We start from the raw sequence: 142,330 nt of genomic DNA, 5'->3' as shown, positions 1-142,330 counted from the left end.
AGTTATCGATGATTCCTCTTCCTCAAATGAAAACTAAAGTACCAAAGATACATATTTGATAACCAAGGCCTTAATGTCATACTGGAGAAGAGTATTTAATTTTCTGTCTTTAAAATCAGTCTGGATTGCTCAATAAGGCATGGATTTCCACACATGCACCTTGTGAAGTTCTGGTGCTCTGTGGTAGAAAGGTTTGTCTGTAGCATAGAAAATCCTTTTGGTGATTGACGGTGTGGTTTTAGAAGTGGCTCAAATGGAGCTGAATGGAGTTTGCAGATGAGAGTTGTAGTTCCAGCCCTTGCTCCCCTTCTCCTTCCCATCTTGGCAAACTGCTCTTTACAGCTGTCCTTGTTGGTCTGGCTGAGGATTCATCTSCAGGGTGGGTTTTTAGGTGAATCCCTGTGAGGTGTCTGGTGGCTCAGGGAATGTCCTTAGAATATGTGCAAGGAGGGAATGCTTTTTTGAAACTCAGCTGGGGAAATTCTGATGTTCCTGTAGAACATAAACATTAAGATTTGCTTTTTTTCAGATGCAAGTTAAATGTATGGTATTTTAATAGCTTTTGCTGAAACTGTACATGAGAATTAAGGACAAAGACATGGAATTGATTCTACTATGTTAAGGGATTGTTTAGAACAACAATTCAACTTTTCTTTGAGTTCCGCCTTAAAACTCAGTCTTGTGACTAAAGTTAATTCACAAATTACAGCTTTAGTTTTCCAGTATGTTTTTTACTTGTTAATGAGACAAAGGCAGATGAGGAATATTGTCAAAAATGCTAAAATACAAACCTGGGTGGACACTAATTAAAGATATGTAGGTTGTGATTCAAGTAGATTTAGCAGCATGTTGGTAGTGTTGGTGACAAATGATTCTTGCATGGAACTGCTAAGTAAGGCTCAAATGACAGGCTCACCTAGGAAGACTTAAGGAATCTTATTCAAACATAATGCATTATTTGATTCATTAGTAAAAAAACATATTTATTTAGTGAAAAAATACTATCAAGTACCTTGCTTGCCCAATGGATTTTTTGGCTGCATACAACCAGCCAGAATAAAAGGAAATTATAAAATTATTTGACCTTCTGGATTTTAGAAGGACTCTGCAGCAATCTAATTRGTCCATGTCACATTGGCAAATCCTGCTTTGGTACAGCTTGTGTTCCACCGTGGTTTTAAGTGCATGGGGAGCCTCATGGAARGGGAACAGACACAAACAAAGCCCACTGGAAGGAAGGTGATAAARGGAAGTAGACAGAGTAGCAAGTAGGTATTTCAGGTAAAGGTCAGAGATTGCTTGTGTGGGACAAATGGTGTTGGGATCAGTGGCATCCTGTAGTCCACAAGTCCAGGTGCTTTAACTTCAGGTTGCCTTGTACACACCTCACTCTCTGTACAGAAATTCCAAGTTGGCTTTTGAAGGTTAGGCTCTGCAGGAAGTTCATACAAGATGGGATACATTACTACAGTCAAGAAATTAGCTGGGACACTTTAGTTCCCCAGTGCCAAGAGTTTACCTGTACTGAGGGACAAGACAGGAAAAGGCCACCCAGTGTACCTCTGTAATTCGCGAGATAAAAGAAGAACATCTAAATAGCATGGAATTTTTTTCTGCCTCAGAACCTCTTGTTCAATCAAATTTATTTTGTGCGCAGTTCAAAGCATTCCAGTCCAGATATGGCAGCAATTATGGCAGCAGCTTCCGATTTAGGGGAAAGTGTTTCTGTTAAGCTATATGTTGCTGAGATAATTTGTGGATGATTGTGGAGTAGGTGTTGGTAATACACTGTTTAGTTAAAAGCATTGGATCCATTTCAGGATGAGCTGACAAACCTGTGCCATGCAAGTATTTCTTCATTGCTATAAATTGTTCTTAAAATCTATTCTGAGATGTTGGTTTTTTAGAGGTAATGTTTTTGAGCATTGGGGCAGTAGAGATAACCTTACATTGCTTTCCTTAATGCATTGTGGKTTGAGAAGTTCATTCATCACTTCATTAATGAGTTCACCTCCTAATGTATTCAGTTTCCTCCTGAAGTACTGCATCAGGTAATACTGGAAAGGAGTTGACCAACAGTTTAGGTGGCAAGTATGGGCTAAAGGGTAGAAAAACTAACCAAAGTTTTGAGGAAATCTACTTGCAGCCAGACACAGCACCTGAGCAGTGCTATGGACTGCATTGTGGCTGTGCTGGGAGGCAGTTCCACAGGCATTGTGCTTTTTCCAACAGATCTCGTGGTGGTGGCCTTGGTTCCCGCAGAAATAAAGAGCTGCCAACAGAACCCCCTTTCACAGCATATGTGGGAAATCTGCCCTTCAACACTGTCCAAGGAGACATAGATGCCATCTTCAAGGATCTCAGCATAAGGAGCGTTAGACTAGTCAGAGACAAGGAAACAGACAAATTTAAAGGTGAGTGGTCAGAGTTCTTCAGTGGAAGTTAAGTAACTGGTAGATGAAAAGGTAACTTTAATAGGAAATTTCAGTCTGAAGCACAGTTATTCTCTGCTTTTATGTTGACTTATGCAAGWTTTTTTATTCACTAATATGTAAATATATCATTTAAATGAGGGTCACTGTTCCATCACCTTGAGATACAGAGTAACCTGAGTCACGAGTCAGTATTTGCCCTGACTAAGAAGAACCTTCTCAAACCTTGTCGGGTATGAATTCTACCAGAGCTAACCCACCTAAGACCCAGACCTTAAGTACTGAGTAATTCTTTTACTTCAGAAGACTTCCATTGCTTCAGCTCTTTTTTTTTTTAGGGAGAAAAAGCAAGTAGATAACCCATTCAGGCAGTTGTTTTAGAGGATGCAAATTCAATTACTATGGGAATTGTCTGGTGGAAGTGGACTATATTTATAAGTTACTTTAAGGGATGGGAAAGGCTTACCTTGGGTAAAAGAGCTTTTGAAAAGGAGTAAGTCCACTAAATGATGTGATGACCCAAAATCACATTGCTGGCCACATAGGTATTTCAATTTCTTGTTTAAAAACACTAGGAACCATGTGTCGTTATTCAGCTGAATAAATATCTGAAGGTGTAGATCAGATCTAATCTACAATGAGAACTCTCTGGAAAAGGGAATTAGGTTCTTGGCATTCACAGAGTGCCCAGAGTTCTGTTTCAGGATTTACCCCATCATTAATAGGTGCAGGTAAATGTGATAATTAGTTTCTGAGCCATGTGCATCATACATCTTGCATTTGCACATCACAACTTGTGTTTAAAAGAGAAGGAAGCTATTCGCAGACATGCAGAAGTAGCTTCTTATATAGGCCTTTTAAAGTGTTATTAATTTGAGATTTGTTTCTTACAGGATTTTGTTACGTAGAGTTCGATGAGGTGGAGTCACTCAAGGAAGCTCTTACATACGATGGTGCAGTAAGTACACTTGTGATTGATTTGTGAAATCAAAGACAAGCATAAGTTTCCAACTCTTTGGCAGCCCTTGTGATGCATCCTGAACAGATTCTCCCCTTGATTTAACAGCTTTTGGGTGACCGATCACTCCGAGTGGACATAGCRGAAGGCAGGAAACAGGATAAAGGTGGCTTTGGCTTCAGAAAAGGTGGCGGGCCTGATGACAGAGGTGACTTCCATTTTTCTAAGTAGCTTCTTAATTATAATGGTTGTAGTTATGGCTTCTGGTGCTGACTAATGCTAAGACAAGGCATGCAAGTGAACATGAAGATAATATTGAAAGGAGAAATTTTGTATGTATATATGTACGCGTTTCTAACCTGCTGCTGCTGTCGCTCCTGAGGTGTCTGGAATTTAGCTGTGCTTTGTGTCCAAAGGCTGGACGTATTGTCACTCCTAGCCCAGGAAGTGAGACCAATACCCCTAATAATGTGTTGTGTCTTGCAGGGGACARTCATAAGCCAAACAGTCTGATCTGCTACTATTTTATGATGATGTATGAAAAGTGAGTAAGCACAAGTAGACAAGTGCTTATTTTGGACTGTCTTGTTTCAGTGTAAAAACGTTCTTGGCTGTAGTTGAAGGTTGGTTGAACCAGACTCACCAAAGGTTTTCATTGATTGTGTAGTAGAGAAACTTTTCTGACCACTTCTTCTTGGTTAACTTAAACTGACTGTTAGTTCCTGTGCAATGGAGCTTGGTAGTAGCTAAAGGAAAGAAYTTTCCAGCAGCATAACTTTGGATATTGAAGGACCGAAACATAGGTTTGGTATTCCCTTGYTCAGTTTTTCCCACAGCTTCAGACCTGAACACAATTGTGGCTTTTTTCCTAGGAATGGGAGGAGGTTCCCGAGAATCCAGAGGAGGTGGATGGGATTCCAGAGATGACTTCAATTCTGGTATCAGTATTAACAATTATACAGATAGGAAGCCTAAAAGGCACTGAAATGTTCTTACTTTCATTTGTCCCCATTACTGGTTTGATTGAATCTACTGTATGTGCCGACTTTGGACATCCATCAGCTGTGGTGGAATTCCTCGTGGGGAATCTTCCATTGCCTTGTAACAGAGGAAAGAGTCTTGATAGTATATTCTGTTAAGTGACCCTAAATGACAGAATTCTTGTCCAKATGTAGCTTATGGTGACTGTTTTAAGCATTTCTCAAACATAAAGTAAAAATAATTTCTGAATAGTAGCAGAAACAGACAGATCATATAAGAAAGCTGATATTTTGTCAGAGCAGAGGTTTTAATCTTCTCAAGGAGATGTGATGTCATTGTATGTGTCCCTAAAGTAACTGACTTCTCTAAAGTCAGATTAGTGTTCCAAAGCATTTGTAAATACAAAAATGCTAAAAGTTTCTGAACTTTTAGACCTGTTTTGGTAATGCAGCTGCAGCAAGTGACAGCTTTCTGAGCGGAAGGTAGTGACAGAGCCACCGGGTKTGCTCTTAACTTCCAGTCAGTTCCAGCTATTAGAATCCAGGGTGGCGTTAACACAATTGCTTTTGTCCTCTGAACTCATGGGTTTGGTCCRTTTTCTGATGGGGAGATGTTTGCAAGTGCAACTTCGCAATGTCTGTTCTCTGCGTGAGTGGAATGGACAGTGTAGCAGAAGCAAAGTGTGCCTTTGCCCTCAGCATGGGTTGGAGCATCGTGCTGGAGAGACGAGCTTGCTGCAGTGCTGTGCTTAGCTTGCCTTCRGAGCTAAGCGTTCTGTTTCACAGCTTCATACCTTCTTTAGCAGTTTCGTCAAATGTGGATGCATTTCAGMCTGTTAAATGTTGGATGAGTGATTTGTGAGCCAAAAGTTTAGCATTTCAGTCTTAGCTGCTACAGAAGCTTTTCTTCTCAGGTTGTTCAGCCTTGCTCTGGATCAAGTATTTAAAGATGGTTTGTTTGGCACTGAAGTAAGGGACAGCTCTGCAATTCTGCCAAATACTSAAGTGGAAAGGAAAATCTCAATTGGGAACCAAACAACTTTCTCTTACAGGCAGCTTCTGAAAATGAATGTATTCTCTTTCCATATCTTGTTAGCCTTAAGTATCCTCCTCCCAATGAATGCAGGCAGTGGGGGTTTGAAGAGATAGTCAAGGATAGTCACTGGTACAGACTGGAACTCTGGTCAGTGACAGGGTTTTTTTGGGTTGTTTGGTTTTTGTTTTTTTTTTTTGATCCATTAACTGAAGAAATGCAGTCAGTTTAAAGTCTGATTTTTTTTTTTCCCAACCCATTAATTAGTCTAGTAAATGCCGGGTCAGTTTATAGTACAGGTAAACGGCCCTGGGGTCTTACTCTGTTTTATAATGTATATTTCACTACTCCCCATCTATTTTCCCTGCTCTGCTCCTGCAGATTTCATGCTGTAGCCAGTGTGATGATCTGGCTATGTAAATACTCTTGAGTGCTTGTAGTGTTGTCTCTCAAGTCAGCTAATGGTGTTAACAAACTGAAGTTGCAGCTGAAGTTCATACTTTAAACTCACTTGACCCACTCCAATAATCCTCTAAGTGGATAAAGCTCTTTCTGAACTTTGCATAGTATACCTGGTTTCTAATGGAACCTGAACAACTCCTCCAGAAGGTGGTAGAGCTCTGTGAAACAATCTGTCTGCAGACAAAGGCTCTCTRTGCATCACCTTGGACTGACAGCGGTGACTAGCAAGGTTTTCCGGTCATCCAGATAAAAGTCTAGATGAAAAACATTGCAAAGTATGCTCGTTAAATTCACTGTCTTCCATCTTCAGGATTCAAAGATGATGACTTCTTGGGAGGTCGGGGTAGAGGAACCCGCCCTGGAGATCGGCGACCACCAGGTGCCTCCATGGGAAGTGGTGGCACAGGTCGCTTCAGAGATGGGCCTCCCCTTCGTGGGTCTTCCATGGACTTCAGAGAGCCAACAGAAGGTAAACTCTTACCTTGTGTGGTTTGGTCTTCCTTCACGAAGGAGACTCCTGCTGATGTTGTCAGGTTAAAGCTTCTGCTCTTTGGCAGTCAGATCTCACAAGCACAATGTTTTTCCTTTCAGAGGAAAGAGCACAGCGACCTCGACTCCAGCTCAAACCTCGAACAGTTGATACTCCTCTCAATCAAGTAGCCAATCCAAACTCTGCGATCTTTGGAGGAGCCAAGCCCCGGGAGGAAGTAGTAAAAGAGCACGACTGAGTTTGGGGTTGAGAGGGAATGGGGAGGCGGGAGAAAAAGCAAGACAGTACAGAGTGACTAGCTCTGCTGGAATGTCAACCCTGCAGTTTACCATTCCTGCCATCTGGTATTTGTCCTCTTTGAAACCGAAAACACAGAGCTTGTGAATGCATGTCAGCTGTTAACAAGTGGTTTTTAGTACGTTCTTGGCTTTGCTGTATCTAGTGCCTGCTTCGTGCTGAGTTTCCTCTTCTGTTTCCTTCCAAGCAGCACAGTTGCCAGTGATAAGGCAGTGTGGCTGCTTCCACAGGTGTGGAGGTCTCTGGACAAAGGTGCTGCTTCACTTCTTCCTTTCTGGGTTTGTTTTACTTTAGAAGCACAGGTTAGACTTAGTTACTTCCCTGTATCATTTCCTTTTACTTCCTCAGTGTTCCTCTTCTGACCTGCATGTCTCGTTCTGTATTGCTGTGGCTCTGAAGAGGAAAACTGAAGAGTCCAGATAAGTTGAACAGAAATTTACAGTTCTAACCGAGTAGTGAATTACCATTTATGGCTATTGGTGATGGTCACTGTTCACAGCAGAGCCCCTTRTTAAACTAAGGGGTGCAGCTGCCCTTTCACATGGGTTGCCAGGAAGATTAGTTTAATGGATGCCATGCCTGACAAGCCTGGTGAATAGCTGGTGGGATCAGTATGGATAAAGCCTCTGCCAGCAGCCTCTTCCTGCTGGCTCTTGACTTCCAAATGGTATGATGCTACTACACCTCTGAGCTCAAGGTTAGTGCTGCAAAGCCATGCCTGTTTGAGCACAACTGCTCACTGGCTCTTTCTGCTTACTTTTTTGGGTTTTACATGTTTGGTAAATTTTTAAATGAAGTTTCTACAAATAAAATTGACTTTTTTATTTTTGTTGAAGGAGTGTATACTTTGCCATGCAGTATTTGATCGTCACTATCTCTTGTATTTCTTTGCCTAGCTGGGTACAGTTTTAGGACTTCAGCTTTCAGAATACCTTGAAAATGGGCAGATTAGAAATCYTTCTGCTGTAGATTCTCATGTAGAAGTTTGGGTAAAAAAACATCTCTTGTTGCTGCACCTCTCTTCACTTGAAATGTTTATTGCCGGTGTTGTGTGGGAGGAGGGAGGGGAGGCTGAAGCAAAAATAGGAATCATTAATGTTTAAAACCAAAACCTGGTTCTACCACACCAATGTGTGGACGTGTCCAGTGCATGGGAAAAGCTTGGGCCCTTATTGCCAATGCTGAGAGCCTTCAGATAAACCAGCCAGCACCCCAGAATACTTGCAAGAGGAGGTTGGAAGCATGGCTGCCCCACTACCAGCACCACTGCTAGTGATGAATTTCTTCCYTAAGGTTCCCATTGTAAGTCAGAGTCCCAGCAATTTACAGAACTACTCTTTCCTTCTTTCTGCCTTTCACTTAATCTGCTTCTGAGATAAGAACCATTTGTCTAACACTAATACTTAATTTAAGACAGACATGCATTTGTGTGGTTGTATTCCAAACCAATAATTGATCTATTTACATCTTCAATGTGGAAAAGATTTTAAGAACAAATTCCCATATAAAAACTCACTTCTAGTCAAGACAGTTGACTTTTAAATGTAAAAATAAAGAAAAAAAAAAAGAAAATAATTCCAAACACTTAACACATTCTGCTTCATAACAAAATAAATTTATGGATATGGTATTTTGTGAATGATCTTTTAAATAAAAGAAAACATTAAGTAATATTTAACATTGGTCTTTATTTGAGTCTGCCATGTTTTTCCCCTCCTCAGTTTTCAAATATTGTGATAATTTGTCCTAAAGTCATTCTGATACAAAATAAGCGGGGGGGAAGAGGAAAAAATAAATCTAAAGAGTGCTGGAACAATAAAGTWAAAATTGTTTATGGGTGGARATGAGCCCAACTTCTTTGTCCTGTGGCTTTAGTATCACTTGAGTGCATTGCTAAGGTTGTGAGGTGGGATTTGGAATTCCTACAGTTTGCAGGTCTTGCAGCTCTTCAGGCTGTGCTCCTCAAGCCGGGTGTTGTGGCCCTGTGTCCAGCACCGGGCAGGATGTGCCCTTCCAGTGCGAGTACTGAGCATTGTCATTTGTTCTTTGTGCTGAGACAGTAAATGGATCAGCACTGCTGTCTTACCCACTTCCTCCAAAGTTTTCCAATTGACCTRTTTCCCACTAGGCATGGTGGTTAAGGAGGCAGTGTTGGCTTGTGGCTTTGAAGTGTATGCTTGCTGCAGGGTAAGTTGAAAGAGGCAGAGCCATGTTTTTATTGAGGAAATGAGCCCTGACCTCCCTGCTGGTTTTACTGCTTTCCATAGCCTGAAACAATGGGAAGTGTGCTTGCTTCCAACAATTCAGTCCMTCCTCTCTTTAGACCTTCTCTTACTACAGCTTGACAGTCCCAGTCCTGGTTGGGAACTGGTGCTGGAGCTGTGTGCCAGCACCTGGCTGTCCTGCCTGTCGGCTTGAGGTGTGTGGAAGAGCAGGGCTGGCTGGGATTTGGTCCCCTGCAGCTCTTGCCACAGCTTATCCACAACTGCTCTCAAACTGGTGCTGCTGAAGCAGGGATTTCATCACTGCACAGAAAAAAGGAATCCTGATAAGTGAGAGAGGTGGCATATGGCTCATCCTAGTTCTAGATGTCTTTTTCTGTATCTGCTAATAGTCATTTGGTCAAGGGCTTTAATGCAGCCTGATCCCAAAATCATTGTGTTGTCTGATTTTTTCAGTAATTTCTCATATGCAAAGATTCATACATTGCTTGGTTTCTTTAAAGCATTCCACACTGTGCTTCCCATGTGGCTCAGGGTGAGAGTCTTCCAGTCCATTTTCTTTCCCTCCTTCAGAAATTTAGTGGATGAACATTTTCCTATACAGAAGCTTATCAAACCAGCTTGTGTCAAGAGTTGACACAACTATTTAATATATGGATGTGGCATTTAAGTTTTGTGGGAGGAAGCAAGATTATTTTCTTCCCATCCCCCTGGCAAAAGCAGTTGAGGTTTAACCTGTAATGCTTAACTTGCAGCTTAAAGCTAAGCTTGGCATGGCAAAGCCCAGACTGAGAAGGTACCAGCAGTGTAGCAAAAGGATTGTTCACTGTGGCTATTCATGTTCTCACTGAGTTATTTCTAGTAGCTGTGCAGAGCTTTCTTCCAGCTTAAACTTRGTAAAATAAACAAAACTGAAGGCAGGAAGGCACCAGGCAGGTTTTGGAATTGAAACTGAGTTTGCTTTGCTACTGTAGGAAGTATTTTGCTGTATTTCTCCAGATTGGTTGCAGGTGGGGAAGTTGGGAGTCTAGAAGAGCTGTTGGACACTGCAGCAGTGAACACTAACATTTAATGTGCTGCAAAACTCTGCTGTCAATCACCAAAAAACAATCCCCACTGAGCTCCTCAATCCAGGAATGYCCCTGGGAGTGCTCATCCCAGTCCTCAGGGCAGCACCCAGTGCTGGCACAGGTGTGTTGCTGACTCGCTGGGCTGTGTGAGCCTGGAGCAACTTCTGAGGGGGGCTCTTTGTGCATGTGGCTATCACRGTTGTTATGGTGGTTGAAGCAAGAGTAGTGTTCACACACTCAAATTGTGGGCTGGTRATGGTAGAGTCACGTTAAATTCATGCCCTTGTGTGTGGCTTACTAGCCYTCCTAAAGCAGCAACAGCTTGTTCACCTGCTTCTGAAATGTGCTGCCTCAGAGTCTCCAGTGCTGACCATGAATTTCTGAAGTTGTGCAGGTGTCCCAGGGCTGATGGTCATTGTGGCCAAGCTTGCTGTCCCAAGCTTGCAGTTTTGGATAATGCTGATATTTTTAACTTGTTATAGTTTCAATCCTGACTTTAGCACATAGTCTAGTAGGAGCATTTGCTACCTGTAGTACTGGCTGCTGACTTGTCTTCAGAAAAGGTTACAAAATCGTGAGAATTTTGGAGCAAATCGTGTAATATTGCAACCCTTCCTCTTCATAGGAAAGATTTAGTACTAAAGCCAGCAAATTTTGGAATGCATATGCAATCTCTGCAGCCAGAGCATTGGTGTGTTGCAGCTTGTAGAGCAGCCCTTGCTCTGCTGCGTGCTTTGGACAGATCTGTTTGGAGTGACTTTGCTGKAATCCTCCTGTTCCCCTGGGTGTGTTTTGGACACAGGCTCTGTGTGTCAGGTTGGCTCCAAGGCATAGTCACAGGTTTTCTGTACTGACCCCATTCCCTCTCCATCCACAGTAGCTGTCTCATGGTTATTCATACAGCAAGAATGCAGGCAAGGAGCTGCTAATGTTGAGCATCCTGAAATCTGTTAAGTTTATGTTTTACATTCTGGTGGTTTCTGTTTCACTACCAGTCAAGTGCTCTGAAGGAACTGGGCCGCTCCCCTATCCCAGCATGTTCTACTGTAGAATCAGTCACCTTTGTAGTTCTCAAGGGCTTCTCTGCGATGGATTAGTGGGGTGCAATTTAGTTGGTGTTGTTCGTCTTAAATTTTTAGAAAGGGGAGTTTCTGTGATGTAAAAGAAATTTGATTTCCAGATAAGAGTGAAATTTCCTCATCTGATAGTTGACTCCCTCCTCTTAAATGCACTTTTCCCACTGCAGGAACAAAGTATATTAAAAGTAGCAGAGACACATCTTTTATTTGATGCATACATTTATTCTGTTGTTCATGAAGCACTTGCTATAGCRGTGTTAAACCAAATAGAAGCATTTAGGATGGTGTAATCATATTTTTGACCCTGCTTGCTGAAAGACTTTAATCCTTCAGTGCCAGACACTTGACTCTCAAGCCTGATGCACATTAGTAATAGCAATACCCTGATGACATTACATGTTCAGCGCCTCTTCTGTGCATTAGGGTCTGCAGGGAAGCTCTGCTGTTCTCCTGTGTCTGCTCACAGGAGCCTGACATGGACACAAGACATGAGCCATCAGGTTTTGGTGGCATGTGCGGTGTCACGTGTGCGTAGCATCAGCGTTATTAGGTCTGAGGTCGTGTTCCTCATCTTACTGTACCTGTTTGAGTGACTAAAGTATTTTCTGGTTTCCTTTTCCATTGTGGCAGTGACTCTTTTCTGTGACATCACCTGCTCACCAGCAGGTTCAGTGTGACATCWGCTTCCCTCATTTCTGTCCCCTCTGCAGCAAAGTGCATCCAAGGGCTTTGAGGACTTTCAGCACTGTTACAGGAACAACCCTCTTACCTGTGTGCTTACCAGTTCCTGTGTCAAGCTCTAGAGTATCCCAGGGTTGATGTTTTTGGGATGTTACTGCTGGGAATGCTGCCACCACCTTTCTGCCCAGTAGGTTTCAGCCAGGTTAGTGTTCCCCGTGGTCAGGATTTGCTTTCTACCACGAGATTGTTTTGTTCATGTCACCGTGCTCCCAAGATCTGCCTCTTTCTTTTAAATAAACCAAAAACTCACAAAGTACCTCTATAAACCCCTGCAAAATCTGTACTGTAACGAATCTGTATAATTTGTATTGCTGTAAAAAATTCAAATAAAAGCATTCAAACCTTCTAGGTTTTTGTCTTCAAACTTAAGAATTATTGTGTGTGCAATGATGAACCAAGCAGCAGAAGAACAGAAAGCTTTGTGGCTCCATAGGGATGTTCAGGATTAGTATTTGCGAAGTTTACCTGGCCAAAGTTTTGTGAAGCTCCCAGGGATACTGGCTGTGAGCTGACTTTCCACTGGGTTGTAGCAGCATTTATTTTCCTTCAGCAGGGAACAGAACCACTTTCAGTTTCAGCTCGGAGTCATCCAACAAGCAGCTGGGGCAGGGGAGGAGGCAGCATTTCCCCTTTGCCTGGGAAAAGGCTCATTCCACTACAGCAGAGAGAAAAGCTGTTTCTAGGCAGCACTAYTTCACATCAGAAAATTTCCTCCAAGATGTGGCCTGCATTAAAGCTGCTGTGAAAATTTTGCTARACAGATGGAATGCATTGTAATCCCAATTAGTGGTTGGCATGAGACACGTGCTCATCCTGTCTCAAAGCATGAGGGGCTTGGTGCTGGTGCACAGCAATGCTTGACTCAGCTGGTGAGCTTGGAGCCTAATGGAACTTGGAAAACATGTTGGAGCTTTCTCAAACCTTCCAGCATTGGGTGTGTTTATGCAGAAGGTGAGGTTTAGATGTTGCCCTGCTTCCCAGTCCTTRTTTCACTGCTAATTTTTGATCTGTGTTAGTCACAACACCTGGTTCAAGCAAAGTTAGCTGGTCTTTGAGCAGCCCCCACCTTCAGCAAAAAGAATGCAAACCAGCCCTAAGGGGATTTGGCTTGCCAGGGCTCAGGTAAGCTGGGCAGGGTGGAAGATGGGTTCTGATGAGCCCTCTGGACCGATGAGATCTCTCTGCAGCTAGTCAGCTTGGTATCAAAAGGTGAATAAGTGGGTTAGGTTAGCTGGTGAGCCTGCCTGAAGGAGTAGGAATTATGCGTTTGTTATGGGGGAAAACAAACCCAAGCTGAAATGGGTGAGCTTTGAAAACAACATGAAAGGTGAAATTACAATGTGGTGTTTCTATAATTTATAACAGTGGATTAAGAAAATGCTGCTCCTGTGTCTTTGGCCTTTTGTCAAATCAGAAATGGTTTCTAGCAGCAGGTCGCAATGAGGCAGAGGGGTTACAGGAGGGAGGGGACAGATAAAGGCAGAGCCTGTTTTCCCAAGCTGGGTTTGGTACCTGAGGGGTCATTTTGTGTGTGTTGGAGAGGGYTTGGTCTGGCCTCACAAAGAGCAGAACCCATGGCTGTGCTGGAAAGTGCTTGGAGTGAGTACTCATCCTACATCTTTACATCCAATCCTTCTTARGAGAAATATGAAGGGAAATAGGAGCCACGCAGAGGTGTGTGCTGCTGCAGTAATTTAACCAAGGTGGTTGGCCTCTCCAGAGGACTGATGSCTTTGAAGGGCATCACTCTGCCCAAGAGCTGTTACATCACATGAGTGACTCTCCTGCATTGCTCCTTGGGCACAGGAGCAGCTTCTGCCTGCTCTGGAGGGGCTCAGTGGTCCATCAGGGGACAGTTTGGGGACTAACACGAGGTGCAGCCCAAGCCAGCCAGGGTAACATCCACGCCGTGGCAGTGAGGCATCCCTGAAGCTGTGAGACCCACCAGAGAACCTCTAAACAAACACGTACCACTTTTTAGCAGTGGCTGTTCCTGATGAAATTGATTTTGGGTACAAAAGATGAACTTTAAATGTCYCCAGCATATTCAGAGTATCAGTTCTGCTATAAATAACTCTTTTGCGAAATTTCRATAGTCAGCTTATGTTTGAACACATAAAAGCCCTGCTAGGAAGCTGTTAATAACCTMCTTAATCACTAAGACTTCTGCTAGAAATGCAGATTTTGTAGCAACTCTTGTGGCAGTGAAGGAAACAGTTCACATTTTGCAATGTCCTTTACACAGAGACCACCCAGAAACCATGTGAGCAATTCAAAGCTGTCTCCCTCTTTTAATCTTTGGTTCAGATTATACTGATTTCATGATAGCCTTCAGCACCTGGATTTTGTCTGGGAATGGCTCTGGAACGTGCATTATTTTTGCATCTCAGGTTAGAATTGGAAGAGAGAAAGTCCATTTGCACATACAGAGGTTAATTATCTTATTGAAGCAATGTTTCCTCTGAAAGCTTGATAGCTAGATTTCATCCCAGAGTTGCAAAAATTGTAACCACTTGTCTCCTTAATAATTTTTGTGATAGAAGAGTCACCTTCTCACACAGAGAGCTGGGTGTAGGTGGCTGGTTGTGGCAGCTTCACAGTGCCCTAATTTAAATATAACGAAATTTCCCTTTACTGAATCATTYACATGTGAGAGGCTTTGTAAGAGCYGTAGTGAGAGCATCATGAAACATTTTGTTTGTGGTTGTAACTCATGTGCCTCGTGGCTCTTGCACTGTTGTTGCACAATTACACATTAATGTGTGTGTGCAGACTTCCCTCGTGCTGGAGCAGGACCCCTCTTTCATTGACTGTGACAGGGCTCTGAGCCAGTACATAAATTCCCTATTATTCATGAACCACCTTATTCTATTCAAGCACCAAAGAGCTGAGCAATTACTTTTTTTTTTTTTTTTTTTTTAAGTGCAGTGAAATTGTGCCTGCTGTGTGCCAACTGCCAATGCTGAAGCAAAAGAACTGATTTATTCTTACAGCGCTGGACAGGAGCTCCAGGTTTGGCCATTAGCAATGGTGACCTCGGGATATTTGCTGCCTTTGAAATTTCATATTTGCTGCCTTTGAAATTTCATACCTTTTCCATAAAAACTAAGAGAGGACTTGCATTTTGCTGTGCTTGTTTGAGATTCTCCAGGCAGCACCCGCTGCGCGGTGCTGTTCCTGTGAAAGCTCTTTGCACAAGGAAGCCTGACCTTTTTTGGGGCACCAGCCCCATCTGAACCTCCAGGGAAGTGACCTCAGTGCTGTGTGTGGTTCCACATTGTCCAAGTCCCCTTCCTCTCCCTGCAGAGACAAAGTGACCCGAGTGGGTTTGAGCAGGCGGTGTCCCCCAGGAGCCACGAGGGGGGCGGATGTTGGGGTTTGTGATTCACAAGGGGACAGGAAACCAGCAACAGCTAACGAGCCCTGGAGGAACTGGCTCTAGCTGCAGCCAGAGGGGCAGGAGGAGATGGAACACATCGGGGACAGCGGCTGAGCCTGTGGGGTAAGCTGAAGGAGAAAAGCATGGGGAAAGCGTCCGGAGGTGCTTGGGGCTCCTATGGGGACARTGGGGTGTCCCACTGAGCTCAGAGATCCTGGTTAGACATTGGGGATCTTTTAAAGAAATTCAAGGTCACCCGTGTTAGACCTCTCTGGAAAGGAACATGGTGGATGTTCCCACCTCACTGCTGCTCCTGGCCATCACCAGCTCTAAGGTAGGAATTACCAACTCTCTCTTCTCAGCAGCATCTGAACCCCTCTGAACTTGAGATGAGTCCATCCCACACAACCTGGATTGCCTGTTTTACAGTACTGTTCTTTACATCTCCTCGTCCATCTGCTGATGGAAGTGTGGGTTTAATTACATTATTTCTGCATTCACATCTTCTAAAATATACTGGAAGATTCAATCTGTGCTGAGTTTCCCTCATCCCTGCATGGTCCTTTTTCTGGTTCCTGCCTGTAGCTTCTGGGACTGCTGCAGCCCACGCTGCTCCCCCWCCAAAGCCCAGTCCTTAAAAATAGCTGATTTAAACAACACTTCCTGGTTTTTCCATTGATTTTATGGCTGACTGGCCTYATGGATATGAATGTATTTATTTTACTACATGTAAGTGCTTGAAATTGCTAATTCTAGATGGAAAGAGATTTGTCTTTGCATAAGCTTTCTCTTGTGTGATCAATGTTCAGCGTAATATGGGCCATGAGGCAGATAATTCAGCAGAACAGGATGGTTTTGGGATAATCTTGTGTGGAATTGCCTCATTTTTGTGGTTTTGGAGCATGTAGTTACACAGGGGTTGCTAACATGGCATCCTCTGGGCTCCCAGTGGAARTGAATAATGCCGTGGGGCTTCAGTGCTGCCTGGAACAGGGGAAGTTGCAAATGCAAGATATGTCTGAGAGTTACTTTCTTGTGCTGCCATGCCTGTTGTGATTAAGGTTTTGCATTGTATTTTCCACCAAAATGCATTAAAGCATTTTCCAAAGTTATAATCTATGTGAAAGCTGGTTTATCAATTCTAATTTCCCCCTCTTATCATATGTTCTACTGAAATGCATCTGTTGGCATAAAAGTGTGATCTGCCTGAATAGCTGTAAAAACCTGTAACTCTATGACAACAGCTTTGCTAAGAAGCCTGACACTCCCATAAATCTGGAAAGGGGAAAGGAGATAGGAAAGGGGATGCAGACCTCTGGAAAGGAGCTTGTCTGGAGGCTCAGTGCTGGTCAYTGAAGTGGTTCCAGCCACAGGAGCTTCCTTGGTCTGAGACTTTAATTTCTGAATTGATGGGACTTTCTGTGGCAATCTGTGAAAACGGAAAGTGGAGTTACTTTTCTTAGATATGTTAGAGACATTGAGTCAAGCTGAATATTGCATCTGTTCAACAAGTCAGTGTGCTGAATTTCATATGGCAAGACTTTAAATACACTCTCCACTTCATATTTTATACCAGTGACTCATCCTACCAGCCTGAATTAGAATTAATTTACTGCAAACTGGTGCAGACCACAAAACTTTCTGGAGGGGAAAGGAGGTGACTGGTTTATATTTGCCTTTGAGGCATTTTTTGATAAATAGATAGAATACATAATATAAATACATTCTTTTAGTCTTTATCTTGCAGTGTGAATTCAGGGGTGGGCTTGACATCTGCAAAGGCTTAAAATGTCTTAATCAGAAATTATCTCATGGAAAACCAGGCTTTGCTGAGGCCACATCAACACATTCCTCACTGTCCTTTTTCCTCAGCAAAAAGTTAAAGTTCASTTTAAGTGCTCTTGCAGGTTGTTTTTAGTGAGCTTCATGCCTCCTCTGATGCTTTTGGAAAGTTCTTCCAGACTTTCCATCTATTAGGAATTTTATTTCTAGCCTGTGCATATACATCTTTTATCCTCTAATTTAAAAGCCAGAATTGTCTTATTACAATTCAAAAGTTTTTCTCACTTTATAATGCTGCTCTTGGRCAGATGGACAGTGAGCATCCATGTGCTCTTACTGTACATTTCAGTGGAATTAAAAGCAGGAGACCTTTTAGTCTTCCTGGATAAAACCACCCCTCTTTCCCTTGGATCTTCATAGTGAGCCTTGTACTGGGGTGAATCCTTAAAATAGGACTGACAAGACTTGGCACAGAGTGGATAAAMTTTTCCAAGTTCATTAATTCTTCCCTTTTTTTTCTTTACTAAGAAAAACCCTGTCTCCTTGATTGCTAAAAATATCTGAGGCCAGAGAAGGAGCAGCCCCTGTTTGGGAAGAGGAGCTCCCCCTCTGAAGGAGACCACAGCTGTATCCAGACTCCAGCGTGTTGCTCTCCTGGGAATTGCCTGTCTGGAGCAGCTGATCCCAGGGGATTTGTGGGGTCATGGTGCTCAGGGTGTGCTATGGCCCCACTGTCCTCCTCAGTACAAAAAAGGGAAAAACAGGCAAAAGGAGAAGAGAGAAGTGTGTGAACAGAACAGGGAATTGCGACACTATGCGAGTGTCACTCCTAAACTAGATGGGAACCTGTTTTGGCCCCGAGTTTGGGTTTAGCATCTTGAAAGCAGGGCTGGCCATCCATGACCTCCACGTGTCCTTCTGTGCAGAGACCTCCATGGCTCGAGTCTGTTCTCCTTTCTGACTCCCCAAGGCAGAGTGCAGGGAAGCACGTTCAGCCTTCCAAATATTTTATTTATATCCTGCCAGCCGTGAGTAAGTGCTTCCAGCCTTCTGCTTGTCATAAATCTGTTCATCACCTCCTTCTGTCAGCTCCTTACCAGAGCAGGACTTGTACAAAAAAAAAAGAAAAAAGGGTTTTCTATGGACTTGGATATTGGGGGAGCACTAATTATCTCCAGGCTGGCGGTGTGTGTGTGACTTGGGGGCTTTCTCGGGGAATAAAGCTGTGAAGGGGTGGGACACATCATGCCCTGTTCAYCAGCCCCTCAAATAACCACCTTTTGTGTCCCTGGTGAGCTCCCGAGGAGCTCAGGGGCTCCTGGGGCTCAGGAGCAGCCAGGTTTTGCTGCCTCACTGCCCATAACTGAAACAAAACTATCTCTGGAAGAGAGAAGGTAGCTTGCCATGCAAAGGGACAAATTAGGTCAGTGTAGTAAGGTGCCTTCAGCTCTGCCTTGCCTTCACTTTAAAGAAAAAAAAAAAAAGAGAGGAAAACAAAGAAAAAAAAGCCAGAAAACCCACAAATAAAGCAGCAGCATTGCAGCCCTTTTTATTTTGTTCATTAGTATTGGGCTAACTTCCCTCGGCTGCCTCTGGAGATGCTTTAGAAAAGATCCACAGCTCAATATTTCCATGTGCGATGCTGAGCAAAGGAAAAATGATGGGAGAAACCACATGATTTCGACCAGGCTCTGTTGGGTTCTGGTCTGCCCCTCTGGGGTGGGTCCATGGAGGTCTGGGGATGTAAATTTAGAGCAACTTGTCTCATCTTCTTCAGAAAATGCTGCAAAAAACTGTGCAGGGAAAGAGAGGCTTCTGGGGTTCTCTAAAGCACAAAGCCATGGTGGAGTGAGTGTTGGAAACTGTCAGGTTCTGGAGAGCCCAAGGAACCTGGAACAGGACAGGAATAAACCCAGTTTGTTCCCAAGCAGAGGGTGTTCTCAAAGCCACATTAGGGTCACTTTTGGGCTCTCAAACTGCTTTGGGAACTGCTGAGAGGATGCCGACACCAAACCCCTTCAGCCATTGCTCCCTGCTTTGCTCAGGTTTCTGTCAGAGTGGAAATGAGGGAGTTTCCTTCCTCTCCTTTCCCTGCCCCATGCTTATTTTCACCATGCCTTGATAATTACGACCCTTGCAAAGGACTGAGGCTTCAATGCCAAATTGGAGCACAAACCTCCCACCAACACGTTCAGCTGCTGTGCCAAGTGCCTGGCAGGGACAGGAGGATATTGTTCAGCCCCCACAGGCTCAGGCTTTGGGCTTTCTCTGATGTGAACAGGCTGTCAGAGAAACTTTCAAACTTCTGCAGAGTTTGGGCAGAGAAGCATTGTTTATTCCACTTTAATCAAGCAGAGGCAGCAGGTGCTGAGCAGGGCAGAATCAAGCTGCTTTCTGTCATCTGCTACTGATGTGTTTCATTATTTTAATAATCAATTGTTATATCTTTCCTCCTCCATTCTCCAACACAACCCAGACTTATGTTGTAATGAGAGAAGTTGAAGGTAGACAGCAGAAAAGCTTCCTGCCAGCCAGAGTGATGGCATAATRGCCTTTGGCAAGTTGAAATGTCTCCATCCCTAGGAAAAAAATGAAGTTTATTAAAACCAAAATAAATTAAAATAAGCTGCAGCCAATGAAAATCTGGCCTTGGGGAATAGGAAGGGGCTGAACAATCCATCTCAGTGCCAGCAGGGTGCTTTCTRTGGTATTTATAAGATTTGTATTTTAAAGGAAGAAGTTGAAGCCAAATCAWGCTGATTGTTAAAAAATGTTATCTGCTGTTTGTGGAAAAGCCTGTCATGGAAAGGAGGGGATGAGTTGGTGGCTGAGCCAGCTCAATRCAGAAAAAATCCTGGGGAATTTAACAGTGGAAGTCACTCTGAGCTTCAGGAAAGAGCCAAAGCACATTGTGCAAAGKTCTTGACTGTTTTAATATTACCAAGTGCCTCCCTTTTGCCCTCTCTTCTAGATAATAAAAAATTACTGTCTGCTGACAGCGTTCAGTGGCAGCAGTGTGGGTTTGGGGGTTGGGAATGAGTAATTCAGAGCAGTACGGGAAAGGGCATTGCCCTCTGGTCCTGTCATATAACCCAAAAGTCCCTTCTTGCATCCTCCATGGGGGTGTGAGGGCAAACAGCAGGTGCCTCTTTGGATGCAGGAGCTCTCTGAGGGACAATCTCACAGCCCTGTGTGTCCCACAGCTCACAGAGTCCCCTTTCCTGTGTTCCAGGCTGGATTTGGCCGGGCCATGGTGCAGCCAGAGCTGTGGGCGGCTGCGGTGCTGATGCTGCTCGGGGCGGCCATCAGCCTCTGCGTCAAGTGCCAGCTCTCTGGTGAGTCCTGCCCGCGGGTTCAGGCTCCTGCCACTGCTCTGGATGGGCTTTACTCCTGGAATGACCCCTCGGTGTGGATTTGGCTGTGCTCGGCCGTGTGCCAGCTTTGCTGTTGCTGGGATGTTCCCACAGCTTGAGCGGGGAAGGGAGAGCTGGGCAGGAAGGGGCACCTGAAACTTCAGCACCCCTTCCCTGGGTGGGGGTGATACTGGGGCTGCTCTACGTGCTCATCGTGGTGGGTGGCTTTGGGACATCCAGCCCCAGTTACACAAATCCTCAGAGGGTCTGGGACAGGAGRAGGGCAAGGCATGGAAGAATAAATTAATACAGAGAGTAGGGTGARCACCCAGTGGGGCTTGAGCCCCTCTCTGAGCACTGGGTGGGTTTTAGTGGGGGAGAGACTGGAGTTTGGGGTTTGGGGACAGGACTGGCTGCTTTGCTTTGTGGGGTTTGAGACAAAAAAAAACCCACAATTTAAGCATGGTTTCAAAAAATTTCATCTAAACCCTACTGCGATTGCTGCTTGCTGCTTCCGCTGTCCTGAARTGCTGAAGAAATTTTGTCAATGTGCTTTATTGGCCTTTCTGTTTTCCAACTCCCAAGCCATCCTTTCTAAGAGCTTTTTGTTCTCTTGTCTTCCAGCTACCAAACGGGGGACACAGCTGAATGAGCAGAGGAACCAGTAAGTTGCCTTTCCCAGTTTTGTTTCTTACTTAAACAACTCAGCCAGACCAAGCTGAAATCTGGGTTTATATAAAATAAAATAATGCCAGGATGGGGTGTGCAAGGTAGCGTGCCCCAGCCCAAGATGCTGTTGAAAGGGCAATGCCTTTACAAAGAATAATCCAAAGTGAAATTGAAGCTCAGTCAGTGAATCATTAATTGGAAAAAGATCTGAAATAGAGGGGCAAGTTCTTATCCTGTCCAGTTGTGTCCTGAGATGAGATAGAAAGGTTGGTTACTTCATAAAGAAGCCCCTGCCCTTGGCTGGTGTTGGTGGGACCCTATACCAGAGCAACCACTGCCCTGCAGCACAAGAAGTGAAGGAAATGCGGTGTTACACACATGCACCTCCCCTCATTTCCTTCAGCAACAGGCAAACCACAGTAAATTATATTAAAAAAGGAAAAGTTGGGTTGTACACTTTGTTAAAGGAGCAAATGAGGTGCAATGGGGCTTTGCAAAGGCCTCCAAGGGGTTTGGGGTGCTTGTTTCTGTGGGTAAAAGCTCCAGAGTGATCCCTGCAGAYCGATGGAGCAGCCACTGAAGGCTCAGTCCCCCACAGCCCCTCATGGGCTCCTGCTGAATTGTCCCAACTTCTTGAAATTTATACCTGGGTTAAATGGTTTGACTTCAGGTTCATGGTGGTGTGTGCTCTTTTTAGACGTGTGGATTGGGTGTCTTGCAAGCAAAGTTTGGGTCTTTTGACACCTCTCCTGCCAGGCCTGTGCCATGAATCCTGACTGGGAATGGGGTGACCCTGATGCAAAAGGGGGAAATGTTCCCAAAATTCGAGTCAAAAAGCGCCTGTGTAGAAACACCGGCAGTAGAAAATGTTTTGAATCCTCTTGTGCTCTGAAAAGTAGCTCTTCTATTAACTAAAACATAAAGAGATTACTGGTCATGGGTGTTATTTTTATCATTGACAACATTATTTTATTCATGTTGATGTTTGGGGGTGCTGGGAGGGACAGAGGCAGCAGTGGAGGTGAAGCAGTGGGKTTTGAAGCCATTTCATGTGTGAACATCCACTTTTTTTGTGCATAAAAAGGCTCTTCTGGCCTTTGGTGGCTGAAGCGTCAGAATGGGAATTATCTAAATAGTGTTTTCCTCATCCCTGGATCATTCCTTAGCTGATATTGGCTGCTCTACCAGTGGTACAAAAACACATCTTTAAAGGATCAAAGTGTCCAGGAAGATGCTCCCAGCTCATATGGGATGACACACTGAGCAATGCAGCTTGGCATGCCACAGAGCCCAACGTGGTGCTCTCTGCCATCCACTCACCAAACASTCAGGTCTCTTGGATCTCTTTTCCTTGTCATAAACCCCAAAATCAGCTGAGGCTGTACTTCCATTTTTTCCAGGCTCGAAAGCCAGCGGCGRTTTGAGGTGATTCGATCCCGTAGCAGTGAGTATGAGCATTGCATGTGGCTTCTGTCCTGTGCTGTGGGGGTCCTGTATGCATAGAACAGGGGGAAAGTAAAATTCAAAGAGTCACCTTGAAGACAGGCCATGAAATTATGAGACCTGGATTGTCAAAGGCAGCTTAGATGCTCTTAGGGAATTCTGAGTGCTAGGAGAAAAACATCCTTTGCCTTGAAAATAATTCACTAAAGTGATGTTGTTGAAAAGTGACACCTCAACTACTGGGGCTCTTGGAACCATACTGTGCACCCTGTGAAAATGAAAGTGTGGGTGACAGGAGTGACTCATTCATCATCCCCCCTCGCTGCTTCCTACAGCAGGTTGCATTCAGCACTGACCTTTTGAGTTTTRTATCACAATGGGCAGCTGCCAGGTSCTGGTGGAATGTGTCCMTCTKCAGATGGCTCTGCCCTGCYCTGGGACTCTGCTGGGTCCAAGCCYCTTAACMTCTTTACAAGTCTCTGTTTCATCCCAGCCCAACAAAAGCTCTCGACTGCACCTCATAATGTGGAGGGAGGGGAATGGTCCCCAAATTGAGTGGTTTTGGGGGACAACAGGTGACAAGGCAGGGGCTGGGATTTTAGCTTCCTCTGCTGAGTGTCTGCAAGCTCTGTGGTCAGCAAGGACACCAGCTTTTCCTCTAGTTGTTTCCTGTTTTGACCATTTTTGAGCATTCAAGGAGCAATTTGGAAGCTATTTTAGGATGCATTAGGAAAATGCTTGGCAGTCTTGGGGATTCCTCTCTGATGCATATTCTGTGTTTTTTGAAAAATCTGCTGCTGCCATAAAAATTAACATGATAATTTTGTTGTTGYTGCCAGCTGCAATCCGAAGGCTGGAAAAAATTAAGGAACCTGAAAACTTATCAATAGCAAGGTACGTAAAAAACCCAGGTAAAATCTAGCTCCAGAGCCAAGGTTGGATGAAGCTCACCCAACATACATGAACATTTGGGATTGCATCGTGGGCCCTACAGATGTGGCTTGGGCTGTATTTAGAATCCAAGAATAGTTTGGGTTGCAAGGGACCTTTYAAGGTCATCTAGTCCAACTCCCCTGTGAGGAGSAGGGACATCTTCAACTCAATCAGATTGCTTCATTTATTGATGGTCAATAGTATGTTTACACCTTTTCTGGATTTTCTTCAGTCTGGCTACATTCTTCTGGCAWCTGATTAAATTAAACCCAAGGAAGTGAGCTGTGGCTGTACATAATAAATACATCATGGAAAAGAAATTATCATTATTCACTTATAAGCAGTTTGATGTGATAAATCCCCTTCTCCCCATCACTAAAACCCCCAGGAACACAGCCAAGATAACTCTGCTGCAATATTCAAGCATAGTTATTCCCATCTTGGGATTTTACCTCAAATTCTTCATCTCCTCTTGCTCCATGCGTGTGCTTGATAATCTCACAGGGAGGTCTCATGGATGGTCCTTCTGATGGTATGCAATTGCTGATAGGGTTTGTTCAGATCTGGGATTTTAGGTCTCTTTTTTCTGTTTCAGGAAAGCCAGCGATGAGCTCAGTGCTTCCTGTCACAYTGGATATGGTGAGCAGYTTCYTGGGAYAGGCACAGTTTCAAWGAATCACAGGATCACAGAATGGTTTGGGTTGGAAGGGACCTTAAAGAYCATCTCCTTCCAACCCTCTGCCATGGGCAGGGACACCTTCCACTAGCCCAGGTTGCTCCAAGCCTTRTCCAGCCTGGCCTTGGACATTTCCAACGATGGASCAGCCATGGTTGCTCTAGGCAGCCTGTGCYRGRGCCTCACCACCCTMACAGGGAAAAATCTCWTCCCAGTATCCCATCTAAYCYTGTCCTCTGTCAGTGGAAAGTCATTCCCCCTTGTCCTGCCACTCCCAGTCCTTTATCAAAGTCTCTTTCCCTTTTAGCCACTGGAAGAGTCTCCAATGTCTCCCCAGAGTCTTCTCTTTTCCAGGCTGAATAACYCCAGYTTTCCCAGCCTATCTCCMGAGCAGAGATRTTCCAGCMCTTGGAGCATCTTTGTGTGCTCACCTGGATTTGCTCCAASAGGTCCACATCCATCTTAATTTGGGTCTGTCCTGGGTGTGAGTTTAAGGTTCAGTGCTTGTCCTGCTCTGGCTGACCAGTCCTGGTTATAGCCATAGGCAKAGATGGTTTAAATATCACCTCTGGMTGYCCCAATTCCTGTACCCTGGAGTGTCCAACCTTGCAGCYGTGTCCCCTGACCTCAGAGCTGAGTGGGGATAGAGCTGCTGGTCTGAAAATACTCGGTGTCTCTATTGTTGAGCTGCTCCCATCACTCAGCTTGAGTTCATGTGTAATGTGCCCCTCTCTTGTCCCCAGGGAGCAGGGACGAGTCCAGGTACCAGAATTTCCTGTCAGGTAAATGCTGCAGCCACATATCTGGGGGTTTGGGAAGGAAATCTGCTGAGGGGATGGGAGGTCCCAGGGGATGGGAGTGGCAGGGAGTGCACAGGCAGCCAGCATCACAGCTGGCAGAGCTCTGGCTCAGTCAATTTAGAGATTGCTTTGTAAGGCACACACTGATCTGATTACCAGCACAGCGGAGGGGGATGGARTCCCCGCTGCCTCCCAGGGCAGTGTGAGCTGGCGCTTGCCCTAAGAGGATTACTGATGTGTGGGGCTGTGCTCTCCCTTCYCAAGCTGGGGAGGATGTTCCCCATCTCCCTGCCAGCTGGCAGGATGTGTCCATGAGAATCAGTGAGCCGGGGTTTTCTCAGGACCTGGGCTGGATCAGGGCTGTCTCCCCCTGCTTCAGCCACCTGGCTCTGCTGTGGATGGGCTTGGGGRCTGTGCCAGGGCTTTGTGGCTGCTGGGGACATCAGCTATGGCTGAGCTGCAGGGTTTGTCTGGCTGAGCTCAGGGAGGGCTGATTGGGTTGATGCCATGGTGTTGTGCTGACAGCAAACCCTTTTTCTTGCAGAGAGCTGCCTGCAAGAAGATGCTGCCTATGTGTAAGTACCCGGTGCTGCTGCCAGCATGGTTGAGTGAAGCCCTGCTGGTCCCAGTGCTGTCCTGGTGCTCCCACAGCCCCTGGAAGGCCTGTGCCAGGCAGGAAGTTCTGACTGTGCTGCTCTTCTCACAGGGAGCCCATATCTCTGGATAACTATTACAACTGCACCAGGTTCTTCACTCCACCCCGTGATCCGTCTCCAGGCAAGCGAGGTGGGTTCCTTCTCCAGCCTGGCTGTGTCATGGCTACAGGGAGCTCATGAGACTGCTCTTGCCCAGGTCTGTGCATCGCTGTGTACAGCCTGAAGCAAGGAGGGTCCAAGAGACACATTGGTTAAAAGGGTGTAGCAGAGCTGTAGGACTTGAGGTGTCACCTAAACTGCAGAAAAAACAAAAACTCTCTGACAACATTTTACTGTTAGAAAGTCAAGGGCATTACTTTATTTTCTGGCCAGGATGTTGTTCTGGCCAGGATGTGCCACAGAAATAATTTTGTCTACACATAGCCCGGGTGTATAGGGAAAATCATTCTAGGACAGATCAATTTTACAAGATTTTTCCCCAAACTTTATACAGTCAAAACCCATAGARCTTTATTGGTTTAATGTTCATTGGTTCTATGTTTTGCAGTTCTCAGTAWTWGGGTTCCTATTGGATCTGGATCTCTGATGCTAATTAGGTCCTCCTTTTTATCTTTTTCCTAGACCAGGGGTGATGTTCGGGGCTGATGTTCAATTAAGGGTCGTTGATAGTTTTTGATGGCCACTGATGGTCACTGATGGTCCTTATCTTTTGTCTTACTCCTGATCTATTGAGATGTTACCTTCATCAGGGCTCACCTGGTGGAACAGTGCCCTGGAAAGAAAGTTTAACACCCTTCCCCCAGGGCAAAGGCAAACAGGATCTTTGACAGAAGTTATATAAAAAATTTTTTAAACTGGTATATTTTCTAACAAAGGGATGTCCAAGCCCCCATCAGTCCATGTGTTGCCTATAAACAGAACAGCCCAAAACCACTGGTGATGGTGCTCCTGTGGCAGTGAACACCTGATTCCACTGCACTGGGATACCCCRTCACTGGGTCAGCACAGGGCGTCACAAAGACTAACAATTTTTTAGCTAATATACACTTCATTGTGGGAAACAGTCCCCTCCTGCAGGTGCTGAGGGATCTTCCCAGGTCACTTACACTTCCTTAGATCCTTTGTCACTCCTCTTTCTTCTCTCCATCAGAGAAAGATGATGACACCAATTCCTATGAAAATGTTACTATTGGAGCGCCTCAGGGYTCCGATCCAGGTAAATGTATTGCTGTCATGGTTCATGTGTGTCACACAAAGTGCAGAGAGGGACAGTGACCTGCTTAGCTGAGAAAAATCCACTTGTTCGCTGCTCAGCTCTTCCCACCAGCTCTATGCTATGGAACTGGAGCGCAGGGGCTGCTGCATGCACAGAGCAGGCCTGGAGCATTTCCCCTTTCCCAGAAAAATGCACGTTGTGACACATCCATCCTGATCCCTCTGACTTGATTGTTTCTGCAGCTTTTGGTGTCTGTATCTACGTTTTTAGTGTTGATACAGCCAGGTTAAACATGGTTCTAGTCCCTAGCTCAGGTTTCTCACCATATCCAGCACAAGAAGGCTGYAGCCAGGAAGCTTCTGCTGGATGACACAGGACCACAGTGTCACTTCAGCACTTCCAACTCAGTCCTGGGATGTTGCAGTCAAAATAGGAACTTAGTTTGGTTTCCTTCTGTGAGTTAACACATGCTTTCCACACTGCTAAACCCACCCTGCTCCTGCCTGGCTTTGTCCAGAGCGATTAGAGGAGGCAGGAGCAGCAGGGATCCAYCTGATCCCCATCCATGCCTGCAGATATCCAGGCACGTGGCCAGGGCTGGAAAAGTGATGAGGCAGCATCAGCAGATCTGTGCTGGCTGGAAACTCAGCCACGTGCACAGTGCAGGCAGGGTACAGTGCTAGGAGGGGGGGTTCACAAAGGACTGTTTTTAGTCCATTTTCTGTTTAGCTTTGTCCTGTCCAAACTTTTCCGTGTCACAGATGACGTTGTAGACTATGAGAACAGCATGGCAATACACACGTGGAAACTCCAGCAAGGGCAAGGTACGTTCTCAGCTGTTACTGCAATTTGGGGATGGGGCTCATGGGCAGGGTGCCTGGGGCACGAGGCAAGTGTAGACCATGCCACGCAGCCATTGCCCTTAATTCTTTCCCCAATTAAATATCCAAKGCAATGTACAAATTGCTACACACTTCTGTAACTGAATGCTGCTCTGTTGGGATGTGGTGTTTCTCGTACTCAAAAGGCCACTGTTTGGGTGGCTGTGCCTAACCCTGACCATGGGATGCTACAGAAAAATCTTACTCTTCAGGTTTTTTATCGTCTCACATTTGAGGTTGCCCCAGTGCAAGTGCAGTCGTGTCATCCCCTGTGACACAAAACGGTGTGCACACACCCAGTGGGTCAGCCCTTGACTTTCCTGCTAATTAGGGGGCCTATTTCTCAAGTTGACCTTTTAACTGTGGTTTAATCTAATGTGTGGCTTCCTGTGAGGTATGGGGGGAGCTCTGGCCTGGGAGATAGTGGGGAGTGTACAMACATATATTTAAGAGCTTTGTGTCTCTGGTGTGAAAGTTGCCTAAGCAAACTGATTCCTGTTTGCACACTCTCTAGATTAAATCTCTTTTGGGTCTGAAGAGCTGCCCAAGCTCGATGCTTCCRGAGTGTTTGCAAATTTACTGTGACCATTTTGAAACCTCTTCAAGGAGACTTTGACACTGATCTGAGGTTTCTTAGCCCAGGCAAAAAAACACATCAGCACCAAAGGCTAAATAGTGGCAGGACACATACTGTGTCAGTGATCTGTGTGTTGTCACATCAAGCCACTTACTGATGAGTGTTTCCCATCCTCACCCTCAGCCCTGCTGACAGAGAGCCCGGATGATGAGCCAGACTACGTCAACGCGGGTCCTGTGTCAGGTCCTGCCCTGCTGTCAGAGCACAGGTAGAAACAGAGTAAATGGTTGATATGGTTATTTAGGGGGCTGGAAGGATTTGGTTTATGGTGTTTATTTTGGGGTAGGTTTATGCCAAAGAGACCTCAGCCATACCTTGCTGCCAGACATCTTTTTGCCATTACAATGATGCCTCTGTTGTGGCTTTTCCTAGCAGAGTACTATTCTAAAATCCCAATGTCCAACCAACAAATGCCAACAGGAGTCCTCCACCAAGGGAGGCTGAACTGATAAATGGACTCCTGGTGTCTCTGTGCCTCCTGCTCTAATCAGGGATCACCCTCCAGGAGCACTGGGGCTTCTGCTTAGACATGGGCATTTTGTAGTCACAGTCACTACTTGTCCCTGGAAAGAAAATGTACTAGGCAGCARACTTAAGTTGAAAGCAGGGATTAAAAGTCAGTGGACTCACTGTCCTTTCTCCTCTTATTTCAAGTATTCTGCGTAAAGTCTGAAGAAATCTTTTGCTGAGCTGGAAGAGGACACCCAGTGAACATGCACACAGGGAGAGGGAAAGATTTCCATCCCTCGGTGAAATCTCTTCTCCAAACTGCCCGCAATCACACAGAAGGGATGTCACTGAAAGAAAGAAATGCTCTGCTTGAAGCCCCACAGAAGTCCAACAGCAAACCTGCGACTGGAGAAAGCACTACATCCCCAGCAACCGTGGGCAAGCCCCAAGCTCCTCATCCCATCTCATTTCCCTGCGTGTCCTCTCGAGGGAGGATGGCATCTGGGCAATGTTTTCTCCTGCCAAGCATGAAATGAATCCTTAACTTGCTGAACAGTAATGCAGCCAGCTAATTTGTCAGGGTGACTCATGCACGATGGTATTAATCAGATTACATTCTGATTTAGCTCCTGTGCTCTCCTATACAAGCAGTTTCCTACATGAGAGGAACTGGCAAGGCAGAGGTTGGCAAAGCAGCAGTGGTTGTCTGGAGCTGAATGAGATTCCAACCTGTTCACAAAAGCTAAAGAGGATTAAATGCCTGCCCTACCCATGGCTTGTAATTCACAGTGTTGGTCTATGGCAGTTTTTCTCATGTTTCAGGATCTGTTTTATARTGATACAAAGAACCAGCAACAAYTGTGAGGGGCASATCCACAGCTRTCAGCTTCAGAAACTCTACCAGTCCCTCAATATGGCTGTAGAAACATCATCCCAGAAACAGAATCCCTATCTCCTGAGCCCTGATGCAGAGATCTGGCACTTTCGGAACACTTATTGAGTTCCAAAATTGAAAAGCTTCCAAAGAAAATGGGGTGTTTTGTTATGGTTTGTAATGATACAGATATCTACATGATCAGGTGACATAGAAATGGCAGGACATGAGGTGACATGGAGTGTGTCATGCACAGGATCTTATGGGAAGAAAATGCCTTAGAAGCTTTCTTCCTCAAAACAAACTGCATTTCAGGAAAAAACACAGCCCACATTCATGGTGAGTGAGTAGAGAAGGGGAGCTAAGGGTTAGAGAGCCATGGATTAGGAGAAGGGATGTCAGGTGCTTCCTGCTGCAAATGACTTGGCTCCATTTTCAGCAGTATCACCAAGAGAGACCACAGGTGCCCACCAGTGTAGCTGAAACAGTGGGTGGGTTGGAGTTTGGCTAAGGAGAAGGTTACTAGTGGCTCCTACAAATACTATAAATTTCCACAGGACTTTTACAACAGAGAAAATCTAGTGCATTTCAAGGATGCACACAGGCAGGGATCAGGCCTGGTTTTCTGCTCACCCCAGCCCAGCTTCTCCTCACACCCTCAGGTTTCCTGATGGTGAAATGCTCTGCAAAAAGTCTGCACAGGTGAGTGACAGCAAGGTCCCTGTGAGCCAAAAATACACAGTGACAGCCTGTGCTGGCTCTGTACAGGCTCCCAGGTAGGCAAGGGGTGCTTTTKTCACTGAAACAGTGTCTGGCCCTCACAGGGCAATGAGACTGTTGGGATTCACCCTCAGCACCTGAAGAAGCTCTTGTTTTCCACAAAGTGCTGCAGACTGTGGATTGTTCACTGCAAGGGTAAGCTCATCCGAGTGATGTCTGGTGGTGTTACCACTGGTGGTGATTCATCTCCCCGCCGAGGGAGCCATTCATAAATAGATTAGCAGCAGTGACAGATCCCTGGCACACAGTGACAAATCCAGCTGGAGACTTCCCAGAAAGTTCTAGGCATTAGGTCAGTGCACAATCAAAACATGAAAAGACAAGATTAACTTCTCATGTCTCGTTTAGAGACAATTTTAGGAGAAAATGCTCTGGAATGAACCCTTTTCCTCTAAAGAAAAGGGTTTCAGCAATCCCTTCCCATGGACACAAAATGAATTTTCTGAATGAAAGTGAGAAAAACCTGTTTATTTAACAAACAAGTTGCCTGCAGGGCACGGGAAAAAATTAATAACTTGCATATTGAACCTTCAGAACCTTACCCTCCCCCACCCACAACAGTAGGACAAATGAACCTAAAACACCAGGGGAAGGGAGAAAACTGCTGGCCACATACTAGGGACAAGCAAAACGGCAGGTGACTTTGTSTGGGGAGAGGAAGAAAGAGTCTGTGCAGCTCAGGGAAGCAAAAAAACAGACGGGAACCTGGTGAACCTCTGCTGTTGGTCTGTTCCTCGCAGCAGATGAAGCTGGTGGATTTACAGTCCTTTCTTTTGTTGGTTCAGCTCTCTCCCGAGGTCTGGGATGAGATGGGGTGTCTCCTCACCTTCCCCACCGGTCCGCGCCAACCAGCTCCCACCGATGGTTTGATTCAGACCAAAAGCCAAGCCAAACAGTCCAAGAAAAAAACAACAGAAGCCACCGAAGAATTGCTACTACAGTCCAGGGGAAAACTTCCTGTCTAAGCTAACAAAACCCAAGCTAGCTAAAACCAACAATGCAGCCTCCAATCTGAACAGCAAGCCAAGCACACTGGGGAGTGAGAGCTTGAACAAAGTCTGTGCCAAATTTCCCTCAGCTCCCACCCCTCCCCAGGACTCMCCTTAAAGCTACAGAACCCATTGCTGGGCATGAAGCAGATGATCAGGAATAGAGTATCATCATAAAAGCCYCCCAAGACACCTCACTAAGCAGGGAGGCAGATTACACCAGGTAGAAAATTCCTCAACCGCCAAAGTCGAGTTTGAATGCTGTGGTGGCAAAGCAGGCAGGGCAGGAGTTGGGTGTGGAGAATCAGCCCTCCACTTACTGGGGGTCTGAGCAAATGCCCCCTTGCAGCTCTCSAGAGCAGTCAGCTGTAGTGAGAGGCAAATCTGTCCTTAGCTTTGTAAAGCTCCTGGAGCGCTTCTCAGCCAGTTATCTCCTTACACTGGAAGGCATCCAGGAACTGTTTCAGGAACTCTCATCTATGTTTGTTATTAGTCTTGCTCTCAACCACCTCATGTTTTTTTCTTTGCAATGAGTATGGATGCATGTGTTCACTAACATGCTATCCTTTCAGGACTGGCTTTAGGTGCGTGAGGATTTCGGGTGCTCAATGAGAATTGCTAGACACTGTCTCTAATGCAAGGAGACTTACATCTCCCCTGGGTCCACCTCTTCCTCCTCACATTAGATAGGCAGCCAAGTGAGCAATTCACATCCTGTTTTCAATTTAAGATGCTTTAGAAAAGTAGTTTTGGCACTGCTGGTACAGCTGTGAAATGGAGCTGGGGAGCCTGTGCTAAGTGCTGGGAAGCAGCAGCTCTGCACTCAGAGGAAGAACAAACACCTTTGGAGAGCAGGAGGTGTTGGTGGCCTCTAGGATCAATGCTAGTCCTCTTAGTTAAAAAGTGAGTATGATTTTATCCCCGGAGAGCTAGAAAGGATTAGCCCAGRGGAGAGTCYRCTCCATTTTTAGCAGTATCACCAAGTATTACTCCAACTGGAGCTGTGAAATGCAGATACTGAATAAAGCTGAGAAGAAACCCTCTGAAACTAGGTAGGTAGAGGAACCATGACCCTCCATGTTCCTCACCCTTCCACTGGCACCAGCACTGCAGGCAGGCACATCCCACAAGGTAAGGACCRGCCTTGAGTTGTCCAAATACAGTGTTTGTTGGTTCATGAAATATCCATAACACCTTCCTATCCCATTCAGCAATGAACACATTTGATGAGAAAGCAAAGACAGAGTAGGCTGGCTGTGATGTGCAGTCAAGGGAAGATTTTTTGGGGACAAAAGTTGTGATGCTGTGTCTGTAGAGAACTCAACGCTCAAGTCCCAGTACTAAACTATTAGTTGTGTATTTAATAGAATTTGTGCTGATAGTGACAACTCACTAGCTGGGAACCAAAGCCTAAGTTCAATACATGTCTAGTGAAGGAAGGATGTACTTCGAGCATGACATCCATCATTCCAAGAGCTGTTTGATGCATTCCCTGCACTTTAGCTGCCAATTCTCTTGCTCTCCTGCACACCAAATCACAAAAGGTTTGTCTGCAGATTCTGCCAAAGGAGCTGCAGGAAGACTTGAGGGGGAAATCACAATGCTAGCAGCTCTTGTTGGTAAAACTTGTGACCCTTGCGGCTTGTCAGAGAAGGGGAAGGTGTGCCCAGCCCCTGCCTCAGTGCAGGACCAGTCCATAGGCTGAAGCCAACTGGTGCTGCCAGGAAAAATCCATTTGGCACTGAGACAGCTGTGGTAGGGAACTGGACACTTGGGGTGGAAATCATTAGCAAAACAGGCAGAGTGAAGTCCAAGCATCAGCAACTTTTGCCTCTGCACTGTTTTGTGTGACTGCTGKAATCAGACCATGCTTAATTATATTAAGATGTATCTGCTTGGAGACACATGTCTCACATATCAGGTGGTTAAATTCAATTTGTATTTACTTTCTCTCTGCATTTCACACTTAATTGCCCATCCACACTGGCAAGGTGTTTCCAAAACTGGACAGGAAAACATGATACTGTAGCTTTTTGGCAGGCTGAAACTATGACATTACTTAACCTGGACAAGCAGGGACAGGAAAGGGAACTCAAATGCAGAGCATCCCAGAATTTGGTGAAGTTTTTTAAAGGTTATAAAAGGAATATCCAAAATATAGTGGCACCATTAAGTAATGTGTAATATTTCTCCTGTATGTTTGGTGAAAATACCCTCCCTACCCACAGGACAAAGTGACACTTGCTCAATGTGTCTCAATTATAACTTCAGTAAGTGCTGTATTTTGTGAAAAAAAATTTCCTTCTTGATTTTGGTAAGATCACTCATGAACAGGTTTAAGTGTTCAGGATTCCACTTTTGTGGAAACAACAGGATTCCACTTTTGTTTCTCCTTTTTAGGTCTCAATACCACGGTCATAAGCAGTTTCGCTGAGTGCACTGGACAGACCTTACTGGTCTGGACTGTCCCAGTCCTCTCTTCTATACAACACATACAAGTTTRTGGGTTAAAGTAAATTTTAAAGCTTTATTGATCTAAATAAAAAAGTACAAAACATTTTTGCAACAAGACCTGGTTTTCTCCCAGCAGGCTCAGGAGGTGTTTAACTGGCTGCAGGGGCTGCAGTCTTCTGGCACAGCCGGGCCAGCAGCCCAGCCATTTGTAAAAGGGAGTTCACACCTTCTGCTATCTTCATGTGAGTGTACCCGATTTCCTGGTGACAGACACATTGTCAAGTCTTCTGTTTTCTCCCCTAGTCTGTGTATATTTTACTAAYGACTAAATAGAACATGTCCTTTACTGCTAAAAGACCATCTCCAAGTCACTCAAACTTCACAGAATATATCTACCCCTATAAACCAACTAAAATGCCTTTTATTTGAAAAATCAAAGCCATATTTCCCCACTTCCTTTACAAGCAAGGTGCCTACATGAGGACAGGTTTCAAATATGAAACATGATTCCATATCATCAGCTCACTGTTTGTCAACTCTCTGTTAATATAATTTTTTACTATCTGTAAGACTAGAATCAAGTATGCACRTGAAGAAGATTTTCAAGGAGTTATTTGAGGCTTTGATATAAATAATAAATTCAGAATTACATCTGCTGTTAATTTTAGTTGATCACTAAACTGACTTCTGGCACTTCTGTTGGTGTTCAGATGCTAAACTTCAAGTGACTTCTTACTGACAAACTGATGATGCAGWGGGAAAGAAAGCAGTAGAGTCAAGAAACATCATCTTTGTACTAATATACAACAAATTTTAAACAGAAACTCCTGAATCTGCCCCAATCACATCCTCTTCTTAAAATGGCCTAAAAGGCCCCATCAGGTACTGGGTTAGTACTAACCTTGATAAATTCCAGTTTCAGATATTCTGGCATTTGAAAGGTTTTRCACACACGGAAGATGTTGCCAATGACATCTTCTGGAGAGTATCCAAGTCGCCACAGGTGGGCAAGAATCTGTKCAGGCAAGAATAATCCCCCATTTATCTGCCAGGTGAGTCAAGGATAGTCACTTTTGAAACAGCTGTATATAACTACTGGAACTGCACATACTATTTACCAGCTGATTTAAGTTCAAGCATTTACCAAGCAATTTCACAACTTCCTTTTTTGCTTGTTGGCTTATTTATCTGAACAAACTCSYGCACAAAAGGGATTTAGTTCATCAMCTCATCYMCATGGTATTGCCCTTATTCTTAAAAATCATCACATATTGTGAATTCCTCAAAGCAAACAAGAATTTGGTAGACCAATAATGCCTGTTTATACTGACACAAGACATGRAAACCAACCTTGTATGCTTCATCAATATTTGCATTTATGCAGTGTTGTATCATTTCCTTCACAAGCAGAGGATGAGGCTCGTCACACACCTGCATCCAAGAGAAATATTACACTAAAATATTAGAAGACTTTGCATAAAACCTCTGGTATTTTCACCAAGCTTCTATGAAGCTGAACTACTGAATCAGCAATATTCCATAATACAGACTAAATTTTAAGTAATCTGACTTTTCAGATGGTCTGTCACAGTAATTGACTGTGATTCAATTCAAGATTCCCAAGTTATCACTGCAATTTCCCAGCAGCTTTGTGATTTGAGAAAGCTGCAAAGCCACTGGGTCTCAGATGTGCCATTACATCTTTTCAAAACTTAGCAGGCTTCTTAACAGTCTAATGCTGTAACTGCTACATATACAAGGCTGTCTGCAAACTGACAAAGCACTTTCAAAGGCTTATGTGTCCAATTGAATCTCACACAGCCATAGAGTTAAACTTCTGGCAAAACTGTTTTCAGCTTTTACTGACCTTAAAGACATTTTCACTGTTTATAAAGCCAAATCCAGAGTATGTGGACTGTAAGTTGTTTAATGCCTGTGAAAGAAAAAATAAAGACTTTATTTTTTGAAGTGCTCTACTTCTCACTCCCCTCCTCRGGATGAAATGCACTTCAGAAAACAATGCCAAATAAGCAGTTTGAAATTAAACAGCAGGGTAAATCACAAATTTATGCTGACTTTATTTCCTYCCACAAATTTGGTATGYACTTCCCACCAACCCACTTTTAAGSAGCATTTTAAACCCTCACAAAACCAAATAGTTCCGTTACTTTTGGGCCACAAGTCACATCCCCTTTGGTTTACCTCTCCAGAGAGAAATCCTTGACAGCTGCAATTCAAAGGTTTTTTGCTTTAAATAGAAGCCTTTAACAAAGGCTTCATTGTCTTCCTCCTTTTACCTGTCTCATATCACCTTGAGCTGTGAAGATAATGGCTTCTAGTCCATCATCTGTATATGGTACATCCTCTTTCTCAACAATTTTGAGTAGTCTGGCAAGGATTTGTGCATCTGTCAGCTTGGTGTAACGCAGCACTGCACACCGAGACTGGATAGGTTCTGAGGACAAAGATGTGTAATTAGTTTCTCCCTAATTTTCTCAAAAAAAACCCACAACCAGACATATTTCTTCATCTCAGTTTCCAACAATTTTTACATTTTTTAAAGAAAAAGTATGTGTAAGCTCTAAGCAGAAGCACAGCCTCTCCTTAAGCACATGGAATTGTTAAGGTCCTTCCCTTGAGTCCAGATGCRCTACTGGAGTTTTCCCAGATATGTGGAAATATATACAAAGCTCAACTTCCTCTGTTCTCTTGGATTTGTGAATATAGATGTTTATCATGTTATTTTATCAAGAGAAGTCTAAAGGTCTGCAATGTGTTCACCAATAGGCAAATTTAGGATCATACTTCAGAAAGGATAACAAAAGGGTTYGATACCCAGTAAACATACATTGAACATCTTAAACTGCAGCAGAGTTGGATGGAGATTAACCCCAAAGCATGRGAAATTTGCTTCTGCAGTCACATATGGCACCATCCATCAAAAACAGCTGCTCAGAGGGTTCCTGGCTAATCAAATAAACTCTTTCAGCAGCTGAAGTMCAGGTGGCTTGATTTTTCAGAAGTACCATGCTTTCTTGCAACAAGCTGGTTCAAGGTATTTCTGGAAGCTGCCTTGGAAGTTAGCCAACAGTGTGGAGAACATATGACAAAAACATCCAGGAAATAGCAGCACTTACCTATGATTTTGTCAGAGGCATTGCATGCGAGTGCAAAGCGTGTTGTTTTGGAATAAATTTCCATTGTTCTTCTCAATGCTTGCTGTGCTCCATCTGTCATGCTGAGAGGAGACAAGGAGTTAGGACAGACTTTGACCTTCACTCACTCATAGGTGCAGCCTAAGAAGTATTTTCACACAATCTTCAGAGTTTACTGATATTAAGCTGTGCTTTGTAAATGACTTGATATTCTGGTTTGATAAACTAAGCTTTTTCTAGTCATATGAACAAACCACCCTGCAAGGCAGGTAGTCACCAAGACCTCCAAAACACTGACATGCAAAATGAAATCATTAATGTTCGGAAGAACACTGCTAAGAATATTAATACACCACCTGCATAAGGTGGAGAAGGAGAATATCTCATTTTCATGCAGTGAAATTCTCTACATGAGCCAAACACTTTCCAAAGAGAAGGAATCACAGAGTCACAAAATGGTTAGTGTTGGAAGGGACCTTAAAGCTCATCCAGTTCCAACCCCTGCCGTGGACAGGGACACCTTCCACTCTAGACCAGGTTTCTCCAAGCCCTGTGCAAATTGGCCTTGAACAGTTCCAGGGATAGGGCATTTTTCCAGTAAACTGAAAGATGCCTTTTCATATCCAGAGCATTCCATGTCAACATTAAGCATCTCTTTTGAAGCAATGATCTCTTTTTTCTGTGAGTACTCCAGTAAGRTCACTGTTCAATCCATATTCATTTCCTAATATGAAATGAACAGCTTGATATAAACTTTTGAACAGCTTGATAGAAACACTCAATACTGTCCAAGATTGGAGCTCTATAGCCAGAAGAGATGCAGCACATTTCACACAGTAGCTGAGGCCAMGAAAAAACAACATACCTGTCTGCTTCATCAAGGATGATTATTTTATGACGACCTTTTGGAAGTGTAACCTTTTGCTGGGCAAACATTTTGATTTTGTTTCTTACAACATCAATGCCTCTGGAACAATAATTCAATTGATTCACAGTAAGTTGGGTGAAAATACAGAACAGATTTTTTTCAGCAGCTACAGGAGCTGAAGTGCTCTTGATTCTCCCACTGTTTGTTTCTGGCCCTTCAGCTGTGTCAGTATGACTGCTGTGGAACCATGCTGTAAAGCAAGACTGTCCAACTGATTTGAATTCAAACACCAACAATCCTCAGTTTTGGGGGTACTGAAGGAAATAATTTAACAGTAACAATATAAATATACACAAAATCCTGTTACAGAAGTAACCTTACTTGCAGTATCACCACAAAATTACTTACGTTTGGCACAAGGAAAGAGTAATAAATAAACAAAGGCAGAAGCATTTAAGATTGCTTTGCCAGTTCTTCCCACAGCTCCATCCACAGCCCCAGCCATAGTTCAGAAGAGTTTAAGAAAAACTGCTGGRTAGACTGAATTATATCAGCAAGAGTCCAAGACAGAGTCCCTGCAAAGACCAACTTTTAATAAGAAAGGATTTAACTTYTCTTTTTCTGTTTAGAAAAAGAACGTTGTGATTCTGTAGTTCTTCTATAACTAACAGAGGTAGGTCAAGTGTATTGTGCTCAGAAAACCCACMAGAAAATGTCAGAATACTTCAGGATGGTCTGAATGGAACTTGGGAAATATAATTAACCCTTTGTGCCCGATCCTTGGAGTACAGTCAGTGTCCTCTACACACACATAACACTCTGATCCTACRTTTTAATCCTCAACTGCCCTTATAGCCCTAATTTCTCTCACTCTAAGCACTGAAGAGTTTCACTATAAACAATCTGTYCACTTTTCATTCTTAGGACTCTCATGAATGCAGTAGGAAACTTATCTCTTTCAAAAAAGTTTGAGAAAACAGATACCATTATGGATTCTGCACTCCACCTGTTCATGTTTTCATAGATGAAAGTTTATTAAAGTTTATATAACATCAAGAAATAATATCTGTGTTGATGGGTGAGCACCAAAGATTGCCTAACTTCTAGCTGGAAAGACAGCACTAAAGTCTTAGAGGSCTTACTGGAACATTAAGCCTATCAAACTAGCCTGGCTTTAAAAACAGAAGTGGAATCTTGCTTCTTCATTAAAAGTTTGATAAGGTTTATTCACTCTCACCTGTCATTGGAGGCATTCAGCTCCAGAACAGCATCCTTTAATGCAGGACCAAGCAAAGCACGAGCCAAGCAGAGGATACTGGTGGTTTTACCTGTTCCTGGAGGGCCCTAAAAATGTGACAATGAAGCAACTGCTGGTAAGTTTAATGTAATTTTCTAAGCTGTGCTCTCTATAAATCTTCCCAGTCATGAAAAAGGCTGCAACAGAGGAACTGCAGAGAAAATATCAGCCTGGAAGCTGTGCCTGAGCTCAGGATTCTGCTCCTAAAGAGGAGATACGCCATAGGGAGGAGCACAGGATGGGTTTTAGCAGGCACCTGAGGTACATTTAAACTTGTTTCCCTGTGTATTCTGACAAGAACATTGCTCCAAGACCACACAACCAACATCTCCCTCACCAGTACACTCAGGCACAAAGCCAGTSTCTACTGGGAGGCCATCCTGTCTAGATTTCAAATCCAGGGCAAACACTAAAATATAGCACAACACAGCAATACTTACAGCAATTATAATATTTGGTACRTTCCCCTCTTTTGCAAAGACCTAAGAAAGAACAATAATAAGAAATTATGTAAGGAAATAACATGAACAAACAGTTTCAGTTCTGTTCTATTTTAAGCATCAGAAACATGCTTCTCTTTTTCCCCTCTTGTTTTCATTTTTTGAACTTTGCTGCTTTTACGTTTTTTTTTAATTGAACAGTGAGAAATCAGCCCCTACAATAATATGGATATATTTAAAAGACCTTAATGCCACAGGTCTTTAGTATATTTGCCTTTCCTTTGCATCTGTTTTAATTATATACTTGCTAGTATAATCTTCCTGTTAACAAATACTGTGTTCACAGATTAATTTGTCATAGAATTACAGAATCCTGGAATGGTTGGAATTGAAAGGCATCTTAAAGCCCATCTCATTCCAATCCCCTGCCAYGGACAGGGACACCTTCCACTAGAYCYGGCTGCTCCAAGYCCCATCCAACATYRCCTGGAACMCTTCCAGGCAAGAACTGATAAGGAAAACATTTCTCTTCCAAAACAACATTATGTTTCTTTCTGTTRTTATACAAATTATATTTATTCATTGAAACAATTATATAACAGCTACAAATTCTCTAAACTGTATCAAAACACAACCCATTTAAACACCTTAAATGAAGGAGGCATATCTCCTACACACTACTCAAATACGTAAATCAGGAAACTTTCTTCCACATACTAAAGTATAGATAAAAAAATGCAATAGTGTTTTTACTAGCCTGTGGAGCTATGCAGAAATATGTTTTTTTAAGATAACATATAAAAAGATACAGGGACAGATACACACCTCCAACCTGCTCACGGTATCTTCATTTCCAACTATTTCAGACAGTTTCATGGGTCTGTATTTTTCCACCCTGTAAAAGTAAAACTCCACACACATCAGCACATCTAATAATGCAGGAATTCTGCTTTAGAGTGATGGACAAGGAGGATTATGTTAAGAAAGAATGGGACAAAGACGACTGGACATGTCTTCAGTACAAGTGCTACAGGGTCTCCCTCATTGCTAAGCACAGCATTTCCCAACACTAATCATTGACTTGGACAATCCCAGAATGGTTTGGCTTGGAAATGACCTTAACAGCCATCTTGTTCCAGCCTCCTGCCATGGGCAGGGACACTTTCCACTAGATCAGATTACTCCAGGTCCAACTTGGCCTTGGACACTTCCAGGGATGGTGCAGCCAGGGCTTCTCTGGGCAACCTGTGCCAGGGCTGTACCACTCTGAAAGGTTTCACTTCCATTAGTACAAAAAAGCAAAAAGTGGGAAAAAATGCTGAACTCAAACAAAAATTCAATGCCTCAGCCTAAGGGGAGAAACTGGTATGCTCTCCCATGGCCAACACAGTACAGGGCTGACTTTCTCTGGGTTAGARGAAAACAATGAGATTTTCTTCACTGTTGATTTCTGGAAGTGGTCAAAGCTAGGATGGGTGGGGTTTGGACCAGTCTGGTCCAGTGGGAGTGTTCCTGCCCCTGGCAGGAGGCCGGAATGAGACRGTGTTGATGCCCAAAAAAAGGCCTAGAAATAAAACCCCATAGACCAGTGTCTATAGAGCAGGKATTTGTTTATTGCAGCGCTGSTGTAGTGCTGGAGGTGAGGGGGATCTCTCCTCCTAACCCACCTGCCTTCGCTTAGAATTGGCAGGTATTTATACAGTAAGCATGGTGTAACATTGCCATCGTCACTATGCCCACCACCATATTTGGGTACTCAATTACACGATATCACAGTTCTGCAAGCACATGTGTCATCCTCAATTCGGTGGTCGTGGGGGTCTTCCTCTAATGAGATACCATCATCTTCATCATGGTGGACTTTTCACCTTTGTCTTCAGAGCATGCACAGTTGTGATGTTCATTTTTTCTAGTCCTCCAAGTCTTAATTTTCAATTATTTTGCTGACTGTCCTGTGCCTCTGCCAAGTTCTCATTAGTGCTCTCTACTGTTCCTTATTACAACATCTACTTGTCTACTTCTTGAAAACTTTTTCTGATTTATGCTCTTTGGTGATTTTACGTGTCTACATCCTAATTCAGCTGGTTGGATTACATCCAGCTGGTACACTGCTATTGCTAATACCCTATATAAAAACTTATAATATATGAAAAGTCTGCTATTGTTAATATGTTGAAAGCTATTACATTGTGTATTGATAATATGTAAAAAGCTATTACATTCTATATTGATAACACATAAAAAAGTTATAGAAAGYTTTCAATCAATAGGCCTCATAAGCACCTTGACACTTTGACATAAACCATAGGTATCAGCGTCCAAACCCAAATTCTGATTCCTGACTTCCCAGACCGGGCAGGTCACAGGATGCTGGCAGAGTCAGTTCCGAGCCAGACTGAGCTCCTGCAGCCCGGCGGGGACGGGGAGAAGCCCCGAACACGCGGGTCTGGCTCTGGCTCTGGCCGGGCCGCCGCGTTCTCCTCCACCCGTGAGTCCCCTCAGCCGCTGTTCCCTCCTTCCCGCCAACAGCGCGCCCCCTTTGCTCTCATCTCATTGGCTACACCGCTCACAGCCCCGCCCCCTCCCCGCTCTGCACCAATCACCGCGCGCCCCGCCCACCCCTCGTCCCACCCCCGCTCCCTCGGTCCGGGGCTCATGGCGGCTCAGGGCGGCCGCGCTCTTTGCTCGCTGGCCCCGCTCACCAGGGTAGCTCGTAGGAGCCGCTGCCGCAGCCCGACGCGGCTCCCGCGGAGTCGGCGGGTCCCCGCTTCTCGCTGGCCGACGGCCCGGCCTTCTCGTCCTCCGCCACATCCACCTCCATGGCAGCTGGCGCTCACRGCCCGTCTCCCGCCACCGCCGTGAGGGGAGGGAGGGTGGCGCTACCGGGCCCGCCTCCGGGGCGGGCCGGTGGAGCAGACGGGGTGGGGTCTCCAGCCGGTCTCCGGCTCTTCTGGCTTCAGAGAGGCGGTAGTGTGGCCGTGTGTCTGGCTGCTCTGGGGGAGGACTGTTGTTCAGGGGAGGTCGCTGGCAGCTCGGCTGGGTGGGTTTGTACTCGGCTGTTTGGACTCGCTGCACTTTCTATGCTACTGCATATTAAGATAATTGCAACAAAGGCATGTTGGCATGACAGGAGTCTAAACCTTTGTTTCTTCTATCTACCTCTATTTCCCCCCTGTAAAATGAAGCCAATAGAAGATGCATTGCAGAATATTGAAGCAGTTACGTTGCAGTGGGGGGATGATTCTGGCGCTATTKATTGAACACATACTACAATGTATACAGGTTGCCCAGGGAAGCTCTGGCTGTCCTGTCTCTACAAGTGTTCAAGGGCAGGTTCAAGGGATGGGCTTGGAGCCATCTTGGCAGAGGTGGGATGAAATGACATTTAACGTCCTTTCTAACCCAAACCATTCTGAGATTTTATGATTCTAAATGTTGTTTTCCAGCTTAAATAAAGGTGGCTCATCCACCTGAGTCAAGACTCATTTTTTTTCTTAATTGATAATTTTGGTGAAGCGTTATGGTACCAAGCTCATTAGTGCCCCTACATGCTACCAGCCCCTGATTGAACTGGGTTGTTGYATCCATAGCATTAGAATTTGGAAATCAGTACACATTTTCAACCTCAGTAGTTTCTGCGGCCTTGGTATATCTTTCACTTCTGTTTATCCTCCACCTAATTAATGACATTTGTTTTAGCTCAGTGAGCAGAGCATCTGTTCTTCAGTCTGGGCCCTGATTCCTTGGGAAGTGTTTCTAATTTAAGATTGGTGTGAGGCAGGAGCTTAGAACTGACCGTATTTGCAGCTCAGTGTGAGCAGTGACGCTCCTCTGAGGGAGTAACTTCCTCTCATTTGTCACAACATTTGTATTCCATTGTTACTGTCAGTGCCTGTTACTGGTATTTTGGGGTTGACATATGAGCATTTGTCTTCAGCCTGTAAAACTGGTTCTGCCTATGGCCTGACAGTGATGGTGTTTGCTGAGTTCCTCCTAAGGTTCTAAAACTCCGGAGGGTGAAGTTTCTGTTTTGTAAAGTGCGGTCTCATATCTGAGTTTTTATGTAGGTGGTAACTGCTTTAATCTTGTTTTGCACATTGTTTTTATTAATATCTGTAGTGGTTCCCAGTGGTTGTAGGGTAAGTGTTTTGTAAGGGGAAAATTGGAAGTGTTCTGCAGCCTTTATATACCTGACTGCGTTAACACTAACAGTGGATTAACTGCCTCCACTGGAAATAAAGTAGATAATTAAATAATACCACAATTATATGGAATATGAGGGTGACAGTTGGTTTTTTTTTTTTGGTTTTTTGTATTTTTTTTTATTCAGACTGTTCCTGTAATACTCAAACTCACTTTTTACTCTTGTCTTTAGATTTAATTTTCCACAGTGCTCAGCAGAACCCAACATGAGACAGTGAAATACTGCAGCACTGCTGGTCGTAACAGCCTGTCAGTGCAGCACCCTGGATATGCTTTGGTTTCTTGCCAAATTAAACAGTAGTTCTGCTCTTAGGAAGTACCAGCTTCTAGATAAGATATCATTTTCCTGGCTAGCATTAATTCTCCCATTTTATGTGTAGGATTGCTGCTGATAAGCACTCAAAGGACAGTAAGAAAGGCTAATGATAAGAATTCTTGCAGAGGACCTGATGACAGATTTTGTGATATGTTTCTGCTAACAGCTGAAATAAWTTTTTTTTTGAGCATGGTCTCCTAAAGAGCTGCAGCCCCAGTGTAGGCAGGAGCTTCTCACAGTGGTATATCAAAGATAGAAAGGTGGACAGGCAGATATGAGCTGAAAGTTGTAAAACCCATCATGCCCCAAAATCCAAACTGTTCTTATTGTAGTCCGACAATTGGAATCACAGGTTGCATCCAGGGTTAAATGAATTCCAAATTCAATGCGGAAATAGCAGAACTTTAGATGTGTCATCAGCAATGCCTAAATACACATGTATGCACATGTACTGTGTTATCCTGAAAGGAGAATAATCCAGAATTTAAGATTAATCCTTCAGATTTTTCTCCCTTACACCCCAAAAGATATATAGAAAAGCTTACTAAGTACTTGTATTCAGTAAGAGTACAGAGAAAGGCTTTTTGCTAATGGTTTATTCAGCAAGGGGAGTGTTCCTCTTCAGTCTATTTAAACAGCATTTACTGCTATAAGTGGGGATCCCCATCAGAGAAATAAATCATGATCTTGTGGTTGGCTCAGCAGCAAGAAGTCCCAGCTGCAGGTTCTTAAGGCAGAGGGAACAGGTCTTCTAAAGATGATATGGAAGCTCTTCTCAGACCAGTTTTAGTCAMGGGCTCAAGCTCTAGTCCCCACAGGGAAACTAAAGCCCAGCACAACCCGTTTCATTGGAGATTGGGGTAAATGCAGAAGTGGCAGAAGAATTGCTGCTTTGCATGAAACGGTTGGTGAAAGTAAGGGTGATTTGTTTGGAGTTTGAACAACAAATTGAAATTAGTGAAATTAGTGAAAATTAGACAGTAGTTGAAGACAGTGAAAAGCAACAAGYGAGGATGATGTGAGGACAAAACTCAGAAAGCAATAGAAATAAAGCATGAGAGGAACCTAATTTCAGGCAACTGTTAGCAAAAAGTATGGATCTGTAGATTCAGTAATAAAAATTTCTTATATGTGGTGGTTTGGAAAGGGAGGGGAGAACCGTTTAGTATGCAAGGGCATTTTACTTTTGGGTTAAATCTGTGGCTTCAGCTTACTGTTATTGTTATGGCTAACACTCGTGCATGTTAATCTGCAGGTCTAGAAGGCCAGGGGCTAAGATCTTAAATTGCATTATTARGAGAAGTGCAGAGTTCCTTGGGCTGTCCATCACTGGCCCTGCTGCTGCAGTTAAAGCTCTGGCTCTGACTGCAGCTCGCTGCTGTTCTGCAGCCGCAAGTAGGTCACGGAGCACAGATGGCCTCRCTAGCAGGGACGTGGAGTCTGCAGTCCCCTTGCAGGCTATTCCCTCTCTGTGCTCTCCGTTTCACACAGCTAGGCTAGAGACAGTGGAATGAATTCTCATGCTACCAACCATTTTATCTTGTGCTCACTGAGGCTGAAAGCAGAGAGCAGAGCTGGAACACGTASTGGGAGTGAAAGTAATGATGGTGCTGTTAGGAGGGAGGCTGGGTTGGTGCTTCATGAAATAGGGCATCACTGTATTAGGAGGTTTCCTGGGCCTGACATGTCTGTACCCAGACTGACAGGGGCCCTAATTCCTGCAGAGCTGCTGTGCTTGGGCTCTAGAGCAAAATGGGATGATGCTGTCAGTATATGCAGGTATTAATTTGTCCTTGCTCTTGTAACATCASAAACCCTGCCCATACTTCATGTATTTATCCATAGAATGGCCCTGGGGGTACAGCTGTGCTGAACTAATGTTATGGGTACCCTTTAAAATTTCTTGCCAAGTGAAATGGCTGAGATCTCGCATTTCCTCTCCACCAGCACAAGGCTATCTCCTTGTTTATTTCCCCATCCACTGTCTCATCCTTACTCTTTCGTGAGCAACAGCAGCTCACCAGAACACYCTGGGTACATACAGTGTGACACCTGCTCATACTGTTACCTGAGCACATTTATTGACACTATCTCCTTTTAATTTTTTACTTTTTTACATTGTCATTAAGTAGCTTTAAATCTTTTTTTAATGCTACCACATAAAATTTTAAGCAGCGTGCCACCAACATCTGCAGTTAGGAAATTCATAGTGCTGGAAGTGAGGCAAGGCACACATTGTGGTGACAAAGCAGCTGGAAAGGTGAAGTTCAGCTTATTGCTACTGGGAGACTCTAAAGTTGCACAATTCTTTTCTATRAGCATCTGAAAATACTTAAAATAATGGGTTTTAAGTTCTATTTTAGATGAGAGAAGCTTTACTATGATTTTTTTTTCTGTTTGTGTTGAGGCATTTGTTGTCCAGAGCTTTAAACTAGATTACAAGAAAAGGATGCAGCAGCAGTGCCAGTCCTATTTTGCTGCCCTTTGGATGYTTGAGACTGAAAATGTGTCTGAAATTTCCTTTCTTTTTCTTCTGTAAGAACATAATAGAGAGCAACGAGTGTCCAGCCCAAGCCCRGCCGCGACGTTACAGCTTTAGTCAGTAGAGGGAGTATGGACACCTGGGTTAAATCCGCGCAGGTCACCCGTGACATCCAAGAGAATTTACTTTCTCCTAGAATTCCTCTTTTGACTGCAAAACCAGGTAAATTCTCTACACGTACATTTTTCCTACATGCCAAAATGCAGCTGTTGGCTCCTAACATTATTCATAAAGCTGAAMGTGTAAGAGAGGGGAATGATCCTTTGTACTTGCCATGCTTTCTTCTTATGCAGCCTCCCTGTAAGCACTTGTCTGTTTGCAGCTGGGGCTGGTATGGAAAATCACCTTTTCTCCTCTGTGTCAGGATCTTAGGTTACCATTAGCGACTGTAGCAGGGTTCTGTTTGCCTCCAGGGAGGACACAGCCTGACCTTTCCACTGAGGAAGCTGAGAAAGTGACTCTGTACCTGACTTACTGCCAAACACAGATGTTGCAAAGAGCATCCTGCAGAGCAAGTACTTCCTGGGGCTCCCTTGTGTAAGGGGAAGAATCTTAAAGGAAAGAACCTAATGGCTCTGTCAGCTTTCTGCTTGAAGACTCAAGATGAYGCAGAACCAGAGGAGTGATTTGGGGGCTCTGATGAATGTTATAACCCAAGAGTTTGAAATGGAAGTAGACAATCTGGGTTCATCTRTTCTTTTACCAGTATGCCACTCTCTTTGTGTTTTCAGATGGAACACTTGGTCTCTGTTTCCCATAAAAATGGRAATGTGGACTGGCTTGATTTATATTTATCAAAAACATCAAAAGAAATTTGCAACAAATTTGATATAAAGTGGATTGTACTTTTTAATGTTACAGTATTGCTTGACTTTTGGTCAGATACCATGCAGCCACAATACATGCAGCATGATACTGCCAGAGTGCATCCAGAATTTGTGCTTTCTTGTACTCTTTCCTTGCATCAGAAGTCATAACATTCTCCACTGACTGCTCCTAACTGGTATTGCATTATATTATGTAACCCATTCCAGCTTTATCTAGTCTCTTAAATGCTGGGCAAAACTTGATCAGAGACCTTRTCTGGTTGAATGCAACAGAATAAATCTTAACATTCATCTGCATTAATTTTGTACAAGTCACAGATGGAAATGCAATAATATTGTTATTTATCAACAGTCCAGGACTTACCAGAYCATGGAACTCTGGATTCATTCGAGYCTGTAGAGCATGGATTTAGAAGTATCAGAAGGAAGAGCTCCTGTATTCCAAACCATCAAGTTCATAAAGCATAAAGAAGAAATTTTGCAAAAGGTTGAGGTAAGGGTCAAGTCTGGTTTGAGTACTCATAATAGAAGAMGTCAGAAAAATCTGACAAAAATAAAAAAGGTGTTATTATCTTCTGATCTCTGAGTGCAGAGGTGATTTTTTTACTCCAAATGTTTGGTGTGGTTTTGCCTAGATGAGGAGTGAAAAGCAGGACTTGTACTCTTAAGGTTTGTTTCAGTGGCTGCGCATCAGTTGAAATGATGACTTAGTCTAGTAAGTCCAGAGCCAAATACCAAAACATGCAGCTSATTGGCTGAAGAGAAAATCACTTGTGAACCTTTCCTTGTCTGRGAGGACATTAAATGACTCAATCCTATGTTAGTGGGTGAACGTGTGTTCTGATTTATGGGATTAAAGTCCMGCAAAACCCAGGTGCTGCATGAGCTGGCACTGCACAGGTAGAGTTGGCCCCAGGGCTCCAGGCAGCCTCTTTCCAAGGAGCTGTGACAGGACATTTCTGTGCAGGTAAGCCTTTGTTTATTAGCCTTGCAATCCAGTCTCCCCTCCACCTGGGCTAGCTCCCTAAATTTAAGGTTGCTTCCTTACATTAAACCTTAATTAGGTTCACTGTATCTTTCAATTTAAGACATTTGTTGTTTACTGTTTCCAGTTGTCAAAGAAGTCTGAGGAATGGGGGAGAGGAGAAAAGGTTTCTTTTTCTTGCATTAGTCATTTAGGTTGTGCCACTTCCAAGTGAATAAATCCTGTCAGAGCATGCCTTACAGAGTAAGTGGGACTCACCTGCAGGTTTGAACACAGTCAGGTTGGATAACCTCCTGGTGTTTAGTCACTTCCCTAAAAATGCCTGATTTCCCTGCAGCCTGGTTGTTTTTTCTGCTGACCTGTAAAGTGGTGGTTTCCTCTAAAACATAAACACAACAGGAAAAGGCACTAAATTCTAATACAGGGAGAGCTCCATTGAAGCAGCAGAGTAATTTGTCACTTCCTTGTTGCATTTAACCACYATGTAAGATCCTGATGATACAGGTTGCCTATCTAGCTAGCATCAGTAAATCTTGCTTTWATGGTAATAGAGTTAACCTGATGAATTAAACATCAACTTATATATATCTTCTTTTGTATTTTTTGACCTGTACTTCCTTAAAGCAGCTTTATCTGTAGCAGAAGGGGAAATCCTTGTATCAGTTTCCTTTGTTCCATGCACCCAGAGCACTTTAGAGTGCTGCACTGATTCAGCAYCATGGGTTGTTTGCAGAGTTTTGATGCTAGAAGTCACAGAGTAAAAAGATCATGTTGAAATTGGCTTGGAGAARTCTGAAACAGTTTCATACATATGGGTTACTGATTTAATTTAAGGGTGGTTCTTTAGGGCTTTTTGTTGTTTTTAAAATTTCTATCTGTAACAGTAAGCATAGGTGATGCTTGCACTGATAGAGAATTATTTCTTCCTCCCCTTATCTCCATACCATAAAGAGCACTTTAAATATAAATTTACTTTTTTTTTTTCTAATCACACCGGATGTCATTATCAATCCATATGTTTTGCTGCCACCCAGGAAAGCCTTGCATATAAAATGTTGACATTATTAAATGAATGTTGGCTGCTGCATCCCAGGGTGGATTTTTCTGCCTCTCCTCATGTGTGGGCTTTTATTGTGTTGGTTTTCCCCCTTCCTTTCATTCTGACTGCCTTGCTATGACTCATTTGCTCAGCTCTACAGGGGAGGTATTCTGAGGGCTAATATTTATTAGGCAGTAATTAAAGCACTGAAGGAGGGATGTTAATGTAAAATACTACATTTCTTCTGTAATTTTCAAGAGATACCTCTTCTGCATGCATCCTCTTTTAGGAAGTCTGTCAGAAAGTAACAGGTAGCATCTTTCTTTCCCTGAAGATTCCAGAATTCAGGAGAAGTTTGGGCTTCTCAAAAGTTYTTGATATAGTGTCCTCTGCAAAGTAATTAAAGTTCAGAACCAGTCATTGCTGACACAAAGGCTCCTGAGGGGAGGCACAGCTGGTGCTGGRTTTGAGCTGTGAGGGACCAATGGTTGTTCCTCTACATGCAACTAGAGATGAAAAGTGTCATCTGCACCTCCATGTTGTCCTCTCAGAAAGCAAAGGATTGGAGAGGATAGGTTTCTCTACTGATATTAAGGGTGGTCTGTTATTGGGGGCACAAGGAAATAGAAGAGGGCTGTCTGGCTATCTGGGAWGAGATCTCTTTTCCCATGAAGGTGCTTATTTTGGGCTCAGGTGTGTCCTGTTCTGAAGGCACTTGCAAAACAATTTTTAGAGTGATGTAATTTTGGGACATGAGAGGAGTGTGGCAAAATGGGGAGAGGAGTTACCAGRGARCTCAAAGCAACAGCTTATGCAAGTGGCTGGGGTAAATATTAAGCTCTCGCAACCAAACCTTGGAGGGATCCCATCCTGTATTGCATCCGTGCTGACTGCACACCATAGATTCCCCCCTCTAAGGCAGTGACTCCCTGCAGGATCCCCACTGCAGGACACCAGCTGAATTTGCTCCCTCCTGCTCTGGGTCACCACACAGGACATTGTGAGTGCAGTTTGCCCTTTGTGATCCTTCTTCCTATCATGGCAGGAAGGCTGGAAGGAAAGCAGCTTTARTGCTTCCATCCTGCACCCCTGCCCCTTCTTCTTGACATCCTGGACACTTGCCAGCCTGTGACCAACTATCCCCAAGAAATATTTACTTCCTGTTTTTTTTCTCTTTTTTTCCTCCAGAGGCCTTGTTTTACATGAATAAAGTATGAGCTGTTCTCTTGGAGCCACGAAGAGAGGAAATCACTGCCATTGCTTTTTATTGCTGTGGTTGCTGATGCCTCTGCCCTAACTGGTAACGAGAACAGAGGAGAGAGGAAAGGGCTCAAGAGTTTAGTCTGGTAGCTGTTTGCAGTGTGAGCTGTGCTGCCTGGAGCCAATACTGAGGAAGAGCTGACTTTGTAATATCTTATTTCAAGCAGTTTGTAACTGAGGAATTAAAATGTTTCAGTTTGAACTGAAATTTTTAATTATCTTTTTCTCAGAGCATGGCTAATACTTGGTTTTCAGTCTCTTCACAACCTTTTATTTTCTTCTTCTTATTTTATTATTTGTCCAGATGAATGTAGCATTRTATTATCCCTTGTCATAACTGAATCACACCTTGATTTTTCTATCTGTTTCCAGAGTTTATCAAGATTCTTTTGCATTTGCTTAATTTTTTTTGCAGCTCGTCTTATCTTGGCACTTTGTTCAGATTTAATAGACAGGATATGGAAAMAATAATATTAAATAATAGTGTTTACCCTGTTGGTTACTGTGCTTGAGCTCATACTTTGAAGAATTAATGGATGAGGTGAAGGGATGTCAAATACTACTTTCTTACCCATATGAGTAAATACCGAAAGTATTTTCTGTGGGGTTTTTTTCTTGGCTTTGGGAACTATTATTCCCTAAAAATAATATTCAGGATGCCAAGCAAAGCTTTTCATGCAGGTATTTCTTTTGACTGTTGGACTGGTACCAGAGCTGAGATCAGAGACTAATTCCCACATAATTTCTGGATCCTCCTCAATAATTCTCCTAAGACAGTCAGTGAATTCAGTACTTGCATCAGCTGAGAACAGGTCAGTTTGGTAAATATTTTCATAATCGTTTCCAAGTCTGTTCTGAGATTTAGCTTTCCAGTTCTGCATGTATGCTTGTCAGTGACATTTTGATAGAATCTTTACTTGAATGGCTGAAAACTTTCATCCAGGCAGCACATTTTCATTTGCTGGAAAAAAGATGCTGCCAATATACACGTGGCAAAATGAAACAAGGGAAGTTTGAAATGCCTTGCCTAAAAAGAGAGAGGTTGTGCCTAGAATATGGCCTTTGTTCCCCATATYGAGCACATTTTACTTCTTCCTTAAATGACTTACACAATTACATTTGTGCAGACTTTATGCATATTAATAAGCACATCTACTTGCATGCATTTACATGTTTATACATGCAGAATATTTGAGTATGACACTGTAGAGGTTTGGTTAAATACTAGTTGACCAATAGCTCAGAAAAAGGTTTTAGATGCTGAAAAATATTACTTATAATTCCTAGAAATAAAATGACGGTTCCCCCACCTCTACAGTGGTTGTTTGGTTATTCATGTCTCTGTTAAATTAAACAAAGTGGTTCAAGTCATTTGCTCAGTATTTCAGTTGTTATTAATGTAAAATATGGTTTATTGCTGCAACACGGGAGGATTCTTAATTGGGCAAGGTGCTTTCCAAGCAGTAGGGCTGTATAGACTGTGTGCTCTAAGTCCACTGTGACTATACTGTTCTTTAGAGACATCCCTTTTTGTCAGATCAATGAATTATTATTTTAAAACTGCCTGAAATGCACATGACATAAGGTGATAAAGGGGCTGAAAGGTCACAAGATGTTACATACTGTCATTAGGGTGGATGTGAGCTGGGCTTGAGCTGTTGCTTTCTTTGCCTTTCGGAGATTAATCTGCTGTCAATGGGTGATACTGCAACACAAATGCCACCTGCACTGAGTTCCTTCACTGTAGGAGAATTGGAGTGGAATAGAGAAATGCAGAACTGCATGCACAATCTTTGTTGTAAAATGGATCTATAGCAGCTTTAAAAATGGGATTGATTGTACAGATTACCAACTGGAAGCTTCACTGGTCTTAACTGTGAGTGGTTTGACCTAAGACAACCAGAATATGGCAAAATGCACTTTATAAACGTCTCTTCTTTCAGTGCATTGCAATAATCACAACTCTGCTAGTAAACCTCATCTCAGAATGGAAATATTATTACTTATGGGAAAGAATCTCAGGATACAGTGCTACAGCATGTTGTGTGCACATACATGCATGTCAAGTGAAAGGTGTACAGAGGAACCTGATACACCTCACCTGGTCTAGATTGTAGGTAATAAGTAATTTTGTTAGAATTGGAATTTTATGGAAATGAAGGATTGARAAGATATCTCAGCTGCCAGAAGTAGACTTTATTTCCCCAATACATCAGTCAGTGTAAGTGAGGTATTTGACATCTTTATGCAGCTGGAAAACAGAGCAGAAGGGAGGAATATAATTAAACACACTATGCTGCAACAAAGTGGATCTTTCTTGAAGCAATGAAGGTTTTAGAAACAAAGCTTATGCTGTCCCTTAATGGCATCCCACTGCACCTCAGAAAAATGTAACACAGGGAAAGGCTTGAATCTCATTAGGGAACTGTGCACCTGCAAGCCACAGCAYAGCAGTGCACATTTGCTGTGGAGCTGACTTTCATGGTGTGATTAATCTAATTAATTTCCCAGAGATTACTCCTGTATGTGGAGTTAAACCTGTACTTATGACTTTTGCTAAATTTGGGCTGTGATTCCCTGTTGAAATCAGCAGGCTGGGAGCACAATGTGCTTTTCAGCAGTGGGTGCTTGGATGAAGTTTCATGGCCATGGGTGGCAAAATCATCTTTCTCACTGAGACAAACCCACAGTCAGCTGTGGGATGTAGGTTGTGGAGCTGGGAAGTGACTGCAAACTCTCTGTTGCTGCAGAAATCAGGGACTGGCTGCCAGGAGAGCTGGGTGGCAGCAAGTCCTTGCTGAGCCCTTATCTTTGGCAGTCTCCAGATACAGTTCCTGTGAAAACAAATCGTTGTGGGACAGGTCTTGCTTTGTGTTGGGAATGACACCTGCCTCCTGCAAGCCACACTGGTACAGGTGAAGTATTTAATCCTTTTGTCTGCTTCTGGGATATAGACTTACAAGCTTTTTCATACATGTGACACCTCTGAAAACAGCACAGTCCCAAGGCAGCARTGATGGAGTGATTCCAACAAGGTTCTACTTTCTTCTCATCTGCTGCCCAGATTGGCATGCTCATGTACTTCTAGATCTGCCGGGAACACAAACTGGTCTTTAAATATAGTGATATGAGGTGGTTTTTTTTTTTTTGCAATGTGGGCATTGGGAGAGTGAAACTTGAAGTGCTGTTTATAGGGGTTAACTCCAACGTTCTCTTTATGTTCTGTGGAAAAAACTTCAGGGCTTCAGTCACATCATCCCTGTGAAAGAGGATCTGCATGAGCTGGGTATTCTAAATGGGGAAATTGTTAGACTTCAACTCCTTGACTGTTGGGACCTAAAAGTCCCTGCAGTATGTCATTTGCTAGGCAATTTTCTCTGGAAGTGCGAKATGGCTTTGTTTATGACCTTGAAGTCGTAAAGTATTAATAATCACTTAAATCTACCCCACTTGCAAACAAAAGAACCCCGATAAGGTCCAATCATTTGTTTGGATTTTGGTTTGGTTTTTATAGTCTGATTAAAAATTAGAGCTTTTGGTGTGATAGATGTGGATACAATGTGTTTCTCTGCCAAACTTGCCTGGATACAACAAATATATTAATTTCAATCTGTTGGGAGGACAGCTGTTTCCATGACATTTTAGGCCCAGTTTGTAAATATCTTCACCTCTTTTGTTAGTATGCTAAATGGGCATGATGTGGCTTAATTCATATTTGTAGATGTTTTGCATACAAAAAATAAACCTGCTCTATTAATTTTTTTATTTCCTTTCTTCAAGAAACATCTCAGATAGTACGCTATTTCTGTTCTGTTGTCACAAACATTCTTAGAAGTATTGTAAAGGATATTAAGTGAAAGGTACAGGTGAATTACTGACTGGAGCAGACCAGATGCCTGTTCAGGTGAACATGCCCTTTGAGAAGCTCACTGTTACCACAGGCTCAAAGAAAAGAGAAACAGACCTTAAGTGTGATACCAAACAATCATGAAATCTGTTCAGAGAAGCTTACTGTTCTTCCAATACTTAAGAGTTGTCTCATAATTTAAAATTCTAATTAGAATTAACATAGTCACTGCTGCAGTACAACTATCTTAATTATCTTTGAATTCCACAGGATAATCTCCCTTAATTGTATTTTCCCACTTGTTAACTTTATGTGTGGCTTTTTTTTTTCACTGATTAACTTTATTTTTGTTGTATATTATATTGAGCTTATCTGTCAGTATTTACGACTGAAACAGAGAAGGCAGCATGAGCTATTTTAATGTGTGCCTTCCACATTCATTCTGGTGAGCTCAAAGCACTTTACAGATCAGGTCAGTATCATTGTTCCTCTTTTGCTATTGTGAAAGCAGTTGTTGAGATAGAGGCAGTTTCCATTTTATACCAGCAGTAAAACCAAAAGCTAGATTAGAATCCAATTCTCATGTCCCTGTACAGTGCTCCATAGAAAGCCACACTGGCAGTATTCTCACAGTGATTCTTTCTTACTAAAACATATAACACAATTCATGTAGTGCATTTAATACCAATAAATTGACAGGAAACTGAAGAAGTATGTGCAAGTACTTGGAGCTGGGTTATATCACAGCATTTGATCTTCTAACACGCTCCAGTTCATGCAAAGGAAACAGGACCCTCCTGCCTCCACAGTACATTCTGTAGTTCTGCTAGAAAACATCTGGTGCTTCTGTTGGGTCTGAGACAGTTTTTGTGGCAAGGTCTAAACAACAGGGAAATAAACAGCTTTTTTCTTTTTTTCTCACGAAGTACAGGCTGGCTCAAATTTGTTACAGAACCTGTTTGACTAGGTCAGAGAACGCAATAAATCTTGGCCCCACTGGTGACAAGAAAGGTCTGGTGACTTGTACTTGGAACAGCAGAAGAGGGGAATAATTTTTTGACATCCAATGAAAAATACTGATCCAGAGGGAATTTTGATTTGCAGTGCACAGAGACTGAGCTTGAAGAGTTTGCAGGCACGTCCATTCCGCTTTGACAGCTGGAAAAATGAGTTGCCCCATTATGGGGGATCATTGTCTCCCCGTTTTTTGGAAGATACACGAAACTATACAGAGAATTATCAGAGGCTTTATAAAAGAGGCTATGGTTCACTTAATCAAGAGAATGTAGGACACCACATTGGGAGCTCTAAGGCTGGCTTTCTTCTGTGGATTGAATGTGTATAAAAAGAAGTGCATGAACTAAATGAAGAGCATGATAATGCCCAGGGTTTGGTCAGCTGGATTCTATGTTAGATGGGCCTTTGGACAATAAACTTATCCCTCTCAAATTTGATTCCAAGTCTACAAAATATGGGTGGTTTTTGCTCACCTTTGAGGTCAGGAGGCTCACAAGTCTCTTTTATCTCAATGCCAGCCTGGGTTAAGTTGCCCTGATGTTTGAAAATGAGCTAAGCAAAGGACAATCTGATCTTTAGTCTTGATTTAGACAAGCAACAAGGTTTAGGACAGTAACAGTGAAAATAAATACATGGTACTGTGCTGGAATGGTTTATTCACTACTTAAACTCTGGGTTTTTGCTGTGTTGTTTCCCGCCACCCATGAATAAGATGTTATGTTCATTACTGCCAAATCTCCCTTCAGTCTCTCCATGCTCTGATCCTTCTGTATGACTTCTTTTCTGTCATGCTTAGTTGTAGGTGTTTGACTCTGAAATGCACATGTCAACCAACATATTTCTGTTTCAGCTGGGTGATCACAGACATACTATTTCTTCTCTCTATGACTCATTTACTTTATCTGTAAAGAGGAGCTTCATCTTCAGATGAAAGACTGGTGATAATCTACTGACTTAAAAGAGCTATTCCAAGTTCTCCACTGCCTGTGTGAATTTGCATAGGTCATTTGGACAAATATGGTATCAAGGACAAAATTTCAGATGGCCTTCACCTAATGAATGCTGAATTTCTCTGAACATCCACTTGCCTTTGGGCTCATGAACAAGAAACAGACTTTGTGATGAAAATGGCACTATTTCCTCAATCATGCAGCATGGTCCATTTTTTTGTTTTGTGTTTGTGTGGAGTATTGTCCCACATTCCTTGGAATTATTGCTACTGCAGCAAGGTAGTTTACTTCTAAAATGTAGAACAACAGAAACCAGACTGTTCTAATGATTAAATTATACTGATAGTTGAAGTTTAAGTAACAGTTAATGCACTAATTTCAGTATGGGAAATACACTAAAAAAGCAGTAAGAGCTCCTCTTGATCTTTATAATTAATGAGAACTGCCATGATCCTTCAACATATTTCCACCCACACTTCTTTTTATGTTAAGAAGTATACAGGAACTCACAGCAGTCAGCTGGAAGAAAGCCTTTCACAAAGCACTTTCCAGCACACTGCACCAGCCACGTGTGCACCCCTGAAGGGTCCTGGAGCCAGATCTTGCCCGTGTTGAATACTGGCCAACAGTCTCATTTCTTTGAGTAAAACAAAACAAAGTGAGGCCTTCAGACAAGTGTACCCAACAAATGCCTGAGCTATATGTTATGTACCCAAATAAGCATCATCAGCTGTGCTGAGCATTTCTGGAAGAGAGATTAGTGGGATTCTCATCAATTAACTTTAAACATCCCATTTGGCTAGTTCTCAAATATTTCTTTAATTCGTGGATGGAAGAGAGCATCATTAGAGAGTGGATAATCCATTTTAGGTGTCTGCAGTGTGATGAGGGGAATTCCACCCCAGTGCCTGTTCCTCTGCATACATTATATAGAAAGTCTAGACAGTTGGCTCATATATAAATGTCTGCAGACGAAAGGTTTCTTTCACCTATCTAGATACAACAAAACCTGAATATTAGAAGCTTGGTGGTGGCTCTGGGTCAGATAACAAATGCCAGAAAACATGTTGCCATTTGGCTGAATTGTTGCAACTATGCAACATCTTAATTTAAAATTAAAGACTGTTTACAAGAGGTTTCTGAACTTTGGTCTTTGCCTAGAATGAGTAAGGCCTAAAGCAGCCATGGATCCTCAGGATATGAAGGTCTTTCAGCAGCTCTGTAATCAAAGGAGAAAAACAGCTTTTCTTTAGATCACTACTTTAATCTTGTTCCTCCCACCAATGCTGGAATTTCGTGTTCTGCCCCCAAATGCAGCAAGCTATTTATAGTGGCAGCCTGAATGAACAGTAGGAGCTTACGCTGTCATTGCGGCTGTACCTTTGAGACGCTGGAAATCACATCACTGAAAGTTGACAGTAATGAAGTTGCACAATATTTTCAAATGTAGTTTCTGCCACCACTCAGTTCCCACAGCACGCAGGCAGGGATTTCTAGGCATGTGGTAGGGAAAAGAATGAAAGGATTCAACTCTGAAGTCCTTGCTGGCATCTGGGGTCTTGATGTCATTTTTTCACGTGGCCTATATATGAACTGTCACCTTTAAAAGGTTGCTGCCTTTGGCAAACAAGTGCAGGATTGGGGTGTTAGGGTGTGTAACTTCCTAGTATGTGACAAGTTGGGTGTCTCATCAGCTCTTCATGGAGAGGTGTTTCATCTTCTGGTGCTGGTGAATAAAACAACAGGAAGGGTACTTAAACATTTTGGTTGCCTTTATTTAAACAACATAGATAACGGCAACACACAAAATGTTTGCTCTTTTTGTTTCCCTAGATGCAGGTGTGAGTATTCCCTTGATTTTTACATTACATCATCTGTGAAATGCTTCGCTTTGTCAGAATAACTTAAAAGAAAGCAGCAGTGAAGTTTTTTAGAGATCACAACAGCTAATGCAAATACTCATCAAATCACAATACTGGATCAGTCAAGAGGAGAGAGTTTTGACTATCTGTGAGAAGCCACTTTGCAAAACAAGATATGTATCATATCACAGAAAACAAGAAAAGAAACTATTATCAGGCAAATGTGATAGCCCAGAGATGTCAGCAATTACATACCAGCTCCCTACACATAATGGTTTAATTAAAGTCGTGACTCTGCTCATCTATGTAAAATTAACAAGTCCTCACATCTTCGTAGGCTGAAACTTAAGTGTCTCCTGTGCTCTCCTGTATCTGGCACATCAGTGCAGGGTTGTTCACCTGCACACAAGCCCCTTTGAATAAATAAATGGTTATTGGAAAATAGCATCTGTGGGATGATGGAATTTCTACATTTATAGTCATCTTGGAGCCAGGTGACAAGCAGGCACAATAAAAGCTGAGGGACAGCTTTGTGGGAGAGCACTTGATAAGTAAGACATGAATTCAAGTCTATGAGCACTTCAGTCACATCACTGCCTGAGTTCTGTCCCTGGATGATTTTTCTTGCTCTCCCTGGAAATTCCGCTGAGAAAGTTTAGTCAGAGAGGCAGATTTGTCAAAATGATTCAAGGAAATTACTTAAAAGCTGTGAAATTTTTTCTAGCCTCGTTGTATTGAAGCAGTGGGCTTGATTCTCATCCCAGAGCTGCTATGTGCTCTACAGACTACTGGCAGACAAAATATAACCCCACACTTGCTGACCTTCTTTGTCATCATGTAGACACAGGGCTGTAATTTAAACATTTATGTGGAAGTTATTTGTACGAAGAACAAATTAATGTATATAAGATTAAGCATAAAATTGCATATTTGATCAAAAATTAGGTTTAACTTCTAAGCAATTCTTAATTTCAAATCCTGCCCCGAAGCACCTGAAAATATTAAAGCAATTTTTTTTTCAGAACTGCTTTAAATTTACACTCCTCCTTTCCACATACATGCCTGCATGTAAAGCTTCTTTTTTGTCTCACAAAGGGAGGTCATCATCATTGTTCCACCACTATTTGCATAAGGAAAGAGACTTGGACCTGAGGMTAGGGACTGAATGAGCTGGCAAATCAAGGGTGGAGCTGGATAGAGAACCAAGAAGTCCTGTTGGAGTCCAAGCCTGATTCAATAGGCACCTTCTCATCTAGCTCTTCTCCTGGCTACATACTGTCTCCCTAGGCAACTACAGATTAGAGAAGAGACAAATATCCTTGTATCATGAACCGCAAAGCAATGACTTGAGCTTGGATGCAGGAAAATGTCAGGGAAAGATTGTGAACTAGCAGTTGAAGCGGAGGCGTTGAAGTCAGGTGCTTCAGGTTCTAATTTTGGYTTGGATCAGCCGTTTCACTTCTTACTTTGGCTTCCCCTCTGCAAGATGGAAAATTAGGATGCCTATGGCTGCCTCCAGAGGCTGGATTGTCTTGCTAAGGCCAGGACTGTCAAATCTCATATTCTGGATGATGCTCTGTTGACTTCAGATTTGGTGCCTCTACCTCTTTCACTTCTATCTCCCCACTGCTTTTTTTTTTTTAGCCCTTGCAGGCAGAACAAGAGCAGAGTCCCAGCAAAAAATCTTGGGATTGCTGCCAGGTGGGAGCCATCCCCTGTATACCCTGGGGCCTTCCACCGTAGCATCTGATGTGTGAAATCTCCTGGGCTGCCCCTTGGGTGATGCAGGGTGTCTGTAGAGGTAGTAAAGTACACTGAGTAGAGTTATGGCCCTTGTGCAAAGCACTTCCACTCCTGCCTAAATTAGGGATGCAGTTTCAGGGCACAGACAGTAGACAAGTGCTGGAACACGTTTAGAGAAAGGCAGCAGAGCTGGAAAGGGTCTGGCACACAAGTCTGATGAGGAGTGGCTGAGAGAGCTGGGGGSCTCCTTTTCCTGGAGAAAAGGAGGTTCAGGGGGGCCTTCTCACTCCCCACAACTCCTGACAGGAGTGTGTAGCCAGGTGGGGGTCAGGCTTTGCTCCCAGGGAACAAGGGACAGGACAAGAGAAAATGGCCTCTAGTAGCACCAGGGGATTTGGATTGGATATTGTGGAAAATTTCCTCATCAAAAGGGCTGTGAATCCCTGCCACAGCCTGCCTAGGGCAGTGGCRGAGTCACCATCCCTGGAAGGATTTAATAGATGTGTAGAATTGGCACCTGGGGACATGGGTTAGTGGTGGCCCTATCAGTGCTGTGGGAATGATTGGAGTAGATGATCTTAATGGGGTTTTCCAACCTAAATGATTCTATGGCCCTGCTCCGTTGTATCTCTGTGCAATGTCAGCCCAGGCATGGCTCTGTGAGGGAACAGCAAGAGGTGGTGAGAGCCAAGTGATGATCACTACCTCAGCCCGGCCATCCTGGCTTTGAATGAACGAGCTTCCAAGGCTGCAGGTGCGTTCTCTGTCTGCATTACCCGTTAAATCCCGGCTAAATAGGGCTCTCTTTTTCAGGAAGCACCACCAGGTCCTACTGCCCCCGTTGTATCAATCAAAATCGCTACCACCTAAATTCAAGTGTGTTTGGAGAGCTCCTCCTTCCCAGAGCCCTTTCCCAGGGCCGCGGGGAGAAAGGCGGCGGCTGCAGCGAGCAGAAGGCGAGCTTACGATTATTTCGGGTTTTAAGGCAGGAGCGCTCGGGGCTGCGGACAGTCCGGAGGAGCCTCCGTGCTGCCTTTCCACCCTGTCACCCGGTTTCGGGGGGCGCCAGGGCCCGGCAGCCAGGAAGATTTCAGCGCGGGCCGGCCCCGGAACGGCCTTTGTTTGTGTGGGCCCGGCCGTGCGCCGGGAGGGACGGAGGGAGCGGCGGTACCGGCCGCATCCTCCCACAGCCCCGCATCCTCCTCCGCCTCCGCCGCTCCGAGCCGCCGCCCAGATCCCTCCTCCCGGCTCTCCGCTCCCTCCTCCCGCCTCACGGCTCGGCCGCGCAGGGAGTGGCAGGGCGGCCGCCGGCCGGGTTCGCATCCTGCGGCGGCACCGAATCCCCTGCCCGGCTCCGGCGGGCAGCCCGAGGGTAAGGGGGTCGGCGGGAGGGACCACAGCGCCCGGCCAGCCCGCGCTGCAACAAAGGAGGGATGAATGGAGAAGGTGCGGGAGGAGCCCGGGCAGCGGGGATGCGCTGCTCGGTAGCGATGGGAGGCTCGGCCGCCGCGCGCATTGTCCTTGGGCTGGGAAAGGCACCGAGCATCCTCGGCGGGCCGGCATCCCGGCTGTTCTCAGGCTGGGCAACACCGGCACCCGCCGCTGGCGAGGGGGGCTTCGGGGCTGCCGGGGGTGCGCACCCACCTACACCCCCAGGCCGGGTGCCGGTACTCGTGGGTCACGGCAAAGGCGCGGGTGGAGCGGCCAGGGAGGCAGCGGCCTGACGCCGTAGAGATGGAGSTGGAAGTGGGTGTCAGCATCCATGGCTTGGTGCCAAGTGAGTTTTGGGTTTGAAACGGGAGGAAAATTGTCTTTTGTCTTAGCGAAGCTTTACTGTTTGCTGGGTTCAGTCTTCTCATTCCTTTTTTCTTGATTAACGATCCAGATATTGACATAAACCACATCCTGCAGGATCTGATGTGGGTTTTGTGTCTGTTGCAAGGAGATGTGCTTCTGAGGAAGGCCCAGGCTGAGCTGCTGGCATTGGCACGGTGCTTAGGTTAGGAGCAGCCAGGCAGATGTTGCATGGCTCTGCCCTTTACATCTCCTGACACGAAACAGCAAAGGGCGTTTGGGGCAGCATCCAGGGATGGAGGCAGAGGCATGAGTTGTTATCTCCACAGTATCCAGGCAGGCTGCAKTGGCGTTTTGGAAGTGCTGGGAGACAAAGCACTGTTTCAGCATCATGTTATGTGCTGCCCTGTTCAGCATCAGTCTCACAGGCCTACAAACCTTGTCTCAGAAAATCATCCTGTTGGAGTGGATGTGAAGTTTCAACAAGTCTGTCCATTACTGCTGGCTAGAAGTGTTTCCTTGAGGGTGACTTGCAACTCAAGAATTGGTCTGCCTGTGGACAGATATATTTGGGGTGCCTGGTCAGGCTTGTTGGCATTAGTCTCTGCCCAGCTGCCTTCTAACAGGATTCCTCTCCCCTTCAGTGCTCCATTAGTCAGCACAGGCCTGTCATTGGTGGGSTGGTGATGCTTTTGAACATAGCACAGCTCCTGATCTTAAAGTTGCATCTGAGATAAGGAATTTAAAGAAACTACCTGCCTGTGTAAGAGCCTGCCAGGGATTATTAGGAAGGAGGGAGTCTGCATCAAACAGTTGTGTTCTCATGAAAGTTGTCACTGCCTGCCAGAAATCCCTGGGWGTACGGCACTTCAAAGGCTCAGCTCTGAGACATGGCACAAGTGACAAYGTTAGCACCAGCCACTGCAGCACGGCAGGGAGAAGCTGTGCTGGAGCTTGTCTATCATCTCAGGAACATTTGTGTGGGACTGCCTTCAGTTAAGGGAAACCTCATGTGTTTCAGATGATGCTCTCGGGATCAGTATGGATGGGATTATCTATTGAGGCCAAGGGTTGGTATGTGCTCCTCTAGCCTTGGAGGAGCTGCCATAATCTACTCTGGCAAGGAGCAGTTCCTGGTCTGTTTCCTCTTTCTCCCCATTTGCACTTTTTGGTTTGGCAGAAGAAGTGAGGAAGAACCCAAAGCGGGGTTTTCTGGTACCAAGGGATGTGGCTCTGTAAGAACACCCAGGCCACTTCTTCCCTTTTGCTGCTGGGTAGTTAAAATGGGATGGCATGGAYTCCATCTCCTGATTGAGGATATTTGGAAAATGCTGCCTTTGCCCATGAAACTCAGGACATTTTTTTTTTTTTGAGAGGGTGTCATAATCTATGTATAAAGTATATTCCGTACCCCAGGTACATGGTGTTGGTACCACTTTGCAGAGAGTACACCATGCACAACAAATCTTTWMAAATATTTTTAAAGCTCTGGGAAAGCCCAGGTATGGGTACCTCAACCTGCATGTGACTTGTTGCTAGCCTATATTAGACACTGGTGTGCACTTAAATATAGAGATATCTATATTTATAGAGAGATCTATTTTTTCATAGATGCCTTTTATAAATACCTTGTGATTCTTTTCCTCTCCAACTCCCAAGGGCTCTGAGCACAAGAATGACCAAAGAAGTTGCTAACATCAGTTGAGAGCATTATCTTTTTCCTCTGTTGCTGAGTTAAATGCCCCCAGTAATCAATCTCTGGTTGTTGTTCTTTTATCACTGTTCTTCTGATATTTATAGTAGAATTTCAAGTCTTGTTAGACAGGGARAGCACCTTGGCTGATAGTACTGGTCATGTCAGACTCCAGCAAGACTTGGCTTTGTTTTACTGGTCAGTTTTCTAAAACAACGAYATTAAGTTGCTGAATAAAGACAAACTGTCCAAGCTCACCTTAGAAGCCCAGGTCACAGTAAGGAATTGGGCTTGGTCTTTCTTGTGTCCTACTCTATTCCTGTCTTCTCCCTGTGGATCCTTCCCATTCTGCATGGAAGCTCTTGTCTCCATGGCTGACATTGATGGCACAGAATTCTCAGTGCATCATTGTACAAACTCTCTGTCTGCAGCACCCCCGTGCTCTTGGAGCCTTTCCCTGCTCTGCTGAGAGCAGTCTGTGTGCTCTGTTGAGTGTTGATGCTAARCAGGACAAAGCAAATTCACTTCCCTCATAGCTGGATTTAATTTCTTGCTGTTATATGATTGTGCAGTAGCTCTTGTTGTGGAAAAATTACTTCATTGCATGTGACTGATTCTTTCTGCAATATTCCCAAAAAAAAGATCCTGTTGAAAACCCTTTTAAATAAAACCTACAACAAACTCACAATGTTTCTGCATCAGACTTTTTGGAAATCATTTCCATACAGTGATACAGTTTTTATTATCCCATGCTAAATAAGTGAAACTCTGTCTATGAAACAGCCATGGTTGGTTCAGATGGAGCATAAGCAAAGAAAGATATGTGAAGAAATCAAGCTTTGTCATATTTTTTGTTGCTTTTTTTTTTTACCCCAGAATGAAGGAATAAAATAAAATGCTGACTTGGATTGGAATTGAAAATAAGTGATACTTTCCTTTAATATTTTTTTTTTTATTGAGCTAATGTTTACTCACCTGCATAGTTGCAGAGGAATGTGGCACAGACCAGCAAAATTCCATGTTGCAGGTTCTGAGCCAGTCATGGATTCTCTATCTCGTCATCCTGGTCTGCTGAAGCACAAAGGGAATCTAAACTTTGGTTTATTTTGAGAGTTYGTGCTCTGAACTCTGTGTTGACTCCCTTGATAACTCCATTTGTGCCTGGGAAAGCCAAATTACTATTTTTGAAAATATTTATATTCTGTGTCTATAAAATAAACACTTTAGATGGACTTCCTAAGTCCTTTGTTGGGTTGGATATTCAGGGAGACAGTGGTGCCATCTCTGCCACTGTTTTTCTAGTAATTTTGAGAAAAATATATTCTTTCTATCTCTTTCTCCCAAGTACAAAACAGGTGTTGGAGTTCTGACCTTCTTTGAGGTTTATGAATGAAATGCACAAGGGATGTTGGGTATGTGAATCTTGGAACTCTTAAATGCCTTTTTGGCCCTTATAAATCCCTTTCCTGTGCTTTCATACATGCTTACTTAAAGAAGGCAATGCAAATTAAATTGTATTGCCTGCTCTTGGTCGAAATTAATTTTATTCTATTTTACTGCATAACTTGCATATTGTAGTAAAGACCACATAGATATTGGTTACACTGGGAAGACTTCACAGAAACTTCAAGAAATCATCTGATCCATCTGTCTGTTCCAGGTTGGATCTGTCTTCAGTTGTCACTCAAGACAGTTTTGAAGATGTTTATTTTTCAAAGAATAATGTAGCAATGAAGGAGTTTGGGTTCTCTGGGCACTCTGGCTCAGTTTGAACTCTTTCTGTAGTGCATGTCTTCCCCTTTGYTTTGTTGTTTTCATTGTCACTTTATCTGCCTGTTTGTACAAAGGACAAACTTGTTTCACTGACAAAAACCAGTATAATTTCTTTTGCAGCATGAACTTCTGCAGCACATCCTCTGATGAGGCAGGAAAAGCTTCTGGCAATAGTCASTGACAAAGGGTTTCTCCTGTTCTTCTTCCTTTGGCATATTCCTCTCCCCTTTATCTGTTGCATCGTGCTCTGACAGCTTCTGTGTCCCCTAATTAGTGCTGGAAASTTTTCAGGAGCCTGACAGGCACAAAAAGCAGCTGCCTGTTGAAACAAACTTTCCCACCCTYTGCAAACACTGCCATTCATGACCTGCAAGTGCCTCCCCTGGATGCAGGGACTGTCCTGGCTGCAGAATAAACCTCCTAGAAAAAGAGGCCTCTCCAGTTGTATTTAATGGGCTTTTTAGCCTCATATTTGGCTGCTGTATATCACTGTACTACAGGTACTGTGCTGTCTCAGTGGCTCCTGTCAGCATGAAGCTGACCCTGGTGAGCTTCCTCCTTGGCTATATTTAGCTTTTAGCTGTTTGTTTTATAACTGAAATCCTTACTATGCAAATTGGAGCAGGTCAGTCTGCAACCTTGGATGAGTGCCTTTTCTTTTTCCTCTGGACTTTTGTTTCCCAGCTGGTAAGGTTGGCATTTTTAACTGATGACCAATCCACCAGCCATCCCTAATGGAGATATAATGATGGACAACATGGCACAAAAAGGCTGGCTTGTGTGGAATATTCTGGTGAGACACAGGAAGCGGATGTTTTGCCTTTCACTGTTCATCTTTTATGTGTCTGTTTATGCGGCCTTTTTCTGGGGTCTGTGYAGTAGCTTTTTGAACTTGCTGAGTCTCATTCATAGGAAAACTTTGTTTATATGTGTACATATATTTATGTATATTTCTAGTAAACAATACTGGCAATATCAATGCATTTTGCAAGATTAATGTTGATGTCTCTAAAGCATCTGCAAGCACTTTTCCCCTTTTTATTKCTGAATCTCCTCAGAGGACATTGGCTAGGTGCCAGGAAGATGTGGGAGCACTTCCAGCACACTTACATGGGAATGTCAAAGTCAAATGGTGCTTTTTAGTGATCATATGATTCAGGTTTATAGAGTGCCGTGATACACTCTCTCTTAGGGTGCCAGCAACTTTGATTGCCATTGTTAGGAGTGACAGCTCAGTTTTTGCTCTTCCTTTTTGGTTCAAATAGRACCAGTTTGTGTTAGAGATGTTTTGCCAGTGCTCTGCATAGTGATGTAGGGAGGCTGCTTCTTTTAAGGGCACTGTACTTTCTTGGCTAAATGAGATTATACCTTTACCTCTACAAAATCATGATTTTGGCTTTGCTTACATTAGCAGTATAGAAACAGCCTGTTTCTGTGAGAAGTGAAGGAACAGCCAGGGACACGTGGTGACTCTAAAACTCCAGCTGGAACTTGGAGTGCTGTGTATGTGCAGGAATATGGTGGGCTGATCCTTCTCTCCTGCCTACCTGCTTGCAGGCTGAGTTCATCGCTCTTATCTCCAGAGATACAAACCATTAAATCYTGCTTTTATCACTGATCTGTCTATCCAGACCCTTTCCTTTGGGCTGCCTGCATCTTCCCATCACGGACTGCTGTGTGTGCTTCCCAGTGGCATGGCAGCACATGGATRGAGATGCTGATTGAAACCAGTCTATGGAGCAGTCCAGCTGCTGCAGGGTCTCTGCTGCTGGGGGAGGAGGTGGGGATTGGCAGCCTGTCCCAGATGTGGCAACCTGTCTTGCTCCTGCCAGTTTAACAGATCCTGCTGGAGTGGGCATGTTCAATCTCCACACCTCCTATGCAATCTGACTGCGTAGGGTGGGGCTTTTTCTTCTCACTCCCTAGAAACTTAAATCCTCAGCCTCTGCATGTATCACCTACTATGGAGCCATCCTCTGGTGCTGATGTGGCTTAGTGCCCAGAGGCACTGAGCTGGGATCTTGCCTTTCTCCATGTGGTGCAATMCAAAGTAAACTTTGGCTTTTGCAAGGCAGGGTGTGAAGTGTGGGGGAAAAGGATCTGTGTGGCAGAAGGAGATAGCATATCAAATTGGATTTTACTTGTCAACCTTATAACTTGCCAAAATCATTATTTTGGTCATTGACAAGGATATAATTTGAATATGATAGAGGTGTAATTTGATGAAGACAGGCTMCTTCTTGTACTTCAAGGTCCATGAGCTATCCAAACTCCTGAGATTACAGGTGGTAAATTAAGAAACTTCATTATTAACACATACTGGCCAAAAGCAAACTCTTCAGATTACTGTTCTTGCCTGCACCACTGATTGTGGTGGGAGCTGTGTGGATATGTCAGTGTGAATGAGGACTGGCAGTGTTTGTAGAGAGGTTCAGGAGAACACAGCAATTAGTGCACATAGCCCAGAGGTCGTCTGCTTAAGTGGGAAGCTGAGTTCAGACTGGTGAATCAGCAGGGAGAAGATGGAGGGTGCTCCAGGGAGCAGCTGTGTCCAGCATTGCTCTGTTGCCATCAGTACAGCAACAGGAAGCAAGATGCTTGTGTAGGTAGAGGGGATGGCATGTGGTGTCCCAGAGGGAGAGTGGGTTTGCTCCTCCTGAGTGTCTTTGGTTTGGTGACCCTCGATCTCTCAAGAGGTGCCAGTGGTGTAACCTCTTGGTCTGCYACCCTTCAGTTCACAGATTGGTACTGCGGGTTCCCATCCCTCTGTATGTTGCAAGGACATTRGTGACCACTGTGGAAGAAGGAAGGAGGAGTCCTGGCTGTCAGTGCTGTGTCTTAACTATGGCRTGATTAGARGTTCCRTTAGGTGGTSTTTAAATGTCCCTTCCAACCCAGCYGGTTCTATGATAATCTGTATTTACTTTTTATCTTCCCTCCTGTTGTATCTTAACACCCAGAGTGGGAAGGTGCATTAGTTATTCTTTAAACTTTTGGGAACAGTTGCTTTGTTTGAAGGAACAAGATGATGTTAGCTCATTATATTTGGCATAAAGTTTATTCCTGGCCTCGTGAGACATCGTCTGGGGTGCAGGATGCACTTTGGGTTGTCCATGTCTAGAACAGACTGAATTCAAGTRAGGAGGTTTGGAGAAGGTCAGCTGAGATGACTCAGGAACTGGTGAGTCTCATATCTCAGGACCTCTCAAAGGAGACCATTGCTTGCTCAGAATGGCACAGAGAAGGCAGATAAAGGGCAAAGTTGTCTGCTGGAAGTTGAGCACAATGGGAGGATGTCAGAACTGTTCAAGGGGCACAGGAGGTACATGGGCAGAAGGTTGCCTTGGATAAATCTGGACTGGCARCTAGTGGGGGGTTTCCTGGGCAGCGAAGGCTGAAACTGCTGGGAATGAAGTATCTTGTACAGTGGTTTCATAACAGATGGAAAGGGGCTGCGGCAGGTCAGGGTTGGGTATTCCTATCCTGCGTCTGTGCCTGAGGTTTTGGCAGTTTGTTGAGTGGCAGGGTCAGATTTCCATTTGTGTGACACTGTTGTACTGGGGTTGTTCTGAAGAGGTTCTGTAGGAGATGTTACACTGCAGTGGCCCAGGAGAAGGCTTCTGTCTGGTTCCTGCTGGAAAGACCAGGTCTCCATCACAAAAGGGATTGCATTAATGGGGTGCCTTTTCCTAATGCACTTGAGAGTGTGTGTAGACACTATACAGCATTGTGGAGCACAGCGAGGACTTTAGGGGCAAGCCTAGTGTGTCCTGAGGTACACCAGAAACCTATTGCATCCTACTCTTATTTTCTTTGTTTTTGACCAAATCATCCACAGGTTTAAAGCGGTACAGCTGCAATGTCATCAGACAGGCTGATCTGCAGAGCCTACCTTGTAAAAAGGGTGAAAAAATCAGGGCGGAATGGACCCAGGTCCTGATTTTGTTTCATAATCAAAGTCCTGGACAGAGGTTAGATTATAGAAGTGCACAAATTAAAATATATGTGTTAATCTGACCTCCAGATAGTAACAGATTAAGCGCCAGGGTGCTTAGTGCTGTGCTTAATAAGCAGTCAAAAGCTAGGGAATTCCAAAAGTTCAGATCCTGCTGCAGCTGTGCACAGCATGCATAGCATGGCTGGGTTATTGTACAGCTCATATTTAATGAAAGAAATTGTTTCTCCAGTAGAAAAACACCAAGCCATTATAATGGAATATATGTGTCATGAATAATTGTGTTTCCTACACTGTTCCTGCTGCCTCATGTTTCTCTTCCAGATGCTGTTTTTGACAAGTAAGACTTTCTATGAACAGGGAACTTGGATTTTGTCAAATCCTTGTGAATTGTAGAGAAATCTCTACCGGAATAGAGTGGCCATGAATCRAGTCTGAACTGACCTGCAGGACAGCAGTTGTGAAACCTCTGTGTACATTCTGTTCCCTTCCTGTGTGAGCCTGCAACTTTGGTGTCATGCCCCTATGAATCTCTGCAGCAGCACTGTCCCCTGCCMCCAGGGCAGAACTCCAGGGAACAGAAACTCATGCAGAACCAAGACCATCCCCGGGATTTTYCCCACAAATTAGAGATAGTTTTGCTCTGCAATTAGTACAAAATTGTTGCTATCTACTGTATCAGTCCTCAGTAGGCTTTTTGCCTGCATGGGGAGCACGAACTCGTAAGCCAGTCCATAATTACTCCCCATAATTRCGTGATGACTTCCTTGAATGTACTTTGGCTTTTTCTCTATGCATTTTGCCTCAGGATTTGCATTGTGGTTTTTAGAGTGCAATAGGAGGGTTTTGCACATTCTTCMTTTTAAAAATCTTGTTTTAGAAGTAAATCATGGGATGTTTAGTCTATCACAGAGGTTAGAATTAGCTTAAAAAATACCTGAGCTTTTAAATAAAAGGCCTCTAGGCTTTCTCTTGGCTTTCTCTGCTAATTATTACAAAACTTGAGTGAGCAGGAAGACTAAACATGGGCTTCTCTAGAGGTTAACAACACTTCACACTTGTCAGGGAAACTATGTAGTAACAACAGAGCTTTATGACTGAAAACCTATTTGAATTCTTCAGCTGCAAGGGAGAAAAGAACTGATGTCTGACAGAGAGTACTAGGTTTTCTTGGTTTTCCCTACATATAACTGGAAGCAGTATGCTACTTTCATTCCTGCAGTACTCGCTCTATGGGAGAAGGAATGGTTTTCTTGGAAGAGGAGTCTGACCTTAATTAAAAATGAGCGTCTCTCATTTCCTCTATCCTTCAATTAAGTGCAGGGATTTACTCCTAATCTGCCACGCGCTTCAGAAATGAGTTTCTGGTGGCTTGTCAGAAGGAGTAACTAATCAGAGAAGTGAGAAGGCGATGGCACAATTACCTTGGATCAGATGGAGCATCTTAAGGAGTTAAAAGCTAAAATTGCCTTTTCTTCTCAGCATAATCTCTGTCTCTATCAGCAAAGCTGCAGTTTGGCATTATCAGATCCTGTCTCTGATCGGATTCATTTCCTGTCCCTTTCACAGAAGATTGAGCGCTTCAAGTCTGGCCCTTGGATTTGGATTTCAAGGCAAAATTCTGTTCTTGAAATCCCTGACCCATCTTTGCTGCATGGTCAATGTTGTGAGGTTTTGAGCCCCCAAATCATTACTTGCCCTTGTGCCTGGTATGGGGCACTTGACAGTAATATATCCACGAGTAAGAACTCTAGGAGATGAGGTTTTGTTTTTTCTCAGTTTCCTGGGAGTGTGGAAGGTGCAGAAAACCTTGGAAATATGGAATGAATGCAACCAAATGCTCAGAAACAAGAAATAAAATTACTTTACCTAATTTAAAAACAAAAATAAATCAGTRTCTTTAGGCCAGTAAAGTTTTTATATAAGGCCCATTTAAGAAATACCAGATTTGGKTCTGAAAGCTTTTTGGCTTTATTCTGTGTGCTTATTGAAGTGAGTGCAGAGTTCCTTCAGTGATCAGGGCATCAAATTCTTCTCTAGCATTTTATTTTTAGGGAGACATTGAGCTTCACATATGGTTTTGAGCATTTACAGTGCCTGATGCTGAAGATTTCTGCMCTTGGTTGTGGTGTTTTCAGAGGGGGAAGGCAAGGGTGGCTCTCAGGCTTTTCTAAAGTGGGTTTGCTCTTGTCCAGAGTCCCAGATGCTCTGACAGAAATCAGGGGATGAAACTGAATAATGATGAAGAGAATCACAGAGATCAGGGGATGAAACCCAGAAATCTCTTGGAGGCCAATGCAAGAGCCTTTGTGCAGAGTGAGCCACATGACAGCCTTGAAAAAGGCTGAAACTCTGCTTGCAAATATGCTACATCCCAAACCCTGGTGCTCCACATCTGTAGCATGAACATGAGGAAAGATGGAATAGTGTTTAAATAATGGCACAAGGAATTGATTCTGAAAAAGTTGTCTTAGGTGGGAATAGGTAAAATTGTGCTAACCTTTTCCTATCCAAATAGTTGTCTTTGAAGTCAGCAATTATTTGCATAAGTCAAAATTCTTTTTTAAAAAAGTGTTGTCCTGCTTCTCTGCATTGTTGTTTTTCACTAACCTTTTGGACAATATGATAATACTGATTTCCCTCAGTCTGGTAATTAATGCTGTTCTTTACCTTTATTTTCTATGGGCCCCAGCCCTGAAAAGGTATGTGTATTTCTGACTGAAAAAATTCAAATTTCATTTCTWACATGTGAATTTTCAAATTTAGAAAATTAGAAACCTAAACCTAGATCTAACTGTTACAGCAGTGTTCAAGTACAGCTGGCACCAATTCTACATGGGTCTGCTCTCATTGTGAAATCCCTGTGCCTTGCCCAGGCTGTCATGTTGGGTAAACATTTCTTACATCCAGATCCAGCCAGAAGGATGCACCAGGCACAGGATGGGGTCCAGGCTAACTCAGTCTGGTGTCTGGAAACCTGTTCCTGTGTCTTGCAGTTGTTGCACTCAGTACGTTGAGGTGAAGAGATCTTTATTTTGTGAATATCCATGAGGGCATTCCTCTGGGGAGTGTGCTGGGTCTGTGAGTCTGCTTTGTTACTTATGCCCATCTTGAATAGGATGTTATTCCACGTGGCAAGCAAGTATTCGTGTGCCTTCTTGAGGGTAAGAGGGATGAATGAAGCAGAGAAGCTGTGGRTAAGCTGTATTGCCAGAGACTTTTTCTTCCAATCCTTGGTTTGTGTTATTTCTCTACCACATTTATGAAATAATTGACTCTAGGCACTTCCAATTGTTTTTTTTAATGTGTGCTGCTTTGATAAAATTATCCATGATGCTGGCCAGACATATCCATATATATTGCTTCTGACGAAAGGTATTTTTTGGCTGTACATCTGTACTTAGTTGAGAACAGTTCCCCTTTTTGAATCTGAGCCTATGTGACTCACATTTGGCTGTCCCCTTTTCTGATGGAAAGATGGAAAAAAGAACATTTTGGTCATTTGAAGCAGGCTTTCATATTGTGCATTCCTGGGATGCTTTCCTTGGTTGTGGGAACAGACAGAACCATTCATCCCAGAATGGAAAGATTGCAGGAAGAATCTAGCAGAGTTGTAGAAAATGCTTGTCATCTGTCATAGCTTGGAAAAGAAATAAATAAGCAGGACTGGTGGCAATGGAGTATCCAGAGGAGCAGATATGGTTTTCTTTACAGTGTGACTTGAGAAAGTCACATTTCCATGAAGTTTTRCAGGAAGGCAAATCTTACAGCTTGTACAGGTAATGTGGGGGGTAGGAATGATAAATAACATAGAGAATAGTTCAGTTCCCCTGAAGTTGCTGGATAGAGCTTAAAGACTATTTCAGCTGTTTTCGGTATCAGAGAAAAAAAATGTCTCTTGCTTCTTATGTCACATATTTGCCTGTGTTCAGCCTCTACTGCTGGAAGCAGATTTTTCAGAACAGCTAGGAACAGGTTTTTCAGGAGAACTCTGCTAATAGAGCCTGTTGGGAAGCTGAGGGTTCTGTATGGGAGCTCAAGAGCAGGTTGTTATCTCTAATGGAGCAGGGCAGTGCCCTGTGGAGATACTGGCCTGTGTCCCAGGCCAAGGATATTTCTGCAGCATAAAAGCTGCATCACTCAGTCAGGAGATAATGTGGGACTTGGATGGTTCAGGCAGCATTGCTTTGGGTGGAGAAGATGACCCAGTGGTTTCATTTGAAAGAGCTCCATGTTCAGAGCTTCCTAAAAATCTGCACATATATATTTGTGTCGAAATGAGGGAGAAACTGAGGACAGAGAAGGAGTATCTGTCCCTAGCAGCAAGCACAGATTTCTTTCAAAATGTCCCAGACATTTATTTTTACCTGTCTGTTACTAAAAAACTGCATTTCTAGTAAAATTTACTCCAATTCATTCACACTTTTCCCGGTGTGATGAAGACTATGCAGAGGTGTGCTGAGGCAGCTGTCCCTGGCTCTGGTCAGCCTACAGCTTGTGACAGTGACACTTTTGATGGATGAGTTTGCCCCATCATACCCTCCCTGTAAGCTGGCATGCAATGGGCACAGCCAGGCAAGGCATTGGTTGTGATTCCCGTGGCAGCTGAGAAGTTTTTGAATCTGCTGTGACTCTAGTGATGTGGCCATGAACTGGTTGTGGTGGTTGTATTTCAGGATAAAAGCAGATATCTGCTCCAAGGGGAGCATCATTAGCAGCTTGTGGAGTTCATTTGCTTTTAGCATTTATGTGTTGAAAGCAAATGTGTTGGTGTGTTTCTGGGAGAAATCTTTATATGGTGGGAATACACTTGCTCTTGTTTCTCTTGCCCATGTAAAAACATCTAGTTGTCCTGAGAAAAAGCAGAAAATCACAATATCCTGTGATGAGAGTGGGCAGCTCACCTTCAGGAATAATAAGGTGGGGAGAGAGAATGAATTGAAGTTCCTGTCCCCTCAAAGATGGGCAGCAAAATAGAGGAACACGCTAAATTAACTGTTCCCAAAAGTTTATGTGGTTCAGGCTTCAAAGTTAAGGATTCAGAGACTCTAAGAGAAGACTGAAAAGCTGTAAAATCTTCTTAGTCTTCTGGCACCCTTTTCTGCTTCAATTCTTCTCTACTACTGTTTTTTTCCTCCCGTGTCCTTTTGTCTTTCCATCCACATTCCTGGTTAATTCAGCCAGCTGGTGTGGAAGCACCAGCATCCCCAGATTGCTTAACTCTGAGTACAACATCAAACATTGTAACCAAAATGTAGGGCCAAATAATAAGTAAATTCAGGAGTAAGGGCGTGTTGTGAAGAGGGCAAACTTTCAGGCTGAAGGTGATGGATTGAGATCTCTAAGTCGAGCACATCACCTTCCAGCAGAAGTGCTAGAAATCAAGTTGCTCTGTAAAACCAAAACTAGCCCTGGGCAAAATGTGTCATGTGAGATGGAGTGGGCGGCAGATCTGATAGCTTGACAAATAAAAGGAACCCAGCTGATCAATATTTCTCACCTCCATATTCAGTTCCTTGTCTCCCTATTTTATGCTAAACAGAACTGGAAGCTGCAGCCTCCTGTCCAGCTCTGTCAGCATCTGTTCCTCACTGGCTCTGTTKCAGGGAGGCTGTTTTTTCTCTTCCTTAACAAGAGTTGCTTGCTCTTGTCTTGTTRTTTCTGCTGTGGGTGATGTGATTGGAGCATCCTGCCTCTTGTAACCAGCTCTGAATTCTGTGTGACGTGAATGTCTGCAGGTGTCAGAGTCCACCCCAGGTACTGAACACCTTTGTGGACACATGGGGAAAAGCCCTTAATCCCTCAGTTCTTTGCTCAGACTCCCTCTCCAGGATGTCTCTGCTGATCCCTCCTTTCTTTGTCTGTTTAAGCTGATGTGGGATGATTTACTGCTCTTCAGTGTTTCAGATATTTGTGAGCCCTCGGGAATACAAATAGTTTGGAAATCTCCTTGTGTTTTTCCCTCCTCTGTGTCTCCTTGCAGCTTTTCCTGGAGCCCTGCCAGCCCTCTGCTCGCTCTGACCCAGSCTGTGTTGAAGTCCTTACTCATGCCTTAATCACTTCCTGTCCCATTATTGCAATTCCCTCCTTGCAGCATCTGTAAATCTTTGCTACACTGATTCTCAGGGGTGCTGCCTCCTTCCTWGGCCCAGGACACAGGTCTATGTGTCCCCTCTTTCTGGCTGGTCCTTGGATTGCTGTCCTTGCAATTCCCTCTGCTGTTAGGTTGGCATTGTCCCTGGCTTGCTCTGCTGCCTCCTTTCTTCCTCCACATCCTAGCATGCTTGCTGCCAGCTTCAGCTTCCTTTTGGCTTGATATACTCAATTTTTTGATTATTTTTCTGTATTCATTAGGAATGTGTTTGCKTTTTTTAAAGCAACTTAGCAATTTCCTTTATTTTTCCTTTCTTATCACAAAACTGTGCTTGTTGATGCAAGATCCTTGCAAGGAATTTKGAGGTTTTATTCCATTTGCCTGCTGGGAAGGGAATGACATAAGGAAGGATTGTGAGTTCACTAATRAATAGTTGGGAGAGTTATGCTTCAGTTTTAGGAAGTTTTGGGTGGGCTTTTTCCATTTTTCTTGTAAATCCATGCAGTCAAATGTGCTTTTTTTCTGTGATAAGTTTTTGGATTTGTCTTTAAGGAAAGGAACTGAAAGTCCCATCTCAGACACTGGCCTCATCCTTCCTTCCCCTGCCGGTTTGGAGAGGCTGCCATGAAGAATGATGAAACTCAGAGCTGTGCATTGAAGGTGGTGCCTTTAGTCAGGATTCTGACATCACAACGGGGGCTTGGCAGGKGCTGAACTGAGGCTTTAAAACTTAAAACCAGTCAAAACCATTTTAGTTACTCAAGTYCCAAACTGTATTTAAATTCTTGTTTAATGGCTCTGGGAAGTTTCTCAGGACTCAGAGATTGAGGGRAAAATGTAACATGAAGATGGGAGATGAGAGAAATTATTTACCCTTGTTTTATAGGAGAAGAAATGAAAGATTCTGTCTGTTCTAGGGCTGTGAGGACAGAGCTGGATGCTGCTTTCTGGGAGCCTGTCCACATTCTCCCACTCATTCTCTATCTGATTTCTTTGTGCTCTTCTCTCCCAGGTGTGTGACAATGGAAGAAGAGGTGCACCATCGAGAAGCCTGAACAGTGACACCAGGACAGTTCTTGAGACACTGGCARTAGGAGCCTGAGCTACAGGAAACATGTTGAAACCAAGTGGACTTAAAATCCCGGGCAGGGCTGGGAAGCACTCCAGCCCCGTGGGCCGGGCATCAGGGACAACTGCAGCTGCTGTCACCACTGGCTCAAAAGAAGGTAAGGGCTCCATGCAGGGGCATGGGCTGACCTAGGTGATTGCCTGCCTTGGAGGCAGTGGACTTATGGAGCCAGTGTTCCATGGGATGTGAAATTCCCCATCTGTATGTAGGCTGATGGATCAAAACAAGTCTAACAGGGTGAATAAATGGGCTCCCTCTCCTAAGTAATGCACAAAACAGGCAAGAGAGATGGATCTCCTGATGTTTAGGGCTGACAGAGATACCTGTGCAGATATTGAATGGTAAGGGCTGGTAATTAGGCAGATGGGAACCTCCCCCATGATCTTAAACACTGCCCTGTAGCCATTGCTTCTGGCCTGTGAGAATGTGGCAGTAAGAACTGAGCACTTAAGGTGATTTGGCCTGTGCTGATTACCTCATATTAGTGCCTTTGTTTAAACAGAAACATTTGAAGCCACAGGATTTGGATAATGACTTACCCTCACATACCGACACATGCCTTGCTGTTGTTAATCTATACCCAGTGTATACATAAGCTATGCAGACTGCTATTATCAGAATAATTAACACTTCAAAAGCAGTTGAGGGTATATTTTACTAAGGATTCAATTTTCTGGCATATTGGCTGGTGGGTTGTTTTTTTTTATATATAATTTAGTAAATATTCAAGATGGGAGTTTTGTAATGTTCTTCATTTCACTTTGTTAAAAAAGACTTTGTTCTTGCTTCTGGGAAAACACATCAGGATGATGTCTATCTTATCAAAACTTGTACTTTCACCATATTACACTTTCATTTGAGAAGGTCACTGGTTGCTTCTTTAGTCACTGGTTGCTTCTTTAGATCTGTCAATTTCTTGTCCTTATAATTCAGGCCACTTCCTACATGCCTGGTTACATTGCTAAGTGTTTCAGTCCCAAAAACATATAACATTTAGAGAATCAGACAAGCCTTTTAACTCTCAGACAGTATTTTTAATCAAGGGGATAATATTGGTCAAAATTTACTTTAGCTTGCTTGGACAAATTAGTCTGGGATAAATGGTGCTGCAAAATGAGGGTCACCAGACAGTGCTGTCTCTTGCCAGAGTAATGCAGAAGTGTTTGTTATTTAATCAAAACAACAAAAAAAAAAAACCGACCCACCTCTGAGGTTTGTGTTTGTTTTGGCATATTGGGATGGCCATTCAGGCACAACCTCTGCACAGGATGTTCACACTCAGACTCAACTTGCTGCTGAACCACTGACTGTGCTCCATTACTACACATCAGGGGCTATGCTTTGCTCATGGATTCTTTCAGCTGAGCTCTCTCTTCTTTCAGTGACCAATAGTGTACACCTCAATAGTGTACACCTGCAAGGTCTTGTTTGAAGGGCCAGTCCCTGCTTGAGGTCATGGGCAGAGTTTCAGATCCTTTGGTGTGATAACAGCACTATAGAGGTTAGAGAGGCACTGCTTTTCCTGGCTGAAGACTTCACCCTATGTGTGGAGGTTAACAAATGTTTGGACTGCAATTTTGTGTGACTGGGTTTTAATATTAGACAGCCTGATTTCTTAATTTTGTGCCCTTATCAAAGATACTGAAGTATCATTTTCTTTGTTTGCTTGAGGGAAGTGTAAATTGACAAAGGAAAATTTTAATAGGTTTGGCTGTGTATTTTAAAGTTATTYCTCTGACCTTGTGTTTCTGAATTTCCCTGTTKTTTCTCCATGCCCTCAACYATRATTGAGAAATGAACCTGARCTCCWGTGATGTGCCTATTTAGCTCCCAGWTGTGATTCTMTCAAGRTGCTTCTGTCTGRATTTAKAATTGCTCTGTGGCATGGAGTTGCTTTTAATCACATGAAAAACACCAAAATGAGGGAAAAGACCTGAGGCCTGTCTTCCCCCCGGAGGCTTTGCTGCGGCATCTCAGCAGGCACATTTGGTACACGTGTTGTGGTATGAAAGGGTCAGTCAGCAGTGGTGTTAGGCAACTTCTGGGCTGAATGCAACGCCTGTTCGCTGGAGTTCCTTTGTGCCTTGTTCAGCTCCAGCCATCTGTCACCAAGGGATGTGCAGCAAAGTACCCTGTGTGGACTCCAAATGGAGTCTGACCTTTGCTTGAGAAATTCTGAGTTTTATTCCTGGAAAAAAGTGGGCATGGAGAAGGGGAGAAGTCTTGTGATGGTGGGTTARTACTGTGTGACAGATGTGCTGCTGCTCCTCTGTCACTCAGGGTGGTGGAGGTGACTTTTGAGAATTCAGGAGCTGCTGTAGCAATCACAGCACTGAGCCATTCCTACCTGGAAAGTGAGAACAGAGCACAGAGCTACTTAAATGACATGGGCTGGGTGACTAATAGTGGTTGGGCTTATAGTGTCATCTCTTGACACCTGTTCACTCAGTGTCCTGCTAAAGACCTACTGGTGTGTCCCTGAATGGCCTGTATCTGCTCTTCCTCCTGCAAATCTCTCCAAAAGTCTGGTCATCTGCCTCTTGCTCCTCTGCTTTCCAAAGGTGATCTGTGAGCAAAGCGTGCATCCCAAAATCCTGCTGACTTCCCTATGTGCCATTCTCTGAGAGTGGCAGAATCTGTGCTGGCTGTAGGGCCCAGCCACAGCACCATGGAATTCGGCCTTTGGTAAGGGAAAACTACAAGAGAAAATACTCTTTTTTTTCTGTCAAACTGGTTTAATTCCAGAGCTGTGTCCACYGCACTGAAACCCTAATCACAGCAGGCACTGATGTGAATTTTGGGGATGTCTGCAGCCAAAGAATCTGGTGGTAGGTRGCTGTGGAACCTGTATTTCATTACATTTCCTGGGATTAATCAGATCAGGGCCATTAGACTTCATATGAGGTCTKAAAGTTGCATGAAGTCTGTGTTTGAGGTGTTTGAGAAGCCCTGCAGAAACCATGAGCTCTATGACCTGTGTCTGTGCATTGAAAGTATTTCCTGGGAGGCTGACRAAGTTTTCCTGACTCCATAAAATTTCAGTACATGCCCCTGAACTCCTGCCTTGCCCCTTGCCTCTGTACTTATCTGCCTCTTGCCAGAAGAGCCAAAGGAGACTTGTCCATTTTCTGGAGTTTGATGGAAGAAAACCAGAGTGGTTTGGGTTACAAAATACCGAAACATTGATTTGTATGAATTTGCTACCTTGGGGGAGGATAGACATCTCAAAATTGTGAAATATATTTGCAAAAGAGAGCCATRAATCTAACAAAGCACAGCATTAACCTGAAGCAATGTCCAGTCTATTGCCTCTGAAATGTTCCTTGGTTCTGGGAGCTTGGGGTTGGCTCAGAAAGACTCCAGATCAGGATTATATATTTCAGATTGCATATTAAGAGAAGGTGCCTCTTCTCCAGTTGTACCTGAGGTGTGTCAGATGCAAATGAATTTTTAAAGGATTCACACTTTGATCTTGTTCTCCTCCCGTAAATTGATCAACTTGTCTGCACAAGTGCAAGTAGAAGGACTTTCCTTGATTATGAARTACACAAAGTTGCTTTGATTTCTCCTTTCTCTTTTCCCCAGTGTTCTGTTCATATTCTTTTGTAGAAAATCATGTGTCTCTGATCTGTCTCTCATTTCTCTCTTCCTTTCCCAGGAATGGAAATGTATCCTCTTAAACATTTCCATGTACTCTTGACAACTCACATCTTATGTATCAGAAAGAGGGTCAATGCAGATGGGAGATGCTGTGTGTGCATATCTATAGAATTTCATAATTCGTGGCTGTAGGTTTCTATAGACACCAAATGTGCTGTAGTCACACTGAGCCACCTTGTCACACATGCTGTATTATTGTTATTTTTCCTGAAAACATATTCAGAGTCAATTCTGCTCATGGAATGTCCTGTGTCCTCTTTGAACTTCCCTTGAATGGAGAGTTGTCATGTCCCCTTACCTGAGCTGGTGCTCTCAGAGAGCCACGAAGTGTAAGAGCTGTTGCGGTGGTGGTCTGAATTAGGTCCTCTGGCTTGCTGTGGGTGGGGGCTTTTTTTAGAAACTGAAATTGCTATTTCCACTGAAAGTCAGTGGGAAACTGGCAGCTGACATGGACTCCTGGAAGAAATTAGCTTTGAGTGGTGTCCATGCTGCTATCCCMCTCCTTTCTCTCCCATAAAGCTGGAACAATGAAAAAAAAAAAAAGTTCTGCTGCTTTGCAGTAACGGTTTTCCTTAACCAGACTGAAAATTCATCTCTAGCTGCCTRAGGACAGGATTTCCCACAAATGTGTTGGCTTATTTCCCGTGCTTCAAATGAAGAAAGTTACTGCTCTTGACCCCATATACAGGAGAGATTTCTGTGCTAAAGGTGTGGGTCAATGGCTCAATAGAATATTTGGATTTCTTCTTACACAACTCATGTCTCAGTTTCTTTCCCACCCTCCTCCTGGAAAAGCCTGCTTTTTCAAGATGGAAAGAATGGAAGCTGTGATTGTCCTGGTTTTACTCGGTGCGGTTTTTGGTGGTGGGGGGGATGGGAGCAAGAAACCACAAAGATGGCTCTTGTGAGAAATTTCTAGAAGCGTTCTCCTTCTTCTCCAGCAAAAGGAGCCCTGCCTCATGTGTTTTAGAACTAATTCCATTATGGCTCTGAGGTTGATGGACAGGCTGCTGGTCAGGCCTGGGCCAATTGCACATGCTAGTTACATCTCTGTGATGATGTATGGTCTCATACTTTAGAAGAATTCAAAACAAGATCGTTTGTGGCCACCATTTAGTTTTTAGGTTTTAGTCTCATCCCCTGCACGGGGGGTAGGACAGAGGAGGAGGGTGAGGAGATGTAAGAAAAAAATTGGAGACCCAAGATCACAGTAAGAAGAAGACAGGTGCTGTGCCATTGCTGTGCTGCTCGAACTGGAGAAAACAAGCTGTTCTTGAAATGACTATTTCTTCAATTGAAGACCTGTATAGAAAATAGAGGTCCTGCACTCAAGATAAAAAAAAAAAAACAACCTGGCCTTTGAGGACTGGACTGATCATAAGCCAAAAAGGGGGAAGAGGTGCTCCCCCCTCACACTGAAGTGAGTTGATGCTTAGATGAAACTGTGTTCTGCCAGGAGATTTGAGAGAGTGGCCTTGCCCTCAGAATGAAGCAGCTGGCCTTGGAGGACTGTTTCCCTTTCTCCCATGAGGTAAAGAAAAAGAATCCCATGCCACCAGCAGTTATACATTGACTGTTTCTTGGAAAAAGAACTTCCACAGCTTAGAGCTGTAAGGACTCTTCTCCTGTGGTGCTGGACAATAACTGTAATGAGTAGTCTGATCTATGTCAAAACTTTATCCCTGCCCCCCCCTGCGCACAGGAAGGCATGGAAAGGTGAGGAGGGGTGACCTGGGAGAGACAGGTTTGCAGAAAGAATAACAGGTGTGTTAAAATGTCCATTTTTTTTTTCCCTTCTCCTTGTAAATTTTTTCCCTATCTCTGTTCCCCTCCCCGGTGTGCTAGTTTCTTAGTAGTTTTTAGTAATCTACTTTGCAACTTAAGTTATTCAGCCTGTCTGACCATTTCTGGAGCATATAAATATCTTTCTCTCAATTATGTTATCTTATCTAAAAGCCATAAATTTTAATGTTAACTGGGCTTTTTGCTCTCCCTTCTGCCTTCTCTGGTGGGGGGGTGTGAATCGTGGGTGCTTTGGCTTTCAGCCAAGTTCAAACCACGACAGTGATGTATGAGTTCACAGAACCCTCCCAGCTGGTGGAACAGGTGAAAGCTTCTGGGAAGAGAAGTGTTCACATTTCAGAGTGGGTGTTGTCTGCTCAGAGCAGTGTTAGAGTAACRTGGTTGGAGGAAAAATTGGTTTTTCATACTTCATTTGGCTGTCAGCTGRCTCTAGTGTTTGTTAATGGTTCTTAAATCTCTTGTTCAATTAAAAAATTCTAGCAAAAGCCAGAGGAAGAAAAGAAATATTTGTATTTGCAGATGGAACTGGGCAGCACTGAGACTTGCAGACTCACTAAGTTTTCTGTGAAACTTAAGTACATCCAGTCAGAATCCAGCCTAGACCTTGGATTTTACAGATGGATCCTGTCTTTCTGAATGAGCAAGTGTAGTATCTGTGACATGAATTTCATGTTTAGGCGTGGCTAACAGTCTCAAAAGTGTTTTTAAGCAGTTACCTAGTTTATTGCCAAAAACTATGCTTTGGTAGCTAAACCATACAGCATTGCTGGGAGCCTGGGAATACCTTTTTGTTTTCATAAAAGTGTATATGCATTATTTTTGATAAAGAATAAATGCACAGAGCTAATAATGCTGGCATAATGTCTGCCTCTGCAAACAGTGTGTTGTTTTTGTTCACTAAAAATAAGAGTGAAGCAGACTGGAACGCTCCCAGGGCCATTAAAGAGAATGGGATGACTGGCTCCATAGGGTAATTAAACTAAAATATGCTATAATGAGGGTTTGATAAGCCTGAGCTGCGTATCAGGTCCTAGTTAGTCCCATTTGGGTTTTGGGTACCAATGGGATGAGGCTGGTCCCTCCTGGGGGACAGTTACTGCTGTGCTCAGGGGCTGAGTTTGACTGAGTGGGTTAACTTTTCTTTTTAAATTTCTTTTCTAGGATWTCTTTAGAAATTATTTTCTACATTTCTAGTGATTATGTTCCGAGGGCTGATTCTAGTTTGAGACTCAGCAATTCTGAGACTGAGCAATTCAGTCTCTTTTGAGCTGAAACCACCTCAATTCTGCTGGAGTACCTTAAATCTCAGCACCACCTTAGCTCTCTTGTATGTTTAGTGCCTTGCTTTTGCCTTTCCCAGTGGGAAATCTGCATTCCTTTTTATCTGCCTCGGTGCTAACAGCAACATCTTGGTAAATTAACATGGAAGTCAGTTGTTTGACCCTTGCATTTCTCAGGGTGTTGTTTAAGTAAATTGACTGGATGCATTGCAGTAAGGAGCAATTTCTGTTGCTTCTGGAGTTTTTTGCAATTAAAAACAGAGGGAGGGATGGTGTTCTTAATGAGGAATTTATGCCTCAGTAATAASAGAGAACTTGGGGAGGTTATTCTCTGGTAATTATTGATGGTTTGGTGGTGTCTTAACACAGGCTTTTTTCATGAAGCTGCAAGAAACTGCTGAGTTTCTCTGGTTTTGTAYCAATCTATTAATTCTAATTCCCAAATAAATATGAAAGACACTAAACCACTGTTTTGCCTGAAACAAAAGAAATAGGCAGTGTCTGGAGCATCTGATTGACTGGCACAGTCACAGGGACCTAATTCTTGCCTATTCAAAGGCTTTGTGCWTCTTGATTAACATTAACTTGGGATATTGTGTGCTGATGAATTAAGACAGAAGACCCCATATCACAGGGCCAGAGGCTGGTATTATKTCTAGCAAACATTTGGTTTTGCTGTTTTGCATCAGGCCTCATGGAGTGATTAGTATTGTCACCTCCCATCTGAGTGCTGTCCTCACTTAAATCCGTGCTGCAACCCTGAATGGATGTTCCTGGAATCAGATTAGTGATCCTGCTGGAAACATCATCGATATTGGTGAAATTTGATTARGTCTTGTTTTATGTTAATGGGTCTGTATACACAGTGTCTTCAGTTCCTTGGGGAATTGGGAGGTTGAGGTGCCAGCAAGATGTTTGAGGATCAAAAGCCTCTATTACAGTATCAGCAGATTAGCACTTCATCAGTAGCCAGAGCTGCAGTATCCAGGTATGCACAGGCAGTCACCTGTTCAAGGAGTAATCAGATATCTGATAGAAAACAAGATTGTTTTCAAGGGCTGAAGAGGAAAAACTGCAAATGAGAGTTGCTGYTTTGCTGATCCAGGACTGATAGACAGCTGAGGGGTGGAACTTTGACAAGGATGGGAGCAGTTCTGCTGAGGGATCATTAGAGCCTGAGCATGTACTCTCATCACGGCTGTGAGATGATTGAAGTGCCCTATGTGAAGGTCAGGTCCCTCTGTATGAATCCAGTCACTCTGCTGTCCATGAGACCCTGCATATATGCTCTCATCCTCATGGCATATCCTATGCCAAAGGTTTTCTGGCTTGGTTGTGGACCAACTGCTTGATTATTTGTGAAGGGCTTGTGTTCAGCTTTCTCATGCCTTTTATGAGCATCCTGCACTCTGAAATACCTTTTGTACTGCGGTTTTTGAAGGTGGTGGTTCCCCCACCCTTTCTAGTTTCCCTCCTGAAGGGAGAAAGTACTTTTGGTGGCATTCCTCTCCCAAGAAGTGATTCAGTGCATTCCAAGCAATATAAAAGGACATTGAATCAATCTTAATTTAATCAGCTTTCCAGGTGACATAGAGAGATAACTGTGAGTCTGATTTTAATTGTCTTAATGACTAGATACTCTTAGAAGGACTTGATACAGTTAATCCTTGGTATTCAGCTAGTTCATTGTGGAATGAGGTGCGAGCACACACCAAAGGCATATGGTGGTCAGACCCCTCCTGCTCTCTCTGTCTGTAGCTCGTCACAAAACAGCAGGGAAAGAAAATCTGCTTCCCGCAGATGTTGAAATACAATGAATCAAATCCTATTCATCTGGGCTGGTGTAAGTCCCAGTAGCATCAGTGTGGTTGTGGTTATGCCTGTCAGAGTAGGGATGCAGTTCCTGGGCGGGATCTGCTCCTGCATGTTCTGCTTCCAAAAATTGCACTAATCCAGCAAGAGCAGATAATYGTTAAAGGCCTGAGCCAATATTCATTGAAATTTAAGGAAAGTTTCCTTTTGGCATAGATGGATTTGGGACTAGAGTCCACAGGATTAAAGAGGCATCAGACTGTTGTTACATAATATTGGCTACAAATTGGAATGAACCATCACACTCTGATCCTGCATGTGAGCATCTTCCTTGCAAGTGGTCAAGTAGGTRACTTGATCTCCACAAAAGCATTAAAATATTTAGAATACAGATATTATTYTCTATCAGTAGGATATTTACTTTTTAATGAAGATGTTAGAAAGTATATAAATATCCTGTTCCCTTAAAAGAGAGAAACTTTTTTTTTTATGCAGGAGTGAGGTCTGTAAGAAAACACTGTTTATCACAACACTCACTCTAAAATAATAAGAGTTGTCAAAATTGAGCTGTCTGTGACTTCAGCCACTCTATTAAAATATAGTTGATGGTCTCGCTGCTACAAAATGTGTTTGGCAATGCTGTTTTCCAGCACRGTAAATGTGTGTCCTGTGTGCAACATCTGGATTGTGGACCAGAGAGCACAGCAGACCACTTCGCTCCATGGTTATGTTTACAGAATTCTTTGTGAGAAAGGAAATGTTTTTGAATGGGGATTTTTAAATGGTCKCAGAGCAAGGCAGTGATGAACTTAGTCATGAGTACCTCTTAAAAGCTGAGCCTGCATCAAGGTTCAGGAGTTAATTTGTGTGATGTGGTGCCCTGCCAGTGCTCCAGTTGCAGGCAAATTTATGCAAGAGTTGACAGTGCTACAGGAGCGTTCCCAAGCTGCTTGAGGAATTCCTGCCAACCAGGAGCTGTAAGTAATTCTCARTTTCTGTAATTATAAGCCTTCTATGCATGCATGAAACCTCTCTGTTAGAGACTTTGAATGCCTCACAACCTCCTGTGAAGCCTGAAGGCAATGAGGAAGATCAGTATTATCCATGATTTGCATGAAAGAAAACTTAGAGAAGTCGGTCTTGCCCATGTCATCCTGTAAGTCAGAGGTGAAGGTGGAACAGTTATCTTGGCCAGCAGGTTTTTCTGGCCTTTTCTTCCTCCCAGTCCTGGCAAGGAGCAGAGACTTCCCTCTCTGATGCCACTTCTCCTCATCCTTTCCATTGACTGAAGTGCTGTGTGTGTAAACATTAGTGGCTTTGGGATTTGACTGAGRGTGTGCAGTTATTGAGCTATAGGGCAAGGTTCCGTCCTGGACATGCATGTCTAATTTCACATGTAAACCTGCACAGTTGTTTAGGATTCATGTCCCTGAAGATGACAGGAGTCTTTTGTATTGCTGTATAATTTATTTCACCAAAATACTTTCTGCAGAATATTTAATGTATAGGTATTTGGTAAAAAAACAAAACAAACAAACAAAAACAAACAAACAAAAAAAAAAAAACCTTGCCAGAAATTAGAAGAGTTTGATGGAGATTTGCACTGAAGAATTTCAGGTAAGGATGGTATGATGTTGAGAAAATTCTGAACCCTAAAAATTAYTTGGGGCTGTCATCCTCAGTGAGTGACTCTTCCTGGCTGTTCAGAAGATAAAAGCCTAAAACTGATCATCTGATGAARTGCTGAGGAAGTGGCATCAGAGAGAAGCATAGTCCACATGCGACTCCTTCACACCAGTTAAGTGTACTGGCAATGGGAGMATAGTGTGCTCAGGATGCCTGCTGGGGCCCTATGCTCAGTCTTCATTATAGCTCATCTGGTCACCTCCCAAGCTTTATCTGTGATCTCTCACTTCACATTATGGATTTCCCCACCACCACTGCTGCTCTTTTTGCCCACCATCACTCCTGGAATGGTGTAAGGTGTCATTTCTGGTGTTCACTGGAACTTAGAGCTGTTGGTTTTAAGAACACTTGCAGAGGGCATCARTGTTTGTGTCAATGCATTTTACAGTCAGATCTGAATCACAGTCATGTACTTTTTAAAAAAAAAATAGCTATTTGCTGCAAATAGGTGACTTGGCTTTTCTGCAAATGATGCCTGTTCATATRCAGCTCGTTGCCTTTTCAATTGGATACTTAGCTCTTTAAGCCAGGTATTTGGAATAAAGTAGATGACTCAGTGTTAATCTGCTCTCAAATATCCTTTTTATTAGATTAGGCAGAACAAAGCCAGCCCAACAAACTCTGCATTCTGCATAGCGTGGGGCTGTGTACAATCAGCCCATTGTGTGCTGTGCAGCCTGCTCTGTCCATGAAAGTATGGCTGCAGGAATAAATGGCTGATGGAGTGAGGAATCAAAGCTGTTTTTAGTACAGTGCAGCCCCAGGATTGTGCCCCAGTTTGCTTGGCAGCTCTAAGGTGGTGGTCTTTACCATTCCTACAGTTCCTCTGGGATCCTGGGGTGCTGGCGCCTGTAGATGGTGCCTGGAACATCCCTCTTTTGGGTGGATAACTCAAAGGGATGATGTGATTGWACTGATGTCATGTTTATACTCTGGAAGGGGAAAAACTACATACAAGGGAGAAAGTCTGGTGCTGGTACCATCCTGGTGGTTCAAACTGTTGTATCTCAGCGTAGCTGGTTACACTGAAAACCAGCTTCTCAGCATGCAGATAAGGAGCTAACAAAGCATCCTCYTTCATTATTACATGTCAGGTGTTACATTTTTTCACTTTTCCCCTCAAGAGTAGYTGCAGACAGGGCACGAGGAAACACCTTTTGTGGCTGCAGGCTGGCAGCTCTTGTAAAGAGCAATTGCTGTGAAGATTATCCAAACTCCTGCCAGAGGGAAGCAGAGCAAAGTAAAATTAGAAAGTCAGAGCACAGCTTGTGGTTGTACCAAAGAAATATTTCTGAGATTCAGCAGGTAGAAATGATAAGTGGTTATCTGTCAATAGAGGGGGAGTGGGGAAGATCTTACTGCTATGCTCTATTGCTACRTGTCTATCCCATATCATGGGGAGACTCCCAGGTGCCAGCAGRACACTTGGTGCCTGAGCTTGCAGCTTCCAGTAGCACAAAAGTACTTCTGGCTTGAATAAAGGATGCTTTAAGCCTGAGCTGGGCCTCTGCAGTACTCAAAGYGCAGTGGGAGCACAGGTATGAGTGGCACAGCTCATCACCTGTCACACCAGGGAAAATACTGTGCTTCACTTGAGCTAATCTGACCTGACTGGGGTAAGCAGATCACTGAGCACAGGGAGGATGTACAAGCGGTTATAATGCTTGTTCCAAAGCTGGAGTAAATACTGTGACCACAGGCAGTCTGTGCCAAAGTTGGAGTCAARCTAGACTCTCTCCTGTCATTTAACTTTTCTTTCCCATGGATTGTTAGAGCTTCAGTCAATCTGCTTGTGCATGGCTGTGCCCTGTGTGTAAACACCCTGAGTTATGCACATACAGCAACTTCTCCTGCATTTTGTTCCCAGTACAGGGACCTGCTGGGTTCTCCTAAACTGACTCCTRTCTGATCAGAAAGTAATAATTGCTCTCTGGACAAAGCCAGGCTMATTTTTTGGTACCTTCTATTCTACRTTTGATTGGGACTCAATTAATGCTATCATTTCTGAATGAATAAGTCAGTGCCTTTCTGTGTGCACCTGCTTGAGCAATGTACTGCTTGGCTGCTCATCTCTTTCAGTTACTGCTGTAGGAATGGTCCCAGAGTCCATCCAAGTGGGTTGTGTGTGGGATTGATGCCTGAGCAAAATTTCTGCATGTAAAAAGCTGTGAAATTTCAAAACCCTGCTGCTTAATTACTTTTTCTGGTGGAGAGAAWGCACTATGCTTTGCTTGGCTGCTCTTTATAGTGTTTGGTGCTCAAGATAAATTTCTCCAGTTCAGAAGTGTCCCAAGACTGCTCCTCTCTCTGTGCAAGTGCCAGTGTTCTGCCTGGGAAATAATTTGTAAATGTCTCATTAAAGACCAGTGTCTGCCTCCTTTTCTTTCTTTTTGTCATTGGATCAGCTCACTGAGAGCAGCTGTCTTCACTTCCATCGCAGCAGCCCCCAAACCACACTTGTGCCTTACAGATTCCCACAGCCAAAGAAACTGCGGACAACTGTGCACACGTGTGTGTGTGTGTGTGTGTGTGTGTGTGTGTGTGTGTGTGTGTGTGCTGGGATTTGTGGGCATGGCGCGTTTAGGCTGAGCTCTTTGCTGAGCTTCTCCATGCTTCTTTGAAAAGAAAAGGCTCCAAGAAGTCAGCTTTGTGCTAGATTTATAGAGAACTGAACATATGGTGTGACTGCAGCTTTGCCGCCAAGGACGTGTGCAAGAGTTTGCTGGCGTTCACAGGGAGTTGTGTGGCACTCAGGCTGCTGGAAGGAAGCTCCCTGTGCCGGGCAGGAGCCTTCCCTGTAAGTATTTGCCTTTCCCCCTTCTCCACCACCCTCCCCAGTTGGTGTTTTTGCTCTCAGGACCATCTCGCAGGTTATGGTGATCTGCTTTCTAATGCTCCTTTCTGCCCTTAAGTCTTTCATTACTTGCAGTGGTCTGGGYGAGGTAACCCAGACTGGCTATGGGGCTAGTGGGACAAAACTTAGTAAGTCTTTACAGCTAAGGGCTTGCTTGAATGGAAAATGGTATTTTCTAGTCAGAATAAGCCATGTGAATAAGTGAGTAATGCTTCTAAGTGGAGTATTCTCTAGTTGAAGTTATTTTTTTATTTATTTAAGGAAGAATAGAGCCAATGTTATTTTGTAATACACCCTGGGTTACTTTAACATAGTAACCTAGCATTTATTAAATACTTGTTTTGTAAATGTGTCTAAGTTATTTCTAGAGATGAGGGGTGGTGCATGCTGAGGGAGAGGATATGGGTGCTCCAATCTTTGTTAAACTTGCAATGCTGTTACAATTGTGGGATATTTGTTTTCATTATTTTCTGTGAAAACAAGGTGCTGCTCCAGAGATGTGATATATAGGCCCTGTTTTAAGGCTGAAAAATGTTAAATAATTAACATATTGAAATGTTAAGTATTGAAAAGTGAACGTTGAAAGAATATACTTACGGTTTTAAAAATAATAATTACATAAAAATTAGGACTGTAATCTTAAGATTAATAGATCCCCCCATATGTTGCAACTTAATTATCCCTCAGTGAAAGACAYCTTGTGCATTTTCTACTAGTCATTCACCTCCCTTGTGCCCTGTGCTGCCAAAACTAATCTGTTTTGCATATGTCATTGAATGCTGTTGTTTATTTGAAAAAAAAAAAAAAAAACTTTAAATCCTCACACATAAATATAGAGCTTTTCTGTTTGTTTCTTTTCAGAATTATGCTGGATTTGATCTAGCATATCTGGTAACCCCCCAGCTCCTCCATCCCTCCCATCTCTAGTGGGCACTAAGAATGTGCATCTTGCCTGTGGCAGAGCAGATTTTGTACCAGTCAGCATCCTGAATGAGACCTTTATAAGAAMGCCTTTGTTTGGGATGTCTGTTTGAGGTTCACTGCCCTCCCCAGCTGCCCCTCTGAAGGCAAATATTTGTCTCAATGGGCATCTCCTTGCATTCAGTGCAAGACATCTTTGCAATAGTCCTTACTTGGTTTTGCTTCTCATTCATAATTCTTATTCTTACTGTYTTCCTTTTCATTGTAGTTTTATTTCTGGGTGTGTGTCCTGTCTTCAAAGGAGCTAAAGCCAGGGATGCTGAAGTTGTATCAGACCTTAATATCCATGCCGTTGGGTTACTCCAGGGAGCAGCAGGGGCAATAGATTTCCAGGGTGCCAGATGCAGAGCTTGCCTCTGTGCCAGATCACAGCCCCAACTTTTCAGCTTTGAACTTGCAGAGCTTTCAGTCGTTTTTTTCCAAGTCAGCCATAAATCTCTGGGGCTCCTTCCTCCCACAGTGTGCTGCCAGGCAGTTGGCTATTGCCTGCAAAATATTGCTTTTTCTCGCAGGCACCTCTTCCCTCTCTCTTTCTCTCTCATCCTGCAGCTTGAAAGGGCTGTGATAAATCTTGCAGAAAACAGCTGCTCTGTTGTTATGCTCAATAATTTGAATTTGGACGCAGCAATAGGCTGGCTTTCACTTGATTGCCAGCAGCATCATGTTTATGTAATCCAAGCTGCTTTCAGAAGCTCAAATCCCTGTGTGGGAACCTAGAAATTCCATGTGGCAAGGCCTCACCATCACTGAGTGCTGTGGAGGCAGCAGGCAGCAGCCCTTCTCCCACAGGAGGAATCCTGTCTGTGCCTGCTGCTGCTGCTGCCAAGGGAAGCAGAACAGAACCTCTGTCTCCCTGCACAGGTGGCAGCTCCTGGAGTGCAGCAGGTTGTGCCTCTTTCTCCCTTGCCCACTAGASTAGTTACTGTAAGTGGTAGGGAGCAGATGCTCTGGACTGTCCTCCTCTGAGGGGAAGCTCTATGCTCCATCAGTGAAGTTCTGCAGTGTTTTGCTTGGAGATGAAATGGCATTGCAGACCCTGAGAAGCTTATTGTAACTGCAGTGTAAACAGATGAGTAAAAACCAATGCACGAGGAGCTGGCGGTTATGTAGCTGTAAGGACAAGACCCTGCTGTCCTCCAGGTCACAGTGGAGGGTGGTGGGCTTTTGGATGGGATAGTGTAATCCACCACTGATGTTTGGTGCCCTGAGCAGGGASAGTGTCTGTCATCCCCACCTCATCATCTGAGCATTGAACCACACAGTGAGYCAGGCTGCTCTAATGCCACCGAGGTCTTGATAATCCCTGTGGCAGTAAAACCAGACATTATTCCTTTTAGCTGGCACCCCTGAGGCTAGCAGTGGGTTTTCCAGCTGACAAAATCTGTCTTGGCTTCAAACAGACATTACAGTCTCCTGGTCTGCAGACTGTTCTGAAGTCCTGCCTTGGCTGGGAGGAGCCGAGCTGGTACCAGAAGTTTTTTTAACCAGTCTTGGTTGCTGGATCCTTGGTTGCAAGGTCTGTATTTTGAGATGCTCACAGACTGCACCACTTGCTGTCCTGTCACAGGTTAGTGGCATCTAAAGCACAGGCCCCTGACATGTGGGTGAAGTGTCRTCAGTCTTGTGACAGTGGCAGTTTTGCCAGGCTGGTGCACCTTTTTGTGCTGGGTAGTGGATGAAAAGCTTATTGATTACCGTGGAGAGGGAATGTAGCTGGGATTGGATGCTGCATGTCAGGCTGTCTTGTGATGAGGTCATGTTTGAGGGTAAAAACCTCTGGAAATGAAAATAGAAAAGGAAAAAGACCTCTTTTAGGGGCACAGTAAAGTTCTTCTGTAAACATCAAGTTTGTGCCTATTTCTCCCTCCTTCCTGACAAAAGATGCTTGGAGTCTCTCTTCTGGTTTTTTCAGGTTTTTTTTCTTCTTTTTTATTTTTTCTTTTCTTTCCCGTTTTTTTTTTGGAGGGGGGGGGATTTTTTTTCCCAGTTTTGGGTGGGTTTTTTTTTCCTTTCCTCTTTCTTTTAAATCTCATGTGCTTCAATTTTATCAATTAACTGCCTGTCTCCTGATTCCCGTGGCAACACAACAGACTGTTGCATTTCTGAGTCCTTTGGCAGTTGGGGATGCCTGGCATGTGCCTTGGGAGCAGTCAGACTACAAAAGGGTTCTGCAGGGAGTAGGAAATACATGGGCAACACTCACTGTTTCACTGCTTCTCATGCTAAACTGCTCTTCTCTTCCTCTCCATCCCCCCCTTTAGAATCAAGTTTCCGCACCCCTTTGTTTTAATTGCCTGGYGATAAGAAATGAGCAACTGGAGTGCTGTGGGAGATTGAAAGACRGGGAGGGAGTGAGGGAATGGGTGGATTCAGTGGAACTTAAACATAGGACAAGGGTGAGAATCTTGTCAGGGATCCTGCAGAGAAGGCTGTTCCTGCTGATGCTGCAGAGTAAGTGCTCTCTTCCTCCTGCTTTAGTTTCCAGAGCTTTCTTGAGGGGGGATTTCTTGCTCCTGTACTGTACAAAGCTTCTCTGAACTCCTTCCTGAAGCAGTTTCCCAGAGCTGAAAGTCTGTGCCGTTTCTGCAGAAGCCCTTGTGCTTCCAGAGATTTTGGACACATGGCTTKCATTGATACAGTAACAACAGCCATGTGATCAGGCTGAAAATTCAATTAAACCTTTAGCCTCTCCAGCCCGTGGCTGGTAGGAATTTGGTTTCTGAAGTAGTGGTGGCCTGTTGGTATGGGCCCCTGGATGTTCTGTGTGACTTTACTTTACAAGTTGTTGTTCAGCCCTGCAAGCTGTGACCTACAGGAAGCCCATTTAATACGATAAGAATGAGCCAGCCAATGAACRCAATAGGGTTGTAAAGTTGGAAAGGCCAAGTGGAAGAGATCCTGCTCACTGCTTGTTGTGTCTTGGAGCCTGGTCCCAGCAAGAGGAGGAAGACAGGAGCTTCTGTCATAGTCCTGACTAGCAAGTGAGGTYTGTGCTGGACAGAGCTGCACAGGGCATCCTCTTGGATCCAGCAGGAAGAGCTCTCCTCATCACTGGCTTCCAGGTGAGCTGCTGAGTTAGAGGCCTAGAAGTGGCATTTAGAGAGTTCCTGTGGCTTCTTGATTGGCATSAGCAGGTACTGGCAGGGTTGGAGTAGAAAATACTCAGTTTGTTGGGTATGTTTCTCTTCTCAGTTTCATACCTGAGATCTGTAYCGTTGTTCTGCTGTTTCTTGGAACTTGTTTTTTAGTGATTTTTTTKGAACTTGTTGGCCTTTATCTGGGGAGTCTGACTATAACAAGAAGACTTTTCTTCTTCAGAAGAGTAAATCCAAGTGACACAGACATAGACCAACTCCTTAGGTGACTGTAGGCTGGAAAAGCTCAGGAATCTTTCACRGCAATCCTCTTGGGTGGCTTTCTCTTCCACTGTAAGAGGTATTTGGGGAGTGACGACTCAAAGTCAGGTCTCTGAGAACAGTCCAATCAGCTGATCTCAGTTTTGGGCTATCCTAAGATACTCATGGGATTGAAGTCAAGTTACTCATTGCTACCATTTGCCTTCTGAAAGGCTGGTGACCAGATATCTACCTGGGAGGATCAGAGCTTACTCTATTTGGACTACTCTGGAAGCTATCTGACTATCTAGTAAATGGATCCATAGATGTAAAGCCAAGAGAAATGAGTTCAGGTTGATCATGGTGACTTAACTTCTCTGAAAACTTGCTGCACAGGTTAGCTGCTCTGTGGCTATTATTTCATGTGTGGGTAATGAAAGCCATGTAAAACACAAGTTTCTACATTGTGCTCATAATAAAGAAGGTGAATGTTCAGGCAGTTCCTTGCTTACACCCTGTACTTTTGAATAATTCACCTCATGCTCCAAAATAATGATGCTTCTGCCTGCACTGCTTGGGAGCCTGGAATGGGAATTGTTTTCCTGAGATATTGTAATTACTTAATTATTGTAATTACAATAATTAATGTAATTGATTGTAATTCAGCATACCTGCCTATCAGACAGGCATGTAAAATGGGCAAGAATGAGTAAATTTCCACTAAAATTTTGGCTTTTGGGGAAAAACAATGTTGTACCAAGAAGCTGATGAACTGTTCTYTACTTTTTTCTCTGTCCATGTCAGTTTTGACGGTTTTTGCTTTTGCAGTGAAATATAGTGAGTCTAAATGTGGTTTTAAATCCTGCTGCATTGTTTGTTCAGCCTTGGGCAGCCTTTCTGCCTTTCTTTGCTTGAGCTTTGCTGCTGAAGGGTTTGCTTATCCCAGCCACATTGCAGAAGTCCTTGTGAGAGTTAATGCGACCTTTATTTTGACCATTAACTAACACCCAAAATCAAGAACTATGCTGAAACTCAGGCTCCAGTAAGACTAGAAAAACAGGGGGTTTTTTTTGTTTGTTTTTTTTTGGTTTTTTTTTTTTCAATATAGTTGCAGAGCCCCTCAATTTTTACATGCTTATAATTCCTTGTGCAATAGGTTGAGTTTGGCTGTCCTTGACATGGTGCATACATGTGCACAGTCAGTGGCACAAGCTCGGTGTGTTAGGGTGCTCTGCCAAGCGTGAAAACAAGGTGTAAGTTGTGTTTCTAATTTAATTTATTGTCCTACCTATCACACACCTTGTTGGTGATAAAGCCCTGTAGCCAGCTTTGGTTGGTTAACTTAGAGTTTTCATAAAATATAACTTCCTAATGTGGCTGAATTACTGTCTTGTGCTATTAAGCATTGAAATGACAATAGTGGCCTTATTTTCTGCCTATGGTTTTTTTTTTATAGCTCAGATGGATAGAGCCCTGTTTCCTTCACRCTTCTTTTTATTTAAAGTCTTTTGTAAAGATCAACAGCTCTAAGCATCTTTATAGTCTTTGGGTTTAATTTTTTTAAGGTGAAACTGTTTCTTGGATATAATTCTGTCCCTCTGATGGAGCTCATTTTGGGGCATTGTCTTACAAAACTGAGAGTGACACAAGCTTGAATGCCGGAAATTTGCCCAAAAGCCACCAAAACTGAATGAAGAACATGTGAGGTTGAGGAAACATTCAATGCAGGGCCCAGAAGCCAGGAGCAAGTTCTCCYTGGGAGTTGGCTGAGCTCTGCTGGGAGCTCCCTGGTCTCCATTGCAATCAACATTTTCAGTTGGGAATAGTATTCACACAGTTGGGGACAGTATTTGCTGTTCTTCCTGTGCCCATCATGGGATTTTCTCGAACATTCCCCATGWATTGTGGTGTGCATGTCCCCTTTGGCTGATTTTCTCAGGAGTTGTTCCAGCTCCACCCCACTGAGCCCAGTGAGTTGGCTGGAGACACTTGTGTTCATGAGAGGGGTTTGTACAATCACACCTTAACTGCTGATTGCTTATTTTTCAGATTAGGCTCAGACTGGGCAGAAGTACTCCTGACTTCCATGGCCCCCAAACTAGTGGCCATAGAAATTTGTCATGTGTTGATTCTGGAGTCTAATGAGAACCAAAGTGTCAAAATCAACATATATGATCCCTCTCAACATATATGATTTAGCAGGAACTAAGTTCTTCATGCTATTACCTGGGTGCTCTTTTTCTTTCCTCTTTGCTAGACCTATAGCAAAGCTTTGAAGTATGTTGCTTTGAGGGCTTTTATGTTTTTCAGGCTTTCTAGGAGCTAAGCCTGATCTGTCAGGCCCATTACTTGTGAAAGAGCTGTAGAAGTGTTGTGGACTGAGCCACAGTGATGGCTGAGGCTGAACAAGTTTCACAGTTCGTTACACATAAGCACTCATGTTTGGCTTTGTCTCTGCAGCTGCTCAGGGTGTCCTCTGTCAGTCTTCTCTGGCAGCAAACAAAAATTTCTTCCTGTGTGTGCTCTAGACTTTTCTGGTTGGTGGCACCCAGAAATTTCAGCTGAAAGTTTGGCTGAAGAGTCCAGGCAGCTTTGAGCACAGGATATGTGGGACCAGGTCTCCTGCACACAACCTTTACACCAGCTGTGTGGGAGAACCACACTTGAGACCTCAGGGCTGCTGAGAGCTGAGGGTGGCTGAAAGTCCATGGTATGTGACTTGCTGGATCTTATTTTTCAAGCTTATTTCCTCAGTTTCTGTTGTGGTTTTTTGGGGGGCTTTACTCAACATCCCCCTTTAACCTTCAGGGAGTTTTAATGATGCTTATATGTCCTTGTCATTTGTTGCCCCAGGGCCCAGGTGGAAAGCCCSAAGTTTGTGATAGGAGGGTTTGACAATGGGGTCAGCAAGAGTTGGGTCACTGCTGTCTTGTTTGCTTGGGTTGACCCTCTTCCCATTCAGGCACCTGTCACATATTTAAGGGTTCCCTTGTGTATTATGGAGAGTGGCTGATCGAGACTTTGCTGGAGAGTGTGAGAAGGACAGTGAATTCCAGCATCACCTGCAGTTTTCCTTCCCCAGGCAGGAGAGCATTGCTGGAAGACTGATCTTGGAATAAGGGTACTCTTTGTTGCTGGTTATATTRAGTTCCATGTACATCGTGTGGCCCTAGCAGGCCGTGCATGAAGGTTTGTAGATGCTTCCTCTTTAGAGAGATGCTGTTTATATTGAACATACCCCAGGTATTTGCTCGCTGCTCTGTTTGTTCCAGYAAAGGTCCCAGCAGCAGCTGGGAAAACTGAGGAATTTGTGGAGACAGCTGTGTGGTCCCATAGGAGCTGTTAGTGTCCTTGGTGGGACACTCAGTGGGATTCTTATTGTGCTAAGTACTAAAACATCAGTGCCTCACCTTTTTTTTAATACATATTTTTTTAACGTATTTTTTTGGGTAAAAGGATGACTGGCAAGTTTCTGCAAAGCAGCAGTTCTTTGGGCTCCTTTTGTTCCTTAAGCACTTGCCACCACTCCTGTGCTTTTGAGCTTATCCACACTAGTGCAGCCCCTCTGGGTTAGTGAAGGGGCTGGGGTGGGTCAGTATTGTAAAAGGGGATGAAGACATGGGGTTATTTCTTTATGTTCTACTTGAGACCTGCAGAAACTGGGCAGCAGATGGAGATTCTGTACAGATTGCTTTCCTGCTGAGGAAGGTGTGTAAGTAATGGGGTCACTCAGGTTTAATCTTCACAGGGTGTAAACCGACAATCTAAATTGTTGTCCCAGATGTTTCCTTTCTGCAAATGCTTTTTTTTTCTGATGTTTTGGCTTCCTTCTAGGATTTCTCCTCATACCAAAACCTCTTTTTCCTTGATTCACAGGCTCACCTTTGCACAAGCAGGGTACTGCATCCACCACCAGTGCCGAGAAGTCGGGTTCAAAGGTTGCCGAGGTGGGCGATGATTTCTTGGGAGACTTTGTGGTGGGCGAACGTGTCTGGGTGAATGGAGTRAAGCCAGGCATGATCCAGTACCTTGGAGAGACGCAATTTGCTCCGGGTCAGTGGGCAGGAGTTGTTCTRGATGACCCAGTGGGTAAGAACGATGGCTCTGTCGGAGGAGTGCGCTACTTCGAGTGCCAGCCGCTGCAGGGGATTTTTACACGACCGTCCAAGCTGACACGGCAGCCGGTGGCTGAGGGCTCAGGGAGCGACGCCCCCTCCGTGGACTCCCTGACAGCACAGAACTTGTCACTGCACTCGGGGACAGCYACACCACCTCTGTCCACTCGCGTGATCCCGCTGCGGGAGAGTGTCCTGAACAGYGCCATGAAGACGGGCAACGAGTCTGGATCAAACCTCTCGGACAGTGGGTCTGTGAAAAAAGGGGAGAAGGACTTACGGCTTGGAGATCGTGTGCTGGTGAGTTGATTGTGGGGTCCCACTGGAAGGGCAAAGGACAAGGATTTGTCCCCTCACTGAGTGTTCCTGGTCAGGTTCAGGATGAGACAAAAGGAGGACAGGGTTGGTGGTGATGTGTGGGATGGAGTGTGGTCTTGGGAGATGCCTGGGCCCAGTAGGCATCAAACTTCTACACTGTTATTTGGGATGCTATTCTTCTGGACATGTCTCTCTTTCACGTTGGTGCAGGAGAATGTGTTCCAAAGTACTTCCTGTGTTGGACAAGTCCTGAAGTGTAGAAATATGTCAGAGCAACTGAAACATGAGGGAAATAGAARCAAAATCATTTATTGTGTTCTGTTCTAGTGAAACTCTATAATGGAGTGTATTATTGGGGTTTTCAAGGAGTTTGCAGCAGTGTCTTCTTGCACATGGTTGTACATACTTGGAAAGGACTTGCAAGGATCTCTCCTGCTGGTTCACTCTTGGTTCAGTTTTCTTATGTCAGATATGATAAATTCTTTCCTGTACAGAAAGGAACTTCCAGTAATTTTTAAAAGATGTCAGGACTTTGGGAGAGATCTCTGTTCTGAGGGATGAGTCTTTCGCATCTGATTTCTGTTATTTTCATTATTTGAAATAGACTACCTGATGATTTTAAGCCAAAATGCCACACTTGCACTAGGAATGGAATACTGGAAGTTTGCCACCTGGATTGTCATCATTTGTAACCTAGCAAAGATGATGGAGAAGGAAATTATATCAAAGATAGGAAGACTAAATTATGTCCTGCMGCTCTATAAGAGAGTTTAGTTTTGTTAGTGTGTGTGTGATACATAGTGTGATATCAAATATTGGAAGAGCCAAGCATTTGAGCACAGATCAGTTGTGACTATCCCCACTAATACCCCTGGATCTAAAAGGTRAGGGTGACTCTGACCAACAGCCATRACAGGTTACAGAGTCTTTGCACATCTTGGGTAATCTGMATCCCATCTAAAGTTATCCATGTARTGTTTCYTTTYTAGRGCACCTGGTTCCAGTACTAGCAGTGGTTGTGGGGGAGGGCAGAAAGACTGGACATGTGATAAATGACAGGCATTTGGTAGAACTGGCTCCACAGTCAGTATGAATCAGGACCATGTGCAGGAACTGTCAGAGCCAGTCTCAAATGTACTTTTGGGAYAGGGGTTGTCCAATAGTTTTTATTTTAGTTATATGAAATATAAACAATTAAAWTTGGTTATTTTTAGAGGACAGAAAGCGAAGATTGATTCTATTTGTGCTCACTGGATGGTGCTTAGTAAATGTAGTGTGAGTATGTAGGTTTGTAAGGTGAGAGAGTTTTATTTTGTAAAAATTTCCCCAAAATGTGTGCAGGAGCTGATGCTTGCTCAAGGGTCTGTCTGCTTCCTGATTTCACCAGTTGGCCTCTCTTCCTTCCCCATTCCTGCTGRCAGCAAATCTGCTGCTCTGTCTGCAGTCCCAGGACAGGGTGGGCAGGGAAAGGTGACAGCACTGTTCCCTGTTTGCACAAGCACTGATGTTTCATGTTGGTCTGTCACAGCAGCCACACATGGGGAAAAATGAACCTGGGGATCTGTCCTCTTGATCAGTTGGTTTGCTCCATTTTCTCCTTTACTTGTTGCAGGGAGTGGGGGGAGTGTTCAGGTGAGAACTGATCTTAGAAGCAGCAGTTTTGGAAGGCAAACTGCAAAGTATAAAATCTRTGGTAAACATGGCTTTGTTCTTTCTGAGCCAGGCAAGCAATGGAATGACGTTTTCCAGACTTGAATTACCCCTTTCTCCTCCTACCTAAGATAGAAGCTGTTTCCTGAACACTCTGCTCACCTCAGTGGGGCCCACAYAGAGTGAATTTTGGCATAGCCACAAAATACAGCCCGGGAGCATCTCTGCCCTGGGCTTCTGTTGAGTTGTGTTTTGGAATGGTTTGGGTTTGTTACTTGTTTTTAATGAGGGTTCATCGTTAAAAGCCTGCCCTCCCTGCCTGCTAATTTCTCCACCTCAGTTGTTATTAAAGTTTCTTGTGTAATAAGTAGCTCCAAAACAGCGAGCCTGGAATGAGCTTAGCCTCTCACTGGTTCTAGCAGGAATACTCAGATTACAKAAACATCAGGAATTGTTTGCACACAATCATAGAGATCCAGGAAAAGAAGAGATGTTGACAAGAAGAAATAATCTGCTGTTATGGTTCATTCACATGTGCTTGACTTGGCAGTTGGCTTTTATTTTACTAATGGGAGATGTCATGGTAGTTAATGGGAGTTAATCATGTTTGGTGTTGGAATACATAAACAATAATTGTGAATTAACCTGAGTTGCCTCAAATTCCCTGAGTGAATTTTTGCTTATCCTCAATAGATTGGTACAATTTTAGTTGTCCTTATTACTCTTAGTGTTTCTTTTTCTGAAAGAGTATATTTTAATTTGAGAGTGGCTTTTAGGTGTACGGGATCCACTTTTCAAATGAGGGACATGTGATTTTACTGATTGCTTTGGATGGAGCACAAGGTTACGGGGGACCCTTAAAGGGTTGGCCAGATGGACACCTGGCTCTCTGCAGTCTGGCCATTTCCTGATGGTGCCTTTTTTTTTACTTCATTAAAGTCCATTATAGCTTGAAGATATTTTTGCTTTTCAGTGACTTTGTTCCAAGACCCTTTCTGRCTCTCCAGCAGTTGCAAAAAGTGACTTTCCATTAGAAGAGTTAGATAATATTTGCCTTTGGCACTCTAACTCGTACTTGCTCCCAGAGATATAAAATTGCATTAAAGTGATGAAAAATCCACCCTAATATTGTAGAACTCAACTCTTGAAGTCTGGTAAATAAATGTGGGACAATTAACCTTTGCTTTAGTGACAGTGAGGCTTTCTGAAGCRGGATAATTGCTGAGGCACTGTTAATGTGAGGCTGGCTTGTTGCCTTTCTGCAGGGAAAGAAGGGATGGAAACAGAGCAGTGGAGCATTTTCTGCCTGGAAGGAATTTCTGCTGGCTTTTTTGCCTAAGAAAATGTATTTTGTATTCTTTGTAGAGAAGCTTTCTAAGCAGCTGAACTAATTCTCCTTAGATGGCATTGCTTTCTGAAGAAGGAGGGGAAAAGGGTGCTTTTATTACATGTCAGCCTAAATCAAAAATACTTTAAACAACAAAAAAAAAATATCCTCTTACAATAGGTATTTTGCCCTTCAGCCATCCTTGTGTCTCCTAACTGGGATTGTGCAATTCAGCATTGAAATGTAGTAATAAATAAGACTGTTTAAGGGCCAGGTTATATCCCAGTGGCTGCTTCAGTTGCTGAGGGCTATTGCCCCAGAKACTTTTTGGATGGATTCCAGGTTTGTGATTTTGCTGGAACTTGCATGTGTTCAAACCCAGTGCAAATGCTCTGAAACAGCAGCACTTGCAGGGAGAGTTGGTGAAGCAGCACCTTAGCTGACGCTGGGCAGGACTGTGTGGAGCTGCCTGGGCTGGAAATGCATCCTAGGCTTCCCTCTGAACCTGGGATTTTAATGACCTCTGTCTGCTGCTAACTGTTTTTGCCTGCAGTGTGTTGCAATCCCTGGCTCCTGGCAAATGATGGGCAGTGCTCATGAATAAACTAATCAAGTCCTTTCTTCAGCATCCCCCCTGCATGTGCCTGCCTCAGCCCTGCTTGACCRGCCTGGAGCTGCAGAAAGCATTGAACCACCTAAGTGAGAAATCATTTCCTGAGAAGCTCCCTGGGCAGGAGAATTGCAGCCTAAGCCCTTCTCCTTGGGCAGAGATAACTCACTGCTCTGCTGCCACCAGGTCCCTGAGCTATTTCAGTGCCTGAGACTGAAGCCTCACTGCTGGAAAGGCACACAAGGGGTCATGAAGGAAGGATTCCTGCTCTTTATTTTCCTGGTTAACCATTGGAGCTCTCCCAGTTTGTGGGGTCCTAGAGGTGCAGCAATGSTCCTGTGTGGCCTTTTCAGACAAGCAATCACCAAGCATATTTTCTTCTTGTTAAAGAGGCAGAAAAGAAGGAAGGATGTAATTCTGTAGTTCTTTCAAGGTAGRATTCTTAGTATTCCATTGCCTGCTTACATCTCCATCCATTAGAGGACCAGCAATTGCTGTGTCATGATTGGAGAGTATAGCAGAACAGAGTGTGGCAGTGAAGTTTGCAACAGGCAGCTCGAAGTGCAGGTGTTCCAGCTGTTCGCAGGATTCAGGTGACAAGAGAACATTAGGACTCCTAGTCTGAGCTCTTTCCTCACTATATAAGAATGTTGGTGGAAAGGGGCTTTTTACTGGAATGTGAAGTGTCAGGATAAGGGGGAATGGCTTCAAACTGGCAGGGTAGGGTTAGGTTCAATATTGGGAAAAGATTCTTTCCTGTGAGGGTGGTGCAGCCCTGGTTGCCCAGAGAAGTTGCTGCCCCAWCCCTGGAAGTGTTCAAGGCAAGGCTGCATGAAGCAGCCTGGTCTAGTGAAAAGGTATCCCTGCCCATGGCAGGGAATAGAACAAGATGAACCTTAAGGTCTTTTCTAACCTAAACCGGCCTGTTTCTGTGATTAGCTGGGACTGCCGTGAAACAAAGAGGGAAATAAATAGCCCAAAGCAACTGCCCTGCACTGCGGCCACAATAACCCTTAGCGGATCTTTGTGCACACCCTCCTAACCATTCATTTGGACTGAGACACTCCCTGGCCCTTGTCTGCTGGGAGCAGTATCTGTCATTAAGTAGGAGTTGTAAGTGGCCTGTGGTGGAGCAAACTGTATTATTAACATGGGCGGACTTTTAYCRGAGACAGCCCCAGGAGGGGATGCTGTAATTCCAGGCTTTCCTCTTACACCACCTCCCTAGGATAYTATTTTCTCACTGGTGCCTGACAGATAAATGCACAGAAATGTCTTGCATCAGCAATGCTGTCAGACTCATTGCTGTGCAATGCTGAGTTGTGCTGTGGGGATGGGTAGGCACAAAGATAAGTGGTTGGATGAAAAGATACTATAAAAATTCCTGTAGCTTCACATAAGAAGGGATGGCCTGTAATTCCTGGTTGTCTGTCTCTCCCCTTACCCTAAAGCCAGTTCTGGCATTCTCAGATGACATGGTATTTATCTGATCAGATAAAACTGCTGATGGCCAGATGCCACATGGAGGTAAGTTGTACTTACTGATAAACCTGACCACAAGCCAGATTTCCACCTTCCACCAGCTGCTAAACACTGGCCCCGGCTGTAGCTGGGACACAGCCCCAGTATGTGATGGCTACATCWCCCATAGGTACAGACATTTACCCTGTTGCACTTAGAGGTCATTATTTCAGGTGACCCACAGCCTGTGCCTTTGCCAAAATCACCCTCTGTAAATCAAGTATTGTACTGTGATTTTTAATGCCAGGAAGAGCTAAAYTGTGTGTGATGGGAAAACACAGCTCTTGACTCTCTCAGCTTTGGTGGAAATATGATCCTTTACTGAGAGGATGAGTATGGGGAGGGGGTAATAAACCCAGCCATTTTTCCCCATGGGAAAGGATGGTTGCTCCAGTTTACAGGCTGGRTAGAGCCTGCAGTACAGCTCAAACCAGAACAAGCTGCACTTGTCCAGTAAAGGTGATTTCAAGTTCTTGTTGGCATCATCCAGTAACAGAGTGGACTAAGCTGATGTGCTGCATTCAWAAAGTGGTTGAAGGTCATCAGAGTGTAAAGCAAGTGTCCTGTGTATGCTCTTTCCCTCCACACCCTTCCTTCCTCTTCCCACAGGTGAGCAACAGGAGAGTCCCACAGTTCTGCTGGGACCCAGCATGGGACATGGGAGCCCTGCAGAGGAGGCTTGTCTGTGTGCTGGGCACTTTATGTTCCCACCTCCRCCCTCTGGTCATCAGCCCTGTCTTGTGGAAATGCTTTGAAAATCAATTAAGTGGGTAAATTAAAATTGAACAGASTACAGTGTTATCTGGGGGTTTCTGCATGGGAATATGCTCAAGCAGGTGCCTCACCTAAAGCTGACACCTGAACGTGTGTGACATGGTTGTGGACAGTTGACCCTGTTGGCCTGAAAGGCACAGAGAATTTTATTTTYCTCTTCTTCCTGAGCAGTATTGGAATGTATTGCAAACAGAGYAATGCTCACAGGCCATGGAGTGAGGGCAGCTCCCAAGAGGTTCTTGCTTAGAGCARGAAGCTGCTGTGGGATGAGCAGGGCCATGAGGAGCATAGAGCAAACACAGGCTGTAGGGGGGATGACTCATAGCAGTCAGATTGAGATCTGGCCTGCTTCTAATTTGGTAAATAGTTTAAATTATGTATTAGCAGCTCTGATGAAGACAATKTCTGGAAGGATTAGCATAATTGTCTTTTCATCCCTGAGATACTGGACTGAATTCCATTTTGTCATTTTGATGGGAAAAGCATAGTAAAAYGTGATGTTGGTTATACTACAATTAGCAGGGAAGGTGTGTGGATGTCCTTCCATGATCACATGTTGCTGCTCTGACTCACACTAGATACAGACCTGCTAAATATCCTTGGCTTCATTTTGTTGTGRAGGTCAAGCCCARGACCATCCYTTGAAACWACTGGAGACATTTCAYTGGGGAAAAGCAGTCAGGAAAATARTCTTTAATTAAAGGCAAGAAAAAGGGGGCAGAGACCTTCAGTCTGGAGCTGAATGTTCCAGGAGTTCCAATGTGTGTGGCTCAGAGGCTGTTCAACTCCAGCTGAAGAGGAAGGGCTACCACCACCTTGTTTAAACTTAAYCGTGTTTTTACCTGAAGTGGAGAAATTTGGAGTGTTGACACTGGTTTGTTTYAGCAGCATTATCTGAATAAGTCTGCATGTCTGATTTGGTTGAATTTTCTGGACTCTTCATCCATCAGAGTTTTTGCATGCCTGCCAAAAGATGGGAAGCTCAACAAGAGGCTCGAGCACTGGCATGTGAGAGTGACAGTCTGATCTTGGTTTCTGACTGCACTGCCAGTTGGGCTGTGGGGAGCAGATGTGTCCATCCTGGCTTGCGGGAGAACGTGATGCTGTATGGCAAGGGRTGTTTTACAGAGAGGATGGCAGAATAATTAATGCTCAAAAGAGAAAATAAAATACACTATGCTGGAAGGAGGGAATTGTGTGGCTCTTCAGGGAAGTGTTRGATCTGGTCTGTGCTTAGAGTTCTTCTCTCACATGAGGCTTTTTGGTGGGAGCATGACCTGCACTCTTACTGCAYAGTTTTAGTGTTGGCATAAATAGACAATGTGTGCATCAGGTCAGTAGGGTAGTTTTTTACTCTCTTGGTTGGAAACAGCTTTCTCAAATAAATAATACTGATGGGGACATAACTGAGTGTTCCTTTGTGCGGGTGAAGGAGTGGGACTCTGCAGTAGATGCCATGCTCACACTGATGGAGGRAGCTCAATGGTTTCTTAAGGTTTACATGAGACTCTTTCAGGATCATGTGGCTTGGTAAAGAAWATATCTGACTTTAAGGGAATTAAASCTCAATAAAAATAAAATTGAGGAGGCACACCAGCAATGGTAAGTTCCTATGAATGACATTAAGATTAATTACACTTATATCAAGTTCACCTTGCAGCTAAATAAATGTATTACAATGGCATTAAAACGTTGCATCAATATTAAGAGGCTGAATTTAATAAATAAACTCAGATYAGTCAACATAGGGGCTAGCATTTAACTGTGAGTGATAGGTAAAGAATTCACTGCAACTGTTCAAATTAATAACTTGTCAAGTACCTAATACTGCAATTGAATTGTACTTTTACTCCTGGACACAATGCAGGACCAGAAAGCTTTCTTGTGATCCTTTCCTGCTGGCAAATATATTAGTCTATCCTGTAGCAAAGAGAACAATATCCACAAAGATTTTCTTCCATAAGCAGCAGTGCTTTGAATCTCTAGTGAGAGAAATTCCAACTCAAGCTGTATGCTACAGCCTCCCAGGATTTGAGGTAGGACCCAGACTTTGGAGGTGTGCTGTTTAGCCCATAAAGTRCAGTTATTTTAAGTCTGGAGAAACTATTTTTTCCTTTGCATAAGCAATTTTTTAGGGATTTAGGATTGCTAAATCTAACATTCCTACCCTGGACTGCACAAATTCAGAGATTTCTGCATTCAGCACTCACTGTTTTCTGTAGGAAAATATTATTCTGTTGATACTTTTTAATGTTCAATTTAATATTAAGAAAATTAATAATTGCAACTAATTCAGGATGAAGCTGCAAATTTAACTTTAAACTCATTTTTAAGCTTTATTCCTTGAATTTAGGCATTAGCAGAGATGCTAAAAAAAGACGTAGATCATATGCTRATTTACTTGAAGTATGAACTCTTTAGAACCACCCTCCTTCTTTTCTATCTTCCTTTTCTCAGTTCAAGTGTCTAAGTGGGAGTGTTTAGTGCAGGAGCAGCTGCAGCTCAGTGCTACTTGCTCTCAGAGCAATGATCAAAACACAGCTCCAGTTCCTGACTTTTGCCATCCTTGAGTCTCCTCAGTAGGCAGGAAACTTTAAGTATAAATTCAGGGGGGAAAGGTGTGATTTATTCTTATTTCTCCATGGAAGGGGAAGAAACCTGGGGGGAAGTGTGGAGGATGCCTGGCAGTGAGTTGAGCCCCACTCCATGCAGTTTGCCAGCTCTGGGAATTGCTGTAGGTAATGTAGGTAAAAGTGGAGGCTTTACAAAGCCTTCACTGCCACACTCTGCTATTCTGCTATACTCTCCTTACAAAACACCTCTATTTTGAGCAGATTCTACATCCTTAGCAAACCTTGCCTGGGAGTAAGCTGAGGAGCAATGAATGCTTTCCTAGCTCAGCTGTCCCCTTGCTGTCCAAGTGTTGCTCAGAATTGCTGGCTGAAAGAGCACAGTGCTGAAAACTTGTCTGTGTAGGTYATGGTTCTTCAGGTAAGGCAGGTATGAGCTATGCCTGCAGGGCTTAAACTCCTTTGTGGCCTCACAAGTAACTTGGTGCAATTAGTTGACACTTTGAAATGTGTTTCCATTATATTTGCTCTGACATCTTCCAGGCAGGCAGTCCCAAAAGTGGGAGYTCATAGATACACTTGTAGTTATTGGAGAGACAACTTTAGTGCTGGAAGAACTTGGTATGAGAACTGTCTGCTAATTTCATTAGATCTGAAACAGAAAATACTGATGTCTTGTCCCCCTCTCTAAATACCTGTCCCACCTTCAGTCCCCTTGTGTCAGTGCCAGTTCTGCCATCTCTAATCCTCAACCTCTTATCTCTGACAGGTTGGTGGGACAAAGACAGGAGTCGTGCGCTACGTGGGAGAGACGGATTTTGCCAAAGGAGAGTGGTGTGGTGTGGAGCTGGATGAACCCCTGGGGAAGAATGATGGGGCGGTTGCTGGTACAAGGTACTGTGAGCTCAGAACCCCATCCTGGGTCCTACACACCTCCTGGGGTGGCTGAGGGGCCAAATGCCATCAGACCTGGGAGGAGAGTTAGGGCTGTGTTTAACTGTACTTTGTGAGGTGGGATGAGTCTAATTTTGAGTCTTTCAGACTTTGGGATAGCCTTGCAGGAAGATGAATACAAAGCTCATCATTGGGGAATTTTAAAGCAGGATCAGATAGCTTCTGTGAAGGAGGAACCTGAATGAGTTCAGGAAATAGGAGAAAGTAGGGCAAGAAGGTAACTTACAGTGGGATTTAATTTTTGCTAGAAATTGATTCTGTTGATTGTATTAGCTCTGCTTTCTACCACATATTCCCTTCATAAACTTTCTTCTTGCTCGGTAAGTCACCCCCTTAGAGCTACAAAAGACAAAGATTTGACTTTCTTTTCTCTTCAGCTTACTGTTTTTTTCTGTTCTTTCTGGGAACAAATTTCCAGAGATCTGAAAGAACAATTGGTGGTTGTTTTCTGTCCTTACAGTAATTCTGTAGTGCRACAGGTGTCTGCTGATTGATCTTACCACCCCTGACTCCATAGGCACCTCCACTCTTTTATTTTCCAAAAAAAACCCTTGTTATTCCTATAAAACTAGGCAGGGACATCTCACAGGCTTGCTGGGAAGCTCTTACTGTTCATGTGGGATTTAGTAACAGGAATGACCCAGGCCTTGGATCTTGATCTTGGGAAGTTCAAATCTGAATTATATAGCAGCACTTCGACCCTGCTTCAAATATGGGTGCAACTAATTCCTTGTCCTACACAAGTTTCTTAAGTGGGAAATACTRTTGTTTTCTTGGAGCTTCTGAAGGCAACCTGACCTCAGAAGTGAGATTTATCTTTCGCATAATTAACTAGATTGGAAAAGACCTTTGAGATCATCAAGTCTAACACCTAACTTTGGGGAGCTGAGAGTTACTGCCTTATTAGCTTTCAGGTCCTATAATAAAGGTTTCTTATCCTGGGTCAGCCTTTTTTGCCCAGCAGCCATATGCCTTCATCTAAAATAAGAGAAAAGCTGCCTTGTTCAATGTCAGGGCAAGAAAGCAGTAAATGATTGGCAGCAGATGGCTGAGTTTCTGCCTGTGCTCAAAATAAAAGAATCAGGATGGTAGAGAATGAATCATGAAGTGAATGCAAGACCGTGCTTTATTTATCATACAATTCAAACTATCAGGAAGAATGATCTTTAGKGTGCTTGGAAATTATTTATTGTCTCTGTGCATGTGGAATGTGTGAAAGGCAGATGTGAGTGCAGTGCTGTCTGCCTCTCATCCTCATACCTCTCTTGCTGTGTTTTGAAAATCCAACTTTTGGAAGTCATCTGTCTTCTGAAACTGCTGCATCTTGGCTGAGGCTGTTCTAATGTGTGCCCTGTCTGCAAAGGCTTCTCTTTTTTTCACACGGTTTAGAGCAAGATTGCAGCATTGTCCATGTCTGTCCTTCTGAGCTGTGATCAAACCTTTTGATTTTCTTGGAGCACGTGCCCATTTCAACAGCAGTGGTTTGTAGAAGCTAACATAGTAGAACAAACTCCCGTGGTGTATGTAGGCACCTATCAGTCAGTGCTCCCTGTTTGCTGTGGCAGAATGGAATTCTTGAGGCTGCCCTGATCTTGTCCTGYCAGGACCAGCCTGGCCAGAGGCTGTCCAGGACTCTGAAGTCTGTGCTTTGGTGGTGGTTGCCATCTAGTGAGCAGCCCTGGCCWGGCCAGTGAGCCCAGCACTGCCTGCTGCAGCTGCAAAAGGAGAGTGGAGCCAAAAYTGGAGCTCAGGACAATGGAGGCTGGTGGAAGTAGGAGAGGCAGCATGGAGCAAAGGACATTTTCACCACCTTTGCTGTCATAGACAACTCCAGTTGAGTTGGTCGTGAATTGGCTGAAATTTGTGGTGGGTCCCTGATTTTTCTGTAGGTTCAGGTGTGGATGTGCATCAAGGGAAGGCTGAAGGGCTGGGCTCTTCAGTGGAGGCTGCCTGCAGGCTGTGGATCAGCAGCAGTGGCCCAGGGGACAGGCTATCATTGTAGGGGACCCTCTGTGCATCAGATGGTGCTGATTTGCACTGAGCTTTACTGTATCTTCATCTGCACAGGAGACTACAGAWGTGCTGTTGTGGTTTGATTTGGTTTGGTGTCAATTCCACAAAGCCAAGCAAGTTCCATGTACTCAGCTCTAGTAATTTAAACATTGACATGCTTATTTTACTGTTCTCTCTTCTCTGCCTCTGCTCCTAAACTGCCCAGACTTTTACTTTTGCATAGTTTGTGACATGTCAGCCTTGGACACTGAAAGTTTTTCATCTRTTTCAACATTTCCTGTGTTTCCCACCTGCAGTTTGCATTGTCATCACACCACCACTTTTCTTCCCTGTAATGTGTGTATGGAGCTCTTCCACACTCAGTGAAAGCAGCTCTTGGTTTTCAAGTAGGTTTTTCTACTGCTAAGTGTTTTGGACCCTGCTTCTGAACCACAGAAGTTAATTGYAACTACTTTCAATCTGGACTGAAAGAAAATGGGCTGACATAGTGATGCAAGTTTGTTCTTGCTAAGAGCTGTCAGAGGCTTTTAAGGGAATTAACCTTTGAGATTGTTGTGCAGCCATGAGTACCAGTCTGTGCTTACACCARGCAGAGCWGTGGAAGGGGCTGTTGGYCTGCCTGTRCCTACTGGAATTTGAGAAAAYGATKCTGACCAGGGCTTTGGCAGGTTTGSAAGAGGTCAGCCTGTGGTATGGCTGGTTTTCTAAACCCAAGGGCCTATGTTGGCAGCAAACTGAGGAGGCTGAGATTTGGGGTTGTGGAGGGGTTGTTTAWAGTTTGTTATAGAAAAAAAAAGTTTGAGCAGATGTTTGAAAATTAATTTTATTCTCATCTGACTGGAGATCAGGCTGTTCCCTGGCCTCTTGAGCACACAGGAGTCTGCCTGTGACACAGCTGTATGGCTGCCAGCATTTAAAATAAAAGGGAATTGGGGAAACAGCTGCTCACATCAGGAGAGAGAGAGAGAGAGAGAACTTGTGCTAGTAAAACTGGATTTGTGTAATTTAGTCATTGGAACCTGTTTTTTTCATGTTAACATAGGACAGATTGTTTTATGACCAAGTATTTAGTCCTATTCTTGCTATGAAGCCTGTGAGAAAGCTCTTACAGGGGCTTTTTGTATTGGCTGCTCCCCTGAAACAAGGGGATAAAATGCTGGAGGTGATCTRGTTTTTCTTGCTGCACTGCAGCTGGCCAGCAGCAAATGAACCCTGGTTTATGCTGGCCAGCCGAGGCCCTGAAGGAGTTTCCAGGGTTTGACACTGCATTTTAGCTCATTTTTATTCTGGAAGAGGGCTCTGGAGAGACACAATCGTTAGGCTCACTGCAGTTTTGGAAGAGAGCTTGCCCTGTAATTAGCCAATCCTCCCTTTTCCATGTTTGCATCTTTTCAAGTTTGTTTGCGTGGGAAACAGTTTCTCTGCCATCTAAAGGAGATGGCACACGCTGAAGTTTGCTGTAATGATATTTTTAGTTTCAAAGGTTTGAGCTGCTGTTTTCTCCTGGTTTTTTTTTTGGTTTTTTTTTTACCCCATGGAACATGTATATAGAACTGTGTGATTCAGATCTTTTTATTTGACACAGAGTCAGTCTCAAGGTGGGTCAGACTGGGAGGGACCATAGTGGGTCATCTGGTCCAACCTCTCTGCTCAGGAAGGGTTATTCCAGAGCACATGGCATAGTATTGTGTCCAGATGGTTCTGGAATATCCTCAGGGAACGAGACTCCACACTTTCTCTGGGCAGCCTCTTCAGGGCTTGGTCACTGCCCAGGGAAGAAGTTYTTCCTCATGTTTAGGTGGAACTTCCTGGCCATGGCCTCTTGTCTCGTTGCCTCTGAGCCCCATGGAGCAGAGCCTGGTCCATCTTCTGACATCTCTCTGCAGACACACTTCACCATATCATTATCTCAAAGCAGGGTAAAGAGCACACACAAGTTTTGGGAAGATTGGTTTGTTGGAAAGGTTGGCTGGTAAGGAAGGAATGCTTGTGCTCTGGCTGTGTTTGTGTTCTGGGATATGTGCTCTCCAGGCTGCCAGAGGTGTCTTTCCTGGCATCTGATCAAAGTGCACAGGAACTAACACCTGGCAATTACCTCAGGTCTCCCTGCTAAAGCACCACAAATGCAAACATGGAGATTGCCAGTACTACAAACAGGAGAGGAGAATAGTCCAACTACTTGTACACAGGAAACGATGTCACAGCAAAGCACCTGGAGATGAGCTGTGGGCTGGGGTTTGGTACTGCTTGGCAGTGCCATTCTTCAAGGTTGAGTGAGATGGATGTTCTGCCACTTCTCATTTGGTACATCTCCTGTATTCCAGGTATTTTCAGTGCCCACCCAAGTTTGGCCTCTTTGCCCCCATCCACAAGGTGATCCGGATTGGGTTCCCATCAACCAGCCCTGCCAAGGCAAAGAAGAGCAAGCGGATGGCCATGGGAGTGTCAGCCCTGACCCACAGCCCCAGCAGCTCCTCCATCAGCTCTGTCAGCTCAGTGGCCTCATCAGTCGGGGGCAGGCCCAGCCGCAGTGGGCTGGTAAGTGGCTCCTGTGTGGTCTCTGCAGCCTCAAGCCACCTCTGTGACACAACTCCACAAAGTGGGAGGGCTGGGRTTTTCTTCCAATGTAGCTGCTCCTTCACCATTGATCAGGTGAGGGGAATGGAGTGTGGGACAATGTTCCCCACAGTGTTACTCACAAATAATCTCCTTCCATATTCACAAATAATCTCCACCAAGCAAATGTGACCAATGAAGTGCCTGAACTGTGATTTGCAGTGGGATGAATCTCAGTTCTGCTGTCAAGAGCAGGTTTATAAGGGATCCATGCAGAAAAAGGACAGTGTCCAGTGTCACATGCTGCCCTGACCAGCTGTGCAAAGCTCCTAGTGTGACTGTCTTACTGTGGAGGGTGATAATGTCCTGGGTCACATGCCTGGAGTTTTGGCAGGTGCTCAAGCAGGCAGAAAGCAGAGCAGGCAGTGATATTATTAAAAGCTTTTTGTGTTGGCTGCTCCCCTGAAGCAAGGGAATACAGTGCTGGAGGTGATCTGCTTTTCCTTGCTGCAGTGCAAGTATTGCAACACCATCTCTGCTGTGGTATTGCTGCARAACACCCGCAGTCCTCTTGGCTGGGGACAAGCGTGCAGTGTCATCCCTGAGAGTGGACAAATAACCTCATACTGGTTTCCACTTGAGATCAGTTGGCCCAGCTGCACTCACTTTTTGGGATTCCATCAGTGCAGGTCATCACACAAAATATATTTTATTTTATATTGTAAGAAGGTAGTTATACAATGCATGATAATTCTTCCTGACTCTGCTCCCACCCCATGTTTTGTCCTTTGGGAAATGGTTCTTTCATTGCAGTGCAGAAGAGCAATTGAGCTTGTGAGCATTGTCCAGATGTTTCTCAGGCTTAACCTCCCWTATTGGGCCCAAAGCTGGAACTGCAGCTCCATTCATCTGAATAAACGGTCATTAAGTGAGCATTCCAGATTTAGCAGGGGACTTAACTATTCTAGACTGGAAAAGACACAGCTTTACCCCATCTAACTCTTTTCCCAGCTGACAGAGACCTCTTCTCGATATGCTCGGAAAATCTCTGGCACCACAGCTCTCCAGGAGGCCCTGAAGGAGAAGCAGCAGCACATTGAACAGCTGCTGGCAGAGCGTGACCTGGAGCGAGCAGAGGTTGCCAAAGCCACCAGCCACATCTGTGAGGTGGAGAAGGAGATTGCCATCATGAAGGCCCAACATGAACAGGTAGGAGGTGATAGGGCTTCTATCACTAGCTCTCAAATATCTGGATATTTGATATCCCCTGAAAGTTCTGGATCATAAGTTTACCTATGTGTGAAACTTGGGCTCTGAATTTCTGCTTGTTATGTGTTAAGTTAAGCTGAAGCTCTTTCTCTGCTCTCCCAATGTCACAAGTGKTATCTCTGCCTGAGCCAGGAGCAGGAAAACAGCTGTGCCAGATAAGAGGCAGTAGATAGTTCGTGTGTGGTGGATCAATACCTTTCAATGCTGAAATGCAAGCGKAAGGCAAATTTGTTCCCTTCAGCCACTGAATCTGGCTGTGGCTGTGACTGCATTGCGGTGATTTGGTGGTGCTGACAACATCAACTCAGTTCATATGCCACTGCTTTCCCACCAGAGAGGAATGTTTTTATCACATTAATAAAGTCAGGAAATCCAGAAGGAAAACAGGCTAATCATATTATGTTGGTGTTTGTTTGTTTGTTTGTTTGTTTGTTTTTTGCACAAGCATTTGTACAGAGGATATTTTATTTATTCAAATGCTTAAAGAGAGTTGTGTTTGTTCTGTTTGTCAGTTTGTGGCTCTTCAACATCTGCTGTTGTCCTAAATTCCTTACTTGTGCTTATAAACCTGAGTAAGCTACCTTGTAGCAGGGATGTCACTGAATGTTTGTGTGGTGGATCACACCTGCCTGTCAGAAATGCAGGAGAAATTGGGAAATCAACTGCAAACTGACATTTCTTCTAGCGTATTTTCCAGTAATTATCAGTAACAAATGAATTAACAGACTGGGACTGAATTGCACTGGTAACCTCTGACCAAATTTTCAAAACTTTTCAGGCTTCAGGTTTTTAACTCTAATCAGAGCTGKATTCTCCAAAAGGTTCAGGTCAGAGAGGCACTGAAGCATGGATAAAACTTAGAGTTGCTGGAGATTGAGCAGTTTTTGTTGTCTTGATCCCTACATTCTAAGCTCTTTGGAAAATGTGCTCTTACCCGAGAATCTTCTGAAACAGATCATCAAAATTTTCTGTTCCTTAGTTCTGACCCTTTCTTAAACAGCTTTGTACTACTTCCTACATGGTTAACTTTTGTGTCTTGGGCTTGTTTTTTGTTTCAGTATGTCACAGAGGCAGAAGGAAACCTCCAGCGAGCRCGAGCCCTGGTGGATGGGATGCAGAAGGAGAAGATTGAGCTGTTGAACCAGCTGGAAGAGGAGAAGAGGTAAAGCAGGAGTGGATGGCTGTGAGAGAGGTGAAGTCATGTGTGGACAGTGATAAAGCCTTCAGGTGGTTTTGGCTTGAGGATATAGTATGAAATAAGAATTGGGTCATAAACAGCATGTGCATATTGGGCCATCACAGACCCTCCTGTACAACCTGGATTTGTTAAAGACCCCTTCTTCTTCTCCAGTGCTGATTTTAAGGATGTCCTTTATGAGGAAGGGGAGACAAACTGGAGCACAATCTTACTGTAGTGTGATTCACAATCTTTCCACATTCTAGAGGCCCCCATCCACGCATATATCATGGTGCATATCTTTCCTCTCTGGATAAAAGTGAAGATCTGCGTCTCATTCTTGGAGTCCAGTTGCTCCATGTATATAATTAAACTCTTCAGTGGGAATAAAAAAACTCTTCTGTGTAATAAATTGTAATAAAACACTGTAAAAACAGTGTTAATTTCAATTGATTGATGCACCTTCTGAGGATGTAAGTCTCCCCATACTCCTAGTAGGCAGCTCGCTTTCCCAGCTCCAGGAGGCCCTTTAACCCAAGACAGCTGAGTTTTCCCCTAAATATCAACAGATGCCTCCCTCATCTAATTAGAGGAGGTTTAGACAAGGAAACTTGTTTATGAAGTTAAGTATGTACACTCATAGCTATTTTTGTCTGTAACAGAATCAGAGTCCTTACATCTGGCTACCAGCTCAACATCCTCAGCCTTTTTTTTTTAATCAGTAGAAAGAGAACTGAGTCTAGCAGAAAGTTGAATTATTTTCTACTGTTACTGGGTTCTCTCTTCCAAAAGAGAAAAGTTTCCTTGGAATGCCTGTGTTCATGAGTGGTTTTGTGTGCATTTATGCATGACTGGCCTGCACAAGCTGTGGCAAAGACTGTTCTGCCAGGATAGCTCGCAGCGTCCATGTTATGGAAACATTAAACATTGCCCACCCTCTGCCAAGCAGGCAGAGGATCCAATTCCCGTGGAATATTTTGTATGGACCCTGTGTATTTGGCACAGGAATTGCCCAGTGCTTGGATGCAGCATAATAAGGTGGATCATAATACAAGGTTTAAATAAACCAGTGAATCCTGGTTGTGGTTTGTTTGTTTTCGGGATCCTGGTGTCAAAGAACAGTAGTTTTGTGTCTGGGAAGATATAGCTAGCAGAAAAGCCATTTTTKTGTGTAGAAAGCTGCTTTTAACTGTCCTGCTCTGTGATTCTTGCTGCTCAGTTTCTGCTGAGCTGTTTGTATCCAAACATGGTCTGGATCCCTCTCTTCTCAGACTTTGGTTCTGCAGGCCATGACATGATTTTTTTAATATTGGATGGGTGGTTTTAGAACACAAAAAGCTCAACAGTAGTTTTTGGGCAGCTTTTCCATTTGYTGGCAATGATCTCTCCATTGATGGTGTTGCAGTAATCCATAAAACTTCATTAATAGTGAAAAGGCTCATGTGCTATAGCTGATTAGACAGAGAGTGCTGAGCTGAGTGTTCCTGATTTTTCTTTGTGTCTTCCCCAGGAAAGTGGAGGACTTGCAGTTCCGTGTGGAGGAAGAATCCATTACAAAAGGGGATCTGGAGGTAATTCCTTATGATCCTGCCAAGATGTGGGCCTCAAACCCCAAGTTGCATGTGGGGCCTCAGTTGAGTAATTTCAGCCACCTTTTGCTCCCCTCGAACAATACTTTATTGATRGCTTTGGATTTATGCAAACACGTGGTGTAAACTGTGAGGATTGCACTTTGGTGTGGTGCCCAATGACTGTTCACACTTGGAGATCCCTGGAGTTACTCTGTCACTCTGAATTGCCAAGCCATGTTAAAATCTGTGTCTGAATGTGTTAAAAGATATGTTTTTCCACTCTAGAAATGAATTGACTGTTCAATTCCTGCCCCTGCGATTTCCTGCTCTTAGCAGCTAATGGGCACACACTTTCTCCTGGTTGGATGCTATTTAATTCCAGCCAAAATTCTGTGTATCCTGAGGTATCCTCATGTGGAGTTCACTGCCCATGAATGTGGTTTTGACACTAGGATTGACGCCCTGTCACTGGGAAGGGCTGTTGCCCGGAGTGATGCTGTTGCAGTGAACATTGTACAAACTGGAAGTGATGTTGGGAGCTTACCCTTCAGTGGGAGGCTTTTCCAGGAGGAAAAATGGAAAAGAAAAATCTTTCTGTGAAAGCTCTGGTTCCACATATAAATCAAGGGACTTTTCCTTCTCTTTAGCCAGAGTGCAAGGTTAGTAACAGCTAGAAATGTCAAGGTGTCCTATGTTTCACTGTCACTCATTGCAATAAAAGCCCAGGAAAATGGGAAAACTAGGAAATGGATATGTTGCTATGGCTGTGATCCTGTTGGCATAAACCTCCCCTCTTCCTCCAGAAGCTGAAGGAGATGTTTGATAGGGTGTAAATCTGCAGTGATAGCAGACCTTTGCTGAAGCACAGCAAGTGCAGTTTTTGCCTGTTGTGTAGGTGCAAAATCAGATTTCTTTTCATGCCTGAGCTGGCAGCTTTCCCCCAGTGCCTTAGAGRAGGGTTGATCCATCCATCCATCCATCCATCATTCCCTTTGAGAGCAGTGAATTTTCCCTTTGTAAGCTCCAGGTGTTTAACCCTGGCTGTGTAATGATGGCAATGGGACCAGGGCTGGCCAAATGGTATATTTGGATATATATGTTTTTTTTTAAAGTCACCATGCTTAGCAAGATGATAAGCTACTGTGGCTAAGGAATCTCATTCTAAGTTTGGGACTTAAAGTCTTAGATTTAATTTTCCTTTGGGCTGGGAAGGAATTGTTTTGCAATGGGGATGTGGCCAAGCTTTCAACAGGCCATTATGGTCCTGTCCTCACTTCCATGCTTGATTTCCTCTGATCGAGGGAATTGGCATGCTTTCCATGAATCCAACATCAGCACTAGCACAGGCATTGGCAGAGGGCTTGGCTGTGGTTAGTTTTTACATCCTGTCTGCTAATTTGCATGCTCAGATGGAATGATTGACCCATTGGAGTTAATTCTCACCTTTCTGCTTTGTTGGGGAGACAGTTAAGATTTCCAGAAGCCAGTAATTAACTTAGAAAAAAAAAGCCCCAAAACCTCTCATTGGAAATCAGGAGGATAAGTTCTCCTTCATGTTGCAAWGTGTTTCCTGGGGAATGGTTGTTCTTGATATTCTTTGTGTAAAATCACAACAAAGTCATCCAGTGACTGCAAGCACAGCCCCTGRCATCCTCTCTGGAGCTGAACTAGCCAAAAGCAAAATCCAGTGACAATTGTCTGCTTTCCTCTGGTCTTGTTGGTCCTCTTACACCAGCAGCTCTTCCAGGTATTCAGAGGGGAATGTTTATTTTGATTTAACAGCCAGTAACAGACATAATGACAGTGGTAAGAACAGATTCTCTGCTTTGTGGTCCCTGGCTCTGGGGTTTCTGCTGAAGGCTTGGCTAAATCCCCTGACATTTGTCCCAACAGCATGTGTGTTTTGAATAAATCCAGGTCTCCTGAGCATTGTGCATGGCAGGCAGCATCATTGGAAACAATTTGACCAAAGAAATCCATTTGTTGGTGGCCTGTAGATACAGATCAAGGTTTTGGACCKCTGGTAGGGGGGCTCTGATTTAGCCTTGAAATGTAGTTAGGAATTCAACCCACTTTTGACCTGGTTGGCAGCTGATGCTGAGTGCTTTGGAAGATGAAAAACAAGTGCAGGAAAAGCTTTCAAGAGCTTTGAAAGATGAAAACCAAATGTAGGAAAAACTTTCAGGAAAGGCTTTTTGTGGTGGAAGACCATGGTTTATAGGAAGTATTATCCTTGTCAAGGAGCTCTCTCATTCTCATCTCCTGGATCCTGCAGTGTGCCTCAAATGCCAGTGGGAGGTCAGTTTATAATTTGTGAACAGTAATTTAAGACTAATAACTACAATTAAATCTGAAATTTTTATCTGAGCTTCCTCAAAGTGCAGGAAGACTTTGGATTTGAGGCTCTGACTCATACTGGCTAGCATTAGCAAACCAATTTACATAAAATAATACCAAATTTTATGTAAATCTAAGAATTAAGGACTGTAAAACAGTTGATCTATTTTCTTTTCTTTTTTCTTTTTTTCTCCTTTTTCATATATTTCTCCAGAGCTGGAAAATAGCAGGATTAATAGATACTGAGCAAAAATATCAGGTGGGACTGAGATCTTGACTGGGCATTTGTGTTAACCTGAGGAGTCTGGAGAGAATCTCTTTGAGAAGGCCAGAGATGAGTTTTGTAACAGATCAGCATCTTCAGGTAGCAARTATCTGATGTGCTGCCACCAGTTAATTAATTGGTATCAATGGAGTATTTATTCCTGCAAGTAAAATCAAGCCTGGAGCTCCATCTTGAGATGTGGGCTTTATAGGAAGCAGGTTAATTTTTATTTAATTAACTAARTTCCTTTTTTAAAATTAGGATGCAATCAGCCAACTTTTGCACTTAAGTTATATACTTTGGGGCTTTGATAATATTTGGGCTCTTGAATCCACATATTTTTCCCCCTCCTGAAGGGTTCAGAGAAGGCACATAAAATACAGAGCCATCTGAATATAACTGGCAGTTACATCACCATCTATGAATACGTGTACAATGATATTTGCAAGCATAGAACATGGATTTTTTAAAACTACAGTTTCTTTCATTTGTATACAACTAGCCAAGCCTCGCTTTATTGTAAAGAAGAGCAAAAAGCCTGAAAACTGGGTCCAATAGAAAGAGGGGGGAAACAAATAAAGATATGGAAAATGAAGGGCAAAGGAATGGGGGTAAAAAGTGGTTCTGAACAGGTTTGTTTGCTTTTTGCTAAATTAATTTTTTAATTTGGTAGATAAGTTTAGTTCAAAGGAAAACGTGGGTTTTGTAAGCTAAAAAAAAATGTAAAGCCTAGAGTGTGCACGCACTTTCCCATGTCTCCTCTCTTCTTTTACTGATAGGGAATTTTACCTGCAATTACAGTGGTGGTTATGCAGTGCTGAGCTTTGCCACAAAGTGCAGCTTTGTGGYACTTCAGATTTAAAAGTGAAGGGCACTGAAGCAATGCCCAGAGTCAATGCTCCTGGGTTTTGGCAAATTACATGAACTTCTTGTGCTTAGTTTAATCATTTGTCAATGGCCCCCACAAATAAACCAACAAACAAAAAAAAATCCCAAAATCAAACAACCAAAGAAGTTCTGTTTTCCTGTGCCAAAATCAGTAGAATCTTACCATATAAAAATCACTTTGAAATTCATGTCAGGCCTATTCAAACTCAAAGCACTGATTTATAGAACAGTTTTGTATCTCAATTCCCTGATTACTTAAGTGCAGTGTATTTTTGGTCTTATAACATGCCATGTACAGTGTGACCTGCTTTTTTTCCCACTTAGTGCAGGATTCATGCTGTCTCCAGAGCAAAAAGAGGGTGGGAGCTTCCAACTCTTTTCAGTCTACCTTGTGATTGTTCTTGAAGAGAGATGTGGAGAAATAGTTTAACATCTTTGCATTCTCTGTGTGCACAAGGGCCTTGCACTGGTGGGAGCTTTGCTTTTTAGGAAGGGCCTTCAAYTGATGCAGGAAAACACTGAAGCAGGTTTCTAATGCAGAAGAATGTTCTCCCATCACAGATTCAAYTTTCCTGTGAAGAGCCACTAACAAGTACCATATAAAATCCCATAGGGACCGTTTTCTGTTTGGTTGGGTTTTTCCTCATTGTTTGGATTTTTATTCTCTTCCTGTTGTGAACTGCCTTTCCTTGTCTTGTACGCTGGAGATGATGTTGCAGCCTTCTCTTTCCCTCTCTTTCTCTCTCTACCTCCCTTCCCCTACTCCTGTCTCCACTGTTCTTTCTTCCTTCTGTGTAACCAGACTCAGACGCAGTTGGAGCATGCCCGAATACGGGAGCTCGAGCAGAGCCTGCTGTTTGAGAAGGCACAGGCTGAAAAACTCCTCAGAGAATTAGAGGACACCAGGGTAATTGGACCCCCACTTGCCCTGCCTGCAGACAGCGCTTGCCCTGCCTTGGTGCTCATGATGCCTTGCTTTGGGTTTCTTTCTTTTGGTTTTTGTGGGGTTGATTGATTTTGGCTTGAAATTAAGCTTTCCTGATTTTTGGTTTGGTTTTCATTTGCTCTCTCTCCCAGAAGCAGTAGTATGATATGATTTCTAGCTTTGCTTCTCGTGTGGGGAACTTGTTTCTCAGACTGAGTTTGCTTCTCTGCCCCATGCCACCATCTGAYACATGAGCTCTTCACAATTCATTTTTCAGTTAACATATTCCAATAATATCCACAGCTTGCACAATTCATTCTGCCTTGATGCCCCCCCAGGCTGTAAGAGGAAATAATATTGCAGCAATCATTCYAGTCTCCCCTGCCAGTTGTGGGAGCTGCCACCTGAAATGGAAGGTACTGGTGAATGCAGATGGGTCTGCTCTGATCCTTGGCAGTGCCTGCAATGGGACAGGTTGCCCAGAGGAATCCTAAAAGCAGCCAGATGTGGACAGGGCTTTTTCATGCTGGTGTGGGAAGCAGCAAACTTGCTGCAGTGAGTGAGCTTGCATCTCACCATTAGGTTTGAGAGCTGTAGAGAACATAAATGTGAGCGTCTCCAAAAGGTCTAGATGGTTTGAAGCCCCCTGTGCCCATCTAAAACAATGACCACCAGCCTTCYGGGCTGATGGCTGCTGGGGAAATGGCAACTGAAATGGRGTGGAATTGATCTCTTGGGGTTTGGCTCAGTTTCCTCCTTTCTTTTGCCTTTTTAAAATTTTTCATCCTCGTCTCCATCCATAGCTGCAGCACCCTGAATTCCCTGTGACTCACAGGGAGTTCAGCCCTGCCAGGTTACATTCGGATTGCAAGACATGGATCCATAGTCCTTAAGTTTAACGTGTACCATGGTCCGATTTATTGTCTTGCATCCTCTAGCCTCCTTTGTTATTTTGACATTGCTAATAAACTCTAACAATTACTCATGTGTAAAAATCCCTTATCTTTTTTACACCAGGGTAAACAAATTTTGTTACAGAAAAGAGGTCTGCAGGCTGAGGATTGCTGAGCAATAAAGGAAACATGATATGCTTAATGCTGGTTTTGATGCTTGTGAAATTCCTGCATGTGCAGTCACATCTCCTCTGTGCATCATCTGGCAAGATGCCTGGTCTGGAAACATAATGCCCTTCCAGGACATTATTTTTCATAAACCACTGTTGTTCCCTAGTGAATTTCAAAGGCTATTTCCAAGCTGTTTTTCTGTGGAAAGTGAGAGGTTTGTATTACGAAAAATAAATTGCAGTTGGCACAGACATAACTGTGATTTCTYGGTGTTCGTTACCCTGGTGCAAAATTGTGCTCAGGTTGGAGGGTACTGGGTGCTCTTTTCCTGTTTATTTGAACTTTGACTAATGTATTTTGGATTTATTTCCACCTTACTAAAGGGGAAGGATGCAGCGATGAGAGATGGGCACTGACTTTGTGTTCTCTGTTGTGTTGCAGTTAACCACAGTGGCAGAGCAATCCAGAATTCTGCAGCTGGAGGAGGAGCTGAGCCTCAGGCGCAGTGAGGTGGACGAGCTCCGGCAGTGCCTCCGGAGCTCTCACCAAACAGACACCCCTGAGCACAGCCTGGGCTTGCAGTCAGAGGCTCTTCGGCTGCGGGATCAGCTGCTGTCTGCCAATAAGGAGCATCAGAAGGAGAGCAGCCAGCTGAAGGAGAAGTACGAAAAGACACTAAAGAAGTACCAGCAGGAGATGGAGAAGCTGAAATCTGTCAATGAGAAGTACTCGCAGGAGATTGTTGACCTAAAGCATAAAGTTCAGCAAGCCACGAATGAGAACATGGGGCTCATGGACAACTGGAAGTCCAAGTTGGACACGTTAGCTTCTGACCACCAGAAGTCTCTGGAGGACCTGAAAGCCACACTCAACTCAGGCCCTGAYACCCAGCACAAGGAGATTGTGGARCTGAAGGCAGTGGTAGAGAGTATAAAGTTGGAGCATCAGCTTGAATTGGAGAACTTGAAAGCAAAGCACGATATTGAGACAGCTGTCCATATAAAGGAGAAAGAGAGTCTCAAACTAAAGTTGCAGGAGGCTTTGGATGAAGTGGAAAAAAGCAACAGCAACTGGAAAATGCAACTGGAAACCAAAAGCAGTCAGCACCTTCTTGAGCTCCAAGATGTGAAGGACAAGTGTCGAGATGCTGAGCTGAGGGTGCATGAACTGGAGAAACTTCACGGTGAATACACAGATCAGACACAAGCAATAGCTTTCTTGAAAGAGCAGATATCTTTGGCTGAAAAGAAGATGTTGGACTATGAAATGTTACAGAAAACAGAAGCCCAGAGCAAACAGGAGATCCAAAGATTGCAGGAAAAAGTGCTTGTCTTAGAAAACAAGCTGCAGTCCATAGAGGCCYTGCATCCTTCTCAGCATGCAAATGTATGACTTTGGGGTCATATTGCTTGTTTATTATCACTGTTGGTAACCCCTCAGCTGCTGCCTTGTGCAATTTTCTGGGGTCTCAAATATCTGGATGTTTTTTCCTTCTWATGACACTGCTCTTTCTGCACTGCATCTCCATGCTGAAGGCGTCTTTCCACTCTAGAAAGCCAGTACAGTGGGGCAGTTAGGAAAAAGGAGCAAGTGTGGCCACATCTGGGCTTGGAGGCTGTTGTGGCAGCAGAGYAGGGCTGTCGTGGTTTGTCAGGGTGGGCTCTTGTCCTGAGCAARCAGCATTCTTAGCTGGAAAACCATAATTCCCACCATACAGTTGTGTTTCTCCAGGGTGCTCCAGCAGTCTTGGTGTGCTGTTGGGCAAGACAGGCCAGTAGGAAGATAGGGTGGAAGAAGAGTCAACCTTGCTCAGCACCTGGAGCAGGGTTTGAGAGGTGTAGTGAGTGGCTGAATGTGGAATGGGGTGGGGGTGGAATAAGGGCAAGGGCTTCACAGCATATATGGGAGACAGAGAAATGCTGATGTTGAGGATTAGAGTGGAAAAGCTGCCAGCAAGGGTCAGAATGACATCAGACTGGGGGAATAATTGCCTTATTGAATATGAGACTACGGAAGGCTGAAATAAGTAACAGTATGAAGGGGTCAGTTTTCAGTGGGCTTTGTGTCTCTTTAAGTCATGCTCTTTTTTTGTGATTTTTGGGGGTGGTTGGTTTTTTTTTTTTGGTTTTTTTAGTATGAAGGGGTCAGTTTTCAGTGGGCTTTGTGTCTCTTTAAGTCATGCTCTTTTTTTGTGATTTTTGGGGGTGGTTGGTTTTTTTTTGTTTGTTTGTTTGTTTTGTTGTTTGTGGTTTTGGTTTTGTTTTGTACTGGTCTATTTGCCACAAGATTAATCATCCCGCCTTTTTGCAAGGCACAGGGAATCATGGCTGGTTCTGCACTGTAGAGAGCAGGCATTGCTACTCATGGGTCTGGGCTCAGCCCCTACTTGCATTTGGATTTTGCATGAGAAATGAGGAAAAACCCAATTTCCATGCTGTGGGGCCACAGAAAATGAAACTAAGCACACATTTTAAGAATACTGTGTTGAAATTTCACTGGTGATGTAGTTTCTGTTCCAGAGACGCCAATGAAATAAATTCAATGCCTGTGTTTAATTTGCCAACATGAACAGCCCCATTGAAACCAGTTGCACCTCCAGGCAGCAAAGTCAAGCCCATGAATTCCRTGTTGTCTAAGTCAGAACTTCACACCTTGGAAATAGGCACACTGAGGACAACAGAGGCAAAGGCCAAGGAGGAATCTCCAGAATTAATAGTGTTTGAAGGGTTGCATCATGTTTCATCTAGTAAAGACAATTGGGAACATGTAGCACATTATAGCCAATATTCAAACAGGAATTAATGGAAAGAAGAATCTGTAGCCTTGTTCCAGAGCCTTTTAGATAAATGAAAGGGCWCTGGGGGATATTGATACTGGATTAGAACCAGGGAAGTCTTGAAGTAATTATTTCAACTATGTGTGAATTAAAATCAGGAGAATATGGGAAGAAATGCATGGGTGAATATCATGGGGCCTTTGAGTATCATGGAGCAAGTTCTATTTTAAATTGTCTTAGTTAATTTAAAGTGACTGCAGTATTAACTGTCCAAGAATTTTAAACAAACAAACATGTCTTGTGACAGTCTTTCCTAGATTTACAAGTAAGAACCACAACTGCGCTTCCCAGGAGTAGTTAAATCGTATTTCCCATACCAAAAGTACATCAGGAAATATATTGCTTCTCTGGGGGTGCTTGTGCCTCTGTTTGCCTTGTCCCACAGCCCAGACTTTAGGGAACTGACCGTGGGACTCTTGACCATGGTGGCCACAGCAACTGCTGCATTTGCACATGTGCCAAAGTCCCAGCAAAGGCTGCTGGATGGGAAGAGGTGGGAAGGGCTCAGCTGTGGCCACTGCCACAGAAGGCTTGGCATTGAAAACTCTGCAGTCTCTGGCTTTTCATTGCAATGTAGAAAAGAGGGTGGGAACAAAGCAAAATCTGCTGTATGGAGCCAGTATTTGCTTGTTATTATTGTTATTAATGCATTAGTTCTCTGATAAATTATTATTTTATCAATATTTTTATAACTTTGGGCACAGTTAAGTTCKACAGAAGTTGAGGAATTCATTGACTGGTAGGTCTCAAGCTGCATGCTGGAGACCATTTGCACTTGGATATTTGCTATGATTGACCAGAGRTGCCTGGTCCGAGGGACAGCAGCTCTTTCATCCCTCTGCACAAACTCTGAGTGTGCAGAGCTAGAACCAGAATTTGTGGGGAAAAACTCGAGCTCTGTTCCTTCCCAGAGAATCCCACTGTTGTGCTCAGTTGGGGATTGTATGTGGGCACTCTGCTCAGCCTCAGTAGTGCCCAGCTGGACAAGTTGCTCTTCAAAAAAGCCTTTATGTCCCTCTTGGGAATGATATAAAACATCCTAACTTGGACATTGGACACCTTCTGCTTTGGATGGGACTTTGTCGTTGTTAATTTTGCTTTGAATCTTTAGGTAAWGGGTTGGTTTATATCTCATATTTTACATTTATTTCAGGTGATTGAGACTAACGATATTTCAGAAGAAAAGATAAAGATGAAGGAGACTATGGAAGGTATGAAGCTATTGTTCTAGTGTTGAAGACACATACATTAAGACATTAAGTCACTGTTCTAGTGACCTGTGTACTTCCTCTAATTTTCTGCTCTTGCAGGGATGGCTGCATGGAAGGGGTTTAGGAAGTTGTTCCATCTGTCAAAWTTTGCTGGATGACATTTGTTGTCTYGCTTTGGTTTTTCCTTCTAATCAAGCTGAGCATATGCAGGGGTRGATGTTTTTTTACCTGTGTTAGACACTCTCCATGCAGATGGTGCAGGTTGGAGACAGATTTGAGGAAATAGGTGCATTTCCATCCCATCACTGATTTTTACAACAGGTAAAATTCAGATATTAAATGTTCACAGGAGAGGAGTGATAATGGTAGATATATTAATATCACTAGCTTCAAATAATGAGGGGTACTTTTTATTAAGCTCACTATTAATCAGATCTATCACTTTAACAAAATGTGAATCTTATGCATTCATTAAGCTTCTATAAAGTTGTCATGATCCGATTATTAAAGATTCTTAGAAATACCTTTGYCTGAATTAAGGTGCAAACAAAACCATATGACAATCAATAGTTTGGGTTTTATTTGATAGCAAATATAAGAGAGAGAGAGAGAAAGAGACAGAGAGAGAGAGAGGAAGAGAAAGGGAGAGTGGGAAACRAAGTGGGGGGGACAGAAGGAGTGTGACAGAGACAGAATAAAGAAAATATCAGCATCCTTGGATCCCAGCAATGTTGCGTTGATCYTCTCCAGCTGCTCTTCTTGGTGATGATGGTCCCCCCCAAAAAGTATAGAATCCCATGGGTTAATATATGCTCAGGCCTTCTATTTCAGGGAGAGGGGCAATCTGTATAAACCTGGCTTTTGTGGGCTATGGTTTCCCCCACCCCAAATCTAGCCAGGGAAGAATCTCTGCTGAGTCACCCATTCCTTTCCCTCAGCCTTGTTTGTTTCTCCCCAGGCCTGATTGAACAATAGTGACTTATCTCAACAGCTTAATTTACAGTCCAAAGTCCCAATCAGGTATCTTCRGGGAGGTTTCTCTGGCTGTAGCTTCTTTATACGGTTTTTGTTATAATGAGCAAAACTTCGTATCAATGTTTGAGGCATGAAGTATTTTGACAAAAGTATGTTTCAACCTGAACTGCACTCACCCCCCTCACAGAGGATGAGCTGTAACATTGAGTCTGAGCAATAGCAGAGCTGGATTCAGAGGTGTTTTGTCATATTTCTGTTGCCCTGAGTGCAGGCCAGGCATTGTCCATAAGCCTTGTCTGTCTTTGCAGGTATGGGATTATGTAGAACACATTCATGTTGTACTTCATCCCTGGGAATGTCCAAGGCCAGGTTGGACARGGCTTGGAGCAACCTGGGCTAGTGGAAGGTGTCCCTGCCCAAAGCAGTGGGATGAAACAAGATGATCTTTAAGCTTCCTTCCAACCCAAACYATTCTATGTTTCTACACCAAATTGTTTGCTGATTGACTGGTAATTCCTGCCTAGTAATGGCAGAGYTTAACTAGATCCAGCAGCCACTGCTCCAAATGGCCACTCAGTCCATATGTGTATTGTTTCCACACTGAATAAACCCCAGAAAGMGGTACTGAAAACAACCAGGTCAGATTTGAGCCACCAAAGCATCACACTTCAGATCGACAGCTCTTGAGCGTGGAGATACATCAGCTCCAGAAAACACGTCTTTTGAAACAGTTTCTGYCTTCCACTGTAGGAGTTGTCAAAGAAATGTGCTAAAAGCTCCTTTGGGTTTTTTTCTTATTAATTTTTCCCTTCCTCTTTTGTGGTTGCTTTCTTAACCCTGTCTGATACAATTCCCCAGTGTGGTGAGATGCAGTGTCTCATGCTGCTTCTCTGCCAACAGGAGTGTACCACCATGGTGCCTGGTGCACTCTGACTCACACTGTGCACCTGACACCTTCCCAATTTGCACAAAGCATTTTCCAACCCTCTAATTTTTGTCTTTTCATTCCCTCACAGACCTCCAAGACAAGCTGAGTAAAAGAGACAAAGAGGTGTCATCCCTGGTGACCCAGATTGAAACTCTAAGGGCCCAAGTAAGTGGTAAGTTTCCCTGATCCAGTGTTGGTGGGAATGAAGTGTTTCCCTGCTAATGCTATGCTCTGGTGTTGAACAAGAGCCCAGAGCTGAAATAGGCTGAYGTAAGACATGCTGCTGCTAAAACATACTGCTGCTGTTTTTTAGTGGATATTGCTGGATATTTTTTGTGGATATTAATTAAAAATTAATTCAGAAGTTGAACACAAACTGCAAAAGATACTTGTATCCTATGAAGGAGGGTTTGAGTTAGTTTATGGGTAAAGCTAATGAGGCAGAAGTCAGTGGAACTGGGCATGTTGTTTCAAGCTCTCCCCTTAACTATGGCCAGCTCAAGAGCTAACCAGGTCTGTGCTTTCAGGAGTAGAAACTGGGAAAAGGCAAAAAGCAAGAATGTAAGTAAAGGACTAAGTGACCTTTCTTCCCCTGAATTCTCTGCTTCTYATAGCTTTGGAAAATAAATGCAAAACAGCAGAAAAGAAGGCTGATTCAGTGTTCAAAGAAAAGAAGAGGCTGGAAGGGGAACTGGAAGCCTTGACCAAGAAAACACACGATGCCTCAGGGCAACTGGTTCTGATTAGCCAGGAACTGCTSAAGAAGGAAAGGTGGGTGTGCAGGTCTGGAGATAGAGGGGCTATGTGTGTATTCATGATCCTTCTGGGTGTTGTAATCACCAGAAGAAATGTAGGGTTTCATTGTTGAAATCCAGCCCACAGCTTTCCTGTTCTTTAGAGATGCTGATGTGTGAATTCCATTAGAGTTAGAGGCTGTGAATTCTCAAGCAACTGCCCTTTCACTGCTTGCCAGGAGCTGCAATACAGCTCAATCAGTACCCGTGTAGATGCTGAATGAACTCATCCACAGGCCAGCCAAGCTGGCTGCTGCCCTGCTCCAAGCAGTGCCCTGTGCAGGTCCCAGCCTCAGAGCTGGCAAACTGGGACAAGATAGTAGTGGGAGTTGAGTCAGATTTGCTCACTGGCCTTTCTTTGGAYCTGTAGCAAAGGTGGGAGGGAGCACAGCAGGACTCCAGTGGTGTGTGGGCTCTGGAAATGTCTTCATCTTGTCCTGCTGCTGCTTCTAGGAGCCTGAACGAGCTGAGAGCGTTGTTAYTGGAGGCAAACCGGCACTCGCCAGGGCCAGAGCGGGACCTCAGCCGTGAAGTGCACAAAGCTGAGTGGCGGCTGAAGGAACAGAAGCTCAAAGATGACATCAAGGGGCTGCGAGAGAAACTGGTTGTGCTGGTGAGGGCACTAAAACTCCTCCTGGGCATGACCTGGAGGCTGGAAGGCTCTGTACTGCTGAGGGGGGTGGGGAGAGAGTCTGAGCCCTTCACTCTTACTCCAGGTCTTCGTGTTTTCTTTTGTACTGCTGAGCATCTGATGGGAGTTCTCTTGACAACGACTGTGAACTGTGGCCTGGCTTAGCAGCACCTCATTTAGCAAAGATGTCCATATGTCATATAATCAGARAATAKMCCAAGTTGGAARGGCCACAAGGATCATCARATACAWGTCCTGGCCCTGCACAGGACACCCCAACRATCACATGTGCATKGGAGCATTATCCAAATGCTCCTGTAGTTCTGGCAGSTTTGGGGCTGTGACCATTCCCTGGAGAGCCTGTTCAGTGCYCCACTASCCTTCTGGGGGAAGAACTTTTTCCTGATATCCARCCTAAACCTCCCCACTGGGGGTTTAGGAATGGCTCCAGTCATTCCCTGGTCCTGAGAGAGCAGAGATCAGTGTGCCTCTRCTTGCCCTTGTGAGGAAGTTGCAGACTGCTATGTCCTTCTCCAGGGTTTTTCTGTTCCCATAGGTTTTAGATCCATGGCTAAACAGGGCTACAATTTGGGGGAGAAACTGAAGGTCATTCAGCTACCCGACGCATTTTACACATYGTCTGAGCCAAGAATAAGCAGTGTCCTCTAATTCCCGCGTACTTCAGCGTCCTCCAGTGGTTGAAATGAGAACAATTGATTTGAATTGCTGGGAACAAACTGGAGCAGCTGCTGGTCACACTTGGTGCAAGCTGTGCTCTGTCCCCATCTGCTGCTGAAATCACAAAGCGGTTCTAGGAGTCATGTGGATTTGTATCTTGAGTTTCTGCAGCTATTGGTTTTGATGTAATATGCTCCTATTTTCCCTTTGCTGTCTTAAGGACAAGGAAAAGTCAGTGACAGACCAGCGGCGATACTCCCTGATCGACCCCTCATCGGAGTCGGAAGTGATCCGGCTGCAGCACCGGCTGGTCAGCACGGAGGATGTGCTGCGCAACGCGCTGGAGCAGGGACACCAGATGGAGAAGCTCATGGAAGCCATGAGACTCTCCTCTGAGAAAACACAGGTAGAACATCAGCAAACATGGTTGCTTAGCCCTCATCAATCTCCTGGGATCTTACCCTATGTTCTGGGGGTGATGCCATCAGCTGGGTCCCCTCTTTGGTGGGAACAAGCTGACATGGCCTTTTTCTGTCAGATGTAGCCTGATGCTGTAAAATCCCTGCTAGCTGGTAATCACAGATTCCTTTGTGCTCCAGAGTATGGTTGCTAAATGTGGGGTTTTGGGGAAGTTGCACTACAACTGCTCCTTATGTGTACAGTATTGTCAGTCTGCACATGTTCATAACATGGAAGTTGAGATTTTTTTGACATCCCTCTTCTTTGAGAGGTTTATGGGTATGCAGTCCATAWGCAGAAACTTTGCAGGTGACTCTGGGAAAATGTTTTCCATATCTCTAACWAGTTCTCTTACCACCTTGGTGCCTAATGTGAGTTTGCTGATGGACTATTCCCACTCCAGTTTCTGTCTTCTGTCCCCAACTTTCTCTGATCTCCTTTTATTTCTTCTGACKAAAGAAAAGCTGCTTCTGTTGCCTGTCTTAGATCCTTCTTTATGAAACTGAAGCGTGCAAATAGCTTGACTCTCAACATTTGGCTTTTCCATCTCATACCTGTGGAGTCTCAGCCCTGTCTGATTCCTCCTGCAAAAGGGATCTGCCGCTTGTGCCAAGCTTTGTGCTTCATGTCCTTGAATGTTCTTCTAGCTGTATTTTCTCTTGTGTCTGCAACTAGGCTATGGATTTTGAAGCTCAAATGCACCAGTAYTTTGCTTGTACTTGCTCATTTAAATTCTTAGCTGAAAAATGTCTTTCTCTTGCAGTAATGAGTTAYAACTGGCATTCAAGCAGACACCTTAGGGTAGTACAGAACAAGCTACTAGACACACAATGGGCAGAGAGCTTGTTTTCACTGATGCAGGTGCAGATAAGCTGTGTTAGGTAATTGGGGAGGTTTCAAGCCTTCTTCTCCCATGGCAGTCTCCTTTGGATACACCAAACGCTGTTTGCATTGCAGTGGTATGGGCAGGGAGGTGGTCAGAAGAAGGGTGCAAGGTAAAACCTGCAACCCTGAAAGATTTGCTGGCTCACTGAACATCTGTGTGCTGCAGACAAGTCTCTATATCCTGYAGTGCAGCATCTGCCAGCACCAGGCAGGACAGCTGGAGTCATGATGACATGTTTGTGGCAGTCCAGGATGTATCATAATCCTGTCAGTACCTCCAGAGTGACTTTCCTGTAATTGCTGTGTGTCAAATGCAAATRTATCATGACAGCCTTCATCTTTTGGCAGCTACAGGACGGGTGGGATTATTATTCTGTTTGTTTTAATGCACAGTCTCTTAAGAAAGGGAAATCTTYTCTTTTGTATTCCCATCTCCTGAAGTTGCGCAGGTGGTAATTATTTCTTCTCCAATTATAGATTACTAATCTTACATGAAGTGAGTTGGAACAGACCTTTGAGGTCAGCTAACATATCCCYGGTATTAGTTTGATATTTTCATGTTTAAGAAAATGTAGAGATATGACAGAATAGCATTATGTCTTCAACTACAATAAAAGGTGCAAAGAAGCAAAGGGTTACTGTGGGAAGCCAGGCTTCAAATTTCTGTTGATTCAGGTTTTTAAAGTGCCTATTTACAGGGAAGTCTGGATCGAAGTTCTGCAGTTTCGGTTTGATATCTGTTCACCCTTGCCCTTATGAAGGGGAATTGTTAACCAGGACCTTTCAGGCTGAGCCTGAGGACATTGCTGGTCCAGATCCTGCTGCAATAGTTAAGGAATTGATGGTTCTTCCCCAGAAGTCAYATGTTCACTGTAATGCATTCTGCACCACCTTCCAACCTCATGTCTCCTCTCTGATCRAAGCAGCTGTTGCCCAGGAATCTGCCTTGGCAGAAAGAAAATCTTCACCATCTTCTCGTGTTAGGAGACCCCTGACCCACAGTTTTGCAGAAAATAACARGGATTTGGCACTTGGACTTTTTCTTGAAGAGTTTTAGTGAGTCYCCTGGGACCCTTTTTATTTCATTTCAAACAAATTTCATCACTTTGTTCATTATGTGACCATGTTCCTAGACCAAACTTTAAGCCTAATTTCTGATATCTGCTGTCTGCTTCTGATATCTGTGCCCAGATTGGGTGAGCTGCAGGTAGGGAATCACCTGTGGTGGGAGTTGCAGACGCCAAGGCTGAGCCCTGGCAGCAGCACTATTCTTGCCATTCAGGTAGGGTCCACTGTCTGGCAAACAGGTCAGGCTCTCATCAGAGTTTGGTTTGAATTTCTGCCTGGTTTTCCTGCTCAAATTAAACCTCTGTCCTGTAGGGTTGATTCTGCACCTTTGTGGTCCTAGTGAGGATGGAAATTGGGACTCTTAAACCCTGCAGTCTTGTCTCCCCATAATGCCATCAGCAGTTCACCAGCAAATGTGACTCTTATTGCCAAGGCSCAAGCACCCAGCACTGGGAATGCTCGGGTTTCAGACTGCTGCTTTCTTCTCTTTTTTGTGCTGGTTATAGTATAATTTTGAAGCTGAAGGGCTTCATACTAGTCTGCCTAAGAAACATTATAAATGTTGAAAAGTTCTTGTGCTTTCTAAAGATAGAACAGCCTGTCCTGGTTGTCAGACTTGTCCCTGGAGATGGGAAATGGGGAACGGCAAAAATCCTTTTCAGTGTTGGATGTTCAGTGTGCCATGTTTTGCAGCTAACACTGCCCTGCCCTTGGTTAAAGGTTTGTTTTTTGGTATTTAAGAGTTGGAATGAATAGTGGGTCTGTGTCCATAAGGAGCTTGGGGGATGTTTGGTAGCTGGGAGGGATGCAATCTGGCATGTGGGGAGTGAGCCAGGGTGCAGAGGGCAGGAAGCTTCTTGCCAGAAGTGGGGTGGGATTTTTGCATCATCATTTCCTTGTGTGGAGTGGGCAGCTAAGGAAGGCCATGGCAGTCTTGCCAGATTTCAGTGCTTGTAAGCAAAACCACCAGGATCTGTGTCCCTCTTCAGTAAGTGTTGTCTGTTCTCCATTGCAGACTGTTGGAAATTCTGGGTCTGCTAATGGGATTCACCAGCAGGATAAATCCCACAARCAAGAGGTAAGTTATGAGCAGAATGTTTTTTAAAACAGTAACTGCTTTGTGTGGTTTCTTGCGGGCCATGCTGGGGTCAGCACTTGGATGGGGGTAGTTCTGCYAGCAAAGCTTGAGTGTATCATTCCCACAGGCAAGAGCAAGAGGCTTTGCACAACCCCAGTTCCCGGGTGTGGTGGGAACCTCACCAGAAACCCCTTGGAGCCATGGGGAAGGTGTGGTGAGGGGCACACCGAGGTGCAATATGAAGGGAGTTTCCCTGCAGTCTCYTGGGTCAGTGCTGTGTGACTCTTCTCCTGGCAGTCTTTGCTAGAACCTCCTCAGTTTTCAGATCTCTGCTGTCCCCTTTACAKGAATGGCATTTGTGAGACATGCTGTCTTGGCCTCCCACAGTTTTCATTATGTGGGGCAAGACCTGTATCCTGAGACTTCATCTACTCATACTGGGCAAAGCATGGAGTGGGCATCCCACTCCATGCCTCTTCCAAAACAAAATCCCTGTGCTTGTCTTCATTTTGCCTAACAAGATCTGTTTTCTTCTAGGAGAAGATCTGATAGAGAAGAGGTGAAGAGGATCATTTCACACCAGTATCAGCTCCTCTGCACAGTCAGAAAAAACAACACCACATCTGGCTTTAGCACCTCCAAAAGACTGCACACAGTATTTTCACTATAAAGCAGAACAATGTTTATAATGTACTAACTGATGTAATCAGGACAATACCAGAGTCCAGTTTTCCAAGACAGCCATTGTTCTAGGAGGGAGCAGAAAGATCTCTCTGGGTTTGGTTTCTTATTTGTATTGGTTTTGATTGTGGAATTTGTATTGTTTGAGCTGCCCTTGTCCCACCAGCTGACATGGTCTGGATGACAGCTGCCCCCACCTGTGGCTGAAGTGTCAGCTGGTCCCAGTAACCCTGCAGGAGCTGCAAAGGGATCCCCTCCTCCCTTTGCTGAAGACATCACTGTTTTAACGCAGAGGCTGCACTTAATTCTTGTATTATAGCATGTCATGGGAAATAATCCAGTTTCAGAGGGATATTTATTTTGTTTCTTCACCCCTGCTGTTTAGGGAAGAAGCTGTGGTGGCTCTGAGTTTGGCGTCAGGCACACCTCACTTGGGTATGGTTGGCCTTTCTTCCTGCAGTGAGATCTCTGAGCAGGTCTGGTGGTGTCCTGTGCCATAGCCAGCTGTCCAGTTTGGTCCCACTCACTCCTGGGGGGTTCACTGGGTCCGTTTTGAACTCAGGACTCCACAGATGCTGGATCTCAGTGTTGCTGACCTTGGCACTTCACACTTGGGGCAGTCAGTGTGGGACTTTGAGAGAATGGTTCTCTCCTTGCGTGTTTATTTTAACAGCTAACTAGAGATTGCCTGGTGCTTTCCAGAGCTCTTGGCTCTTCAGTGTGCTGCCCATCCTGTGATACCAGGGAGGATGAGGTGAAGGTGCTGCTGTGTGCCTGACTTTGATGGTTTCAGCAATCCTCTGTGCATGACCTGAGTGTGAGTATTTGGAGCAGAGGCAATCCAAGACTGGAGTCCACACAGCTCTTTTGTCCTTACCAGCAGTGGATCTTGTTTCTTCTTCCCWAAGCTTTACTCTAACTTTCCACCATAACTCTCAAGGGATATTGGGGCAGAGGAAGGGGACAGCATGCTCTCAAAGGTATGAAAGAKCCCAGTTCTGGTTTACTGTTCAGTACCACAGGAACAGTCACAGCAATATTTTTCCACCCTTCTCCCAGCGCCCAACTCCTTCCAGTCTTCATAAGCTCCTGTGATGTGATGGGGCATCTGTGAAAGGACAAGATGRGAGAGGAGATCTGAGCCAGACCCTCAGCAGGTGAACATGATGGTCCATCAGCTCTGTTGCTTTTGCCCTGATTTCCCACAAAGTTGTATCAGTTTTTCTTTGTGGATTGCCATACTCCTGCCTCCTTGAAGGATGGGCAGCCAGAAGCAGCCTGGGAAAGACTTGAGCTTCAGGACTGCAATTTTGCCATGAGGAGAATGACACTGAATACTTCTCACCTGACACAGGGTTGGTGATCTCCTGTTCCTCAGATGAGGATGGATGGGAGAGGAAGGGAACTTCAGGGAAGTAAAGCAGATCAGAAATCACAGCAGAAATCTGGCACATGGTACCAGGAGGTAGAGCCTAGGATCAAGCTGGCTGGAAATAATTCACATAGGATTCCATCCTGCCTTTTATAAGTGTTTCTTCAACTCCTACTAATCACCAGGAAGATTGCCACATCTCTGCGTAGCTCTGGGAGTTTCCCAAGGTATTGTAGGAGTGGTCCCCACAACCCTCCTGGTTGAGTATTTATCTACTAAGTGATTTTGGAAAGTCCCAGAGGGAGTGCTTGTTTGTTACAGCCCTCAACATTGAATACCTCACTGCTGTTTCTAAGACTTTAGYCCTGATGTTTCCCAAAATGCTTGTGTTGGCTGGATGGTCTCTGAAGTCACATCTGCAGATCTCATGGACTTTCCAGGGCTTCCTGGGCACCTACAGGAGGGAGGCCCCATTCTGGTTTGTAACTTAATTTCCCTTACGGGTCTTCTAGTGACTTGTGACCAGCTGCCTTCGCCTACAGAGCAGAAGTACTTGCATTTTCCACTTCCCTTTGGCTCTGTACAGTGTGGGATCCCCTGGGAATGGTTATGGGGACCATGTGTTTGGTTCTGTTAATCAGATCCAAAGCTGTCAGACTGGAAGAGTCTTTGGCTCCTGCCTCTTCCCAGGGACCATCCCCTGGGAGCAGCTCAGACCTGTGGCTTTTCCCCTTCAGCTTGGGAGACAATGCAGAACAGGAGCAGATGGGTCAGAGCAGGTTCAAWGTTAGTGTTGATGATCTTCTCTGACTGTAAATGGCTGTGCTGGTCCCTGAGGATCAGCCAGGAGCTGATGGCACTGCTTGGCTCTCTGTGCAGGCTGTGTAGTCACTGTGTTGCAGGGCTGAGGGTGCAGGTCCATGGGAGCTGCTCCCAAATAAGACCAATCACAATGCCAACAGGATATGCTGTCACATGCTCATCTGGGCTTCAGCTCAACCCTGTGTAAGGAGGGTTGGACTCACTCACCTTCTCCCTCTCCAAAATTAGCACAGGCTTTCCCAGGGCACTAGCCTCTGGCTGCCCTTCTGAGGTGGTAAGAGACCATACTAGGGATAAACTTGGAAAGGACAAGGAGGAGATTCCCCAGCCCCTCTATTTATTTGTAAGTTTAAGTGCTATTTTTGCCTATGTGGTGGTGTATAGAGTACTTGGTCTTACTGGCTTGGTTCTTTGGGAGAGATTTCCAGGGGTACTGGAGCGCTGATAAACCCTTGTCCTGTTGTCGTTCCGGGCTGGTTCCTGTTTGTGCCTTCACTCCCCCTTCAGCTTCAGCCTTGCTTTTATCTCAATCCCCAAGAGCTGGTAAAGGAGGGCTTTGCTCTCCTCAGCCTTTCTCCCAGCCTGGGAATGCCATGATGGTTTCCATCTGGAGCTGGGTCCTGAGCATTGTGCCCCAGAGCATYGGTGGAGGGTGGGGAGCAGGAGGTGACGTGCTGCTGGAGCCCTGGGCTCTGAGGGCAGGACCAGCACCCCAGCTGTGGGAGCAGCCCCCACAGCCAAGTGGCATTACCCTGACAGTGATGCTTTTCTGCTGAGAGCTGAGCTCTTATCCAGTGAAAAAAAAAAAAAACAAAAAAGCCTTTGGAATGGATTTTACTCAGTACTGAGTGATTTCTTCCCTAACTCTCAAGACCAAAGGGAAAAGAATTAGTCTTGCTTTGGAATGTCAGCTTTATCCCTCCTGCAGCATCCAGAGAGCTGGAGCAAGGGGCAGCACCATGCTGATATCCTRTGGAATGATGGTACCAAGCTGCCTGGGTGTTACAGCTCTTAGAATGATGGGTGCCAAGCTGCCAGCCAAGGCTTTACAGCTCCTGCCTTCCCCCAGACACAAGCAGCTCCTCTGGCTTGCAGTAGAGATGCATGAGGGTTTCATTAAACAAAATGATGCAAATGACACTGTACAAGTCTTAACAAAAATTCCAGTACTCCGTTATTTGGCAGCTTTAGCAGCTCAGCACTATCTGTAGGGAGTTATTAATACACTAAGATCCTATAGGCCTCATGTAAGTTGCCAGAAAAAAGACAGTACTAGATGTATAAATGGATGATAACCTTTTACCCATACAGTATGTATTACAATTTTGTAGCTTAGTCATTTTTTGGCTATCAGATTTTGTTAGTATGATATAAAAAAAAAAAGACAAAAAAAAAAGGGTTTGACTGCTAATGTCTATTTTGTTATTTGATTCGTTTTCTTCCTCTGTACAAAAGCTGTACAAATCTGTCTGTGTAACTCCTCCACATCTGTATTCATGTACCATYCCCCTGTCCTGGCTTGCTGGTGTGATGAGCGCCTACTAAACAATAAACTCTGTGGCTGAAGTTGGGCATCCTGGGGCTGCCGGGGCATGTTCAGGGTGTTCTGCAGTGCACAAACTGTCATGAGCTGAAGGAGCTGGGGGCACRGGGCTGTGGCACAGTTCCCCCTGCCCTGAGCCCCAGCAGTGACCTTGAGCCATCTGTATTTGGGCTCTGTGAGTGGCTGGGAGGCTGCAGAGCTGCCCTGGGGATGAGCTGAGGTGGAGCACAGTGACATTTACTCTTCTGCACCCCATGCCAGAGGTGRGGGCAGCCAGGCCCAGCACCATCTCCTGCCTGGGGCAGCTCCTGCTGTTGGGTATCTCCCAAGCCTCAGAGTGATTGTGCTATTTCTTAATCCATGATTATTTTCCCTCTAATTGTCTCCCCAGTCCCTCGCTGACATATCCACAGTGCCCTGAGGTGAGCAGTGTTGCAGGGTGCTGTGCCAGACCCACCTCCCTGCACCTCAGCACTGATCCATACTTTTTTGAGCAATGCCACCTTCATTCTGCATGGATTGGATCATCCTCATTCCTTCCAGTTCATCCACCACAGACCTTCAGAGCACAGTGAAATGGGGATTGCAGTGGATCAGTCCAGGAGGAGCTGCCATGCCCCTGCCCCTCTYCTCCCTGTGTTCCCACCATATGGAGCATCATGGGGTTATGCTGTCACCCATGAGACAGGACTGGAGGGATTTATGCCAGGGCTTCATGCTTTTTCATGGAACAACATCTTAGTTGGGAATTGCCTTGACTGCCTGTGCCCTGGCTCAGCACTGCCCATGTAGCAAGGGAACATCCATCTCCTCCTGCTGTGTTTTCTTGCGTCCAGGGGCTATCAATCCTTTATACAAAGTATTGCTAGCTGCTTAAGAGATAGGGAAAAACTGGAATGATTTTTTCCCTTGCTTCCTGGGTCCTTCTTTTCATGGATTTAAAATTTTCCACTACCAAGATTACTTGAAAGTTTCTAAATTATTTCCAAGAGCAGCCRAGGTTTGCAGGTGGTAGTTTTGTTCCAAAGCAAGGCCTCAGGAAAATTACAGGTGCCTAATGACAACAGCATGAAAACTGTCCATGCACTCTAATCCCAGAGCTGTTAACAGAGTCTGTGCAGATATCCCTAGTGTCCCCTTATTTTCTTTTTTCAATGTGGGTAAGACACTCTGTGTCCGCAGCAGCTCCCTGACCCTGTGTAGTGCGAGGTCTTAGGGTCTCCTGAAACAGGAAGGCAAGATCAGTGGGTGCCTGGGTCACCACATGGCTTATTTCTGGAGCAGTGTTGATGGCATCAGCTGCTGCTGTGGGCTTTGCTGTACTCCAGCAGATGGAAGGAGAATAATTCGTTTGAACTGTGCTTGGGAGGAATTTCTTGCCACAGAAAATCCATGGGGCTCAGCCCAGTGCCAGTGTGGGGCAAGGAGCTGATAAAGGCGTTATGTTCCTGCCTTGGCTTTTGGAGGCAGTTGCTGCTCCCTCCTTTCCCAGTTCTGGGGTTGGGAGTCGGCATGGGGGGAGCATGATCCCGGTCTCTGCTTGGTGCTGGGAGAYCCATGAGCCACTAAAGGTCCAATTTAACTTTTGCAGGGGCTGCCTGTGTCCCCCTCCCTGCTGCAGCCCCAATTCCAGGGACCTGGCTTGTTGGTGCATCGCAGCTAGGCACCTCCAGGATGGAAATCAGCACTGAGAATGTGCTSCCRCCCTGGCAAGGCTGCTTGCTCCCCRTCCCTTTGCTGCTGAACCAAAGTCCGTGTCAAAACTGCTAATTTCCTTCTCAAAAGTATTCTCATGCCAGCATACAGCACTTCCAGGCCCAGGAACAGTGAGGGGGAGCAGGAATGGGGAGCTGCAATACAGAGTCTTCACCTCCATCCCAGGGAAGGACATAGAGTGGCTGAGCCTGAAGTTGTTTCCCAATGGGGCTGAACAACAAAAGGAGCTCAGGGGGTCTGTGTGCCCTTCTCCCTTGAGGTTCCACCTGTTCACACAGGGAAACAGTTAGGGGGAGCAGCTGAAACATTGTAGGATAAGGCTGCAGCCAGAGGGACCCCAGCAGCCGAGAGAAATGGGGAGATGGAACTTCCTCACGGGAGAGGCAGAGTCCTGTCCTTGGTGGGGATCAGCCCCAGGCTGCGGGACACGCCGCGGGTGCCCGGCTGGAAAGCAGTGCTGCAGAGGGATCCTGAGGGAGGAAAGCCGCTGGGCCAGCCCTAATGCTGCCCCTCGAGAAAGGAGGAGGAGGAGGAAGCTGAGAAATGAGCTTGGAATGTCCCAATGCAGAGATTAAAGGACAAGTGCACTTGGGGGCTGGGGGTCGGGGCCCACCCTCGGGCAGGGCTCCAAGCAGCTCCCGAGTCGGCACCAGGGCAGGGCTGCCTGTGAGAGTTTCAGCCGAGAGCAGCAGCGCCAGCAGTGCCAGCTGGGCAGGCACCGTCGGGATCGGGATCGGGATCGGGATCGGGATCGGGATCGGGATCGGGATCGGGATCGGGATCTGCCCCGTGGCTTCCCAGCCCCTCAGGGCCGCGGCCTCTGCAGTGCCCAGGGCCTGAGCGCAGCCGGAGCTGCTCCTGGTTCCACAGCGGCCCCAGATCCTCAGAGCTGCCCCGCWGGCGCCTCGGGAGCAGCAGCAGCCTCAAGGCCTGGCCCCAGAGCACGATCTGCTCAGTCTGGTGACAGAGACACAGGAGGGGGAGGGAGCTTAAGGAGCATCAGGGAGCCTGGGCAAGAGAGAGGCTGGTGAGACAAGGCTCTGTCCTCTCTGAGACAGGAAAAAAAAGGAGCCACCAGACGAGAAATCAAGATAAAGTGTAAACTATATCCAGCATTAACAGGCTGAAGGCAAGAGCTTAGAGGGAAGGCTCTTTTGCGTGGAACCAGTTAAAAGGAATGAGAAGGGTGTGTCTTTACAAACTAACTCTGACTCTGACGGTAGAATACGGCTGATACTGGGAGATARAAAGAATCAATAGGAAGTATTTCCATTAAGAATTCCACTGTTTGACTTACCCCAGACTATATTAATAGACTGTAAGAACAGAGACACAGAGATGTATATTGAAARGGAGAATTGTATGATAGAAGGCGGGGTTTCACTCAGCCAATGGGGAAAGAGAGAGAAAACTGCAGCTGAAAAATTAGGATCAAAGAAGCTGCATCCTCTTACAATTTGAGACACCCCCGTGAGAAATGCCCATGACCTCTCCCTTTATTCACGAATAAAGTTGCGAGACTCCTCTGTCTCCTTTTKAGACAAAATCCTCTASTGCTTGTACATTAATTTTCCTGACACAGTGAAAGAGAACTTCCTCCACAAAAACAATAAAATGCCATGCAGATTCCCCGGAGAAGCCTCTTCTCTCCCTGGCTCCCCTGGGATGAATGTAGGAAATGCTGGAAACCTTGCCAGGTGATGTAGATGGCACAGCACCTCCACTAGCAGAAAACTTCCTGAGCTTCAGCTGGACTTGGGAAGGGATTTCCCAAAGCCTCTGCCCTTCGTGGCTGCCCCCAGCATGCAGCAGTGCAGCACTGCTGAGCAAACTGGCAGATGGAAAACCAGCCCTGGTCTATGGCCTTGAGAAATCGGTACCAGAGTCCAAAGGAGGTGTGAGGCCATTAAACTCCAGACAGAAACACACCTGCTGAGGCAGAGGAGGCAGCACGGTCTGTACTGCCCCAAAGTACTCTTGGCTGCAATTTTAACTATCAGAGGAAAAAAATCATGCAATTGTATTTTGTTATGATGCTGGGAAGGAAAAACGGTTGGTTGGGACCTATTATAAAAGAGAAAAAGGTGTGTCCCCTTGTGTGCTTACTAGAGAGGCACCTTCTGTACAGGAAGAATTCCCTTCAAAAATCCAGTAGTTACGATTTGAAACTTGCATGCTTTTATTTGATCTGAATTTCTTGACCTTTTATAATAGATGTTCTCACAACATTGTGGAAGAACTGCAAACTCCCAAACTCAGTTTTGTCAAGTGTTTTTGCTATCCCTGTAACATTCTGACTCTTGGACAATGAGCTAGTCTGCTTAGCAGGGGAAAAAAAACCAACCAACCCAACAAAAATCTCAAAGGAAAACATCAAACTCCCCAAAATGGGACTCTGAACTGGTCTTAATCCAGTGGTTTGTGATCTGGGCAGGAAGGAATACTCTGTACAACACATACTATTCACACAGTGGATAGAAACAGCTGCTTTGGGCTTCCAGAGCTGTGGCTGGCTCCATCTCCCAGTTGTTTGCCCGGAGCACTGTTTGAGCTCCTTCTCCATCAAACAGTCCCAGTGCAGCMTCTCTTGGCAGGTGGATGTGGAATGCTGAGATGGTCCTTTGGAGAAGAGCTCTAGGGAATTCCATGGCTCCATGGCTCCACACCACGAGGTCACAATGCAGGGGGTGGGTGCTCAGTGCTTGGCAATCTGTCAGCACTCGTGGCAGCCGATGCGGGTTTGTCCTGGATCCCCCTGGGCAGGGCACCGAGGCAGAGGTGCCCAAGTCACCCCAGCCAGGTCTGCTCTGGGA

General features: G+C 44.3%; 4 protein-coding genes across 8 annotated transcripts in view; 3 read left to right on the top strand and 1 right to left on the bottom strand.

Moving 5' to 3' along the window:
• EIF4H (eukaryotic translation initiation factor 4H) overlaps window positions 1-7,487 on the top strand; it is a 10,720-nt gene extending 3,233 nt beyond the window's left edge. Inside the window, exons 2-7 of one of the 2 annotated variants that reach the window (XM_057375490.1) lie at window positions 2,233-2,414; window positions 3,326-3,390; window positions 3,499-3,598; window positions 4,263-4,328; window positions 6,176-6,334; window positions 6,457-7,487. In XM_057375490.1, the coding sequence (XP_057231473.1) occupies window positions 2,233-2,414; window positions 3,326-3,390; window positions 3,499-3,598; window positions 4,263-4,328; window positions 6,176-6,334; window positions 6,457-6,593 (709 nt within the window). In that variant the 3' untranslated portion in view covers window positions 6,594-7,487. The remainder of the gene's footprint in view (window positions 1-2,232; window positions 2,415-3,325; window positions 3,391-3,498; window positions 3,599-4,262; window positions 4,329-6,175; window positions 6,335-6,456) is intronic. The other variant, XM_057375491.1, reaches the window with a different exon arrangement.
• A 7,788-nt stretch (window positions 7,488-15,275) lies between these two features.
• On the top strand, window positions 15,276-29,495 carry LAT2 (linker for activation of T cells family member 2). The gene is made up of 13 exons (XM_057375503.1): window positions 15,276-15,477; window positions 20,158-20,260; window positions 20,903-20,942; window positions 22,348-22,391; window positions 23,230-23,284; window positions 23,919-23,962; window positions 24,743-24,781; window positions 25,344-25,374; window positions 25,506-25,585; window positions 26,606-26,671; window positions 27,433-27,495; window positions 28,313-28,397; window positions 28,844-29,495. Exons 1-13 carry the CDS (start codon window positions 15,427-15,429, stop codon window positions 28,860-28,862), a joined length of 720 nt encoding a protein of 239 aa, XP_057231486.1. The 5' UTR covers window positions 15,276-15,426; the 3' UTR covers window positions 28,863-29,495.
• A 4,275-nt stretch (window positions 29,496-33,770) lies between these two features.
• Window positions 33,771-42,380, bottom strand: RFC2 (replication factor C subunit 2). Its single transcript, XM_057375538.1, has 11 exons — window positions 42,199-42,380; window positions 40,322-40,391; window positions 39,497-39,538; window positions 38,997-39,103; window positions 37,757-37,858; window positions 36,874-36,974; window positions 36,034-36,191; window positions 35,604-35,669; window positions 35,087-35,167; window positions 34,638-34,751; window positions 33,771-33,996 (listed from the first exon to the last, which is right to left on the bottom strand). The coding sequence occupies exons 1-11, from the start codon at window positions 42,315-42,317 to the stop codon at window positions 33,886-33,888; spliced, it is 1,071 nt and encodes a 356-aa protein (XP_057231521.1). The 5' UTR covers window positions 42,318-42,380; the 3' UTR covers window positions 33,771-33,885.
• Window positions 42,381-47,733: 5,353 nt separating this feature from the next.
• Window positions 47,734-138,492, top strand: CLIP2 (CAP-Gly domain containing linker protein 2). Of its 4 annotated transcripts, XM_057375536.1 has the most exons (17): window positions 61,147-61,459; window positions 76,409-76,622; window positions 97,813-98,351; window positions 107,591-107,715; window positions 112,113-112,326; window positions 113,356-113,553; window positions 114,672-114,775; window positions 116,301-116,361; window positions 120,654-120,758; window positions 122,282-123,226; window positions 125,830-125,887; window positions 127,879-127,962; window positions 128,405-128,561; window positions 129,038-129,197; window positions 130,114-130,299; window positions 133,321-133,383; window positions 133,921-138,492. In XM_057375536.1, exons 2-17 carry the CDS (start codon window positions 76,511-76,513, stop codon window positions 133,930-133,932), a joined length of 3,123 nt encoding a protein of 1,040 aa, XP_057231519.1. In that variant the 5' UTR covers window positions 61,147-61,459; window positions 76,409-76,510; the 3' UTR covers window positions 133,933-138,492. The 4 variants fall into 4 exon arrangements, with proteins under 4 accessions (XP_057231518.1, XP_057231517.1, XP_057231519.1 ...); XM_057375535.1 differs by lacking the exons at window positions 61,147-61,459; window positions 120,654-120,758 and adding an exon at window positions 47,734-47,877 and having other exon boundaries at window positions 133,921-138,491; XM_057375534.1 differs by lacking the exons at window positions 61,147-61,459; window positions 120,654-120,758 and adding an exon at window positions 60,763-60,841 and having other exon boundaries at window positions 133,921-138,491.
• The last annotated feature ends 3,838 nt before the right edge of the window (window positions 138,493-142,330 follow it).

The sequence above is a fragment of the Malurus melanocephalus genome, unplaced genomic scaffold (genome assembly GCF_030028575.1).
Source record: "Malurus melanocephalus ecotype Western Australia unplaced genomic scaffold, MMel_1.1 scaffold_251, whole genome shotgun sequence".
Taxonomy (NCBI): domain Eukaryota; kingdom Metazoa; phylum Chordata; class Aves; order Passeriformes; family Maluridae; genus Malurus; species Malurus melanocephalus.
Note: the sequence above shows the minus strand (reverse complement) of the source record. Positions and strands in the feature narration are given on the sequence as shown.